At 39.5% G+C, this 109,068-nt stretch overlaps 2 protein-coding genes across 5 annotated transcripts; one reads left to right on the top strand and one right to left on the bottom strand.

The window, feature by feature from the left end:
- Positions 1-7,535: 7,535 nt before the first annotated feature.
- Positions 7,536-64,881, bottom strand: IBTK (inhibitor of Bruton tyrosine kinase). Of its 3 annotated transcripts, none has more exons than XM_069011261.1 (29): positions 64,658-64,881; positions 56,503-57,170; positions 53,113-53,209; positions 52,653-52,777; positions 51,688-51,798; positions 50,280-50,450; positions 49,024-49,141; positions 47,087-47,267; positions 45,738-45,861; positions 41,614-41,791; positions 40,748-40,922; positions 39,332-39,925; positions 36,775-36,861; positions 35,755-35,837; positions 35,615-35,652; positions 33,709-33,802; positions 33,219-33,320; positions 32,357-32,474; positions 30,606-30,666; positions 29,783-29,910; positions 28,211-28,323; positions 27,444-27,592; positions 27,081-27,244; positions 25,842-25,934; positions 24,572-24,730; positions 19,208-19,360; positions 11,511-11,579; positions 11,280-11,412; positions 7,536-8,912 (listed from the first exon to the last, which is right to left on the bottom strand). In XM_069011261.1, exons 2-29 carry the CDS (start codon positions 56,824-56,826, stop codon positions 8,787-8,789), a joined length of 4,068 nt encoding a protein of 1,355 aa, XP_068867362.1. In that variant the 5' UTR covers positions 56,827-57,170; positions 64,658-64,881; the 3' UTR covers positions 7,536-8,786. The 3 variants fall into 3 exon arrangements, with proteins under 3 accessions (XP_068867362.1, XP_068867364.1, XP_068867363.1); XM_069011263.1 differs by having other exon boundaries at positions 24,572-24,727; XM_069011262.1 differs by lacking the exon at positions 64,658-64,881 and adding an exon at positions 57,390-57,404.
- A 26,248-nt stretch (positions 64,882-91,129) lies between these two features.
- On the top strand, positions 91,130-96,235 carry TPBG (trophoblast glycoprotein). Of its 2 annotated transcripts, none has more exons than XM_069011259.1 (2): positions 91,130-91,194; positions 91,909-96,235. In XM_069011259.1, the coding sequence occupies exons 1-2, from the start codon at positions 91,154-91,156 to the stop codon at positions 93,182-93,184; spliced, it is 1,317 nt and encodes a 438-aa protein (XP_068867360.1). In that variant the 5' UTR covers positions 91,130-91,153; the 3' UTR covers positions 93,185-96,235. The 2 variants fall into 2 exon arrangements, with proteins under 2 accessions (XP_068867360.1, XP_068867361.1); XM_069011260.1 differs by lacking the exon at positions 91,130-91,194 and adding an exon at positions 91,403-91,501.
- The last annotated feature ends 12,833 nt before the right edge of the window (positions 96,236-109,068 follow it).

Below are 109,068 nucleotides of genomic sequence, written 5' to 3'. Positions count from 1 at the left end.
ATCCAACTCTTCAATGACAGATGCAAACCCACAACCTTGGTTTAATAGCACCATGCTCAAACACACTGAGCCAATTTTAGAGGTCAGATGGTGTTGTCCCCAAATTTAGGGCCATTCCACTTCAAAGACCCTACTGTTTGAATGGGGCCCTTGAATGCTCAAAAGGGAAAGCTTGCGCCTTAAATATTCCTAGACAGTACAAAGGCACGGACATTCCGTTTTCCCTTGGTGAGATAACTAGTTTGTCAAAAGGGAGCCCCAGGCTACAGCTGAAGCTGTTGTGATTTCCAACACTGTGTGACAGAAATGTACTAGGAAAAGACAGCCTTATGCTGACCTCTGCAAAACAGGTCAAGAGAAAGAGGCTGGAGGCTTCAATTCTTGCTTTGATGCAAACAAAAGCCTTTTTTATTACCCCAGCCTACAATAAAAGTGAAATAGAAAAATCAAGTAATAATTCCCACAAAGGTCACAGCAGCATCCAACATACTTGGAAACAAAAGCCAAATGAGAGGTCTACCTTGAGGCTCCCAGATGATGGGGCAGAATTTCATCAGTGTCAGTATGGCTGCAGATGACACCAAACTGGGGAGAATGACTGATAGACCAGAGGTTGTGCTGCTGTCCAGAGGGACCTTGACAGGCTGAAGTAATGGGCTGACATGTACCTCATGAACAACACAGTACTACACAAAGAGCTACAGAAAAAAGTTCATTATCAAGATTATGCTGTAGAGGGAAAAATATTTTGTCATCACATGTTCAAAAGGAAACAAACAATAAAAGTCCTTCTAACTTGCTCTTCTAAGTCCTTTTTATGCTCATGCAAAGTTGCTACAAGTGCATCTCAGCAGCTTGGGGGTAGATACTGAAATCTGCAGAGGCCTACTGCACAAGCACAGAAACACCCAAGCATTCTGCAAGGTGTTAAAGCGCCAGTAAAGATTTTCTCTGGGATCTTGCAACATCTTGCAAGAAGGGATTTCATGCTCTAACTAAAGTTTGCACCAGGTCAGTAGTTACCTTTATTTTTTAATGGCCTTAAAATCTCTGTTGCCATATGCCACTATGACTGCATATTACCTGAGACGGAAGAAAACAGAAAAAATACTGAGTTTGTAAAGCTCTGGTGAGGATGGATTCTACTACACCCAAGGGAGGAGCTGCCCTTTGATACCCTGGTGTGCTTCTTGGTTGATTTCTTTGCCTTGGCTCCTTGAGGATCAGCAGGCACCTCCTGTATTTAAGACTGAAAGCATCACAGCTTTCAGAAGAAAATTATGGAAGTAATTCACAAGCTGACAGAGTCAGTTTGGAACACCCAGCACTGCAGCCACAGTGCTAAGGCTGTGGGCACTACAGTCACCAGGAGAACAGCACATTTGAGAGCCAGCCCGTACTTATGATGACTCTGATATGGCCGGTTTTCTTCTGCTGTGTTTTCACAAAGCCTTGTCGGAACTTAGTGTAAATCTTACTCTATCTAGCTCCTTTCAGGGGGAATTTTTAAAATCTCAGCCCCTTAATGAGATAAATTTTTTATCATCAAATTAAGAGACTTGTTTGTGCTCTATGTTAGATGAGATTTGAAAGCACAACCAAGAAGGAATTAAATTCAGCCTCAAAATTACATGAACTTGGGCATTACTGAAATTAAGATGATCATTTCAGGTTCTGAACAACACAGCTTAATGACTGCTATGCAGGCAAGACTTTTATATAGGAACATTAGTAATACTAGGAGTATTTATATTAAGTCTACTCCTTTAAAAAACCAAAACATCACACGCACATGGTCATTGCCACTTATGGTGAAAGCCTTATTTCCTGCTGCAATTGGTGCATGTCTAATACATCCAATAGCACTTCACAGAGCAAGCTTGCAATGCACAGTAGTACATAAACCTTTCCATGTCCTTGTCCATCAAGATTTATCAATACTAGACCTTCAGGTATTGCTGCTCATTCTGAAGCTGCAAAGGAACAGGGACAAAAGGACTAAGTAAAACCTGGGTTTATTGCTCCTAGGAAAGAATAGGTTGGAAACTAAAAGACGAGAATGAATAAAAGGTGGCCTAAAAAATTGCAGCTTCCAACTTAACAATGATTTTTCAGCCAAATTCCAGTCAAAACCTTTTTGATGCCATCAGCCAGAAGAGAGAGTGCCCTGGGAGTGGAATTTCCACCTCTGCTTGTGCAGCAAGCCTGTTCTGGCAGCAGATGTATGTTTCATAGAGAGGGTTACAGAAAGAGACGAACAAGTCTTGGTTGAAATGCATTTCTATATAGCTGATCCCAGAAAAGCTACAGGATCCACATGGGACGGGAACAGAACCAGAAACTTCCAGATTTTACTTCAGGACATGGCCATAAACGTACTGCTTAGCCTTAGACTAACCAACTTCCTACTTGTGTGTTGACAGCCACCACCTGGAAGTTGGATAACAGTCCACAGTTAGTGTACCTCACAAATACAGCGAGACGTAATCGTTAACATTTGCAAAGCACATAGATAAAGTTCAGATGAAAAGGTTCAGTACCACTGAGTACACACAGATGGAGGGAAGAGATAACACATTACCTGTATTTGTTGAAGTGGTGCAATATAATTCAATTCTACAACCACAAGCAAACACGGCTCTGCACATGTGCATGCACACACATTCTCCTTCAGCCCACGTGTATCAGCTATTAGTGTAACACAAAGATGTGATCCTGGAAACTGCGCTGCACTCACAGCCCAATTCCATCTTTGCAGTATGCATGAACAGGGGCAGTGTGTCTTGTAAACATCTTAAAATACATACAGTGGGAAAAAGACTTAGATTCTGCAGAGTTTTCCCTTCTATTGCAATAGAGGCAGTATAGAGAAGGCCGAGTGAACAAAAATATCTGTATGTGTGTATAGGGAAAACAGAAAAAAACTTTAATATGTTCTTTATCTCTTTTTCTTTTTTGCTAATGTATCAGCAGCTGTTCCCAGTGTTGTGTCACCAGATGGCATGAGCACAGTTCTCATCACCAAGTGCTGTGTTGCCATCTATGACATCTGCAGAAGTGGTGGGGTCCCCTTCAGAACAAACCTATAACAATAGATAAAGAATTGCCCTGGAAGCCCAGTCACAGTGAAGGCAGTCACAGCTGATGAATCATGAAGACTGGAGAGAGATGAGCAGGAGGCAGGAGCGAGCAGCTTGCACTCCCTGCACAGCTCTCATGACCTCTTCACCTACTGTACAGGGGTTGTAGCTGTGCTCACGCAGCAGGTACAGAGGCTGTGCTTAAAGCAAAGGGCACCTGGCACCCTCCCAGCCACGTAACCTATAGCAAAGGCAGCTATTTCCTTGTAGTCAGGGTTCACTGCCTGACAAACAGACGTGACATATTCCTGCAGAATTACAGGACAGTGAAATGACTGTGTGAAGAAGAAAGACTCCTACTTTAACTGGCATTCAGTCTGAGGAAACAAATCTGGAAATAGTTTACCACTGTGAGAAATTAGTTGAGAATCCAGCCTCAGGTGATGCACTCAATCTTCCTGAAAAAAATCTTTAAAATAATATGGATGGGAGAAAAAAAAAATCATACTGTACTAAGAATGATATAAAAACTTTTTGATCCATTTTCCTTGCTTCTTATTGGAGAATTATTCATGAAAATTATTACTTTTTTTTTTATTATTATAAGGGAGAGAACTGACTCTCAGCTTTCCCCCAGCTGTACATTATTACTTGAGAGTAAATGCAGTAGATCTGTTTAAGTCTGCTCTAAGGTCAGCTTGCCTTTGTTTGTTTGCTTGCTTATCTGTTTTTCCTACATGCCATATCCTTTGTGCAAATGAAATAAGAAAAAATCCCCCAAACATACCTAGGCTTTTAACAATTACATTCCCTCCATTATCTGAAAAGCTCATGCATTATTTGAAGAATTGACCCTGAATATTAAAATGATATGTTTTAAAGCAACTCTGTAGATCTACGAAGAACTCATTTAAATCAAGATCAAGGAGGAGTGTGATGATCTGTGCTAAACCACCACTTAACTCAAAGAACTCAACTTAAGACCTTCTTATCTTCCTGGATGTTTCCTCCAAAAAACTGCAGTTCACTGAGAACACTCTTCTCCCACTCCATGAGATTATTAATCCTGTGGAGGGGCCTGATTTTGACTGGGTATTTCCAGTCAAAAGCATCCCCCAAGACTAGCCACACAAAGCCAATGCTTTTGACAAGCTCATGGTGTTCCCATGAAAACATGAACCAAGGAATTCTCCTTCTGCTTTGCAAGGATTGAGACATGCAAATTCAGGCACCTTCACGTGCTCTGAATGGAGCTGCAAAAGACCCAGCCCAGGCAGACACCAGAGCCTGGAGAGAACTCCTGTGTGTGGTCCTCAGAAGCCACTCCAGGATCGTCACGCTCCCCTCACTTGACTGCCCAACTCGTTACTGTCTGTGACCACAGCTCAGCCACAAAACACCCAGCAAGGTCCAATTTAATGTTTCAGGCCCAAGCTGAAATCTATATATTGTATTGAAACAGAACACTGTGAGCATTTCAGTCTCTCAAATTACAGGAAATAAAACATGCTTTAAGCAACACCTTGATAAACTCAAGTGCATTCTTCAAGGTTGATCTAAAGAGCAGAGTTTCAGCTTCTGTTAGGATATTAGTATTAGTTCTTGTCAATCCTTATCAGAAGCCATTGCAAAAGTCTGCTCTTTTCTCACGTTATTCAAGTGCCGAGAAAAAAGGGGATAAAAGACAGGTCATGCTAAAGGAATAGTATTTCTAGGTAAGAAATAAAAGCAAATGAGAAAAAAGAGAAAAGAGAAAGCAAGAAAGAGAATGAAAGAGAAACAAGAGAACTAGGGAAACAAAAATAGAGAAATAGAGAAATGGAGAAAAACAAAAACAGAATAACAAAGAGAAAAACTGAAGAAAAGAAAAAGAGGAAAAAATAGGAAAACATAAGAGAACAGAAAGCAGAATTGTTGCTAGAACAAAGACAGCTGACCTGAAGAGTATCTTCATCTCCAGCAGATTCTTCAAATCCAACTCTGTTCCTCCAGGCAAAACCTTGAAGGGCTCCTAGGGCTGAAGGACCAGTGTAATAAGAGTCCATGCAGCTATCCGAAAGCTGCTATAAAAATGGTATTTTTTTTGGTGCCATGATACACACCATATTTCAGGAAGAATTTTCTTGGAAAGTCAGAACTTTTTAGGTAGAGTTTGTGTCAGATACCACTCTCTTGTACAAGGAAAATCTCACACAAGCCATTAGAGAGACTCCCTGAACTCAGAAGAACTCTTCTGCTGCATCATTATACAGCATTAAAATCCTTTCATTTCAAACATATATTGTGTGTGTGTGAAGTTGTTGGCCTTCTACAATTAATAAAGTTTTTTCTCAAGGTTAGACACCTGAAACACTACAAAAATAGTCCCTTCCCTTTTGGCATTTCTAAGGTCTGCCACCGCTAGAGCCTTGACAGGATTCACCTTTTGGATGCCTCAGCATTTCACTCGACCAGCATCCAGCACATCAGGCAATAGAGAGAGAAAACTGTTCCCTTCAGTTTAAGTAGCAGGCTCTTCAGAGGAGTTTGTAAAACTTTTCTTGGAGTACAATGGATGGAATCCATTCCGAGATTATTCAATATCTTAATTGACCAGTTCCTGTTACTACAAAGTAAAAGAGTCTCTGATGACATCCTGCACATCAAGGATTAAGGGCTTAAGTTACTTTATTCCAGTGTAAATCTTTTACCTTTATATTTAGAATATGATCTAACAATTCAGTGCTCTGTTCTGATTTGTCTTTACATTAAAGCTAGCAATTCTTTGGCTAAGGAAGAGAGTCCAGGCTGCCAAGGGGCTGCAGAACATTTCAACTGCAGAACAATCAATGCAAACAATCAAGCTGAACACTATCAGAAGAGCTCAGTCTCTTTCTGTATTACTGAAAAAAAAGAAAAAAGAAGGGGGGGGGCAGCCATGGGGACAAAAATGGGCACATTTGAAGTTCAAAAGTGTTCATTTTAGAATATGCAGCTAAAATATTCTATTGCCGCCTATGAATGATGCTAACCACAGGGTAGAGGATGGGGAATTCAGTTAAAAAACATATGGTAGGAAGGTATCATCAAGATTTATAACACAAGTTAAATTACGAAATTTAGAGGTTTTTTTTGTCAATGGTGTTCTGTGAAAGGTTGTACAATCAGTCCTTATATGGAAATTCCATTCAACAATACTGTCAGATTAGTCACTAAAAACAACCTCCAACCTTAGGAACAAAAGTAGCAAAGGTTCTATAATTGACTAATGTCTCCCACTTTACTTGCATTTTCATTTCAATATACAATGCAAAAAATGTTATACATTCCTCAAATGCCTTGACACAATAACAGCAAGTCCTGAAGGTAGTGCAGTATTATTACAATTTTAAATGTTTCTCTATTTGAATCTGAAAACATATGCAAGTTTTACTTATCCCTGTACTTTTTAAGAAGTTACTGAAGTTGGGGATAATGAATGATGAAGGAGAAAAGACAAAATGTAAAAAGATAAAATGTTCAAGGAAACTGTTTTGGAGGATGGTTGTCTTTGAGATATAACAAATACTTCACTAGAACCCCTTTGTTAAAGTTGTATTTCTTACACTAAATAGCTACAATACATCTCCTTGAATTTATATCTATATGCTAAATATTGTTTTTTACTAAAAACTCTGATGTGTTACATTATGTTCACTAGAACCTGGGAATTCAAGCCTGTTTTGGTGCAAGTTAAAGGAGTCAACAAGCCCAGAAATGACAAAATGTTATTAGATCTGAGTGAACAAAGATGGAATTCATGTTTGGCATTACAAAAAAAGGCCACAAAGTTGGGCATCTGAGCTAGAAAATGCCAGCTTTCTGTGACATATTTCAGCCTTAACAAAGCTGTTCTAACACAGTTTAGTGTTCTCAACTCCAGAAGAGTGGTACTCTGCTCATTCCTCACATTTGTTTACGAATATTACATATAACCAGTGACGATGCCTAAACAAATCGACAATAAAACCACAACTTGAAAGCAGTCAAGGTCCTTGGCATGGTGGAAACATCAATCCTCTTAAAATTTCAGAAGAATGAGATTTTCAACAGCATTATTTTGAAAAAAAAGCAAATTAGCAAATTTACAATAATTTTACATTTGATAACAAATTAGGTTCACACCTGGAAAGGCCTACTGCTTCTATAGCTATTTCTCACATTACATAAGCTTTCTTTTAAACCAGAAGGATAGTTTCAGCAGGCCCTAGGGCCCTTTAGTGCATCAAGTAAAGCCCTTAATGCAAGTATTATCATTGGTTTAGTGAATGAATTGTCAGCAGAATTTAAAACAGAATTAAAACCTACCTCTTTCCTTGCCTGTATAGCTTCAAAATGTCTACAGTTCTTGTTTCAGACACAAAAGGAACACTTAACAGGTAACTCTAGTTACTAAATCATTGATTATATATAGACAGCACATAAAAGTATACTAACTTTGTATAAATCAAGATTTTATGGTTTATTGCGGTTTTTTACAGTTTTTGTGGGGGATTTTTTTGGTGTAGCTTGACCTGAAATCATTAAGACATATCTACATCATTTTTTTCAAGATTCTTTTATCACACAGTGATCAATTTTCTATATTCATTTTATGCAGATCTCTCCATTCCAGTTTTCCAGAGTTCATGAGTACTGACACTACTGAAGAAGTACAAGTTCAAACACACCTACACAAACAAGACAAACTAGACAGAATATTGCAAATAAGGCTACCTTTTTTTTTCTTTTTTTATATATAAATTTGTTTCAACCAGGCACAGAGAACTTTGGAACACAATATTGAAAGCCGTCTATGATAATCTTTGCAACTTAGGTGTTTGCAAATTTCCCAGTCAAGCACTCGCCCCTACAGCTTTAACAACGTATGCACAGATCTTTTATTTCCTCAGCACTTCAAGTGAATCATCCCTCAAACACAGCGGTTCTAAAACCGTACCATACTTACCAGAGTAAGACTATACATGGGCTAATTAAGTGACCCCATGTTCTCTTGGGCTGTGTGCTTTACTTCAAGACAGAGCCGGCTGCTCCAAGGCCGGGCTCACTCACAGCAGTGACAAACGTGCACAGCTGAGCCGAGCGCAGGCGACGGCCGGGAATGGAGGCACAGCCTGGGGCACAAGAGTGAAAATGTGCTGGCCACAGCAACCAGAGAACGAGGACTTGCACACATAACTTAAGAACAACTGCATTGTCAAACTGTACTTTTACATGAAGTTCAAGCACAAACTTTTCCCCAATATTCCCAATTTTCAAGAAAGTCCTGAAGGACACACCACCCCCAAACTTTAGAGGTGTTTAATTGTGCACATTCAATTCCACATTAAATCACAAAATAAACACTTGCTTTTCACCTGTAAATTTAACAAAAAACCCTTACAACTTAACATTAGCAAATACATTCCCAATCCACAGCCTCATGTAACATTACTAGTAATATGTGTCATTAAAGAAATTCTCTCAAAACATACATAATAGATACTGTGGGTAAAGGACACAGTGAGCACATTATTTCATTCTCTCTAACATATACCTAGTGATTATGGGCAGTGTTTTAATGCTGATGTTAAAAATTACATGATACTTATTATTCCAGTCCTATTTTACTTGTAAGAAGAATTACAATTTCAAAAGTGCACATACAACTGTGAAAACTGTGGAAGGGAGGACTGTGAAGAGTACGAATTAGTGCTTGTTCCACATAGGTGCTGCTATAGGTCCCTGTGGAGCCCTTTCAACGGTCACAAATTCATCAGGGTTGTCAAAAGCTTCATAGTGGACTAATAAGTCTTGAATAGCACACTCCTCAATCTAGAAGGAAAAAAAGAGCATGTATGTCAGTCAGTGTCAGGTCTACATTTACATCATGGACATGGTTATGAACTGGCTTCACTGGTCCTGAATGCATCAGAACTCCTAATCAGGAAGGAGTAGAATAGATGCGTTCTTCAGACAACTTGAAGAAACCTCATGTTTTCAGGTCTTGCTCCTCATGGGAAACTTGAGCCACCCTGGTATCTGCTGGAAAGGCAAGACAGCAGGACACAAGCACTCTAGGAGGTCTCCCCATTGGTGAAAAATTCTTAACACAGATGATCAAGGAGCTGATCAAAGGAGATATTCTGATGGATCGCAAACTTACAAAAAAAAAGACTGGTCAGGGATGTGAAGACTGAGGGCAGCCTTGGCTGCAATGATAATGAGATGCTGGAATTCAGGATCCTGAAAGCTGGGAACAAGGGAAATAGCAAACAACTTGGGACTTCAGAAGAGAAGACTATGAAGGAATCTGCTTGGAAAAATTCATGACATTTGGTCCCAGAAAGAAGAAAGGTCCAGGACAGCTGGCTGATTTCAAAGATCACCTTGGCCAAGCTCAAGAACAGACCATGCCAATGAGCTCCTTAGCCAAGTAAGAATGGCAGGACTACACAGACAAAAAAAAGAGCTCCTGACAAAACTCAAACAAAAAGGAAGCATAAAAGATGTGGAAGCAGAGAAAAGTGATGAAGGAAAACAGACACTGTGTGACCACACAAGAACAGAATTAAAAAAGTCAAAGCCCATCTGTGGTGGAATCTGGCAAAGAACAGGAAGTGCAACAAACCAGGCTTCTACAACAGCAAAAAAAGACAACATGGATCCACTACTGAATGAAAAAGACATGGAAAAGGCTGGGAACGTTCATCTTGGTCTTAAGTGTTAAGATCAGTCTCCAGCAATGCCAGGCCCTGGAGATCAGAGCTGGTCAAAATGACTGCAAGACCACTCTCAAAAAAACCCTTGAAAAATTGTTGCAATACGGGTTGATTCCTGAGGACTGGAAGGAATCAAATATCATTCCTACCTTCAAGAAGGGCAAGAGGATCTGAGCAACTACTAGGTGATCCCCAGGAAAGTGGTACAGCTTAAGTATTGACTAAAAGTTTAAGTGGACAAGCCTAAGAACAGACCTCATAAATGTAACGTGAGACAGACTGAAAGCTGGCTGAACTGGTGATCTCAAAGGGTTGTGACCAGTGGCACAAAGTCCATCTAGAGGCCAGTCACTAGCACCAATACTGAGACTGAGACTAGGGCTAGTACTGTTTAACATCTTTATCAATTACCCACAGGAAGAGACACAGTTCACCCTCAGCAAGGTTACGAACAGTAGAGAACTTGGAAGGAGTGGCTGATATACCAGATGCTTGTGCTGCCACTCAGAGAGACCCAGACAACACTAGAAAAATGGGCTACAAGGAATGTCATGAAGTTCAAGAAAGAGCAACACAAAGTCCAGCTCCTGAGAAGAATAACCCCAGACACCAGAACATACTGGGAGCTGACAAGCTGAAAAGCAGCCTAGCATAAAAGGAGTTGGGGTCCTGGTGGACAATTTAGCCTTTTAGCCAGCAATGTGCTCATATGGCAAAGAAGGGTGGCAGCCTCCTGTGCTCTGTGAGGGACAGCACTGCCAGCAAAATGAGATAGATGACCCTTCCCTTCTACTCAGCTCTGGTGAGACACACTTGAAGTTCTAAATCCACTTCTTGACCTCTCAGTACAAGAGAAACATGGATATAACGAACAGTCCAGTGACATAGCATAAAAATTATTAAGAGCCAGTGCATCTGACACTGAGGAGATGCTGAGCTCACTGCACTTGTTTAGTGTGGAGAAAAAAAGGCTTATGGAGATCTTATCAAAGTGTATAAATACCTGATAGGACAGAATAAAGAAAACTGACCCATGGTCTTCTCAGTAGTACCCAAAGACAGGAGAAGAGGCAATGATTTAAAAATCTTTTTTGGTGTGAGAGGGGTCCCCAGAACAGGTTTTCTAGAGAGGCCATTAGTCTTCATCCTTGCAGATAATCAAACACTGCCTGGACATGTCTTTGAGAAACCTACTCTAAACTGACCCTGCTCTGAGCAGGGGTTTAGACAATTGCCAGAGGTTCCTTCCAAACTCAATCACTCTCTGATGCTGCAAATACATTTATCATGGACTCAGAGATTTTGACTTTAATAGAGGCCACCTTATAAAACAGCAGTGTGAAGTTATAATTAAATGATATTTAATATCATTATGTAAATGAGAGGTATGAATACATAATTAATACTAATAACTGATCTCTGAAAGAGCCATTGGAAACTCCTTGTGATACTTTAGAGCAGCAGTAACTTAGCACTTTACCTGGATCAACGCCAAAGGTTTTTCTCTGCTCCTAATAAGAGCAGCTTCTTGCTGGAGCTCTTCCTCTACAATAGCTGAAAACATGACAGGTGCTATCACAGGAGAGCTGGTTGGTGATGCTGCTGACCAAGGACTGCAAAAAAAAACCCCAAACGACATTAAGAGGCAACATGACGGTCAGCACAACACACAGTAAAGAAGTTCCAGAATTTAAGCCACTGCCAAACTTACTTATGACTCTCCAGCTGTGGAGAATCCAGAACACGGTCTTCCAGACCTGAGTTACTTCTAGTGGTGCACCTGGAGAGAGGTAGGAAAGTAAAAGTCACTGGCAGAGCGTTCTCCTAAATCATATCATGACATACAAACTTACAGCAGGCAATTACAACAAATATGTAGGGTTTGTCCAGAGGAAAAGCAAAAGGATGTGATGCCAGGAAAAGGCATCAGATGTAATGTTGAATTTGTTTTTTAAATGTGATACTGTGACTGAAAAAGACATTGATTCTCATTTCTAACTACCAGACCCTAACAGAATTCCATTTTGGGAATTAATTCTGGCATTTCCTAACATTTGAGGATTTGAAAAAAAGTTTCACTTTTGGTTATTTTAAAAAAACAGGCTTTTTTGCTTTTTTACATGTAAATTAGCCAACTGAGTTATGTACTAACAGCACTACCTACAAAAGTTTGCAATTAATGTGAAAGAACAAAAAATTCAAGATAACAAATCCAATGGTCCTGTATTCAAATTAAGTGCTTCATGCAAAAGAGCCAGTGCTACAATAGCACTAAGTAAATTCTTTGAGTATAAGCCCAGAAATTATGGACTTTCAGCACATAACCTTTAACCACCTCCCACATTCACAAGAATAGCATAAAACTAGAATTAACAGGATAGAAAAAAAAAATCTTGAAATATTTATAGAGTTCCTGACGGGAAGACATTTCATTCAGTTGCAAAATGTTAACCTCTCAACAAAAAGAAGTCACATTTGTTACACTGTATTCCTTAAGAGACAAGTATATTTGTCAGAAAAATCCTACACCAGTAGGAAGAGAGGGCCCTATTCTCATGATTTAATACCTATCTTTGACAGGATAGTTTTGCAATTTCCAGAACCCTAAAAAAGTGTTACATCATACTGTGACATGCTGGCAAAAATTTTTTGAATTATTCTACGGCACTGCAAACAACTCTAAGAGTGTTGCTGTTTCATAAATCACTCTCAATTTTCTTTAAGGTTTTGGTAATCCTTTTTAAGTGACCATAAGTTCTTGGATAAAAAAGAAAAAAGTCTATAGAAAGTTAAGAGAATTCCAGTAACTACCAAGTTCTCTGTTTGAAATATTTTCCCCAGAACACAATTCCAAGGATAATAAAAAACATGATTCCTACCACAAAGTGGTAAGAGCAAGATCTCAAAAAACCTGAAATCCAACATCCATCATCAAAACCTGATTTAAATTAATCATGTTGAGCTTTTTGTCACAAAACATATTTTTTTCCCACAAAACAAACAATACACATTGCCAGGTCACATATCCTTGTACTCAGTCTGAAAAATATGGATGGAGTAAATGGACTATGAGATGGGTGGAAAATGGTCTGGAAACAGATTAGCTGTACAAAGTCCAACTGGAAACCAAGTCCTAGTGGGGGTCCTCAGGGACTGGATACTGGAATCAATCCTGTTAAGCATCTTTGGTAGAACAGAACAGAACAGAACAGAACAGACCCTCAGCAGGCCACAGCTGGATGTGGAGAGGTTGGGGATGGTGCACATTCTGGATGCCAGGCTGCCTTTTAGAAACCCTCAAGAGGCTGGAGAAATGGGCAGGCTGCCTTTCAGGAGCCCTGAAGAGGCTGGAGAAATGGGCAGCTGAGAACCAATGAATTTCAAAGGCAAGTGCAAATTTCTGTACTTGGAAGAGAACAGCCCCACAAAGCAGTACAGGCCAGGGCTGACTGGCTAGAAAGCTCTGCAGAGAGAAAGCAGAACCTGAAGAGTCCTGGCTGGCAACAAGTGGAAGATGTTACCAGCCAGTGCCTCTGCAGCAGACAGCCAACGGCATGCTGGGCTGTGCTAGCAATACTGTAGCAAGGCAGGCAGAGGAAGTGATTCTTCCCATTTATGCCGTATTTCTTCATCTACACACAGAGTATCATTCTCAATTTTGGGCTCCTCAACACAAGAAGAATGCTGTCAGGTTGGAACAAGTCCAGGACTCGGAAGAATGTGTGCTATTAATCCTAAAGGGAGATCTCATTGCTGTCTTCAACTACCTAACTGCAGGATAGAGAAAAGATGAAGCAAGAATCTTCTTAGAGGTGCATAATGACAGAATAGAGACAACATAGACAAGAGGCAAAATAGTAAATCCCAGATAGATAAAAGGAAAAATAAAAATCCCATATGGAGATGATTATCCACTGAAACATGTTGCCCAAAACATTTGTGGTATCTTCACACTTGGAAGCAGTCACAACTCAACTAAAGCAGGTCCTGAGTAACATAATCTAGTTTGACTTACTTTTAGTGGGAGGATAAACTACAGAATCAAAAGTATTCTGTGATTTCAAAGCAGGGCGCTATTTTTTAGCTGCATCCAGCTCTGGGGTCCTCAGCACAAAAAAAGACATGGACCTTAGAGCAATTCCAGAGTAGGCCACCAAGATCAACAGAAGTATGAAGCACCACTCCATCCAGGGAAAAGCTGAGAGAATTGGGTTTGTTCAACCTTGAAAAGAGAAGGCTGCAGAGTGACTTAATGATTGCCTTCCAATACATGAAGGGAACCTGCAAGAAAGATGGAAGGGGACTTTTTACAAGCACATGTAATGACAGGACAAGGGTTCAAACTGAAAAAGAGCAGGTTTAGATTAGATATTAGGAGGAACTTCTTCACTGTGAAGGTGGTGAGGCACAGGAACAGGTTGCCCAGGGAAGCTATGGATGCCCCATCCCTGCAAGTGTTCAAGGCTAGGCTGGATGGAGCTCTGAGGGAGGGGTCCCTGCCCCAGCAGGAGGATTGGAACGAGATGATCTTTAAGGTCCCTTCCAACCCAAACCATTCTATGATAAATTAGCTTCCAGGTTTTACTGCTCTTATAGATAACAACATTAAAAAGCAGAAAAGAACCAAAGAAAAGGGAGGAGATGAAGGCAGACCTCTGTGCTTTTATACTGATATTATCTCTCAATTTTCTCTCTTTTTCCACCTGCTTTAATAATACTCACCTTGTAGCCGATTTGACAATAACTGATTTGACAGCTACACTCTTCTTTCCACTCCTAATCCAAAGAACTCACAGCACTACTATAAATGAACCAAACTGGATTGTTACACTTAACAAACCCGATGCATTCTATACAAACAAGTCAAAAAGCCCAAACAACAACCAAAAAAATCACCTCAACAGTAATTTCCCAAAACTGGAATTAATAGCTCCAGCATCACACATACTCTAGCGATCAATTAAAAGATAAGTAAATACCTGTATCATCTCCCTCATTTAAAGCCAATGGGGCTTTAAAATGTAGGAAGCAGTCCAGGTATTTTGAAGCTGTTTGTACATATGTACATCTGTGTTTCTTGCTAACAAGGCACTCATTCCAGATATTAAATCAACTGCAGATATTTCAACATGCTAAATTAATTCCTCAGCTGGCATCAAAATGACAAGGAGAAATGGAATACACAGGAAATGTGAAGCTAGCATATACAGAAAAATGGGAAAAAAGCCTCAAAAATATAGAACTTGGAAACTTGGAAGTCTTGGAAATTAAGACTGATGGAGAGACATAAATGGTTCTGCATGGAAATAAACCAGCCAAGTATCATCAGTACTGAACCAACCTGATTAACTCAGTTGGCTGAACTTGCCATGACTCTTGTGCAGCCACCAAAATGTCCCAGCCCTCAGCTCCCTAGTGTTTCTTGAGTATTTGTTCATGAGAAGTCAGGTCAGGTTTGGTGCCTCCCTGATCTAATAACTGCTCTCAGAAAAAGAACACAAAGCCTGGTCTCCTGCAGAACCTCCTGGGTTTTGCTATACCATTTGAGTCATGTGCTAATTATTAGCTCATTATTAGCCATGACAGAACTAGGCCATTCCCACACGAAGCCGCAAATATTTGTTTCCACTAAGACTCTTCACTGCTCCCTGGAGTAACACAGTGAAGACAACTCAGGCTGCCACAACTAAGTTAAGTCATGTCAGGCCTATGTTTTTAGCTTGGACTATGAGCTACACATGCACAGTGTAACTCCCAAGGCTGAGGTGCCCCTGAAAACAACACAGCCACATCCACATACCCCAGCTCTTGGAATGATCTGCCTTTGGATTAAATGCAGTTCAAATCACCACAATTCATGACATAGTTTACCTAAAAAAAAATTCTGTACTGCAAAAGAAGGTGACAGTACATAGAAGAATGCTCACATCACCATCCAAAATACCCTCATCCAGAGACCTAAGAAAATTGTCAGTTTAATTAGTGCACAGTTTATACAAAGGAGAAAGACAAAGCAGGAGCATTAAGCCATGCAACTATCTTCAGTGTCCCATCACCAAGTCTGACATCAACAGGTGAGGATTGCTTACGCTCTAAGCTTGTGTAATTTCCTTCCCTTAAAAGGGAAGGGGTAAGGGTGTGGATAATCAACCTTCAGAGAAATAGCCATTGAATGCCACAGGTAAAAATCAGAGCCCACTGTGACAGAACTGTACAGTCACAAAATTAAATTACATCAAACTAGAAACTCAACTCCTAAGTTTCGGCTGGAGGAACTAGTCACCTAGGCTCTTTACACCTAATAGACAGAAATAAGCATCTTCAGACACAATTCAAAAACAACCTGAAATAGCTTTGGAGGGGCCTTCTTTTCAAAGTCATGGTAGTCAATTTAGCCACCTACTAGGCTTCCACTAACTTAATGTATCATCTTCAGAGAGTTAATGTATTAGACTTGGATTCAGCTCAAATAATCCACTTTGAGAGCGTGCAGACTGGCCAGATTGCGCAGACAAGACAGAGCAATGCAAAAGGAGAAGAAATTACTTTATGAAGATTACAGAGTTGTTGTGACAAAGCTAAGAATAGCATGCAGTGCAAATTCTCTTATCACCAGCCCTGGGCATCTCCCATATGATGAAAAGTTTTATTATTGTGCTAGCAACAAAATGAACAATACCCGTTCCTCTGCAGATTTGTGTTTCATGTCCCCACAACTCCACTCACTACAGTAACTTCAGCTTTATCACTCTGTTCCTGAAGAATGCCTCCCCATCACATACACTCCAAATGCCTCCTACCTCTCTCCTCAGACACTATCCCACACACAGTGCTCCTACATTTCTACCCTCATTTTGTTTTTTATCTAGCAGCAAAACATGTACTACTTCTGTCCTAGGGAAACACCAATTTTTATACAAGCTGAACAACCAAAAGCAAGGCCCAGCAGAACCTCCTTCTCCCCACAGAGGAGTCAGTTATGGGAGGAGAATGGAACAGGAGTTCACAAGAAAAACAGCCAGATAAGGACACAGCTCCCTGTGCACCAACAGCTCTGCAAACTTCTCCCTCAGCGCAGCTGTGTAAACTTGAGTCAGGCTGCTCTAAAGTTGAGTTGTAAGAAGAGTTGTGTGAAGGATTACAGAAGCTCCCCTTCTTTACTCAAGAGCTACATTTACGCTCAGTCCCTCAGGCCTTTCTTGAGCTATGCTGCAGCTATGGCCAAGCCCAGCTTTGCTGTTCCTGAGCCTGACTTGACTTGCAGGTTTGATGTCAGCCTTGCCTGATCCCAATGCACCTGTCTGTGCTCAGACTGTGGCTCATCCTGGTTTCTGTCACAGAGCCTGCACTGCTCACCTCCCACTGGCACACCCAGCCAGTCCTGCTGTCACACTTGGCTTCCCTAAAACTGTGGGTCAGCTGGCCTGCAGTGCTTCCGGATAGTAGGTATGAAACTTGTAAGATTTTCAGGCTCTCTGTTTTGTAAATATATTTGAAATGACTAACGTTCAAAGTTACTGACGATAGGGGGAAGAGATGCAGGTGGGGGGGCAGCTCAGACATGCAGACCTTCAGGAATAAGGCTGAGATTTCTTTCCTCATCTTAGCCAGTTATTTTAACCCAAAACAGCGATTTTATTGGAGGTAGCAAGAGGATGCTAAAACGTTTTGACCAAAGAGCAATATTGTCTAATAACTAGAGATATAACTCACACATGCCTTATTTTTGTCCTTAGAACTGCAGTCCCACAGTAATTATAATACACAGAGATAACCAGCATATTAATGTTTCTATAAGCCCTCTTAATCCATTAAACACTGCACCTAAACAATTAAGTCATCTTACAAGAAAACTCAGACGAGGAAATGCCAGAACTGTGTTTGAATAAACTGATTTTAATCTACTCTGGGGTTACAAACAAATACTCCTTAGCAAAATGTTTCATGAATGCCATATCTGAATGCTCATGAATATCTAATTTCTACAGAGGTTAGAAAATACCATTTTATCATTTTATATATACATACATATGCAAACATACAGACATATTTTGTTTGGAGCCTGAAGTTTATACATATATATATATACACACACACACACACACACATCCATCTATATGGATGCAAACACTTTGAACCCGAAACACAGTCTTTAAGCTTCCTATTCATGTATTGGTTTGGCACAGCCTGGTTTTGGGTAGCAGGGGAGCCACAGAGATGGCTCCTGTGAGGAAGCTGCTGGAAGCTTCCCACCACACCCGACAGGGTCAGTGGCTGATGGCTCTGAAGATGGACATGCTGCTGGCCAAAACTGGGCCAATGAGAGAGGTTGGTAACGCCTCTGTGATGACATATTTAAGAAGAAAATCAAAACAAAGTCACAAAATTTTGGATTCTAGCCAGAGAAGAGGAGGGGGTGAAAACATGTGAGGGAAAACAACATGGAGACACCAAGGTCAGTGGAGAAGGAGGGGCAGGAGGTGCTCCAGGTGCCAGAGCTGAGGTTCCTCTGCAGGCCGTGGTGCAGCCCACGGTGAAGCCGCTGTGCCCCTGCAGCCCATGGGGATCCACGGGGGATGCCGAGATCCACCCGCAGCCCGTGGGGGAGGTGCCCGTGCCGGAGCAGGGGGATGCCTGGAGGAGCTGTGATCCCGTGGGAGAGCCGGTGGAGAGAGAGGGCCCTGCTTCCAGGCTGGAGCAGCCTGTCCTTGGAGGGCTGCACCCCGTGGAAAGAGAGAGCCCCGGCGCAGCAGTTCGGGAGGGCCGTGTGCCCGTGGGAGGGGCTCACGCTGCAGCAGGGGCGGTGGGGCTGCTGCTCCTGAGAGCGGCCCCACGCCGGGGAAGTTCAGGAGAACTGTCTCCGGGGGCAGGGACCCACGGCCTCACAGGGGAAGACTCCTCTCCCGGAGCAGCGGGAGGAAATCTCGGTGATGGACTGCCCAAACCCCCAGGCCGTGTCTCCCTGTGCTGTCGGTGGGAAGGAGGGAGGGGCTGGGGGAGGGAAGGTGTTCTAAGGGCTTATTTTACTTCTCATTATGCTCCTCTGATTCTGTTAGCAATAAATTCACAACTTAAGTTGAACCTGTTTCACCCTTCTTGTCTCCCGGTCCTTGTCTCACTCATGAAGTGTTCATGAATTTTTTTTTCTTTTTCCCTCCTCTGCCCAGCTGTGGCAGGGGAGGATCAGTGAGTGGCTCTGGTGGGTGCCTGGTGCTGGGCCAGCGTCAAACCACAACACTATTCTTAGGAGTATTTCATTCATAAAATCTTATTAAGAGAATCATCAGAAGAATGCTTACAGGAATCTTTTTTAAATGACAATTTTATTCTTTCTTATTTCAGCAGAATTTAGCATGTCATCATGCTTCTTGTATAATGACTGACCAACTAGAAAAAAATGTTTCTTACCTTATGGTGTTTCGGACTGATGACTCCTCAGATCCTTTATATCCACATCTTTTAATACCAGTACCAGGGGAATTATTCACACTCATACACTTTTCTTCTTCCATTACAAGATCACGGAATGACTTTGGCAAGGCAGAATGTAATGAAGATGACCTTTTTAAAAACAAAAATGAAACAAAACCAATGCACTTTATACTCGCACTTTTCAAGACTCCATATTATTCCATGATTCAGATAGCAAAGAGGCCTTTCTACTTACTAAAAATACATCATTGCTTAGGTTTTGTATACCACCATTATCCTGCTAGACCCTATTTGCTAAAATAAGTCATTCTGGGTCATATAGGTAAAGAACAGAAAATAAATATCTATGAGAACAGAGGACGCCAGTAGTTTTGAAATTTCATTAGAACTGAAAAAATAGAAATCAAACCCAAAACCCTACCCTTCCACCTACTCCCCCCACCTCATCCTCTTAAAAAGAATCTTTTTCATAGATGTCTTGTCTTAGACAAGCTGTACCTTTTCTAACAGTATTAGTCCTTGAAAAGTATTTTCATAAATCACACAATGCTCCAGGTACTGTTGATCTAATACTGGCAGTTTACCATCATGAAAGTCAAGTATAGCTGATCTTTTCTTCCCAAGATACTGAATGAGTTACTCATACCTGCTGGAGGCTCTAAAATCCCTTAATCCACACTGAAGTTCAATAAAACTGATATCCTTCATTTTCTTTTACTTGTCCAAGTATAAGTTACTGAATTAGAGCCTGCATATTATCTTTCAAAAATAAACCATTATGAAAACATAGCAATTTAGCATCTTAGGTATTATGAACACTTTCCAAACTCAAAGCTTTTTTATTTTCAGAATTCAAGGCAGTTACCATTAGTTCTTCTTTTACCCATCAAGGCTTTGGATTTAATTCTTCATATATTTGCTTACACTTAACTTTACTAAGCATAGCAGACCCATTTATTGCAAAATGCACAAAATACATTCTGAAAGAACAGCTCTGCTTATTATCTACTCAAGGAAACAAGAGACCATCAATAAACACTACTGAAGTAAAACAAGCTCTTTATACAATGCCAATTGCACAGCTGCCATAAGAAGAGCAGCATCTGAAGTCAAAGACCTTCAAACTACATCTAGGTGGGACACAATTTAAGATAACAAATATGAAGGCATTTTTAAAGTGCAACATTGTATCTGAAATGTTACAACAAAAGCATCTGAAATCTATGTATGATGTCTGATGTTAGACCACCCTGGCTTCAGTTTGGATCTTTTTTTTTTTATTTAAATATTGGATAAGCAGCACAGAAGACATAGAAAGTAGAATGGGAACCTCCAGATACAGGGGTTCAGAATCATTTTGCACATCTTCAACCATCAGCCGGCACACAGAAGTTCAGGCAAGTGTTTGACCAGACCTTCCCCAAACCTATTACACCAAGTAGGCAAACAGTCCATCGGATCTGCTGTCATAGAAACTTCTCCTGCTAATAACATTTTAAGTAGCCTACCCATTTCCATGAAAATTCTGTACTGCAATCAGATCCACTTGCAACAGAGAATCAAAAAAAAAAAACCAAAATCCAACCCAAAAACTCCAAAACAACATCGCAAAAAAATCTACTGTGTCATTCCCAGTTTGTGAACCTATCCAAATCAATTATTTGTGGCTTAAAATGGTTTGTCTGAAAACTGGTACAAAATTTTCCTAACATGTAACAGCTCTAAATTTCAGCTTGTCCTGTCTGATACACTGTCATTTTTATCTAATTTGCAAAATTAGAAAAACTAATTTAAACTTTTTTTTAAAGTGGAATATAACTAAATTTCTCTAAGCTGTAACTGCAAACCATCAAAGCATGAAGTTCCAAAACACCTCCTGATGTTAAGTACAAGCTGGAATACCATCAAACTGACAGCCTAGACATTAAGATACACAATTGTTAATTCTCAACAGACACTTCAAATTTCTTCATGCTTCTGGTCTTGAAAAGCCATAGACTGTCTCCTGAGCGTAAAAAGGGCCCAAAACAGCAACACTCCCACTCCCTTGATCAAAGTAGGTTTGGAGAACTAATAAAGTCAACATGCAGTTAACTTTTGGCATTTTTTCAAAGTATTACCATTGTGGTATTTTATTTTTCCCTTCTAATTTTCATTTTTGTTCAAAGGAGGAAACATAGGTTCAGTTTTCCCAAAAACTATGAAACTGGAGGTTTCTCTTGGTGGAAAAGGTAGGGCATTGTGTATGACAGACTCTGTCTTTCAGCCAACCAAAAAAAAGAGCCAGAAGGTCCCACACCCTTCTGGCAAGTGTGCCTACTGCACATCCAAGTTGAATATCTGATTTCACTGGAACACAAGTTCTATGGCTTTGACTATTTTGCATGTGTGGAAAGCTCAACTGACTGCCAAATGCACTTAATAGTTCACTGAGAATTTACAGACTAACTCTGCAAATATAATATTAAGAGTAGATGAGTAACACAACTATTCTACCTTACACACAAAAATACTTCAAACAGCTAGCAGGGGCAATCAAATAATTGATGGCTTGCCTAAAGCAGCATAAAGTTTATTCAATAAATGGTCTCTTCCAGCAGCTAGGCCTAATTTTAAAAATTCATATAGCTCCCACTGGTTCTTTGCTTGAACTCTTGAGCTACAGGCATTTTCCAGATCGGCAGCCAGAGGAACGCAGGAGAGGAACGTGTGGAATCACGCATGGTGACCACATGAGCATTAGATTGGATTCCATCCTCCTGAAATATACCCTAGCCTTTCCACCTAAGATGGTTTGTGTAACACAGTAGGCCCAGCTCCTTCCAAAACCTGTTTAATCAGAACCTTAAGAGCACAATATATTTTTTGGAGACATTTATCTAGGGATATTCAAAAATCAGTCCTTATTTGCTTTTTAAAAGCAAGGAACAATCCATAGGCAGTCTGTAGTTTAAGTAACACCCAACTGAATTAAAAAGAAAGAATTATCTATCAGAGAGTACATGAATAGTATGAATAAGTCAAACTATTCAGGCAGGACCTGCTTTTCTTAAAGCTACGCTGCCTGGACCTGACCAGATGGTTGTCCTACACATGCCATGTTACAGCACTAAGGATGATCTGCCCCATGAGCCTCCCTGGAGCTGAGGTGAGGCTGACAGGCCTGTAGTTCCCCACATTCTCCTTCCAGTCCTTCTTTAGATGGGCGTCATATTGGCTCAATTCCAGTTACCTGGGCCCTCTCCATTTGACCAGGGCTGCTAGTATGATTTAAAGTGGCTCAGTGATCACCTTCACCAGCTCCCTCAGTACCCTTGGGTCAATCCCATCCAGCCCCATGGACTTGTGTGTGTTTAAGTGGTGTAGCACATCACTGACCATTTCCCCTTGGATTATGGGGCTTCATTCCAGCCCATGGGGCTGTGTTGGGGTCCCTCCCCTGCCATGTAGCCCTGAGGGGAGGCACGGGGTTTCCCTGCCCCTGGTCAGCCTCGTTCCCCATTGGTTGGTTTGTGTTCCCCTGCACGGGAGGGACCGTCGGGTCCTGTGATTGCGGCAGTTCCTCGGCAGAGCCCGGCCATGCAGCTGGAGAAATAAACATCTCTGAAACATCTAGCAAGAATCTGTCCATAGATATTTCTTTTCCACGGGACTCCTGGTTTGATATATGCGTGTTACAGTAATCCCCGCTGTAACAGGGCTGGGTACCTGGAGAATGACTGATCTTACTATTAAAGACTGGAGCAAAGAAGACATTATGTGCCTCAGGATTTCCTTCATACTTTGTCACTACACCTGATAAAAGGATTCTCCTTCACCCTCATTTTATTTCCTGTAACAATTTTGGTTTTATTTTTTAGAATTTTTATATTTTATTGTCTTTATGGACAATTACAACATTAATAATAAGATTACAAACACTGGGTGGAGTATTATTTTTTTTAATATAATAAAGGATAGAATAACTCAGTGTTTGCTGTGCTCATCAACATGTGATTCAACCATCAGTTTCTCCTAGCAATTTTAAGCCTCAGAACTGTAGCAGCCCTGTGACACCTCCATTAGCTAAGGCAAATAACTAATGTGCTGCTTGCCCTGCAGAATCGCCTGTGTAAAGCAGGTACCATGTTCTTCAAAGCACTAGAGAGGACCAGTTTTAAGGATACAGATTCATCCACTCACTAGACTTCAGAAGATGAATCTTGCAAACCTTGTTTCTCCCTGTGTCAAGGTCTCAACTATAGTTCAGAGATCGGGAAGTCTGAATCCTTAAGTGCAAACCAACTCATTGTCTTTCCTCTTTAAAATAAAGTTGTGGGCTTTGCCCAATATTATATTAGAATAAATTTAAGGGATTGGGGGAGTAAATGAGACCCTAAATTTTAGTATTAGGTGTACATGGATGAAAATAAATTGAAAAGACAGATTATCTTAAGAGTGACTGTGACAGGTAAAACCTTTGCCCACTGAGGTACAACCAAGTAAGCTACAGAGAGAGGAGACTGACAGTTCTTCTAGGGTAACAGTACAAAAGTTATCTGCAATAAAAGTCTAGACCTTCTTGAACAGGGAAAACTGGAGAAATGGCCAACATTTACTTCACACTTAGAGCATGCAAATAGGTATTTATCATGTAATAATTAAACCCATTAAATTTACATAGCTGGAAACTTGCATTTTTGGTTTATGCTTTTATCCAATACCAACAGTAAAAGTGAAGAACAAAGCATGACTTGGGCTAGCACCTTATTACATTTGTTATAAATCTAGTTCACTGAACAGATAATAAACTATTTTTATATTCAATACCATGATATTAACTCAAACTCTTAAATTGTGTGTAATCAGCATTCAAACTCATTTTAAACCCCTATGCATCCTTCTATCATAAAAATTTTTAGAAGCATTCAATGCTTCCTCCATCTCTGAGACACCTAGATACCTTTGTTATCTCTAATTTTGGTCAATTCTGCTCCAGTCCAAACTCATTCCAGACCTTCCCCCAGGAAGGGCTAACATTTTTCTTTATGTTTTTGACAGAGGAAAAAACACTATTCATAATGGTTTTCAACAACCTCTTCCTGACTCAAACTTCTTCTTCTACGATTTACGTGGGCACCATCTGCAAATATGACATTGTACACAGGAAAGCACCAGATGGGATGCAGTCTTCTGACTCAGAGCAAAATTTCAAAGAACTGTTAAACCGCAACCACTGCATTTCCCTACCCGCTTTGAATTTCTAGATTACTTCTAAATGTAGATACAAATAGTTCAGTCTGCCTATTCAATGTAATAACCCTCCAAAGAAAAAGAATTTCTATTTGGTTTATAACATACCATGCATTCCCTAGTTTCGCAACTTTCGTAGGTGGAGGTGGTGTTGTTACTAGAGTGGTAGGCTCTGGGCTGCTAGCTACTGATCCATTATCTTTTGCTGCCAGGGCAATCATTTTCCTTTGCTTCTGAGAAAGCTTGATTCCATGAGACACCATTCTGCTGTCAATGGACATTGCAAAAAAAGATGTAAGATCATTGTCCTTTGAGATCACTCATCTTTAATCCTGCAAATTAAACTGAGAAATAATTCTTTCTTAGGTCAAAATACTTTGTTAGAGTGCCAAAAGGCAAGGAGGGGAGGGCTCAGATGGCTGGGAAGCAAAAAGAAGATTCATATCAAGCAGGACAGAAAGAAAAACATCATAGAAGTATTCTTCACATTGATATCTGTAAATGAGAACATGCAGAGTAGGAATCAAGTCTCCAAAAGAGGACTACCATCAGAGGAAGACTATTTTCTAACCTTGTGATTTTTTAGACTGTCAAGCTTAGCTCCCTTAAACCTAAAATATTCATACATAAAAAAATGTACACAACAACATACAGCCATTTCTTCTATCTGTAATAATTTTCTTTTCTACACTATTTGGATTCTTCAGTCCTGGCTGTTTTGTTTGCAGCTTCTGAATTTATCTAGCAAGCAAGCTTTTACCAGGTTCCATGAGTACTTTCCTAACCATCCTTTTTAAGAATGCCAGACCTCAAAGGTCATGAGAGTCACCTTCAGTTCTCTTCTATATATCACTACTTAAAAAATACTAGGTTTAATACACTGCCTCTTAAGAAAGCATATTTATCTTCCTGAGTCTTTTAGGATGCTTCTACAAGAAGGAACCATCCCTGCTTCTGTCTGAAGAATTGTCAACATCAAGACACAGGTGCTGGGAGATGACAGAGAATGTGAGACAAGAAACAAACTTCTCAAATACAGTACTCATTCACAAGTAATTTCCAAAGTCCTAGGGACAAGAATTAATTCTTTCTGGTTGGAAATAGAAAGGCTCAGCAGAGCAGGCCAGTTATTTAAGATACTAGCTCACTTGCTCTTTTGCAGTAGTTGACAAAACAAGGCTAGAGTAAAATAAAGGGATACATTTTGTATGCTGAAAGAAAAACAACATAATGAACTGAAGTAAACAAAGCTGTTCAAAACCAAATAGGACAACTTTTCTTCTGCTTTTTTTAAACTCTGAATGGCCTAAACCACTAAGTAAATTCATAACAACCTAGCCTATCACACTTTTTTTATAGATTTTGGTTTTTTACCAACCCTGAATTTGCCTTTGGCATGGTTCCACATCTTTGCATATTTTCTTCAATTTCCATGATGGTTCTCAGATCCATAGCAGGAGGGCTGGCAGGGCTAAATGAAAAATAAAAAGTTACCTTGCAAGGCACTGATTTTCACTCACATTCCACAGTTCCAGCCTTCACTGAAATCCTCTAAATCATACATAAGGTTGGTAACTGGTTATATAATTTATGTCTGTTTCCTCAATTATGGCAAACCTCAAATAAAACGTTTCTGACAAAACTTTTATAAATATATACATACTTAAGAGCACACTATAAAAATACTTTCAAGACTCATTATACTATGAAACAAAAAGATGTGAACTATGATTACTTTAAAAGAATTAGATACCTAAAACTATGATTACTTCAAAAAAATTAGATAGCTAAATAAGGATACTTATTTAGTAGTCAAATGCTCATGCTAATTTAAAGAGGCACTCCTCGCAGCTCTGTCCTAAAGGCTGAATTAGATCTGTCTTTGAAGAACAGTATTAAAATTATTTCACATGATAAACAGAACAGTTTTTGCAGTCAGAGCACTACATAAACATCAGTAGCATTCTCAAAATGCAGGAATCAGTCTCTTTTCCATAAATGACCTAATTTTAAACTTCCACAGAAATGAGCATGAATTAAATCTAGACATTCCCAAGCTCTACATAAAACTATAAATTAAACTCTGTGTACTTAAAGGTATCTGTAAACTAAGATGTGTTACAACTCGATTCAAGGACAGGCTTTGAAATAAACTATAAGCAGCACTTCCTCCATTTCTCCCTACAGATAAAAAATAATACTCCATTTTTTTATTAATGTACTAGTTAAACCTGTGGTGTTGATTTTTACAGCCCGTTTAAGTCTAAAGGCCTAAAAAAATCTCGAAGTACAATGGAGCTTCTAATGGCTTCAAGCATGGTCTGATTCTACAAAAACCTCTCAAGTATTTTACAAAGTATTAACCAAGCAGATGTTCTAAAAACAGGTATTAGAACTACAGACTAGTAGCAATAAAAAAACAAAAGAATAATATATAGAGCATTGCTTTTCTCAATGAATTACAATATGTACCCCTTTTATTAAATTATCAATATTTTGAGCTCATGTGTCAAGTAATGTACAATCATTTTGAAGAGCAGATGGCTTTTTAGTCTGAATAGAACATTATTAGCTTTCACTACCAAGTGTAGAACAGTGATTTTAAGTATTACTGCACCTGAAACTGGTTGCTACCCAATTAGGAGAGCTTGTAGAGTTGTGTCTGGCACTGGGAATGGACTGTGGAACGGACTGCGTCAATGCTGATCCTCCCTTGTATGACTTCATCTCCTTGTTAGGTTGAGTGGGTTTCATACCCTGACTGCATACTTTGTCCTTCATCTAAAAGTCAGGCAGAAAATTGTTGAATAAATGCTACAAACACTAATTTTTATTTCCTTAATCAAATAAACAATAACTCCCTAAAGTTGTCTACTCCATCGTAAGTACAACAGCTTCACAGAAAGACTCTAAAATACAAACTCTGCTTTTGATGGACTAGATAAACACAAACAAAAAAATTGCTAAGAAGAAATCAAACCTCAGTCCTCTCTGGATGAAATCCTTTTGTGAAGTCAGGGGACTGCAAGTCTCTGGGACTACCCAATCCTGCATAACTACCTTCAGAGTCAGATGTTAAGAGTTCTGGAAGTGATTCTATTGAGTTAGCTTTATCCAGTTTTACTGAGCCTAGAAATAAGAAAAGAGAGTAGAACTATTAAACCATGAGAGCCAGACTAAACAATGCTTAATAAACACAAAAATTATTCACTCCATATGATGAATACAAAACAACCAGAAGTTTACCTAGTCCAGAATATTAGACTGTAATAAGTATAGGCAAATTTTAGACCATCTTAAATCTTTTTTTCAAATAATATTACTCCCAGTTTTCTTCCTGTCTTACAATATACAAATAAAAACACTTTTTCTTTAAAGTCTTCCACCACCTTTTCAATAAAAAGTGGCTAATTTATTCTTTATATTCCAGAAAAAAAAAAACAAACCAACCCACAATGCATTAATAGAAATTTTCCACTCACTAAAACCACTTGAGAAAATGTCCATTATCTTTATTTGATAAAATGCATGCTTTCATGTGAACTTTGGGCACAACTTCATATGACAAACATCCTTTAAAAAAACTCTTAATCTTAAAAATTCACTATTTAAATTCAACTATAGTGTTCACTAGAAAAGAAATAATCTTTGCAATATTCCCTTCTGGAAATACAGAAATTGCATTGCATCGCATATTATACTTTATGTTCTGATTTTATACCTGAAAGGAATCTCTTTCCCACTGACCTGTAGAGGCTGGACTCTGAATAACATCTGATAGATTATATCCTCCAGAGCTGTCAGACCGTTTTCGTGGCTTCTTTTTTGCCTTAGTTTTTGCTTTTTTGAAAAGGGCTTCCCTAACAGGAAAAAAAAAAAACCAACAAAAAAAACCCAAATGCATTAAAGCCAAAGAAACTGAGCTTCAGAACTACCCATGTCAGTGTCACGTTTTTCAGTCAGCAGCAGCAGTTATACTTCAGCAGTAGTATCTGATCTCACCAGCTGGCACTAGCTGCTTGCTCCTGCTCTGCTTATGCACTGGCACAACCATTTCATAAATGATTTTGGGGGAAAAAAAGAGTCCAGGAAGAAAAGAAAAAAACTCTTTCCAATCTAGATCTAGTCTCTGGACTATTATTTTGCACACAGACTTCTGCTGAGACAGTGGAAGATGCAGCTGCTGCACAGGCTGGCACTGCCACCTAGGTCAGATTAAACCTGCTACACATCGCAGCAACTGACATAAAGCAAATTACAGACAAGTCTCCACTTTTTTTCTCTCTTCACTTCTCCTAAATTACCAAAGTTCAATAAATGCCAGAGTTGGTCTCATTTTTCCCCAACATGAACACTGCCGTTGTGATACTACAAATTTTTACAATAAAGCAGATATAGGGTGATGTTACCTAAATGTCATGTGATCCTATATATGCTATTAGGAAGAGTGAAATCAGATAAAAGGCATCTTTCATTTTAACAACACTACTAGAAATTCAGAATTATATGAATTGAAGCTACAGTGTGCTATTTCAAAGCTTTTTAAGCTGCTTTTTGTGAAGTAACTACTATGTAACTACTTAATCATTCCTGCAGCACTATCCTACAGTGCTTGGGGTGGTTATTTTTCAATCCTTGGACTGCCCAATTCCCTAGCAGCTACCACCCAGCCTTGAAAAACACTGAAAGGCTTGAAGTCTAATACAAAATAGCCTCTCAGTTCCCTTGATCTACTAGTTCTTACCTATACCAGTTCACTTAGTGCAACTTTTCCTGACACAAGTGCTCAGAACAATACACAATACTGCAGGTGAAGTTTCTTCTGAATGTTGACATTGTATCCTACTATTTGGAAGCCTTTTACCAAGTCATCCTATCATACTTCAAAGCTCTGTATTTCACTTCACAATTCTGTTAATATCAAGAAATGTAGATTATCACAATTTTTTGGAACAGATCTATAGTACATTCAAATGTGTTTTTCCTCTTTTGATTTCTCATAATTCAGTGAAGTTCAGTGAACTCCACAGTTAGTCCCACACATACAAAGATACTCTCATTACATGCACAACTCCCAAATATTGCTGTGAATGCTTATTTTGCAACCTTTACTCACACGCTACTTATAAATTGAAAGTGCTCTGCTGCAGTTTTTCAACATTTTCAAATACTTAAGGAAACTGAGAACGGTCTTTGAAAGCTCCATTTCTCAATATTTCAATTCTGAACTTAAAGGCAGTCAGGCACCAATGCAAATGAGGATTAATACCACACACAGTTCACCTAGTTAAACATATTGATGCAAAAACAGATACTTACTGAGAATTTTGTTCTGTATTCATTTCTTCCCTTAAAAAGACAAAGTTCTCTCCATCTTCAGGCTCAAAAGAACTTATGTCAGGTCCATCTGGATATGGAGTTATTACTCTCCTGACCATAGCTGGAATCTGTAGTTGTAAAAGCCATTACATTAAGTTTCTCTTAAGTTGCATGCTAGCAAATTTATGTAAGAGGACCAAAATCAATCATAATTTAAAACACTTTCACAGAACAGGTAATTAATTACTTAACAAGCTTATAAACTTAAGTTATATCTTTAAGCAAAACAGGAGAAATATTTTAAGTGAAAGACTCAAAACGCCTATGTTTCATCCATCTATAACTTATGTCAAAAAATGCTCCAAGATTTTGAAAACATTTATCTTAAAGAATATTGGACTATAATGTGTCTTGGCTTTCAGCCTTTACCATTACAGGTCAATTTTTGCATTATTCTTCTTACTGATTTTAACATCTATACAATCACCCTGAACTTTTCAGCTTTCTTCTCCTTTCTTCTAAGTATGGGATACTCTTTTCCACAGGTTTTGCTTATGCTGTTTCATGCAACAATTGTTAATTACAGAATATTAATATGTTTAATGTGTATAATTAATTTAAAAAGACGCAACTGTTGCAGCAGTAGCTCAGGAATAACGAAATACAAGCTTCTTGAGAGTGATAATAGCAGCAGCCAACTTTATCTTTTGAGTCAGATGCTCTACACTTAGCCTGTCACCTACAGACTCTGCAGGTATGTGTTTATCACTCATCTATTCTCATTTTACACTTAATCAGTTTACACTCAAGTTGTACAACTTACCATTTTCCTGTAATAAACAGAAAGATCCTTCACAACTTCATCACTTAAGACATCCAGAGTCCTAAAAAAAAAAAAAATTATTTTTAAAAACCAAATTCATCTTAGCAGCTTATTAAAAAAATCACATTAATGAAAAATTCAAATGAACATTTTGGATGAATCTCACCTACAGGTATTATCACCTATTCATGGTGGTCAGAGTCTAAAGGAAGACACTGAGCACAAAATATGAACTAATCAATGCCTTTGTTGTAAGGCAAGATTAAATACACAAACTTTCCACCTACCTTTACCTAAGGTCACAGCCAATACAGACCTATACAGTTAAGTTACCAAGAACTGGTCATTGCTTTACCTATTTCTGCATACTGTCAAGTCTTCCTGACACGTATCTAAATACTCCAAGTCTATATAAATTCTCCATAAAACTCAAACACAACACACAACATAGACATTTATGACAAAAAATAATACTAGAGCAACAAACTTGACTCAACAGAACTGTCCTGTCGACGTGAGCAGTTCTCCTTACACAAAGCTGTCAGGACTAAGTTCTGTCTCAGGTGTCTCAAATTATAAGTCTTTCTACCCAACACTAACAGAAGATAATTCATATTAGCAATTTCTGCTAGATAGACTGTAGATACAGTCTTAATCACAGTAAGAATGTTGCATGTTCTTTCTAGGCTTAAGATGAAACAAATCTAGATTCCAAGTAATATTTAAGGCAATGTTATTAGATTTTTACTCTTCTCTCCAAAATCAAAGGTTATAATGCTTATATTTTATAAAGATATGAAGAGGGAAAATGCTTGAAATTCACTTGTATCTGTGATGCAAGTGAAGCCACTGAGTGACATGGCAATGAAATTCTGGCATTCTGAACTGTTTCAGATCTCTAAAAACTTCTATAAGTGAAAAGAAGTCTGACAAAAAGGACAGAGAGGACTAACAATAGAGATTTTTTTTCTTTGGCTGGGTTTTTTGGTGGGTTTTTTTTTTTAGGTTTTGCTAGAAAAGAACTTCAATCAGTGCTGATAAGGTCTGCTCTGAGAAGGTGACATGTACTTAGGAAGCAACCTGAAGGCCTGTCCAAAAGCATCAAGAGAAGGAAGGCCAGAGCACACCTTCAGCTTCTCAGAACTTTAGAGGAATCACTGTGGAAAGCAAGGATAATAAATTAATTTGTACAGCTCTCACTGCAGACACTAAAGCAAAAAGACTGCCAGATGGTAAGCCCATCCTCTTTAGAAAAGGCAGCAGCTATATAATAAACCTATTTAAAATGAATCAAATATGTATCATAATAACCATGTTTAAAAAAAACCCCACCCAAACAAGCAATCCCAAAACAAACAAAAAACCCACACAATAATCACCATCCCCCCCCCAAAAACCTCCAAATGGAGGTGGGAACCCTTCCCCACTCCCCAGCAGTTTTATGCATCTTCAAAAAAACTTTTAAAACCCCGAAAAAGGCTAGGCCTAATGTTAAAGCCACTGAATTCAAGAGAGGCTCTTCTTGCCAGACTGCAACATATGGTTTTGTACTATAGAACTGGTACAGTATGTACAGATATTTAACTAGTTTCTCTCTCCCTAACTGGCAAAAATGAGCCTACCTCTAACCTAGCAGCATTCAGTGGCATTTTAACATTAAACTGTCCATATTAGTTCTTCCAATCCTTTTGCCTTTTTGGGATATTTAAGTTTTACAACTAATACATGAACACATTTGCATTCCTGCTTACCTTGCTTCAAGCAAAGCTGCCATATTGAGTCCTATGAACTGCAAGCAGGACAATTTTAGCTGTTCAGCATTATACATTGCTGAGAACTCCAACAGCTCAGCAGCATTCTTTAAGGTAACTGCAGAAACAAAACACAACACACTACATTAGATAATTGGCTGTAGTATCAAGCAGCTGTTTTAAGACATTGTACAGCATGAGCTAGTCATTGAAACATCATATACTACCCCATTCCTAGAAAAAATGCTAACACTCAAATGGCCTAAACTATAGGAAGCTCCATGTAACTTTGTAGCAGCGTGTATGCAATGGCTGCTTCACAGAACTAAAAAGCTCTATCTACAAACAGATCAGTTTCAAAATATTAAAACCCAGAAGTCCAAAATAAAAGGGAAAAAGAAATTTAAAAATAGTGAGTTTCAAGTACAGCATAAACAGTTGTTAAACTTCCAAATGTTCCAGAAAGAACAAAATAAGTGGAGTGAAAGAGGAGAGAGGGAACACTAAATACAAGGACAGAAATAGAAAGAGAATTCACTTAATCATATTTTAAAGAAAAGAAACTTTAATTCAATGAAATAAAGGTTTTATACGGGTTTGGGGGTGGTTAGATTTCTTTTTTTTTTTTTACTTTTTTTTATTAAAGACCATGAGATGAAGATGATGCATAAGGAATGGAAGATTATACTAACCTAGAATATTGCTCAGACTAAAGAAGTAACTATTAGCAGACATGCAATGAACGTCAAAATATAATCAGCTAAAAGGAAGATACACAAATTCTGTGCCACAAAAGGCAAGAACATCTAAAAATACCATTTTTTAATCTCTAACCCTTTAAATTACAAGCGGAAGAACTCACGTTTTTCTGCAATGGCTACTTCACAGATTTCTTTGAGTCTGGATATCAGAAGTTGGTCTGCTACCACAAGAACGTTACATATGAATTCCACATTTTGAGAATCTGGAAAACAAAGCATCATGTAAAACACTGTGGGCAAATCAAAAGCAACTATAACATATACAGCTTCAGTGAGCTTTTACCAAAGCGCAATTATAGCGGCTTCACAAATTGGGATGGGGTTTTAACAGCAGAAGGAATAGCTTAGAAGAGCACCAACCATCAACTTTTTGAAGCAACAGAAGGAAGGAAAAGGAAAACTGCAGTTTGACAAACTAAAGAATAGGTAAAACGAGGCCTGGGGTACTGCTATCACCTCAAACTCTGAAGCAAGAATCAAGAATTTTGATTTTTTTACATATAACTTCAACACAACCATATTAAGTTTTGAACTTCTGTTTTAAAAATACAAAAATTGCAAGAGCTACACTTGAAAATATATTAATGGCACCTTTTATGGCAAGAGCTTCATCTGTATACAGGTAATCCACAATTATCTGTAGTATGTCAGAATGGATGGGCATTTCCAGAGCTGAACAGGTAGCCTAAATAGCCAAAGTATATTAAAAAAAAAGAAAAGAAAAATAAGAAAGAGTAAAAGAAGCTGACCACTTGGAATAAAATACAAAATTAAGACAGTAATTATATTAAGAAAATGACTCAGATCGAGGGTCACATTTTTGAAGTTAAACAATTACTTAAGCATTTGTACAAAATCTGTCCAAGTTTCTCAATTCAGAATTGATTGCAGCAGAGCAATTAAAATCTGTTCTGAATAAACACCCATGAAACAGTTTCATGTTTGATCGCTTTGATCATCTACTCTAACAATCCTCCTTGATTATATTCCTTTACCCACAACTGTCTAAAAGTAGAACTACAGGAACCCTCCATGCCAGTACTGAATTGCTTTCCTTTCAAGGTAGAAAGACCTAAAGAAATCACAAGTTCCCAAATAACAATAATATTGAAGTAGTCACTATTGTTAATGCCTCTGAAAATAAGGTCCTCATCGAGCCCTCCCTTTGAAGAACCACCTTAACCATTAGGGTAAAGCCTTTATAAGAGCAAACATTAGCCATTAAACCACGTAACTGTCACTCACTATTTGTGTTTATGCAAACTGTGTTTGTGCAAATTGTGTTTATGCAATATCACTGCTTAACAACTTCGGTTTACTTCAGGTGGCACTCAAGTAAAGCTTCATACTAAAATATTTATTTTGCTTTAGAACATACTACTGGTATTGACACATTTTCCTTCTAAAGTTTAAAAACCTCTTACAGACATTAAGATTTTTATATAACATCTATGGCCCTTGCTTCATAAAATATTTACTTATTAGTTTAGGTTGATTTAGATTTACTACTTACAAATTAATAGGTAACTTAAGAAGTACATACTACTGATACAGAAATCCATTACAGTAATGGACACTCAACACTTAAAAAAAAACCCCTTAAATAAATAATTTATCTCACAGTGTTTCAAATATGTTTTCTCAGGGATGACTTAGGAAAAGGCAGCACAGTTAACCTAGAGCACAGGTAAAGCTCTGTTCTACAGCAGAACAGAACTGCCAGTACTTCACCAGGTTCTTAATGGATTGCCAGAAAGCAAAGAAATTCGAGGAACTCCTGCACACTGCTTTAATTTTCAGTCTCAGAAAAATCCTTCTCCACTTACACCTTCGTCTCTTTCCATAAACACTATCAATAGTACTCAGGTAGTTAAACAGAGGTATTTAGTGAAATTACAATGTCCAGGAACAACCAGGACATTGAAACACAGCTAGCAAATAGGAACCAAGACACATTAAAGATCTACAACTTTTGAAAGAGCAGTTGGTGACTAAGTAGCATAGTCCCTGATACCCTGTTTCATTTAACAGCAAAAGGGAGCTGGAATTCTATACATTGACTCTGGATCCTGCTGTCTCTTGCACTCAGTACACATGACAAGCTATTCCAAACTGCATACTATTTAAACTGTAAGATCTTTTACAGAAAGAAAATGAAAATTCATCCAAAGTAGTATCCCATAAGAACAGTCCAGTCAGTGTTTTTATAAATCCATTAACTAGTTCAAACTAAACCCCAAAAACAAAAGCAGTAAGCTCCTTCCATATACAGCATTACATTTATTACTCTTATTTAATATACAATCTCAATAGTATGAATAGAGTAACCAAAAAATGTGGCTTGTGGGGTTTTTTTCTTGCAAACAGAATCCAGGAATCTGGCCCTTCCTTTTCCCTAGTATTTAGGATATGTTATTATAGGAAAAACTGAAAAGCTGTCGCTTACTTGATGCAAAAAAAAAGACCATACCATCACACATGGTTTTGGCACACTTACCTCAATCCATGAGCTGCTTAACATGCTGTGAAAATAATCTGTAAAGAAAGGCATTTCAGTTCAAGATGCAATAAAATGACAGTTAAAAAAGATAATATAACTTATGTTATATAAATATATATAAAAATACACACACATACCAAGTCTTGCACAAAGTACACACTTATGACATGGGAATTCCTTTCCATCTAAAGATTTCAGGGTCACATCGCAGAGGTATGAACTAGAAGATATTTAATAGCATCAGAACGGTGACTATTCAGAAGATCTATAAGTTGTAAACTCTACAAATAAATGTTTCCTTTAACAAGTTAGGATTTATCCTTTGAAATAAAATACACCTGAACTTTAATAATACCACAGAACATGAACCTAAAAGTACAGGCACAATACTTTCCAGGGAGAATTTTTTTGTCCGAATTTGAGCTTTAAAAATTCCATCTGAAATACTTCCTTCAAAACACAGTCAATTACTGTTTCAAAACTGCTATGACTAAATAAATTAATTATGGCTAATTTTAGTCAATCTTAAATGGTCCATGTTAAGTTACCTATTTTTTCAATATCAGGAGGTACCATAGGCCTTGATGATGCATTTTAAGAATGAAGCAATCCAAATTCTGTGAAAACGCTACTTTCATGCAATGTTGCTTTTATTATATAAATAGACTGCTTTCATTATATAAATAGACTATTCAAGATTTTGGGTATAAGTAACTCGACCACATCAACGGAATTAAAAAACAAACATCACTTTGCTAAAAGCAGATTAGAAAACACACTATGCATTTCCTTATTTCCAATCCATACAGTCTTATTGTCGCAGCAAGCAGATTTACAGAAGTGAAATTGCTTTTGACTGGACTACCCATAACATTTCTTCTGGCATTAGCATTCTATGACAGTTAATCCATAGAACACATTAGGTGCAGTAAAAAGAAACAAAGACATACCACACATAATCTATCCCCAATTACTAATTTATAGATCAAGTCTATAAACATATATGGAGAACTTCCAAATCTGAGTTACTGTGATAGAGAGAACTGAACACCAGAAGTTAAAATGCAGCTGGATCAACCTTAGTCCACACTTAAGAGGTAAAGAGATGACATAAGAGGAAGATGATGGGGTAGGGGAAACTTGATTAAAAAAATTACCATTTCTTCTGATTTAACTTTGGTTTATTCCCATTCTTCTTGTTGACAACGTTAATTTTTCCATTTTCTAATCTGACTCCATCCAACCTGCAAATTATTAACATTAGTAATAAGCAATACAATTAGTATACAGTTCAAACCATTAAGAGCAGTTTCACAAAGTAATAGTACTTCAGTGGGCTCATACTGTGAATACAAAAATGAATCATCATACAAAAATAGAAAGGGACAGTTGTTATTTGAAAAGTCTTCAAGGCAGATGCAAAATGTAACTGACATTCTTTCCATATCTTAGATATGTGACACTGAACCATGCCATAAATCAAATTCCTCCTGATGGGAGAGGATTTTCTAAAAGTCCTTGCAAGGAGTTTCAAAGATAAACCAAGACTTTTCCTTGAGTTTCAATGCTGCTGGATAGTTGTTTATTAAGTCTTATCAGAAGAACAGAGCCAGTAGCGTGGCCCAGGTACAGCACAGAGCACAGAAAACAGGAGAGAAGTCTCTAATTATCAAGATTTACACAGCCTTTTAAAGATAATTTAACCAATAGTTACTAAAAACGTACATTATTTTCACTTTCCTACCAATTATTCAGTAACACGGGCAGGACCTGTGGAATTCTCTATCCAATCATTCCAAACTACTTTTACTGCAGAATATGGAGTAGTAGAAGGAGAAGAAGATTTAGAGAACAACATCAATCCTCCATTTTGATACTTTTATCTATTTACTACAAAGAAAAGCCCAAAACCTCTAAATTTTTCACCCTGTGACAATCTTACACAGTAATCTATCACCTAATTCACACCACTGTATTTTCTAGTTCTTGTCTGACTGTTGGTAATTTTTTCCAAGGTTGAAAGTTAAAACAGTTTTGTTCAGGGGGGTAAGAACCCTTAAAAACAGGCAGAGAAATATTCTTGGCACTCTGGGTTCCTACAATATGTATTTATTATCTTACATGAAACCTATACTGTATAGTTAAGGGCAAAGTTCAATACTACAGGGTCAAAAATCTAGAAGTAAAAATACATAGCGCTACCAGTCAGTAAAGTGAGCAAAGACAGTGGCTGGGAAGAGATGCAAGTTTAAGCACAGGCTTTTTTAGCATCCTAATTCATCAAGAAGGCTTCTGAATGGGATGGTAAAGACACAGGAGTGCTGCTGGTGGATTACAAAGTAATACACCTTTAAAGGCAAAATACTTTACCATGGAAATGTTACTTAGGAACTCCGTTTTAGCAGCAGCTTTGATCTTGGCTGTGCATGCAAGAAGTACAGTCAAGAAAACTGCCCTGAAAAAGCTCATTCCCCTCTTTTGAAAGGACAAAAGCAGAAAAAACCCCCAAACTGATTAATGCAGTTCTACAGACACATTTGATCTCAATTCCATTTGCTTCACCATGTAATATAAAAATTACATCAGTTGAACAAGAATTTAACTTTGCTGTTTTATACTAAACATGTTTGCTGTCTGTGAAAAGACTGTGAAAAGACCACAGTACAGAAATTAATCAACCCAAAACTCAGTTTGATCAGCTGTCTCCAACTAACAAGTATTGATGTTTTTGACAGCCTTTATGGAAAGTCAGATGATTTGAATCAGATATCTGTCGTGACGGAGGGAAAGCCCGGACGCTCAATATGAGTGGATCAGCAGGATTCCGTTTATTAATCATACTGAAGTTTCTTATATACTAACAATAATAGGCTTATGAATATTTGTAAAGGCACATTCTAAGTGGTTCACGGAGTTTTAGCTGACTTCTTAACCCCTCCTAGCTCCTCTTCTGTGGTCAGCAATTCTCTTTCTTCTTTGTCTTTTCTAACCCACAGTATTTTATTGTTTTACTGCCAAAAACTCAACCTTGCTAACTCTGCAATAAAACACTTCGCTAAGCAATAAGAACTCAATGGAAGCCCTGTTGTTGAGCAGGAGAACTTGTAGCTTTTTGCAACTTCATTTGTTACACAAAATGCATGCCATCAAACTGCAGGGGTTTGATGTGCCCTTTTTCACGTAGCCAATCTTCCACAATATTCCCTTTCCCACAATCTTCCTCAATATTTCCCCCGATAGATATCAAATCCCACAGAGCCTATGCCTTAAAAGATACTGTCATGGTTAACTCAGCTGACTAAAGACCACACACTCACTCACTCACTCACTCTCCCCTCACCACCCACCAGTGGGATGGGGGAGAGAATTCAGGAAAAAAATAGTAAAATTTGTGGGTTGAGATAGACAGTTTTAATAGGGCAGAAAATGAATGAAAAATAATAATAATGCTAACAGAATAAGCATACACAAAACAAGTGATGCACAAACAGTGATGGAACAGCTCACCATCCACCAACCTGAAACTCCTATATGCACTGGAATTAAGCCCAGCCAGTTCCCAAGTAGTATCCCCTTATCATCTCCCTCTAGTTTCTATTCTAACATTAGTGTCTTAATTTCCATTACTGCCATAACAACTAAAGTTAGATCAGCTTACATAAAAACACTCCATGGAGAGCTTGTCAAAATATAAGTGCATTTCCCTTCACCTACCTTCCACTTAAATTGCTGAGTCCAAACTTCTTTGCTGCACTTTGCAACATTTTAATGAGGTTAGCTTCTTCACCAGCTTTGCCTTTTTTAGATTTGCTCTTCTGTTTTTCATTTATAACTTGCACTTGATTATTTCTATAAATCTCAAATGCAGACTTTCCATTAACATTTTCATCAAAACTCATTTTGCTCAGATTAGAAATTAAAGTATCTTGATTTTCATCTGATTTTTCTTTATATGGGATTTTTGGCTTGTAACCATGAGTCAAAAGATCACAAGTATCAGTGTATATGAACTGCAGAAGGTAGCCAAACAGATCTGGATGGACTTTCTCAATTACATAAAGATCACATCCAACAGCATCTTCATCTTTACGGTAGATGTCTGGAGTGTCTAGCTGGTTGTCACTGGAGACAAAGAGCTTCTTGAAGAAGTCGGAGCGTACAGCCAAGATGTATTTATGCACGGGGTACATTCTTGTGCCAATCTGAAAAGTTACATCATGGATGCTGTCCATTTCGTCTGTTTCATCTAAGAGTTTGCCAAAATCCATTCCAAAACTTGATAGTGACACACTTGGAATTTCATACAGACTAGAACAAAATGAAATCCATAATCAAACACCATTTACAAGCTTCATAACATTTTACATAGTATGTTTAATGAAGAGGATGATGCTGTTACAGTTTGGTTTCTTTGTGTTTTTTCTTACATTGCTGCACTGCTCAACATTTCTTGTCCTGTTCTTTACAAAAATAACTAATAATATGGTATTTAGGCAATTAAACTACACAAATAAGACCTGTCTAGCTTCAGAATATCAAATATAGTATTTTGCCTTTATACTGTACCAGCATTATCAGAACTATCTTATCTTTATCTCATTTTTCCAACATGAAAACACAGAAATGTTTGCTGTATTTCGTGTTACAAACTAAAGCAACAAGGAAAAAAAGCTAATGTTTAGCTATTTATCACATCTGTTGGAAACTATTATGAGAGCATAAGAAACATGGTCCAGTATTCTATTTATTTATTTTACTTTACACATTTCTTTCCAAACAAACAAAAATTCACTTGTCACTTTTATTTAAAAGCTGATTATTGGTGATTACTGAAGAGGTGAATTTCTACAGTATTTAGAACTCAAGAGTGTGTTAGGAAATACATGGCAAATGCTTGCCTTAAACACTTCAGAGAAAACATCCATACTGCCTATTATTATGCAAATATATAAGCTGAGGCCTTTGGGTAACTTCAACATAATTACTAAGAAGTGCTATTCTCTAGCAATATGGATAACTATATTTACTATGACTTCTCTATGAGCCAAAAAACAGTTTGGAAAAGAATGATTCAATTGCAATAACACACAGAAAAGGGAAAAATTACAGCTGTTGTTATTTTTAATATACCTGGTTTTAGGATCTGACTGTAATACAGCAAAATTACAGCCACTAGGATCAGTGGCAATACTGACAGCTCGGTGGACAAATGTCAGCTTCTGAAGTCGAATTCTTTCATACACACTGGTTGTGTCATGTTCACAAGACACATCACATGAAGGATGCTGAAGGCTTGATACAAGTTCTGTAAAAAAAAACAAAAGGAAGTGAATACACATCACAGAAAGATCCTGCTAATTAAAATGCAACCAATACACAAAAAAGACAAGACTATGACTTCTGTATGTCCTTTGATGGAGTAATTGAGCAAGACTAAATCATGCTGAAGATTTCAGCTTGCTTATTTACAGAATATATAGGAGGAGAGCTGACAGTTTCACTTAAAATCTTGTGCTGTACAAGACAGGTATGTTCCTTCCAGAAAAACAAACCATCAGGACCTACTTTCAGCAATATGAGCCAAGTTAATAAGGTGGAAGTTGCTTTGGACCCTGTATTGTGCCCAGGTAAGGGGACTGGGAAATAGATTTCACAGACTTAGCAGTGGAAGCAAGTATATGCTCCTTCTTTTACTCAATACCAATTCTCTTAGGACTCATCATCTGTGACAAGACCATTACACTAGACCCTTGTGCTACTACTACTCTTCAGAAGTACTTTTCTTTACAGAAATCTCCACCTAAAGGTTAACTGAAAGCTGCAAAGTAAATCTTAGTATTACTGAGAAAGAGTACAGCAGCAGTCAGAGCTAAGAACTGTCAGTCACAGAGGAAAGAACAAACTCACCACATAATACTGATAGAGACTGTAAAGATTCAATTAAACTTTTTTATTGATTTAAAGTATTTAAAAACCACTAAGAAATCACAGCTAACCTTTCTTTTCTGAGCTTTTTTTCCCTTCTTCCAGCCACTTCCCTGTAAAGGCTTCACCATCCTGTGTCACAAACATTATTTCATTCCCATTTAATGCAACATCAGACATGAAGACTTGCCGGCCATACACCCAACGACACTGCTTCATGGAGTTGTTAGATGACTTCCAACAAAACACCTACAACATCAAATTTTTAAAGAAAGGAAAGATCTTCACATCATATAAAAGCAATTACATATTACACACTACTTTTTTAAACACAAGAACATGCCATCTCAAAGTTGCATATAAAAGGAGAAGACATTCTTCAGAATTTTAGGATAAAGTGTTATGAGCACCTATTAGAGAGAATCCACAAGGAAAAGAAAAAATCTATTGTGATATTAAGATCCATTTCCTCATGAAAGGCATTTGAAAAGCTTCTCCAAATATTCAAATATCTTCACAGCAGTCATCTATAGGACAGGTTTTACTGACATCTCAACAAGGACAGTAAAAGGTGTCAAGTCAAGAAACAAGTTTTATCTAGTTCTTAATTTACAGATTTGTCCAACTGGTTTGCTTATAAATCAGACAAAATTCAAAGCTAGCACACTGGAAATTTAAACCATTTTGTGTTAATTGTTTGACAAAAAAATCTCAGATTTCTCTGTACCAGTCAAGGTTTGGAAAGGAGATCATGACCAAACACAAACTTTAAAAGCTGAAGCACAGCAAGACACCAACAAGGTATACTGTGCATGTCTGAAAGACAGCCCGAAGCAAGGTAAAGCCCAAATGTGGCATTAGCAGTGCTAACTAAAGTCAGGCTTTCATTTTCTCCTACTGAAGGACCTGCACAGAGGGAGGCAACAAAAGGAGTCGAGTAACTTATTTCCTTTCTCCTCCCTACGAATCACAGAATGTTGAAATTGAAAGGGATCTCTGGAGGCTGTCTAGTCTAACTCTCTGCTCAAGCAGGACCACCCAGAGCCAGCTGCCCAGGAGCATGTCCAGACAGCTTTTGAGTATTTCCAAGCACAGTGATTTCACAACCTTAACTGGCAACCTGTGACAGCGCTGGACCACCCTCAGTGCTTCCTGATACTCAGATAGAGCCTCCTTTATTTCAGTTTCTGCCCATTGCCTCTGGTTCTGGCTCTGGGCACCATTGAAAAGAACCTGGCTCTATCTTCTTTACATCTTCTCTTCGAGTATGCATATACAAGATTCCCCTTGTGACTTTTATTTTCTAGGCTAAACAGTACTCCCTTAAAGAAAATGCAATCAAGCCAGACCAGGAATTACAAGTGATAAGATCCCATCCTTCTTCTTACTCAATAACTTATAATGCCTGGAAGCGCTAAAGATTCCAGTACTTGTCAGTATTCAACATGGAAAGATATGAAATGTACATGGACATAGTTCCTCTGATGCAGGAAGATCAAGTAGTTTCTTACTTCAAAGCAGTGTCCCAAAGATGTTGAAGGGGTACTACCAATACTACAGATGCTAGAGGCTACATCCCACGTGATCAAATACTGAATTGAAAGTTTATAATCTCTGAGACAACTAATGACATAATGAAAAGATACGATCATCTCAAAATGTAATTCAGCCAAATTCAAGGAAAGGAAAGGAAATAACCACATTGCCCCTTATTTTGATATACAAGCTCAGTTTTTAACATTCTTTAAGAAGGCATTTTAGTAGAAAAAGCTTCTTTGTAAACACCACTAGATGGCAGTGAAGGTTGAGATCTCCCAGTGAGCACATCAAGAAAAAGAATTTTGTAGAGTCCTGTAAACCAGTACTTAAAAACGAGTAAGGGAAGAAAACAATAAATTCACCACAGCATTCCAATTCTAAGACAATACAGCATCCACATTTAAAGTAAATACTAAATGATTCACCAGGTTTAGGTGCAACATTTGACAATAAAAGGGACATTTCATCTACAAACAGCTGTGTTTCAGCAAAGGCTCTAAAACCTCAAGTCCAGAGACTACTTCTGAAAGTTGTAAAGGTGCCTGGGGTAAGTGGGGTGATAGGTGAGATGGGAATAAAAAAAACATCAACAAAAAGAACCTAAACCACATACACGAATGTGTATGTAAAAACAAAGTTTACACCTTCACTGAAAGGCATTAGAAGTCCATAGATTTAAAAATGAACTATTGCACATTACTTTTGTAATCTTCCCATGGCCCTAAAAAAAACCAAAATCACCAGCAGCTCTACAGAAAAGAATTGACTGGGGAACAATAAAAAGAACTTTTTCAAATACATGAAGGGCAATAGGCAGTGTAAAAATAACATCAGCCCATCACAGGGTGAGGACGGTCACCCCACAAACAGGGACACAGACAAGGCACAGGTGTTTAACACATTCTTTGCCTCTGTCCTCAACAAGGGGGTCTCAGTACCCTGAGCTGGAGGACCACGACTGCGAGAATGATCAACTCCCAGCCAACGCTGAAACTGTGCGGGATCTGCTGCTCCAGCTGGATCCCTGCAAATCTATGCGGCCTGGTGGGATTCATCTGAAAACCCTCAAAGAGCTGGCTGATGTCATCCCAAAGCCTCTGTCAATGATTTTTGAGCAGTCTTGGAAATCTGGAGAGGTCCCAGCTACTGATGACTGCTGTTCCCAGTTTTCAAGAAGGGCAAGAAGTAGGACCCCACACTCTACAGGCCTGTCAGTCTCACTTCAGTGCCTGGTAAAGTTATGGAGAAGATTATTCTGGGAGGTATTGAAAACACCTGAAAGACAAGGCAGTCATTGGTCACAGCCAGCATGGCTTCATAAGGGGAAAGTCCTGCTTATCAAACCTGATTTCCTTTGATGACAAGGTAACCCACCTAGCTGACCAAGGGAAGCCCGTTGATGTCATCTTTTTGGATTTCAGCACAGCTGTTGATACTGTCTCTCACAGGATCCTTCTGGACAAAATGTCCAGCACACAGCTGGATAAACACAGCATGGGATGAGTGAGCAACTGGCCCATGAGTTGGACACAAAGGGTTATAGTGAATGGAGTGACATCACACTGGTGACCTGTCACTACTGGGGTTCCACAGGGCTCCATCCTCAGCCCTGTGCTCTTCAACATCTTCATAAATGACTTGGAGGAAGGACTGGAAGAGATACTAAGCAAGTTCATAGATGATATAAAACTGGGAGGAGCTGCTGACTCCCTCCAGGGCAGGGAGGCCCTGCAGAGAGACCTCCACAAATCAGAGGGCTGGGCAATCACCAACCACATGAAGTTCAACAAGCGAAAGTGCCGGATTCTGCACCTGGGATGCACCAGGGGCAACCCTGGATGTACAGACAGAGCAGGGAATGAGATGCTGGAAAGCAGCACCACGTAAAGGAACCTGGGGGTCCTGTCAATGGAAAATTGAATGTGCATCAGCAGTGCCCTGGCAGCCAGGAGGGCCAAGTGTGTCCTGGGGGGCATCAGGCACGTCATCACCAGCCGGGCAAGGGAGGGGATTGTCCCGCTCTGCTCTGCACTGGGGTGGCCTCACCTCGAGTGATGGGGGCAGTTTTGGGTGCCACAATGTTAGAAAGACATTAAACTGTTAGAGAGTGTCCAAAGGAGGGCAACAAAGATGGTGAAGGGCCTTGAGGGGAAGCCGTGTGAGGAGCGGCTGAGGGCACTTGGTCTGTTCAGCCTGGAGAAGAGGAGACTGAGGGGAGACCTCACTGCAGTTACAACTTCCTCATGAGGGGAAGAGGAGGGGCAGACACTGATCTCTTCTCTCTGGTGACCAGTGACAGGACCCAAGGGAATGGCCTGAAATTGTGCCAGGGAAGGTTTACTGCAAAAAGATTCTTCACCCAGAGGGTGCTTGGGCACTGGAACAGGCCCCTCAGGAAAATGGTCACAGCACCAAGCCTGAAAGAGTTCAAGAAGAACTTGGACAATGCTCTCAAGCACCTGCTGTGACTTTTGGGGATGGTCCTGTTTAGGGCCAGGAGCTGGACTTCATGATCCTTGTGGGTCCTTCCAACTCAGCATATTCTGTGATTCTGTGAGATTGGTTATTTTCTGTGCATGATTTTGTCCTGTCTTATTTTTAAAGTTTGATTAATCACTATGCTGCCTGCTATATAATTATAATTATGACAACTTACTCTTCCAGCTTCATCCAGCGCCAGAATACAAGTCTTCTGACCCCCATTTTCTTTAAGATGCTGGGTATCTACTTTATATTCCAAATATCCCCCACTGACAAGAACTTTTTTAAGGTTCAGCTGTCTGAAAGAACACAAAAGGTTAAATTAGTATTTCCCTATTGTGTACTTATGTTAGTTCTATGACAGTTACCTTCTTTATTTAGACAAGCAGTAAAATAATGTAATTGAGGCAGTGAAATGGAAAAATTACTTATGTTTAGTTTCACCCTACTGGTACTATTAACATAACTGATAATATTATAGCAGACTATACTTTTTGCTTGTTTTTAAGTATATCACATTGTATATCTAAGTTCTTCAAAAAATTCCATGAGTGAAAACCGGTAAATGATATAGCTTTGATTTCATCATTACAAAAATTTAATCAGTTACTTGTATTAAAAGATCTATCCTATCCCAGCAGGTCATTTCTCAGGGATTTGCTAGGTTTGGTTTTTAACTGATCAAAATTAAACTCATTATCTTTTCTCAGTTGCTTAGTAAAAGAGCACAGGACACTGCACTAAGTTTCTACAAGTGTCAACACTTTCACTTACCGCCATGTAGAAATGAAGTATAAAATAATCATTAAGCTATAAAATGTTGATTAATACTGTTAGAATTTGAAGTGAAGCTGAAAAACTAGGGAGGAGTTAGCTGGGCAAAATCAAATCTAAACAAATTTATTCTAATCTGTTATTGCAAACTAAGTAAAAGAGAACAGGATTAAATAATTTCCTAAATTCATGAGTCAAAAATCCAGCTTCTTCAACAGGTTTTATATCCAGGTTTTAGCATATGGACCAGATGACTTTACAAGGTCCTTCTTGCAACCTAAATTACCCTTTATAACCTACTGTATCTACACATTAATTATGAAATTCAGATCCCAAATTACTGATTCAAAATCATAACAACATAAATAAACAAAATAGCAGATCTTCAGTGTCTCTACAAAGATGCACTTACACAAATTAAGGCTAACAGAGGAAGAAAAAATACCAGTTTCAATGTTTTTAAACTTACGGCACAAAATATTTCCTCCTAATGTGTTTTTTAAATATCTTTGGTAAACAGCAAGTGGCACCTTAGCCTCTTGTATATAAAAAAAACCCAAACAAATGAAGAAACAAACAAAAACAATAGCCCTGGTTCATATGAAAGAACTACAAATGAAGAGAACACAGGGCACCACTGCATTTTCTGTAATTTATGCACAAGAATCTTTAAAATAGCTTGCAAGTATACAATTACAGTGAAATCTTCACCTATTGTTCTTCATGACAGATTAGAAAAGTAACACATACTTTGAAGCTATCTTTTTGCACTGATAGTCTGCAAGTAAATAAATATCTCCTCTTTCAGAAACACATACTGTAGCGCCATCACTTGCAGAGACCAGGGACACAGAGAGGTCTTTATGGTGTAGAGCAGAGACTTGGCGAGGTGCAGTTACACATTTTTCTCCATTAGGATCCAGCAGATAACCTAGAAAAAACAACATACCACAAAAACATTGTTTGCCATTCCATACATTGTGCAATTAAAGGATACTTTGCTACACTACTTTGAAGAAACTCTAAATTCCAGAAGATTTTTGGTAGGATAATTCATCTTCAAAATATTTAGACAGATGAGACCCACCACACATACTTGTTAGCTCAGTACAAACACCCAAAAACCAAGATCTGATACATAAAAATGAAGTAAGGCATATTTTACAGGGAAGCTATTTAATGTGGTGGTAGTGCTTTGATTCCAAAAAAAGAATATTTATTTCATCATATGACAATTCAAGATAGTAGAAATACTGTAACACTGGCATAAACTACAGATTATTTCAGACATTGGAAGACAAAAATATAAGCTTGTCAAAAAAATTACTCAAAGTGCAGGTAAGAATGAAGGCAGCAGTTACATGAAACAGAAAAGGTTGGAGCTGTAACGCAAGATCTCTGAAAACATTTAAAAAATAGAATAAAAACAGGCCATTGCTACTCTGTTGGAACAAGAAACCTGACATCAGGACTCTCACACACAGTATAATCCTGTTTTGTGTGCAGGGCACTTATGCCTGCACCACAGAGCGGAGCATGGTACAGATAACCAGGAACAAGCAGCAGAGCTACCACCACCTGGAAGCAACCCTGCCACAGGACAATGTAGGGTTGTGCTCAAATGTCTTATGAGGGCAAGGTTTACCACCACAGGTCTACCATGGTGCCCAGCTGACACAACTAATATCACTTAGGAGTCAATTACTGTCTCTCTATGGTACTGCACCGGGCCATGTGCTAGCCAGAATAATCCCAACAACACAAGCAACTACAAAAAAAGCTTATATGATGGGTGTATATAAAAAAAAGGCAAAAACAAACAACAAGAAGATATTCATTAGTAAGGTATTTCTCTGACAAAGGCAAGTTTTTTCACATACCTTTGACACCTTAAAAAAAATACACAAAAAAAGCTGGAACCTGAGGCCAAAGCTGATGCAGATTAAGTACCAAAGATAGCTAACAGTTTTGTTTGCACATAGACACAAAACTGCAAAAATGCAAATCCAAACCAATATAGCAATACCTGTTTATTAAAAAAGATAAAAGCAACTAAAATGTCCCATTCATACAACAAATCAAGTTCACTAGTTGGTAATATTATTAATAAGTTCTTTCTTGACTTCAGAATAATACAGACTTAATTGAAGAGTCTGGTAATGGTATTGCTGAAAAAAATCTAGATATAGGCAAGTTATTTCACTTAAAAAAGTTAGTATGGAAAAAGTTATCAGTAGCATGTTTACAGTGCTTGATGAAAGAAGGACATAAGCAGGAGAGCTGAAGGCCAGTTTATAATTTATTAAAGGCAGTGCCAGCCAGATTGCTGGAAGGAGACAAGCATGCCTTGGAGTAATTTCCAACACAAACAGCAACATTCTGTTTCCTCAAAGTCTCTAGTAGCAGGACTGTACAAGATACATGGAAGGTAAAAGTTATAAAGAGTTCAAATGAGAGCTACATCTGACTAGCTCCTATCATCTCAAAATGTGAAAGTAACTGGTAGGAATGAAAAATATTCTTTGAAAGAAGTGTGAAGGGATGATGTCATCAGATTGGTTTAAAAAGAAAAAGATAGAGAAAAAAAAGCTTCACCCAGGCTTCTGTTCTAAGAAGCAGATGACAGGTTAAGCATGAACAACATCTTTCAATGGCTGGGTTTTACTTTCAGAGCGCTTCTACCTTACCTAGTTGGCCGCCATTCAGCCCCATGGTATACACTGCTTCCTTAGTCCATAGCACTGTATGGAATCTGCCTGCAGCCACTCCAATCACCATTCTACCTTTCAGGTTTTTTGCCTGAACCTAAGCACAAATCCAAAGTACATCTTAATATTAAGTAGCAACAGGTGAATTTCACATGTACAAACTTCTGACAACATTTAACTCCTAATGTCAGTAAGAACAATGCACTAATATCAATCCAAATACAGTCTAATAAATCAGATTATTTCAGAAGTTTGTCAAGTGGGGCACTATTGCAATAATGACAGAAAGAACTAAACTTTTTTTCTAATCAGAATTGGAATCATGTCTCCTTAGGTTGTCTTCATACAGAAGATGCTGAACAAGACTGAACAGGACATGCATAGCACAGCCACAGAAGACTCAAGTGCTGCAAAATGTCAGCTAGAAGTTTAAACTTTTAAGTCCTAATGGCCTAAACACAGTGCAGAACACAACACTACTAATTCCACACTTCACATTTAACTTGATTTTTCCAGATTAAGATGATAAAATCAAAGCAAATACTGTGGCTATAGAGCTGTCATTACACTGTTGAAAAACACATGGTACCCCAAAACACTATCCTGTTGCATTTTGGCCAATCATTCTTTTTTACTTTCAAACACTGATAATGCAGTGTTCTTCTACTTCGGATGAAGTTTCCTTTAAACAAAAGGTAATGTAAAGCTTCTTTACTTACAAAAAAGATTAAATTTAGACATTAAGCATAGGAATATAGTTAAGTTGCGGATGCCCATACCCCCTCTTCCCTCTCACTACTCTTCCCAAAGCACTGACTCCAGTGCTTCCAGCAAAGGACATAATGATTAAACCCTGAGAGGCATCATCCACTGATTCAAAAGGAGTTAAGAGCATGAATCTCAAGTGATACATACCTATTAATTCTACATCACTTCAGCTACAGAACAATTTGGGGAAGAGAGAAGAAAAGGGTTTTGGCAATTGTACCTTGTATCATATTTCACACTACAAATTTTGGTATTTTTCAGGTTACAAATGAAGACATTCATCAGAACACAGTTAAGATCTGAGTTGTCTGAAAACACAGAATTAAGATTTATCTGAACTCACGTTAAACTTTGCTATTCTGAAAAAGTTTAGAAGTTATTTTTATAATCTTCACATTTTACTTTCTGTTAAAAAAAAACAAAACAACACCACCAAACCATTAAGCTTTGACTGATGTTATTTTTACCTGTCTAGGAACACTGCAATTAGAAGGAGGAGGAAGAATACCCAGTTGATGGAAAGTGTTCAAACCAAATGTGTAAACATATCCATCTTCTGTTAAAACAACAGTATGATCCTTAGCTGCAGCTATCTGGGAGCACTGATGACCAGTTAAGCCTTCCACAAGTCTTGGAACCTGAATAAGAAAAAAAAAAATTGATATAAAAGCATACTGGTTTGTTATTAACCAGTGGCCATTTATGAAACTGAAGTTACACCAACAGAAAGTCATGACCAAATATTGAAATAAAGATAAAATGCCTTTGAACACACAACACATTCATTAACATAACAACCACATCCAATGCAGTAAGATGAATTACTTTCATTTGAAATGCTATCAGGGAAATGTCCTTTGCTATCAGGGGAGACAAATTTTAAACTACCTGTTCTGAAATTAGATTGGAAACTACATCTTCAGGACAGCTGAATAAATATTAACTATCACCTCTTGTTTTTCTTTTTAAGTACCATGAACACCAAAGCTATCTCCCTCCAACACAGGATAATCCTAATAAAATTTCACAGAATAAGGAAGCAGCTCTGTATCGTTGACTCTTCATGTACTCTAGTGTGAGTTCTCCTTTATTCAACTATGTAACATCACAATTTCGAAAAGAAATTTGAAAAAGAAATCCTAATTTAACAGAATTATTTTCTTAAAAAAAAAAAAAGAAAATTTGAGCTCTAGTCTCCACTAATAGCATTCAGCAACAGAGTATCAAGTTCTGTCAGATACTTAATATTAGAAATTTTTAAAAATTACTGTGCTGCAAGCTAAATGCACACTACCAGCTAGGATAAGATGCTTACGTCTAAGAACTGTATTGTCATCAAATCTTAGTCTTCTCAAATTTTAGTTTTGTGCATTGCAACAATGTAGTATTCAAATGAAAATGGTAAGTGAATTTTCACTTAATAGTTGCATAAGTCTAGTAAAAAGCAACCCTACCATCCTTTTTCCTGCCACCACAGCTTCACAGTACTGCTGTTTCTCTGTGCTAGCTTTGGCCCTCATCAGAAGGCATTACAAACCTACTTAAGGAGACAACCCAGTAAAAAACATTTGCTTCCACTTATCTAGCATCAGCTGGCCTTTAAATCAGCTCAGCCGTAACACAAGTTTGACCACTGCATCTAGCTATCTTAAGTTAAACTAGAATTAAATGCACATTCCTCTACTCTCTGCCACCTCACTATTAGCACTGGAGCTCTTCTGTTACTTGGTGAGAAGCAAGGGGTTTGGTTTAAAATCAACAGCAAACTCATTTCGAAAGTACACTGATAGAAACTCTAATTCCCTTTTTAGACTTGTTGTTAGAAAGAAAAGAAACATCATGCTAGACTAAAAGAGATAACATAAAACTGCATACCAGGCATGTTTGTTCATCACCGTGACCCAAGCGCCCTCCTTGTCCATGTCCACATGTATACACTTGACCTTTGTGGGAAAGGAACACAGAGTGGAATTTGCAGAGTACCACCTGAAAAAAGAGCAAAAAATGGATGGGGAAGAGGAAACAGAGGACAAATTAATTTTCCTGGATAATCTGAAAACACCTAAGTACTTTGTGAAGAAGTTCTGCTTTAATAAAGATATGTTCATGAAAATACAAGAAAGATACTGGTATTAAATCATAGGACACACAAAATACTTGCTCTAAATGTATTATGTACTGCCTTAACCTACTTGAAGAGATAAACAGTTTCAGTTTATTAAAACAAGATCAAGCATGGCCCCACTGGCTAACAGAAACTCAAAAGATTGAGTTTTAAGGTCCACAATGCTGCCTCAGAAGTGCCAAAGAAAACATGTTAAGACTGCAGCACAGATTGTCTGCCCTGAATGTTTGCTCCAGTTGTACTTCAAACTTTCAAGTATTCTCAAACTGAAGTCCCAAGAAGTTATCAGAAACAAAGGTACTGCTACAGGAAATGTGCTTAATAGCACATGCTGCTTTGAACACAAGATGAATTTTAATTCAACATGTACCAAGCACATTTATTATTCCACTTCAGTTCAATACCGGAGTTGCACAGGAAGTCAGCAGCTCAAAACAGTTACAGAAGTATCAAGCTTCTGAACGTATCTAATGATATAGAAGCCATATATCCAAAGCAAATAATATAAAAACCCCTGTTCTCCCCACTGAAACAGAGAACCACAATTTCATTAAAGGTGATTGGGATTGCAGGGAGGTAAGGAGGTGGGCAGAGACCAGGCAGCAAAAACTGTTTTCTCCATGCAAATTTTCAACACTTGATAACTTCTTGGATACATTTTCCCCCTCACACACCCCTCACCAAGAAAGGTGCCTGTGTAATACATTAGGAATACCTGTTTGATATACACGCCATTCCGAGGAAAAAGGTCCACCAATTCAGGATGATGTCTACCCTGTTGACCACCATGACCCAAAGTAAAGTTTATATTGTTTCCCCAGGTGTAGACTTCTGTGGGATCTGTAACGAAAAAGATCCTCCCTGAAGCTTGTAAATTTACCAGTATTGTGCACATTGACTTCAAAAAACAACAAGATAGTTGTTTCTATCTAAAAACTGAAAAGCTTTTTTTTACCTAAAACTGAACTTTAAAAACATTTAATATTATAAAATAAGGTGCCATGACAAAATATTCTAATAATATTGTACAGATGATCAACATTAACATCAGGCATCTCACAATTTATGAAGTCCCAAGTAAAAACAGAAAAGATTGCATACACTGGTACATACATTAATACATTGTTGAAAGAGATCTCACTGCAAAATACAAATTAGGCTATTTTATTTCTTACCGGTTTTCTTGAACACCACATGGATAGGCCTATCTTTCATCACAAGATCCAGGGCTGATAAGCCTTCTTTATCCTGAACATACAGACTAACGCCATGCTGAAAGAGGAGAGGGGAGGAACTGAAGTTAATTTTAACTGCATGGCTTGAAGTAAACCAGGTAAACCTTTAAGGAGCAAAACACATCTTTAACTGAAGTTTATAATGATAGAAGAAAATCTTCAGATTTAAGTAAACTGTAAGCAAATCTAAAAAAAAAAAAACCACTGCAAATCTGTTCTGCTATGTATACATCTTGTTGATCTATTAACATGGATTTTATTGTTTCAACACTGACTGTGTAACAAAATGTAACCAGCGAAACACAAAGGAAACAGATGTGAAGATAAAGCACTGACATCTAGGACTGGCAAGCATTCACCAAAAATGAATTTACCAGCTTCAAAGGACTTATTTTCTTAAACTGTCATTTCACAGAATCAGTTTTGACAAGCTAGGCAAGTGAGAAAACAAAACTACTATTACTTTGAAAACAACCAAAGAACAGAGTTTCATACTTGCTGAGAAAAGGCAAGAGGACACAAACAGCAAGGAAGGAGAGCACTAGGAAAGATTCAGAGGCACAAAGAATGAACAGGTCATTCTTTCAGAACTTAGAGAGACACAGACAATCTCTGTAAGTACCCTTTTCTAAATACAAAACAGTGCTGCTACAGCAGCATTGGTTTTAGGGAGGAAGTCAAGCGCCTAAAGGGAAGAACTCCAGATGTCCTCAAATAGAACCTAATGGCTAATACAGCTGTACCTGTGTACCTGAGTTCCTGGCTAATACAAAGCAAAACCTTATAGAACCTCACACTTAAGAAGTAAACACATAAAATGCAACAACTTTCTTTGGAAAAACGCTCGCCAGAAGAACAACAACATACATTCCCCAAATTATAAAGAAAACCCCAGTGCAACAGGTCTGGGATTAACTCACCACATAACAGAAAAGACTGACCTATTTTTACAACTTAAGAGATAGCTGGATATTCTTCACCTTGGAAGTCATTTAAAATATTCACAAGCAGACAGAGGCTGCAGGGATATTCACGTGGTCTGAATTTGTGAAAACAAACTCCAATTGCTGAGTTGCAAATCTTGTAGTTAGATACAGTCTGAGAATAAGCCAAGACTGCCTCCAGCCCACAGAAGAAGTCCGTCATCCATGCTAGTTTAGGACCCCAGGGGCCGATTCTGGGGCTAGTACTGTTTAACATCTTGATTAACAACGTGGATGATAGGCTAGAGTGCTGCTCCCTCAGCAAATGTGATGATACAAGACCAGGAGGAGTGGCTGGTAAGTCAGAGGGTTGTGCTGACATTCAAAGGGACTTTGACAGGCTGGAACAACGGGCTGAGAGGAGCCACATAAAGTTCAACAAAGGGAAATGCAAATCCTGGCCCTGGGGAGGAACAACCTGGTGAACTGGTACAGCTGGAAGCTGAATGACTAGAAAGCACCTTAGTGGAAAAGGACTTAGGGCTTCTTGTAGACCACCAGATGACCACAAGCCAGCAAGCTCAGAGTTAAGAATGGTGAAAGCATCCAGGGCTGCAGGTGGGAGTGTTGCCAGCAGGCATTACTCAGCACTGCAAGCCACAGCTGGAGTGCTGGGTTCAGGTCTGGACTCCCAGACAGATATAGACATATAGGAGCAGTTCAGCAAAAGACCATGAAAATAATGACTGGGGAATCTGACATTCAAAGAGAAGATGAGAGAGCTGGGATGCTTAGCCTAGAGAAGGTTTGGTATGGGGCAGGGGGACAGCATGCCTTATCATGCATAATAAATACCTGACTGGAGGAGGTGAAGCATAGGGATCACATCAATACCCAGGGACAGAAAATGTGGCAATGGGCACAAACCAACATCTAAGAAATCCTGTTTAAATCTAAAACACATTTTTACTGCACTGATAGTAAAACACTGGAACAGAGATGTTTGATGATCTGCTCAAAATCCAGCTGGATACAGTCCTGGGCAACCTGCTCTAGCTGACCTTGCCTGAGCATGGGGGCTGGACTAAACAACCTTCAGAGACCTCTTTCCAGCTCAGCTATTTCATAATTATATTCTATAACCAGTTCCTGTTGTTCTTAATACCTTAAGAACACATCCTTTTTATAACACAGTACAGCAGACAGGCTTCAGTTAAGGAACAGGAGGAGAGAGCACCCTCAATGAGCTGGGTTTTTTCTGCTTCTTAGAAGAGTATCAGCAGAGCTGGCTAGCAAAAACTCTCATTCACTTTACGTAACTGACATCAAGGAAAAGTAAAAGACATCAGGGAAAACCTGTACAGGCCTCCTGTAAGCAAATATCGAAGATACAGATACACACACATGCACTAGAGGACTGAATACTTTTTCATGTATCTTGTACACAGTTTCCAGTTTTCTAGAGAACAGACTCATATGTACAATGCTTATAAAAACATCTACTTTTGTCAAGTTTAATGAAAAAATCCCACTATGTAAGGGCATAGTACATGAAATACATATTTAACAGTTATCAGACCTTCAAGACTTAAAAAATACTGGATCCACCATCTTTTTGCTTGAAGTCTTGCAGAAAGCAGAGAGTTATGTCTACAACTGGCTAGTCACTGTAATTTTAAAAGACTGGATTCAAAATGGAAATTTCTCTGCCTTAAAAGGTCTATTTTTAAACAACCCTTAACCAGAAATATTTCATTTTCTCACATGGTTAAAGAGACCCTGAATATCTCAAACAAACATCTCTTCCCTTTGCTGTACTTGAGAAAGGAGGAACAGCAGGAAGATCAATCAAAATTATATACAACTTGCTAAGTGGATGGGAAGAAATAGCAATTTTAAGAAAGGAATAAAGGGAACTGAGAAAGAGCCGTGGTTTAAAATACTAATGAAATGGAATTTCACTTAACAGAATACTCCATATCTTGAATTGCTTATCTCTTACATGTAAGATTAATTTCTAATTGTAACTCCATTTAATCTTCCCTTATTTTATGTTCTCTAACATCAATTGATACAATCACTGCAGAGTCTATTTTCAGAGTATCTTTAGTCTGATCACTCTCTACTTTTAAGATCCTGAGCCTGATATCATCCACACAAACAAGTCTTCAATGAAGCCCACAATTAATCAGGGATCCTTACTCAGTGCTGATCTCTGCATGGGCAAAGGCAGACATCTGTATGAACAGAGACAACCTTCAAGTAAATCAAGGCACTGCAATCTAAACACAGTATTAAGATAACCCTCAAGAGGCTTTCAGTCAAATTTAAAAACACAATTTTGCATAATCAATACAACTCTAAAAATTGTAGATGCCAAGGAAAACTACAGCTGCAAATCACTCACCTTCAGCAATGACAAAACACAATCAATGTATCCATAAAATATACTTCTGTGCAGAGCTGTCCATCCAGACTCTTTGTCTTTCGCCAAGAGATCCACTCCTTTGGTCTCAGCCAACCAGTCTAGCACACCTTTTTTGCCACAAGACGAAGCAAGATGTATCACGTTTCTACCAAAGGCATCTTTGATAGTTGCAGCATTGTAGCAGTAAGAAGAGAGAAAGGCCTTGATCTGGCCTTCACTTCCCCTGGTGACTACAGAAATAACATCCAAAGCATGCTGTAGAGATCGACACTTTGAAGTGCACTCTGGCATATAAGAATTCATCTTCACTTCTAAAGCTGCTCTTCTCCTTAAGGGGAACAACCCTTAAGTGTATCAAGGCACTCCAATTCAGTACACAGCACAGTGCCTCAGAAAAATTGTAATTCCAAGGATGTAAATCCAAGTTTATTGAGCTGCCATTAGAAATCTTTGTACTGTTATGTTTGGCACTTGATCCAAATAAATATTTATAAATATATATTTTTAGAAGTCTTATTTTACCATCTTATATAACAAATATTCTTGTCCGTAGAAAATTCCAAAAGTGAACTACCTCTAGCGTGCAGAGGGGGATTCCCCCTCCACACCACCTTATTCTTCTAAAACTCCATAATTGCAAGGGAGACCTGAAAGAGAACAAACCAGAACAGATTAGTAAACTAAAACACTTTTCCCCAGAAACTATACCGATTTAACTGCATATCAAACCAGCAAGCACAGGACAAGACAATGTGACAAGGGCTGACTGACCTGCCCCATGCCATCTGAGCTTATACTCAGACATTCAGTCAGCTTAAAAAAGCTTTACTCCCTTCCCCACCCCAGCCTCCAAAGGCACCTCCTACCTTTCTTTGACATAAATTTCTTAGGCTACAAGGTAACCTAGATCCAAAAAAGTTTCCTTTCCCAAGCTCAGGGTCCTCAGGACCCCAACTGTTCAGTGTCTAGCTGTATCATTACTTTGTGATCAGAAAGCAAGAACTGAACTAAAAGACTGAGCGAGGGGGGAAGCAATCCACCAAAAAATGCCCCCAGCTGTTGAGCACACCTTGGCTAACAGAGGCATTGTTAGTAACATCCAGAAGGAAAGAGGGACCACCAGTCTTTACAGCCACTGCAATAAAAGAATTATGTCCTACTTTCTCTTCCCTGGCCCGAATGTCTACCCATGTCCCTACTAATTCTGTTCTGCAGAATCAACAGGAAGGATCCTGTCCACCACTCCCAGAGCTGCTCACAAAGGTGGGAGGGAGGATGGCATCAAAACAAACAAAAGCAGCTTGTACAAGAGGCATGAATTCAGGCTGTTAGCACCCATGCAGGGCTAAGGTCTAAAGCTCCTGAAAAAGGCAAAGAGAAATGAAGGTCTAAGTTGGAAGAGGTAAAGGAAGAAGAAGAAGGAAAAGGAAGCAAAAAATAAAATTCTTCGTGAAAGTGTATTCACAGCCTGGGGCATACAGCATTCTGCTTAGCTTGTATACTTATCTTTAGCATATCCATCTTTCTCTGGCATCCCTTTTCTCAGAAGTAAAGGAGGCCTGAAAGAAGCACTCACCTAGCCTATGGAATGTGTGCAGTTATAGTCAAACGTGTCACAAGAAGTGCAGGTTGCAGTATAAAAATCACACATAAACCCAGAAAACAGAAAAAGTGAACTACATAAGTCACTACATACAACATTAATTTAGTGTGAACTACTAGTAAGTCCCCCCAAAAAATCACACTTCAGTCTCCCAGATATGTTTCAAAGTGAGTGGAACAGTATTCAGTTCATGTTCTTGTTCGCTGTGCAAAACGTAAGTTAAAGTTGTTCTACCCATGAGTAAAATACTCCAAGCTAAACAATGCCATCCTGAAAGATAAAGAAATAAAACTAAAAATGTTACCAAACCCTCAGAGGGGGAAATGGGGGAGAAGGGGGGGGTTAAGACACGGACACACAACAAAAAAAAAACAACAAAACAAAACTCCTCCACCCTCCGTGGCTTAGCAGTCATTATAAATGTTCGCATCCTATTCCTTGACCCCAGCCTCATGGAAAAAGCCTGTTGAGCTTAGCTTCCATAGCTTTTCAGCCACTGAATGTATAACCATATTTTCTTAATATCTCTATTTGCAAAGACACATCAGAAAAATATGCTTTTATTTGAAAAAAGAAATCCCAGTCCTCCTCCTGTTTCAAGAATTATCATCAAGATTTCCATAAAGCTGCAAGCAATCAGTTTAGAGAAAACATTAGTAATGGAATCTAAACTTTCCAGAAAAAAAAATTCCAATCCAAGACTATTCATTTAAACATAACACAGCTTTCAACACTTACTTTTCCACCTCATTCAGAAGGGTTAAAATACTTGGAGTGCAAATCTACAGATCAGAAATTGTTCTGTGTATACCTTCAAAGCAACTTTAAAGAGTGGGAAACTGAAGTAGAAAAAAAAAAACATTTTTATTCACTACAATTTAGTCCCTCATCCCTGACCAGGGCTAACATTCAGAAATCTTTCTGAGACTAGAACTGACCACAACTGTTCAGCTTGCATTTGTCACAGCAAGCTTCAGTTCACTCCATGGGGCATTTTCCAAACAACATACAAACTTCTGGAGTAAAACAAGAAATTTATCATATATGGGTGTGGACAGGTTTGAAAAAAAGCTCTGATTTCAAGAACACAGCCTGACTTGTTGCTCCAATAAATCAAAGTGTGATAGGTAACTATTAGCACACTCAGATTGCCAATGCATCAAACACACTTTTAAAACTAATTAAAAAAAAAAATTAAAAATTTTAAAAATCTAATTTTAAAAAAACCCAAATATTTGGAGATCTACAGGAAAAATTCATCAGATTTCATCAATATGACACTAGGCAATAAAATTATGTTGTGTAAGAAGCAAAAATTGTATGCATGCCTTGTAAAGCACATCTTAAATATAGCATATTGTTTAAACACTACTATTAGTGCTACATGGAAAAAAAAGGTAAAAATAAAAAGAACATTAAGAAAAATCACTCAGGGGAGACATAAAATAAGGTTGACTAATCTGTTAGATAAACTGGTATGAAATGGAACCACCACCCAAGGAAGCAGTCTTGCTGTCCCCTGTGCCATACCTTCCTTTGTGCAGATACACACCTATCTAAGGCACTGAATTGCATCAGAAAATTATCCAGAAGGAAGCAAATCCTGAGACTTGTGTCATTACAGGAAAGGAACAGAGAGGCTAGTGAAAAACTCATTGAAAGCACCTGAGCTCTAGCCCGATCAAACACCAAAACAGCGAGAATAACAAATCAAACATTAAAAGAATAACAAGTCTGCTACTAGACAGAAATACAAGCCTGCCTGCCTTCCTCACACTAACTCCATCACAGTGACATTTACTGCAGCTATGTGAAACCTGACTCTGCTGAATTATTTCTTTATAAGTCATTCCAACCCAGCCTTTCTTTACTCTAAACATTACAAGACTAGATACTATATTAGTATATTGATATATACACCTTGAGCTTAAGGCAGAAGGCTGTAGATCAAGTTTTCAACTCTTCACAATTAAGACTGTCAGGCTGGTAACAAACCCTGTCACATTATAATAACATCTGAAAGAGGGCGATAATCAGATCTGGCTGTTATTCAAAGGAAGTCCTTATGAGACACCTTAAAACTTTCAAATTGTGAACTGAAGCTCGGGTCTGTGTGAAAACCTTTCTGCTATCAAATGCTTACTTCTAGTATATGAAGTCCCAGCTGAAGAGTGAGCACCTAAAACAAGCACAAAACAGGAAGCACCAGCATTTTTTAAACTTTCAGTTAAGATGATCTAGAACACAGTGCCCTTTTGATTATGTGTTTACACTTTCATTTGCAGATATTTCTGTAGGCTTCTCTACAACAAATCACATCATGTTATAACATCAGGGTCTTCCTAATGTTGTAATAATTAAGAGACATAAGCTAAATAAGGCTACAATATTTTTAACACTTTTATGATACCATAGGTATTACCTGGAATCCAAACTATTTTTAAAAACTGATTCCTAATTAACATTATAGAAAAAAAAATCACAAAAAATGAAAGAATTGAAGCAGCGTTCAGAGTATCCCAAAGATATTTTATTTCAGCAGCGAGTGGGTTTCTAACCCTCAGAGACATGAGCTATCTATTATACATGTTCACAGCCCAGGAAAATTTAAAAGATTGCAACCGATTTGGAAGCAAATCTTTAGTAGCAAGAAAGTGTTTGTGGTATCTTGCCTCCTGCAAATGGGTAGGTAGAGCTGTCTCACTCAGCTCTCCCCCTCAGAGAAGGCAAAGCACCACTGCACCAGAGCTGTCAGACACCCTCCAAGGAGTGTGTCAGATGTGTCATCTGACCCTAAGGAGGCAGAACTCCTACAGCTGAAAAACCAGCTCTCTGCCTACTGTGGTTGCCTCAAAAATCTGTTTCTCTTAAGAAGTCACTACAAAAATCAAAGCTGTCACACCTCTCCTGAGTATGAAGTGAACAAAGATTCTACAAATACTTTGGTGACTAAGGATGATGGTGATAGATTTCATTTCCTGCAAACAGCAGAGGGTAGACATGAAATCTCAACGTTTGGGAAAAATGAAGCCTCCCACTGTGAAGTTCCAGAAACCTCTCCGTGTATCATATTCGCTACCAATGCATTTCCAATTTTCTCTTTTTCTAGAAAGTATTACCACAGAGGTTGTGTGTTCTTGGCTCAGAGGTACAAAGAAACAACAACCAACCCTCACCTCATGGTTGGCAGTGTCAGTGTAAGTTTCTGGCATCCAGTCTGATTTGACACTAGAACTCCGATCTGTGGTCCTTCCAATTCTTCCTGGTGAACGCCTATACTCGGGTATTAGATCTACCAAAACCTGGCTAACATGGATGTGGATACTGGTACCAAGACAGTGGCTAGTAGCTACTGTTGTGGCTTTTTTCATTTAATACAGACAGTGGTCTTATATGCAAATGAAAGAGAATACAGTAGAGATTTAGCTATTCAGAATTCAGTGCCACTCAAAGGCAGGTTGCTGGGTTTGCATCTTCAATGTGCACTGCATTAAAGTAACTCAATTGTCAAATTAGTCACATGGCCCTGAAACCCATCCTCAGGCTGCTTTACTAAAAACATATTTCTCAAGACCTTGAAATAGGCATAACTTCATTCCATTCACTGCTTTTCTATCGGGCTTTATTAAATTATTTTTAAGTGTTACTAAATACCTAATTACCAGTTGCATCTAAAATGCACATGGTAAAAAATTACCTAGCTCTCCTAATTTGGCTCTCCTAAAACAGAACTAAGTAATGGTTTCTATTTTCCATATCAAAGAAGCCTAGAGCTTTCCTTATCAATTCGAACAACCTTCCTTTAAAAAAGAATAAGTAAAAAATTTATAGCTTTTCTGAAGGTACTAAATTAATTTCCTTTTCATTTTGATAATAAGTTGCTAAGGGAAGTGAAAGCCATACATTTCAGGAAGTCCATCCTTATAAGGGTATTGCAATATCTTAAATACTTCCAGTGTGGAATGGAAGGGGGTTGTTTTTTAAACAAGCATGCTGATATTTCTCCACATTGGTCCATTCACATTTGTTTCATAACATCACAAAAGACCTGTAACCATAACAGCACAGAAAATCCTGAAAATATTTGTACCCAAAGCAAACTTCACTACACAGACTACTTGATTAGTAAACTAATAAAAAAAGGCTTACAGAACTAAAGCCATGGGAATTTGCTATCATGTTACCACTTTTCCAAGACTTTCTGTTGACTATAGTCTTACCTAAAAGCAACTTTCACTAATACGTATTAAAGTAACAGTTTAGAATCTGACAAAAGTGACTAGAAAATTGAGGGTAGCAAAAAAACAGGCTTAGCACTGGCATTTAGCAAGATATACTCAAGGAGACACAGATTAATTCCTAGATAAACAAAGCAAGTACACCATTCAGGTACAGGTAGCACACTGTCCTAGCCTTTAAAGAACAGTTAGATTACTAATTCCTACTCAGATTACATATCCACAGATAGTTTAACCTGTTCAGAAATTCCTTGTACATTTGTTGAAGAATGGGCAAAAATCTAGGCTTTCCAATCCCTTGAACAGCAAATATATTTTATGGGGAGAAAAGTGATTGAATGTACAAGGAAAAACAGGTAAATCTAAGCTATGCAGTAGGTAAGAGTGGTTTAGCAGTCTGAAATTCCCATATAAAAACCTTTAAAAAAAGCAGCTTCTTGACTATGTAACAGGAGCACTGCAACATGAGACACAAAAAACAAGGGTTCTGCTCTTCTCAATGCACAAAACATCAGGTAGAGTCCTGCTTCTAGTTCAGACGGCAAGCTCTAAGAGAAGCAAGTAAACAGAGAAAAACTTGGAAAGAGACACTGGGATTCAGAATGTTTATGGAACAACCCCTGAGTACAAGCAAATTGGATCTCTTTTCTCCTTCAGCTGTGGCTTCAGCAGACCCCCCAGAGCCTTTGAATAAGGTGTCTGTTAGACAAAGAAGAAAAATCAAAATTCCAGTCCATTTTACTCCTGACAGTGGACAAAGTAGTCATTCGTTCAAATTTCATAAAAGATTCAGATTATAGGTCAGGAAGGATTTTCAAATGACAAATTGAATGCACATGAGGCTCTCAAAACAGGCTAGACAACAAGCAAAATGCTCAAGTTATAAATAAATGTCACCTACCCAGAAGCAAAGCTACGAAGGAAAACCAACTTGCTTTGAAAGACACCACATTCCACCATGCCCACTATGTCCCTTGGGCCATGGCAGATTCAAGCTGCTTCATTTACTGGGCTGGGGCCTCCATGCCACCACTTGGCACAGGTACACCCCAGCACAAGTGACCTTAGAGGCTCTCTCCAGACTTTCTATAACTTCCTCCTTTGCAGTGACAACAGCATAATCCTTATCAGAATGAGACATTCAGCGATCGAACAACTCTAATTCAGCTGCTCCTAGCTGAGCTAAGCAGCACTGCCAATTAAAGGCTGACACATCTGTCAAAAAAAAGACCAAAGTACCATTGGTAGCTAAATTCAGCTACAAACGTCAGAGAGCATCTATTAGTTGGGAATCATAGTACATAAACAGTAAAGTGCAAAATACTGTGCTCGGCTCATCTAGAAATACTGAGCACTACTTCTGTTTAATAACTTAATACTGTTAAAAAAAATTAAAACATAAAGCGGTATAGACAGAAGTACAGTGAGTGCAGCTACAGTCACTTCCACAACCCATTGGGATCTTGCTATATAGGCTTTATTGAAACAGAAAATGCTGAAGGGAAGTCAAACACAACAAACCACAAGTGTGCTCTAGAATTTCACCACGCTTCAAATTTTATCCGATAAATCCATCAAGGACTTTTCCATCTTGGGAAAAACTGACGTTTTTGAATTAACTGTGAACTTCTGGTACAGTTTTATTATAGACTACCCATACCAGATGTTGGTGGCCGATTACTCTTTTTTGTAAACCACAAGCTGTGATCTGTTTCCACGAAGACAAATAACTACACTGACCACATAACCAAAAAAGAGTTGTATTTCGCCTAGGAAGACTGCATGGAAGCATCCTTTTAAGATAACTGCGAGACCTCGGCTCTCCAGTGCTTCCGCTGCTGGTCTAATCCAGCAGCACCGTAAGCTGCTACCAAAACCAAGCAAGTATCACCAAGAAGGCGAGAAACACGACAAGCTTTCCCTGAATCCACATCTAAGGAAACGTGTCAAGAGGCTGCTGCCAGTGTCAAGGCGGGGGAAGGTCTGAAGTGCTTCAGGGAGCCAGACAGAGGCCAGGGGGAGGCAGAGGGGCAAGGGGCTACTCGGACTCCCACTACACCAGTCCACGTAGCCAGGGAGCGACGAGCGACACAAGAGACTTATTGACACAGGCGGCCGAGTCACGAAGTCGCTCCCCTCCCATCCTACGTGGCCGGCTGCCCTTTACCCTCCGTGGCTGCCTTGCCCGGAGCTCTCCCCATTCCTTCAAGCCCCGCCGCCGCCGTCCCGACCCCTCCGACAGGACCCGTCCCCCGAGCGGCTCCCCCGCCGGACGCACCGGCCCGCCCCTCACCAGTCGCTAGATGAATGGGCTCGGGCGGGCAGGGCGGGACGCGCGCTGGGCAGCGCGGGGGCTCATCGTCAGTGACTCAGGGGCAGGGCCAGGCTGCGGCTGCTACGGCTGCGGCTGCTACGGCTGCGGCTGCTACGGCTGCGGCTGCTACCGCGACGGCTGCGCCGGCGACGGCGACAGGCGGCAGGCGGGGCCCGCGGCTCTCAGCGGGGCGCACCGACAGCAGCCGCCGCACCCACGAAGAAGCGAGACACCGATTGGCCGGGGCGCCGCCGCACCTCGCGCGCCGATTGGCTGCGGCTGCCGCCTCGGCCCCGCCCCCCGCGGCTGAGCCCGGATTGACTGACAGGCGGGGTCAGGGGGATGAGGGGGCGGGGCGGCCGCGGTGGGCGGGGCCGGGGCCGGGGCCGGGGTTGGTGGAGTTGCAGGGGTTGAACGAAGATGGCGGGACGGGGGCTGTGGGCTCTGGGCAGTGGTCGTCGAGTCGGGCAAGGGAAGGGGCTGGAGTTAAGGGGAGAGCAGGGAAGCGGGGAGAGCTGAGGGCCTCCTTCTGGCGCTGTGTCTTGCAGCGAAGAATGAGGATGGGTTTCTGGCAAGGTAACGCCTCCTTCCAGGCGGACTCGAAAGCAAGTAGTTAAATAACCGGCCTATAGGTCCCCTCAAAATAATGGAGAGAAAGGATGGAAAAGGCTGTGCCGATTCAGACTCCGTTAAGCCACTGCAGTTTCTCTGACAGAGCAAGTGGTCTAATTTACCAGATACAGCTTGGTTTTTTGTGAGGCTTTTGACACTGCCTCAGGGCAGTCTTGTAAGCAAACCTGCTGTGTGCACAAGGATTTGCACACTTGCTCTTGTAACTACCTGCGGTTCACTTCATGGGGGCTCAGTTCTTCTTGGTGGATGTCTTAGATGATGCAATAGGTGGCACAGATTACAAATTTGGAACAGGATTAGGGTGTACTGTTTTAGGGCAGGAAACTGCAACCAAGACAAGCAGTATCCAACGTAAAATATCGAGTAAAACAAACACACATCACCTTTTTAAAAAAAGGAAAAAAACGATGTATTTTTTCCAAGAAATACATAATTGATATATTAATGTAATGGCTAGAGTTTCTATATGTTTTTTAAAGCCACAGTATTATCCCATGTGGTGGGAGCATTATGACCTCAAAACAGCCTAGCTATTTTTAAAATCACAAAACAGTTGAAAAAAAAGTTATGCATGTTCTTCAGCAGCAGTTCAGTTTGGGAAAGATTCAGTATAAAATATATGTAGGTGAATCTCAAGCATTTTTACCTATGCCATCTGACTGTTAGTGTGAACTATGCAATCTGCTCTCTGATTTTCTCTGTATAAACATTTAGTTTGCCAGCAGTCACTCACCATTGTAACTAAACCTGCAGGCTACTTTCAATTTATTTATGAGTTACTTTCGTAGTGATAGTTTCTTAGTGCTTCAGTCACAAGTAGAGGTTGGAGGTGGCCGTGCTCCAAGTATGCTGCCAGCTGGCCTAAGAACAGAGATGACCATCTGGGGAGATAAGGAGGTCCAAACACAGCTGAAGTCAGTTGTAAGCAATGCTTTGTTGCACAATAACAAATCCAAGTGAGTACCCTGGACAGGCATCCTTTGGAGCAGTAAAGAGCATGGTGGAAAGATGAAGAGACTTGAAGTAGAATAAGGTCTAAGATTCTATATGAGAAGGATCATTTCTGGAAACTGGACTGCCCCTCAGGTCTTTCATAATAAATACTGCTGTAAAGAATAGAAAACTACAGCAAGGGACACAGAAAAGTGGGAAAATAACAGCATCATGAATAGGACCCGGCAGAGTCCAAGTCAGACAAAACCTTGACAGAATAACCTAACACTTTTAGCAATGGTTCTCTATGCAAGAATTTTATCCTCTTTGCAAGACTTTTAATATTATATTCACGGAAAAATAAGTTATTAATTACTTTGGCTATTGTTTAGGTTCCTCTAATTGACCCCCACTTACAGGTCAGTAGTAAAAATTCCTGCTATCTTGTACTGCCTCTGCAAAAGCAGCAGCAAATTAGTGAACACCATTCATAGAACCAGGATGATACAGCTTGATTTGCAGAGCTATGTTGAGGTGATAAAGTAATACTGTAAAACAAAAGTAGCTCAAACAGGTTAACTTGAGCCTCTGTTTAAATTACTTGTTTTGGTTTGAGTTTTTCTGCTGTGGAAAATTACAACACTGTTGCAGAAAAATATACTATTTTAAGCCTTTTGGAAGAAATTACAGGATGTGGAGATGAAAAGCCAGCAACAAGTCCCTGAAGAGTATTTTTACTTGGGTAGCCCAACAGCCAGATTTGTAAGTTCCTGACACACATAGTATGTGTCTGTCAATAAAGAACTGTTCATCTCGCTTTTTTCAGTCTGTGATGAAAAGATCTGAATTATCACAAATAAACATGTAATTATAGGAAAAGAAGTCTCTAACTGCTGTTGTTACTTTTTATAGAAGCTCTAGACTTGAAGCCCAAAATCCATAAAAAAGAAAGAAAGAGCAACACTTAAAAAGGAAAATCAGTATACTTAGCCATCTTCAGATTTTGAGGAGGAGCATCAATTTTGAGCAACTTAAGTAGCCTACAAGAGTGTATTTTTGTTATAGTATGCTTCTCAGTTCATTGACTGTTGAAGAATTATAGATTGATTGTGCTCCAAATGTGTGTACTCATTTAAGGTTAGGGAAGATAAATGTAGGATGTAGGGAGGACATTGCCCCATTAGGCAGCTTTCTGGTGACCTATTAATCTTATCCATCCATCCAGTGTAGTCTGCACCAGACTTAGGCTACTGGAGGAATTAGAGAAGAAGATGTAAGGGACAGTAAGGATAAAAAAGAATTTTGTGCTTTATTCTATCTGAAATTGATACTGAAGGTTGAAAAAAAAAAAGGGTGATTATTTTTATAAGTCAGTAATCAAAAAGTTCAGTCTATATATCAAAAATGAAAATAATTAATTTTTTCCTTTTCAGCCATACTAAATTTCAAGTGACAGATTTCTGCCTTCACATATCTATTTATGTGCCTTAGCTGGCCTAATTATTACCAGTGTCCTCTGGAGCCTTGAGTAATAATGGTTATTGGCAGCAGTAATACTCAGCTGAAGAAAAAATTAATCAGCTCCAGGTTTAACTTCTGCTACTAAAAAGTTCCTCATGATCTCTCTCTTTAATGAACTTGAAAAAAAAAAAGGTTAAAAAATGCTTGAAAACTTGTATTACAGAACTAATAGAGCAAAATTCAACGTAATACCTCTTAGAATGGGAAGCTTGAAAAAAAGTGTCTCCAAATTTATTAAAGCTATGTGCATCTCGCTTTAACAAAGCTTATCCTCTTACTCAGAGTCATTAAATTCCTAATATATAACAACCTAAGAAAAGTGTGGAGAAGTCCAAGGATCAAACAGTGTGGAATTGAGGATGGTGATGGGTACGACCTCCCCAAACTGATCAATCTACTTGAGATTTCTCCAGTGAAGTAGGAAATGGAGATGTGGTGAGCATCCAGGAGCTTTCTCTCAGCAAACCATGGCTCCAGCAAAGCAGGTTCTTCATATTGCATGACTAGGAACACTTCCATGTAGCTGTGCCATGTTAGAAACTCCAACATCTCATCTTTAACTCGCAAGATTTCCAGCCTGTCGGATTAGACCTTGGGAGCCTCTCTGATGCCCAAGATAGACTTTCTGTTATTGTAGTAGTCCAGCTACACAAAAAGGATAGTTTGCTATCAGTGATATGAGGTGTGTATGGTGAGAATCCACATTTGTTCAGAATTCCCATATTTAAAAATAAAGGTTTGTAAAATCCTGTGGTAAAGGGCCTAACATACATGAAACAAAAATTATATTGGCATTCCACAGATACTAAAAGAACTCTTGTGGGACCTGGCACAGTTACTAGAATGTAATCTTCAATAAAATCAGAGACTGCGGTACATGTGAAGTTATTGTAGTATTATCTGTTATGATGTGAAATATTCTGCAGAAGAGCATGATTTTAAGCAAAGTGGTTGTTGGACTTTTTTTATTCTGGGGGAAGTTTATTGTATAAGTGCAGCAAAAAAATTCAAAATTCAATTTGTGGCCTGTCTTTCCTGCACATCTTTCACCCTGATCTTCCTGAATAGAGGGAGCAAGGCTGCAGATTACTTCAGAGCATCAACCTTCTGAGAAGAGGAAAGATGGATGAAAAGACAAGAGAATCAAGGACATTTTCTTGGGCTTCATATGTACTTTCCAACACAAATCTCAGACTCTACAGCCATGGCAAATAACACTGCTGGTCTTGTGACAGTCTCACAGAGAGGGGAGAAGCAAAATCATGGTGGTTAGTGATGCCTGAAGAGGCCACCTAAAACAAAGACTAGACAAGAACAAGGGAATAAAGGTAGGTATTTATTTGAAGGGCCTTCAAAGGTACACCCTGGGGAGCCAGAGGCTGCTGCCAAGATGGACCCCCAAGATGGACTACAGGTCACGAGTTCTTCACACTTTTATAGGTTTGGTTCATTTGCATATCAGGGTTAATTCTCCAATTAAAGCTTCAGTTAATGATGTAGTTTCCCCAAGCTTGCCCCCCCCTTTAGAGGGTTTGGTTTACATTTTGGGCCCAGGACAGTCTGAGTGTCCTTGGAGAGCAGGCCTGGAGAGGCTTTGTTATGTCTACCTAGCACGAGAGACCAGAAGTTAACAGGCTACAGGAAACTTCAGAGTTACACACTAGGCAGTACCGGATTTGAAAAATACGAAAGTTAAAACCTAAGGCATCATTAGGAGAAAAAGAGGATCTGTTTCTAGCTTCTGAACCTGTGGGAACAGAAGGAAACTTCCTTTCTTGCCTTGTTCTGATAACAGGAAAAAAAGAGGTTTTGTTTTTTTAAACACTTTTTGTAAAGACTAGGTAAACATCCTGTTTACGGTGCAGTATTAAAAAAATGCCCTAGGGTATATTACCGTGTCCCACAGCCGTAGGGGAGGAGGAGAGAAGATCCAGCAGGCAGGAATTGTGCAGCAAGATTGATTCATTTAATTATTTTACAAACTCTTTTTATAGACTTTTTTCTTCATAGTCTAATTGGACAAAGGATCAGCCACCCCTTGGGGTGATTGGCTAAAATCCTAAAACATCCATTGTCAAAATATCTTTCTACTGTACCATAAACAAGACTTTTCAAGGTTTCAGGTGTTTCATTGTTTACAGAACTCTGTTACTATCTCTGTGAGAGACAAAAGTCTCTCACGGACTTAGAAAATAGCAAGAAAATCCTTGCTAGCAGCATTTTTGTATCCACAGTGCAGCTCATTTTTTTCTCTCCATTTCATGCCCAGATGCAGCTATGTTGGTGCTATCCCTGATCAAGGCATCTGACACCCTCTCTGGCACTGAGCCCCAGGTATAGTGGCCATGCTGTCAGTATGCTTCTGCTGTGCTCAGTCTGGGGGCAGAGAGAGACTGGAATTGTCTTGCTCCATCTGCATGACCAAGGATGCCATGAGCAGCCGGAAGCACCACTCCTGTCCATCCCTGTAGCAACTCACTGCTGTTGTGGAAGGTGGTTCCCAGTAGCACTGCATTAAATAGTATGTTGGCAAAGATAGCATGGAATTCCTTTTCCATCACCTCCAGACAGGTCTCTTCTGGCTTTTCCTTACTTCTTTTTGGGTCTTTAGCCTTAAAATGCTCTCTTGATATCAGAGTGTTTGATAGATAAAAAAATCTCAAGAGAATAAAATCTCCACAGCTACTAGACACACGTTTGCACTTACTTTGCAGTGCCATCTACAGTCGAAAAAGTCTTGCGACACTCAGATGACACCACAGTGTTTTTCAGTTAGGAGGCAATTCTGCAGCAAAAACTGTGGCACCGCAGTTTTCTTTGCAAGCTGAGTTTGTGGAGTGCAGGCTCGGGACTCAAGGCATTTCTCTTGACCTAGTTTCAGCTGTGCCAGTGGCTCACTAAATATTGCATCAGGCAGTGGGAAGAATATTCGTTCTTCCTCACTCCCACCGTGATCTGTCTCCATGTACAATCTAAATAAGCACCTCTACTGGGACTGCTGAAAACAGGAACTTAAATTTTCTGTTTTAAATTGTCCCTTGTATGAGGCTGTTTGTGATCACTGACTTCTCAGAAAAATAGAATTGGAGGGGCCTGGGTTAGAAGGAACTTAAAGGTCATGTCATTCCAACCTCCTGTCATTGGCAGGAACACCTTCCACTACACCAGATTGCTCAGAGCTCCATCCAGACTGGCCTTGAACACTTCCAGGGGTGGGACATGCACAGCTTTCTGGGCAACCTGTTCCAGGGCCTCATCACATGCCAGTAAATAATTTCTTCCTGTTGTCTAATCTACTTTCAGGTTGAAGCCATTCCCCCTTATTGTGTCACTACATGCCCTTGCAAAAAGTCTCTCTCCTTCTTTCTTGCAGTAAGAAGTTTCTCCCTTTAAGTACTGGAGGGAGATAGAAGGTGGGATGCAAATAGGGCTATCTAAAGTGCATTGGAATTTATGAATGAAAGGCTGTATAAGAAATAGTAACTATTTCAATACCTAAAATTTGAAAGTGCAAATGAAGATACAAGTAAAACTATGAAAGAGGTGAATAGAGCCTCCTTTTTCTACAATTTTTAAAATGTATAGAATTATAGAATAGTTTAGGTTGGAAGAGATCTTAAACATCATCTCATTACAGCCCCCTGCCATATGCAGGGACACTTCCACCAGACCAGGTCAAGGCCTTATCCAGCCTGGCCTTGGCCAAACACTTCTAGGGATGGGGCATTCACAGTGTCTCTGAGTGACCTGTTCCAGTGCCTCACCACCCTCACAGTGAAGCATTTCTTCCTAATGCCTGATCTAAACCTAGTCTTTTTTAGATTGCAACCATTAGCCTTTATTCTATCACTCCCTGGTAAAGAATTACTTTCCATCTTTCTTGTAGGCCTCTTTAGGTTCTGGAAGGTGCTATAAGGTCTCATTGGAGCCTTCCCTTCTCCAGGCTGAACAGCCCCAACTCTCTCAGCTTGTGTTCATAGGAGAGGTGCCCCAGACCTCTGATCGTCTTCATGGCCCTCCTCTGGACTCACTCCAATAGGCCCAACATATGGAAATTGTAAGGGAAAAAGAACACAAATCCTTAAAAATAGAAAGGGTTTGTTTTTCTTCTCACAGATAACTCCCACCTACCCAGCTATCATTTAGGCCCACTGTAAATAGATCATGCATACATACATTGTGTTTCAGACAGACTATATCAGCAAATGTATACAATTTTTTTCCCATTAACACCTTTAAGGAATTTTTTGATTAGAAGTTTTCAACATTAAGTCTAGCAACTTTGATATATCTATTTGAGTTTCTGCTAAGGATTCTGATAGCAAAAGTTAAGCAGCAGCATTTCTGTGAATTGCCATTGTAATGAGCATAAATGGAAATAATAATTTCTATTATTTGTTCTAGTTTCTCAAAGAGGAAGCACAATACTTGATGGATTTCATACACTATGCTGATTTCTAGGTATTAATAAAGTAATCCCAAGTTTGATGTAATTGTTTCTGATTAGTTTTTAATTTTGTTTATTTCCAGGTATGAAATAAGTTTCTGTCTCCTCTTCTAGCATTGATTATGCAGTGTGAACATCCAGTACAACACTGCAGGTACAAAGGGGTGTTCTATGAGCACTGTAAGCCCAAAAGATCATAAATGTCTCTGAGACGACATGGATTGAACCACAATACTACAAAAACCACTTAACTCTCTCCTGCTTTCCTTCCCAAGTGGACAGTAAATTCAACTACTTGGCTCCATGCCCTGGGACTAAAACTTACAAAAATGGGAGTCCAAGTAATACAATTGTCATCTGACTCACTGCACTCAAAATTGTATCTCATTTTTGTAAAAGTTTGCTCTCAAGAATCAAGCCACCTCCTATCCTTACATCCATTCTAAACTTTTCAGTGCTGGGCAGCCATGGATTACATATCAATGACATTCCTGTAGATAACCTTGGTGGTCTGTAGGATATGCTCCTCTCTCCTCTTCTGACTGGGAAGATACATCTCATGCTGCCAGATTGTGAATCAAGGTGGTGATCCACATCCTCATGACAGTAGGCTGGATTTTGGCAGTGTAGTGGACATACTCAAGTACAGCAGCACAACCATAAGCAAAGTGAAGCTATTTAGAAACAGGGGGCAAAAAAAGTTATTTTTTCCTTCTTTTTTTTTTAAGTACCCAGGTGGTTAAATAGTTCCTGTTAGCTCTGATGAGACATTCTTCTGCAGTTCCCCAGCACAAAGTCATAGACCTTGTGCTTGTGTAGTTTGACTTGCTGTGTCAGACTAGCTTAAAAACTTTCTCAGAAGATACCAATCTCCCTTTATGGTTTCATTACACAGGAAATATTTTCAGATGTGCAAAGGGCCAGTCTTCCTTAGCAACTGAACTAAAGGCATGGACCTCTTCCTCCAGAACAACATAATCCCATGGGAAGACTGCTAGATGTACTCTCTCATCTGTTCTGGGTGGAAGAAGCCTTTAAGTCGCCCGCAGGGAGGCCTCTCAAAGTCCAGATCTGTGGACCAAACATTAATCAGTGTGAAGAAGAGGCTGCGGCTCGCTCAAGGGCATCGCACGTATTGCGCCACTAGATGCCACTGTCGAGACACGTTCGTTCTTCGATCCCGCTTATGCAAAAACAAATTAAAAGAATGGCATGATATATTTCTGAGTAGCGTTTTGGATAGCCTTATTCTTAAAACGTGAGGGGGAAATAGAGACTGAGAAACTAAAATTTCTAGCGAATATGGTATAGTTTCCTGAAGCAGAACCAGGGAAATATCTTTTCAGTTTACTGCAAGTAAATGAGTTCATTTTGTATTTAGCTGTTTAAATAGTTATAGGTACTATCTAGAGACAGAATGAAATTCTGTCAGATAATTGCAAGCCTACTCAAACATTACCGAATCAAAACTAGGGAGAGAAGTTGGCATGTGAGATTTCAATTTAATTTGGCCAAGAAAAAATTGTTAGTTCTTCCCTAGTTTTGCCCGTCCTCTTATCTGGGAATATATATACTTTCCTCACGGAGCTGAGAAACTTCTATTCTCTCTTATATGAAAGACAGCAAATAACCAACAGCCAGGAGAGAAAGAAAGGAACTGATAAGATGGACCATTCTTCCATCGTGTTCTTCCAATAATGAAGAAAACAAGAAGCTTTCCATTACTCTGAAGGTGTAGTGTGGAGTAGGAGGACTCCATCCAGCTATTTGATTGGGACTAAAGCAAACCTGCCATCCTATTTCTGGATCTTGGAAACAGAAGTTATCCCTTTATCATGTGCAGTTCTCCTGACCCAGAATGTGTTTGCATGGTCCCACATTTATTTGGTTTGGTAGTTATCTGAAAAGCTGTCCTTGTGCTAAATATTGTTCAGCTCCTGCCCAAGGTACCTGCAGGCAGCAGGACCATTTCCAGGTTTGGATAGGCTAGCAGAACAGGGATCTGAAGCATCAACTGAGAAAGAGTAACACTCTGCAGTAGTTCTGATGCTGTTTTGAGCAAACACGGGACTGTTCTAATTTGACATCATTTGGAAGTGAAATAAAAAGACTTGTGCTCAGAATCTATAAGTGGCAATTCAGTGAATGTTCAGTACTTTGAAAAATGAATTAAAACCTATAGTATTTGAAATTCAAAGTGATGTTAAAAATGCAAAAACATTCATTCATTCATTCTTCATTTTTAGAAGTCATTTTTACCATGCATACATCTTCCCTAGCTGTTGCTGCTTAAGGGTTTGGTCAGCAGTAAATTGCCTGCAGAACATGTGGCTGCTACTTCTTGAAAAACAGCCTTATTGGCTTGCTGCGTGCTGCTTTTAAGTTTATTTTTTTTTAACAGAATAAACTTGTCAGGGCAGATTACATAGAGGATTGGTTTATACTAAGCCAGTAAGTATCTTCTCAGATCAGTGAAGGTATTGTTGACCCACATCACTAGATCTACACTGAAGTGATGTGGATTTCAAAAGTACTCCCTTTTTTAATCCAAATCAGACCAGATCTTGTTTTCAGCAGGGCCTCACAAACCTGCTTGAGCATGACAGAACAACTGCAGCACAGACAGGGGAATGAATGTGAAGGACAGAGGACAGGAGGGAGAGGCAGGAATCTTGCGGGTCAGCTGTGCAAAAAGAAAGAAAACATGGAATATATCATAGTCTGTTACACAGCTCATAGCACTATTCTAACATCTTTCTTATCAGCATTAACACTGGAATAATAGCATAATACTGCCTAGACTGCAAATGGACATTTTAGCAGAGGTATGTAACATTTCCAAGATAAGTGGGAAAATACTTCAAAATTACTGTGACAGCCAGGAAGCTCCAGGTTGACTCACCATACTAGTTCTGTTTTAGCGCTTCACATAATGAGAGTGCAAATAGAATAGGGACCGACGAGCACAGACTCCTTGTCCTGGGAAATAGTACAGGAAAATATTATCTGAAAAAAAAAATCACAGATTAAAATGGTTTTTAAAAGGAAGAAGGACTGGAAGAAACTCTCAGCTATAAGTGCTGGGTATCAGTTTACCCACCAATGACATGGCTAAGAAAACCCCAGGGGCTTGCCCTGCTGGCTGGCTGTGGTGATGGGATCCCTGGCTATGAGACCTTGTGTGGCCCAGGGGGAGAGACCCTGCCACTCAAGCCCCCAGACCCACTGTGCCTTGACATTTGCTTTATCTTGAGGAAACTGGTCATTTCTCTCTGAACATACCCATTTGTTTTTCAGGTATTCTTCCTTGCTCTCTCAGCTCTATTTTTATAGAAAATAATAGAAAGAAAGAAACAAAGATCATTTTTCATGCCAAAGCTCATTAAGCAAACTTGGTTCAGCTCCCAAGCAAAAAGAGAAGGTGGAAAAGCAATGAGAGAGCCTCTTTTTTCCTGTAATTCCATAGCATCCTTAAAGAGCCAACCTGTGAAAAATTATTTTTGTCTATCTTTTAGTTGCCTTAGTAAAGAGTTCACAGCAATGTCTCAGCATTGTCTTATGTCTTGGCTCAGCTATATGGCAGCACAACAAAACCTTTATGATGTTCTTACCAACACAGGCACGTGGCATTACGCTATCCCTTCACCAAAGCACAGAAAAACAAGGCTGGGGAAAAGATACTCAGAGGTGGTATTCTGAGGTAAGAGACCCATTAAGAAATTTTTAAGTGACTGGTGTTGCACGATTGTAAAGGGGATGAGACACAAAACACAATTTCTGTAATAAACAAGTCCAAATAGATGGGATTTAATGATATCATGTAGTCAGTGTGATGATTCACTGGTTACTCTGTAGGACATTGCTGTTAAAAGCCCTCCTCAGGGTCCTTTTCTTTCTGCAGCCTTCTTTCATATGACTTAAGCTTGTATTCAGTCTTTTTCCACCTGACAGATTACAGCCAGATTTTTCTCAACTCTGGCCAACAAAGAGCTCTGTATTACCAGTACAGGCAATACCCTTGCACAGCAGCATTTTTCATGACTCACACATAGTCAAACACCAAAACCAGCACAGCTTTATACAAAGGACAAGCTGAAGGGGAAGAAAATGCAGAAAACTTCTTCTATGAAAGCAGCTTCTGAAAACTAAGAAGCTTAATTTGCCTGCTCCAGTCTTTTAAGGAGTATCTCCCTTTAACAGCTAGTAAATCTCTGATCTGGGACTCAGCTGCTCATCGCATAAAAATGGCATATGTCGCTGAACCTTCAGATGCCTCAGCACCTACAGATATTTTAAACTCATAAGCACTCACAAAAAGTTGTGTCCAGATGGCAAAAGACTTAAACATAGTTTCTCTGTCTCCTTGGGACTTGATTATCTCCTGCCTTGCTCTTTGAATTGCTTTCACTGTTTATATTTTCTAATTTATGTCTCCGTAAAGCATTGTCATTTTGGTAAGGTGAGCTATACAGGCACCTGTAAGTGGCTGCATAGGATATAAAGTAGCTGAAGATTAGATCTGTGGTTCCAATCTGTCCTGCAGAAGGGAAAAACAATCTAGAGATGAAAGGACAATAGGAATTACCAGCTTCTAGGACAAAAGATAAACAAAACCATTATTCTCCCATCACTAAAGAAAGCAGAAAAAAAATTCCGCAGTGACCTCATACACTTCATCTAGGATTGCTTCTCTCAGATCCTAAAATGTAGCTAGCTACATAATGAAAGAAAGTCCATTAGAATGTTTTAAGGAGTTTTTCCTGAAAGCATATGAACAAATGCCATCCTGTTACCTTCAACAGAGTGCTCAGTCACTCTAGCAAACAGAAGTAATTCATTCTATAGCACACTTACCTGGCACAGCAAGCACAGCAATGCCTATAACAATAGAGCTGAAGTGCTAGGCATTTGCCTCATGCACCTGAAAAGGTACCTGAAAAGGTAGGGAGGTAATTTCTTCTCTTAGTGCAAGAGAGAATGCTACCAGTGCATCTCTCATGCTGCGAGAGGAGTACTGAAAATGTTAATGGCTCTCAATGAGGAAACCAGGCTATCAACAGCTGCCCGTTGAGCCCCTTGCACAAGGAGAGAGGAAAGCATTCCTTTGCCTCCTGGGGGACATGGCAGCCTCCCCATAAAACTGCAGCTGCTGGAAAAAGTTCAGGTTTGTGACTCTGTAATGTATCTAATTGGTCTTTTTTACTGCATCTGTACTGCTATACCTGCAGCAGTAAGCATTTATAGTGTTTGTGCAGAGTTCAGACTTACATATATGCAGCTTATAAAATAATCATGTATACCAGTGCTAGTCAGACTTTCTACATGCTGCTAAGTGGGGCTGACTCAAAGCACTACAGCTATGACCACTTTCACAAGCCATTTTACCTCAGAATACTTTTTTTCCCCATTAGATCTATCACCCCTGCAAAATTATATCAACATTTTAATTCTCTAAAGCAAAATAAACACATAAATCCCAATACTCCTTATGAAGGATTTAGCTAAAAATGAAAGAAGGGGGGAAAAAAAGCCTGCACAAGTTTATAACAGTCAACTTGTTCAAAATGTAAGTTTTGAAGCTATCCTGTGAGAAATTATGATACTAAAAAAAACCTGATTCAGCTGAGTTCATAAATCTGATGATTAGTGTGAAACGTTAACACTAAATACATCTGCTACACTGTCTAGAGGCTGCTCTTTATGGTGAGTTAAAGAAAAGCATTGGATGTATCCGAGGTGCTCTACACATTTTCACAGAAGCTTTTTAACAGCTGTAGGGCTACTTTGTCCAGAAGGGGAGTATCAGAGAGCCATGGAAGTTGTAGATCCATTTCAGATACCAAAGTACCGAAAAGGAACATCATCATTAATAAAATGGTATGACCTAAGTGATGCAATCTCGTGAGTAACTTTAACCAGGATCCCAGAAAAGTCCAGAAATGGAAGTGAGAAACTAGTAAGGAAGACGAATGGGTTAAAAGAGCTCAGCACTAAGTCTGCTTGAATGCAATCAGTGCCTTCCAGAGGAAAAACACAGGATAGTTTCTTTAAAAAAACAGTACCTGTAATCCTTTTTTATTCATTACCTGTTTTCATAAATTAAAATTATCTCAAAGTGTTGAGAAATAAGCACTGCATTATCCCAAGGACCTAGATTTTTGTTACTCTTACACTTAATAACAGGCAAGTTGAAATATTTCAGTTGATACAAATGCTAGTACAGGGCTGATTTTCTTTCTGTCTCTGTATAGACAGTGCCCAGTTTGGAATGCAGCTCCCTTCCTGGGACTCAGCTAGGAACAGGAATGTAGCATATGGAGCTGTTTGTAGAATCAGCATTGAAATTTAGTCAAGCAACTTCTGTAATTTTAAATCCATTCTGACACAGCAGAGTTATTCCCTTTCTATAATTAAGTTTATCGTTGCTGTAATAGGAATCGTATCTGAGGTTGGAGAAATGTTACTTTAGCAAAAATGGACGTGAAAAAAACTGCCTCATCAAAAATGGAAAATGGTCAAAGATGTTAATTTTTCAAAAAGAAACTGTAAACAAGTCATCTAAGCTGTTGAAAAATAATGCTTTCACCTGTTTTCACATTATTGTGATTTTACAAAACTAACCCGTAAGCAAAATAGTATATTCTATAATTTACACTTAGCTTTGCACCCAAAATAATTTCTGCCCATTGCAACAAAGGCAGACTTTTTACTGCAGCTCCACGTAATGCATCTCTGGGATTCTTAGGCTGCCAGGTGTTTTATATAACATTCTTATGGAAAAAAAAAAAAAGAAAAAAAATATACTCCATTCCTATAAAAATAGCAGGTCTCGTCATATTAACACAGTCAAAGCAATCTCGTATGCAAAAGAAATGAAAATAGCTACAGCAGCTCGATAAGGAACAACCAGTATAGGAAACAAAAGAAGCCAACATAAGGGATGAATTTTGAATTCTGAATAAAATGAGAAGTTCTGATTAACTTAAAATTTACAGAGTGTGAATGCCTCACTGATTGCCAGTGCTATCTGACAGCATGTGCAACAGTCCAACATAACTTATGGACAGGAAAAAACATTTCCATATTACACATCACGACCAGTTTCAGGTAGGCAACTGTCACTGCCAGAGAGGGAATGGTTAGTACAAAAAAAGGAATCTGTGTAATGGCTGAGGTTGCAGCCTAAGAAAGCTACATGCAAAGGCTTTCTCGAATGAATCTCCTCTCTTCCCCACAGCATGGAGTTATATACGTGGACCCATGCTCATTTATAGAGAGGCAGCATAGATCCATGAGAAAGTGGGTTTGTACTAATCCAAAAATATAAGTGAGCCTGAGTGTATAAATATCAGACAGGTTAGATTTCCAGAACCAGAAATGTTTTATTATAGCAGGTAAACAAGACAACCACTAAGATACAGAGAGTCAGTTGTAGGCTTAACAAACTAAAAATACTCCTATCAAATTCACTTGACATCTCAGCTTTAAAAAGTCCCAGCCTTTAGCAAATATAATTTAAATGAAAAAAATATGATTTGTTCAAATCTACTCCAAGATTTGACATAAGGTTATTTTTTAAATTAATTGAATTAAAAACTAGTTCTATTCCCCATCCAACTAACGACCTCTTTTATATACAATTAACACATGCCTTGACAAATTTAGCTCTCTTTTGTTTTGAAGCTCAACATTTGACCTTTTTACATGCTCAGTATTGCTTTCTACAAATTAACTTTATTTTTAGATTAAATAATTACCGCACTTCTTTTTCTTTTCTTCCAAAAAGCAGCTGCCATCAAAAAGTAATTATGGGATATTCTCCCCATTCATGTTTCACTATTAAAAGTATTGCTCGAACAATTAATAAACCTTGTTTAAGATTACATTTGGCAAGGTAAGGCTTGAGATTTAATAAGCATAACTGAACTTATATGTTATTTTTACCATATAGACTGAGTAGAAAAATTTAGTCAACAACAAGAAATGCTAATTGTATTTTTTCCCTATTTCCAAGGGAGATATTTTGATATTATATCTAGAACATTCATTTTGAGTAGTGGCATTCTACTTATCAAGAGTCTGCAAACAGTATATATTTACCTTGTAGAGACACCAACTGTGAATATTGAGGACAGGAATATCTCTGTAACAAGGAAATAGTTACAAGCCCTACAAAGTGCCCTGACCTGAGAATTTAGTTACTTGCAATGGATGAAATGCCTGGAACCACAACAAGGTTAGCATTTGCTGAAGTGCTGGGTTTTTTCTGAATGAAACAATTCATCTTCGCACAGAATCTGAATTCACATGCTGATGGATTATCCATTAGCCTATTATCAATTTACCTGGAGAAATCAAAGGACTTAAACTGAGGAAGAAATGAGTTAAAATTCTTTTGAAGAACCTGGAAAAGCTTTGAGATAACAAAATGATTGTTCTAGTTTTCACACTTAGTAGTGCCAGTGTAAATGACGACAGTAAAACCTAAGAATTACTTCATCCTATCTGAACTGGGAAATAATTTAATTCTGAGCCTGCAACATAACTAGTTCTGTAATCAGATGAAAACATTTCTACAGAGCTTCCCATTAAAAACATGTGCAAAATGTCACATTACCTGTGTCTTTCAAGACTTTACAGCATCATCTGTCTCATGCACATCTTGGTTAAAATGCTGGTCCTAGTCTTTTGTGACAGCTTTTCAAATATATTTTCCCTCTCTACTTACACAGGCTCATTTTCTACACTGGCCAATAGATTTTAAAAATAATCGCACCCCATCCAGGGCAAATATATAAATAAGCAATGTCCCATCAGCAGGCACCATATGGCTGGAGTTTATTTGGGTTTTTCACAGAGGTATAGGAGATCCATAATGAAGTGCTGAGAATTAAGGCACAGCACAAGCTTCAGTGATCCATGGGATTTTGGGGAACTGTTGTTGCCTACCAAGTCAGTAAATTCTTTAGCTCATGAAACTGTGGCCAATAGCCCTGGCACTCATCCTGTGCTCCTGGAAGGCAGTAACATTCTGTCACTGAAAAGAAGCACGATTTTAAGAGCATTCTTGAAAATAACAAACCCTTTATTCTGCCTGAAATGTATTAAAGATACCTGTATGTGAACATAAAATACAGGTCAAGATGTGATCTGAGAAATGTTCATGGGGCAGATGGCACATACACAAGGCAAGGAGTCAGTTGTGGCCATGCAGGTCTCTGTATGTGAAGGAGCAGAAGAAAAAAGTTGAACACCCTTGTACAGAGCTGAGAGGCACTCAGAGCTTTCAGAAGATGCAAGTGATGGTGCCACATCATGGCTGTCAAATTGCCCAAGGAGCTGCATACTTCTCAGGCAATCTGTGAAACCTCGGAGTTACTAAACAGGACTGACAAAGCATTGCAAGCTCTATTTGATCACTGTCACAAATTCGCTAAAGCAGACAAGACTTGTCCAGAAAGGTGGCATGGTCAACATTTTTTTCTCTTTGCTGTGAAGAAGAAAGGTAATTTAGTTCTGTTGATCATGAGTGATGTTAGTAACATTTTAAGTTCTTCATTGATTCCAGAAGATCCAAGTTTGATTGCCTCTGAAGTCTGCCTCTGAAGCCCTTTGTTAACTTCAGGCAGAAGAATGAATTTTTTTTAATGATACTAAGTATCTGCAAAATCATAGAGATACATGCATGAAGAAGAGTCTTAGAACAACATATCCCATGGGAGTGATGGATGTCACATCAACTTTCAAAAATGTTTGCCCTCAAGAAGTAAGGGGCAGAGAGAGGGGACAGATCATTCAAGAATGTTTGTTAATGCAATGTGCACATAATAGTCCCAAGTCCCAATACCCTCTGTACAGATCATGCATGAACTAAAGGGAATGCTTTTTGGTAGGTTTGCTAGATAGTAGGTGCAGCTTTCAAAAACATCAAAAAGGTTTAGAATCCTTGGGAAATTTGGGCTGCTTAATAGCAGTAATTTCTGAAGATATAAGTTAGAAGAGCTTTTATCTTTACTGCAGATTTCAGTGTGAGGCTAGACATAGCTGAATTATCTCAGAGCAGGTTACTACAAGAGATACTTGTAGCTCTAGCCACAGCTACAAAGAACAGTATCTGGCAGTGTATGCATTATATAGTTAGTTTTCCATTGGGTGGCTCCACTGGATTCAAGGTATGCTAAAATGCTATTCTCTGAAGGAAGAGTAAGAATACAGGATTCTGAAACAGATCTAGCCAGCAGTAGATCTCCTAGCAGCATTAAATGAAATCTTGTCCAAGGCCAGTCTTTTTTCTCTTGTATTTTTCCAGCAGCTGAGTTTGCCTTTGTTCTTATGCAGCTCTGAACTGTGTCTTGGCAACACGAGATTGGCAAAGTGAAGGCATTTTTCAAACTGATACTAAATGATGGACAAAATGCCAACTGACTAGATTTAGCTGTCATGGCATATAGAAAATCTACCTCCACTATATGTAAGCAATAAATTATGATCCTTTTAGTACTTTTTGAGTTTCAGTTGAAAACACAGTGAAGAACAAATGAATTTATCCTGCCCTTTTTTAGCTCCCCTATTATCTTGCCTGGATTGCAGCAGTTCTGTAGAGGTACATGAGTTAGCAGTTTGTCTTAGCATGTCGGAAAGAATGTGTTGACTGAAAGGAATAAATAAAATACTGAAAGTACAAGAAAGAGAGAAAACTTCTTTTCTGTCACTGTAGAATGGTAAATTTAAAAAAATAAAGTTTTACTTGCAGCCTCAAAAATGCCAAGGTATTATGCAGCTCCCATTCATTTGAATAGGAATATATAAATATAACAAGTCATACCCCTGTATTTGTGCAACTACTAAAAACTTTCTTTTTCACATTAAAATTGCTATTAAATACTGAAACTGATTTCCATTCAAGAAAGCAGTCATGGCTTAGTATCATTTAGTCCAGTTTAAATGCAGCCAAGACCTTCATGCCCAGTGTGATCAGTTGTCAGTTATGTTAAACAACTACTATCAGCAACATCTATATGAGAAACAATAAAGCATATACAGCACTGAAAACGTCAGTACAATTTTTTTTTTTTTTTCAGTGTGACCTAAAGATGATTTAACTGTCTTAACAACTGCTTCCCTGCCATTTTCCCCAGCAGCACATTAATTTTCAAGTTTATTTATTTGGTATTCTCATCCCAAACTTCTGGATATTTTAACCTAGTCATAAAAGAAACAACTCTTGCCAGCCTGGATCTAATTTCATGTCATAAATCTCTTCAAGCAGGAAATCCTCTGATATCCTTTGATATCCTTTGATATGTTATCTTGCATCACCTCCACTGTAGGCTATGATGCTGCCATCTTTTCCCCACTCTTCTGTGTTTCCAGCGATATATTTCTTCCACTTAGGGGAACCTCTGTATCTCTGTGTCCATAAGGCCTTGAGGTTATACACAACTGGAAGCTGTTTTTTCCAATTATTTCTTTTACCTTGCTCTACCTTTTGCCCTTCTGTGGGTATGAATTGTAGGAAAAAGGGTATGGGGACTGAGAGTCTTAGTCTGTGCTGTAGGCTGTGACTGTTCTGCCCCAAATGTGAGTCAGAGCAGTCTCAGTTAGTTTCTGCTGCCCTCAATATCCATGAAATAAATTGCAGGTATATATGGTTCATTCTCAAACTAGTATTCCCTTCAAAATGTTCCATGTTCATGTCCCATTTTCTGTAGAGGCCATCTGCACCCAGAGAAGGGAAAGAGCTTCATAAAGCCATTTTACACCCTATAGGGCCTTTTTGCTCTGAATATGGCACAGGGAGTCCCTAATGAAACAAAGAAACCATCGAAGGAATTTTTCTGTAGGATTTTGCAGGATGTATATTGTGCAACTGCATTTCTAACAGTTTATTCAATAACATCAAGCCTACACAATGGGTCTGAAGTGTATTACAAATATATGGGAATCTAAAATTAATGTGTTTAGCATTAGATCACCTACTGAACATTAAAGGCAGGAAATTTTGGATTTCTTAATAAATATTTTAATAATTATACTCAGATGGCCAGAGAAAGTCATAACTACAATTGGTTAAAAATAGAATTTCTCCTCAAAAAATGTTCAAGTACTTTTTCTTGTCACTTGTTAGTATATTGTAGGGAAAATAGACCAAAAATAGATCTAAAAAAAAAATCAAATGTTTTGTGTTTCTCCTTATGTTAAATACCTACAAATTTAGGCATTTTAGAAATTTGTCCCATTTATTCATATCTGTCCCTCTGTTTGGCCACAGAATATAAATGGACCAATTAAGACCACTAATTCACTTCCATTTTTTCCCATTCTTTTGACATCCTATGATTGAAATCTTTCAGAGCTAGAAAATGAAAAGTGGTGGTGTGAACTTGTAACTGTTTTACTTTGTTTTTAAAACCTTCAAAATACTAAGGATGCATGATTTTGTTTTCAAACTTCAGGTTGATACAGAAGCGTATTTCAACAGAGAATCTTTTCACTGTAAAATCTTTCAAGTGAAAAAAATTTGCTAACAGTACTCATGTTCATAGTACTGAAGGTTTTTAAGCTCTGATTCAGAAGTACCTCAGCCAAAAATCAATGGAGTTTGGGAAAAAATATTAAAGAGCTCGTGTTTGAACAGAATGTAATGTCTTTCTTCATCAAGCTGTGTTGGATACAATAAGGAACAATATGCTGGACTAGGCGGACTTTTGCTCCGATGCCATAGCAAGAGTTTGGCTCTTTTTCTGGCACTGAAGTTCTTTCCAGTTTACATTCAGAAATAATGAACTTAATGGGGCAGACCTCAAGCCTTATACAACACTGAGCTGATAATTATATCAGACTTTACCATGTAAAATACATTGTACTACCCATAAAAGATACTAAGATAGTTTAGCCCAGTGACATTAACTTTCCGTGGCTAGCTGGTGATGACACATATCATGCTTCACTATTGCACTAAATCATTAAAGCTAGCATACTTTTAAGCATGCAAATTTGGACAAAGAAATCTGAGGCCTTTTGATCCTGACTTTAACTAGTGTAGGCAAGTTTATTGTTTATCCTAAGTATGCACTTTTGTTTTCTGAATGCCATCCAATCATCACTACCCACCTTGAAGTACTACAGATAGCTCCCCTCTTCACTCAATTTTACCCTTTTTTGAAACAGAGGTGTTTTCTGTAGCCTTTTTGCTTGGGCAAGTCTTTGCCTAAACTTAATAAAGTTATTTTAGTCTTTTCATATAAGTCAGCATACAGCTAGCCTCCAAATCACTTTTATTGCTCCTTCCTTTCTTTCTTCTCTCCTTCTTGTAATTTTTTCCAGTCATAGGATGCCAGAATGGAATGCAGTATTTCAGGTGTAGTCATCGATGCTAAAGGGGAAGGAAGGTATCATCTTCCTCCTTTGCTGACAGAATATGCCACCTCCACAAAAAAATCACTGTATCCCTTGTTCCTCCCACTCTCTTCAAATCTCTACAAATGCATTCCTTTCAAAATGCTTCAGATGTAGTAACCCAGAAAGATGCAAAGAGTTGAGCTAAAACTGGAGAACGATAGGAAGGCAAAGCAAAACAGGAGGAGTTCAGTAGAAGAGGACTGTATAAACCTACATGTGTCATGGTGGTCAAATGCAGGTAACAAAAGATCAACAATCATGGAGGAAAAGAAGCAGGGGAGTGATTCACCAAGCTTTTTAATGTTGTGTATTCAATTATACTTGTGGAGGAGAATCCTACCCAGGCAGTGAGGTTGCATTTTACGTCTGCTTTGTCACATCGTAAACAACGACACAATGTGTAAGACAGGGGAGAATCAAACCCCATATGTTCTCAAATCTGCTGAGCCTTTTATATGCCTTTTTTTTTTTTAATGGGGAATTCATAAAATACAACTCTTTCCTACAAAGACTTCCAGTTTCAACAGATGAAAATGTTTTCATGAGAAAGGCTTTCCATGGAAATACTCCCAACTTTCAGTCCTCTGTGGTTAGAGCTCCCGCAGCCCTGAGTGCTGGAGTCAGCCACCCTCACTTGCCAGGGAAGCAAGGGCAAACAGGGAAACAACCTTGGCACAACAAGCAGCTACAAAACCTTGGCACAGCACTGCCTGCGGAGTGAGGAACGAGTGGGACTGTCGAGAGAAGTGTGAGGAACACATTGGCCCAAATTCCCTGCAGATCTGGGTTTCTACTTTTCAGACAAAGAAGAAAGCAGCATATTTCAGCTCTCCCTTCCTTTCCCCACTACAGCTCAGTGACTGCCCCAACCTATGCCATCTTTTAAGAGTCCCCTAGAAAGCATGAGCAGATGTGAACTGGACACCAGCACCTCAATCCAATGTGGTGCCTTCCTTACACATTGTAACAAAGACAACATTGCCAGTTGGCCAAAAAACCAGGATTTTGAGTTCAGCATCAGCTGAGAGTGACTGTATGCAGCAAGACAGGTCACCACAGCACAGAGCAATGCTAATCCAACAAATAATCTGCTCAGCCAATTTCCCAGGTTTGCCTTCAGGCATCGAGATTGACATCCCAAGTGGACAGGAACAATATACAATCTTTCCAGCTGAAGCATACTTATATTATCCACCCTGCACTGCGAATCAGAGTAATAAGGAGTTACCAGAAAGCAGGTCATTTTGGCCCTTCAAGAAGGACTAAAATCAGAAGGCTTATTTTGTAAAAGGAGGAGTTTTACTGACTCTTAGTAGTGATTTACTCTAAGTTGAATTTACACGGAAATTAGAACTAAACTCGCATACTTAAAATTAGAATAATGAAAAACAAATTACCATTTTGAAATCTGTATAGTAGTCTATTAAAGATAGCTTAAGACATGCATTGTTCCTGAGAAAAGAAAGAATAAAAGCATGATTGAAAGTTTAGCCTGACCTGTTTAAGCATGTTAAATTCTCAGTTATATTGTGGTGAACTTATAAGCAGTTATTCAGCTTGGCTCCAGTTACAGATACTCTACATGTCAGAACATGCAGACCTGGAATATGGGCAGAGGGCTAAGCACACAGTGGCAGCATCTGGAATACAGTAATTCCTCTTCCCAAATCTTTTTCCCTAGTATATTTCTGACTCCAGCTCTGGTAGCTGGTTTTGCTGGAGGAAATCACCATTGCTTCTTTCTCATTTGAGTAAAGGGTTTTAACAACAAAACACTACTGGGAAACCTGGGGAGAAGGTAAAGAGTCTGTCTTCACAGTTGCACCAGTTTTCAGCATTGCTTACATTCAGATGGGGGCACTTTGTCTCCTCTGGTCCCTTCCCATCCCAGCTAAGCATGCAGAAGTCTCCAGAAGTCAAAACAGTGCACTATGACAGAAACCCAATTAACATATTTTAAAGACCCCCCCAAAAAAGTTACTTTTGGCTAAAATCTTTTTTTCTGTTAGTTCTGGCAAAGTTTACTGTGTTTTCACAGTATTAAAAATCAACATTCTCTGTATTAAATTAACTTTCATTATTTCAATATGAAATTGGAAAGCATACAAGAAAATGCAAACATAGATTCCTTGAAGCTTGTCTTCTGCAAAGCTTCAGTTGAAAATTACCACATAAATTAAAGTGCACCTAAAAAGAAAACTGGAACCAGAATGTTTATGGATGTTTATGGAATGTTTGTGAATGTTTATGTGACATGTGAATGTGGATAAAATTCAAACAAGAATTCGAGGCAACATTTGGTTGCCGAAGTAGTTTTATGACACCATCTTAAGGATTCTGATGGTGTTTGTTCAAAAGAAGCCAAGCCTCAAGGGAAACAGGTGTCCCTGGGAGGACCTGCTGGATCTCTCTTTGTGAGGAAGCAGACGGAACTTGCAGTTTCTTCTTCCACTTTTGTACGAAGATATTTTTGGTAGAAGAAAAGAATTCTGGTCTCTGTGCAACTGCTCACTTGGTTTATTATCTTTAGCACATCATAAATACCCTTCCAAGGTCACTTCCTATGAAGTGCTGAGTATCTTTATGCAGTGTTGAGGCAATGTAGAAATGCTGCACAGAAGAAACAAAAATCTCCTTGTTGATAAAGAAAATTAAAATAAAAAATTACCACTATTGCATGGAGTCCTACCCCAAGTTATTCCAACTCCTTGGAAATCACCTGCAGGCAGGCCACTCCAAAGGGGTATCCAGCACTGTTTACTATCTGTCCAGGGGGCATTGAGAAGATTATTTAGGCTGGGATTCATCTCAACTAACTTAATTAACAGCCTTAAATTTCAGTATCTAAAATATCTTTCAGATTTTCCTAAAGACAGTGGAGTGATCATGACAAATGATACTTTATTCCTTTCTAGGCTGAGAGCCTTAAAAGGGGAATAGCAACACCAAAATGGTAAAGCAATACAGTTATGACAGGCTGTCCCCATGACTCTCTGCAGCCCCTTAGGCAGGCGTCACATTTTCACTTTGTGGGAGCTGAATTACCAGAGTACTGATTTTCAAAAGCAAACAGATCTTATCACTGTCACATGAAGCAAGATTTAACCTTCTGGAGAAGGATGGTCAGAGGTTTCCTTCATGATTCCAGATGGCCAGCATGTCATCCATGCTGCTCAGCCTGGAGCAGCAGAGAGACTGGAGCATTGTCTCAACCCCTGCACCCTTTAACATGAGCTTCTCAGTCAAGCCCTGGGAATATCAGCCACAGGAACAGTTCCCTAATGGTAAATTAACTTCCAGTTTGAGTCCTTTAGCCAAGACAATATATTTTTAAATCCTATACTTTAACTCAGGCAGAAGTTTTGCATAACCTTTATGCAAAAACCTATGAGATTCTATGAGCTGTGCAATGCAAATTCATAAATCAGTCAACCGTAATAGACAAAACTGACCTGGAAACACATCAAGGTTCATTTTTTTCTCATTTTCCTAGTATAGATTACAAACATCCAGGAAATCCACTCAGTATAGGTGAATTCAACAGAAAATACCTTTTTTTTTTTTTTCAGAGTATGCCTCTAAGTTGTTTTATTTAAACAAGAAGAAAAGAAATCAAATTACAATTTTCTTCCTCTTGCAAGCTTAAGCACGCTTAGCAGGTACAAATTACTACTGGAATAACAGGAAAGAATAGGAAAATACTTGTTATCTATTATGTGCATTACTGCAGCACAATCAAGTACCTGTCAGGGAGCACTCCACAGAGATGGAATAAAACCATGTACCCTGCTCAAAGAGCTAACCTGCTCTGGAGGACAAGAGGCACAGTCCCATCTAGACAGTCATGAAAAGCTGGGAACTACTAGGAAAACTATGGTCAGCACAATGAGCAGATCAGTGTAATTGCTCTTAATTGGACTATTTAATTCAAAATTACATTGTATCCAAACATTTTATAAAAGGTGGTTATGGTTATGCTGATTTAGTATTTTTTTCTTTTATTTTTTTTATGTATTTAGTTACCTGTTTTTAAAAGCCATCTCCTTTTGGAAACTATTTATTGGTCACTGAATTTTACTGTTGTCTTGTAGGACAATTTGGGTGGGAGTGTTTCTTTGACTTTTTCAAAGAATTTTCATAGATTAGGAAAACAACTCTTTCTCTTACAAAATGCAGGACATCTTTACCTATCTACTTTTTTAAGCATTATACTAAGAGGCATGTCAACAACCTTTCAACTAACTAAAATGTCCTGCAGTGTAGTGGCACTGTTTTTCTAACTCAACATCAAAGCAATAACTTCCCAAACTTCTGGAACTGCTTGTGAGTCCAAGATCTTAATTGTATCACTATTGCTTCAGTCACTCCATGTTTTCTTTTCTCTGTAATCTTCGTGTAAAGAGCATGCTGCTTTATCAGCTGGACAGCCCTTGCCTCTCATCTCAACCCCAGACTTTTCTGCACCGTAGCACCATCAGGCTAGAGAGAGAACAATCCTTCAGAAACTGGCGTTTTAGTTCACTATTCTCCAGATTCTGGGGCTGATTTTATCAAGACTTCATACTGGATTCATCTGTTCATTTCCCCTATGACTTTTGGCAGCTCCGAAATTCCTGCTGACTTTACCAAAAAAAGGAACATAGTTTATCGAGAAAGCAGGAGTGTAATACTGACATACGGGGAGAAGGAAAGCTTGTGTAGGCAGTCAACAGAAGGATAAGGAAAGCCCAAAGGAGTCATCGCCTCAAAACGTTCTGTTTCACATTGCTGAAACTGCTTATTTGTATACGCTCGTAGATATTTTGTGTTAATTAGGTGTTATTTAATGATCTCAATCACTTTCTAGGGACCTGTGGCCAAATACAGCCCACACGACAGCTTACACTATCCACGACTTCCTCAAATACCCCGCTGTGGGGTAACGTAAGGGAGTTACTCAGTTGCAAATCCGTATTTGTTACACCCGGATTGTTCAGCCCTGCCAGCACGGTTCTGGGACAGCCATCGCGGCTGAAGCGGGTAAATATTTTATATACAGACTGGTACTTACACGCTTTTCCGCATCATGATAAAGTTTAAATCTCAGTCTTGAGCTGTCAATTTTCAGGTCCTTTTCTTTTCTTAAAGCTCATTATTATTATTTATTTTAGGATCTCTAAAGTTCCTGGCGGGTTTAAGTGTAGTTTTGGTGTTATTTTGGTTTGGGGTTTTTTTTGCTTCAGCTATGGAGCTCACTCGGGTGTATTTCGTGGCTGCTGTTGTTCCCTCCTCTCCCGAACCGCGATCCCTGGGTAGACGGGCGGGGGCAGTGGCCGCCAGCAGCCGGCACGGCCCCCCCCGCGCTCGAAACCTCCCGGAATTCCTCATCCTGCCCCCGGCCTGAGCGCGCCCATCGTGGAAACCGCGGCGAACGGCGCCCAGCAGCCGCGGCGGGGCAGGCACAAGTACGGCGCTGCGAGGCGGGAGCGGAGCGCGGGGCTCTCCCTGCGAGAGGCGGGCGGGAGCGGCTCCGCGCCGAGCGAGCCGCACTGAAGCCCCGCATGGCGCGGCTCCACATGGCGCGGCCCCGCTCGGCGGCAAGGTGAGTCTCCGGCAGCACCACCTGGGCCTGGGGAAGAGGGGAACGGGACGCCGAGCGGAGCCTCCCGCGGGCTCCCGGGCGAGGCAGCCCGGCAGCAGCGGCTGAGCGGGAGCGCGGGGGCGCGGGGGCGGCGGGCGGGAGCCGGGCGGGGCGCGGGCGGCGGCTCCCCCTGGCCGGGCGGCGCTTGGTTTCTCCTGCCAGGGGAGGCAGGGCCAGGCGCGGCGAGGGTGGGCGCGGAGTTGGCGGCAGGGCTGGGGGCAGTCGGCGGCGAGCTCCGGAGGAGTTTGTTCTGCACGCGGGGCGGGAGGTGAGGGACGGGCTCCGGGACCGGGCTCGCCTCCGCTGCGCTCCGCGGTGGGTTTTGGGGCCGGGAGTTTGTAGCGGCCGTGGCGGAGGGGAAGAGCCCCGGGGCAGGGACAGCGGGTGGGGAGCCGCGGGACACGGTGGGCGGTGGCGGGTTAGATCCTCCTCTTCCCCTCCGTGCTACGCCGGTGAAGTCGACGGCCGGGTGGGAAGGTGGCGGCGTGAGCTGGAAGTGGGCGAAAACTTGTTCCTCCGCGTGTTCTCCCGCTCTCCCGCGGGGCCGGGGCCACCCGGGCGAGCCGCTTATCGGGGGCGGAGGACGAGACGCGGGCCGGGGGAGGGAGGGTGGGCGCGGGCAAGAGGAGCCGCGCCGCCCCGCCGCTGCCGTGTCCCTTTCCTCCCCTGCCGCAGGTCTCGCCGCGGGAAGCGGAGCGGAGCCAGCCCCCGAGGGCAAACTCCTGCCCCCGAAGAAAGGGCTGCCCGGAGCCGGCCCCCGCCTCGCCGCGCCGCCCGGAGCCGGAGGTGCCCGGAGGGAAAAGTTGCGTGCGGGGCCGGGCCGGGCGAGATGCCGGGGCGCGGCGCGCTCTGCCTGGGGCTGCTGCTGCCCGTCCTGCTGGGCTGCGGCTCGGCGCAGCCCGGCGGCTGCCCGGCCCTCTGCGAGTGCTCGGAGCCGGCCAAGACGGTGAAGTGCGTGAACAGGAACCTGACGGCGGTGCCCCCCGACCTGCCACCCTACGTGCGCAGCCTCTTCATCACCGGCAACCCCCTGACCCACCTGCCGGCCGGCGCCTTCCCCGCCCAGCGCCTGCCCGACCTCGCTTCCCTCAACCTCAGTGGCAACCACCTGCGGACCGTGGAGGCCGGCGCCCTCGCCCTGCCCGCCCTGCGGCAGCTGGACCTCAGCGGCAACGCGCTGGCCTCCTTCAGCCCGCAGGCCTTCGGGGAGGGCGGCAGCCCGCTGGAGGAGCTGGCCCTCCGCGGGGCCCTGCGCGACCACGGCGTCCTGCTCAGCCTGGCCGCTCTGCTGCAGTCCGGGACCCTGCGCAACCTCAGCCGCCTGGAGCTGGCCGACAACGGGCTGCTGCTGCTGCCCGCTGGCATGTTCACTGCCCTGCCGGCCCTGCAGCAGCTGGACCTCAGCAACAACTCCCTGGTGGGCCTGCGAAATGTCTCTTTCCAGGGGCTGGGCCAGTTGCAGAGCCTCAACCTCAGCGACAACTCCCTGAGTGTGCTGTGGAACAGCACCCTGGCCCAGTTCCGCAGCCTGCCCGCGCTCCAGCGCATCGTTTTGGGCCACAACACCTGGGTCTGTGACTGCGCCATCGAGGACCTGGTGGCCTGGCTCAAAGAGAGCGACCAGGTGGAGGGCAAAGAAGCCCTGACATGTGCCTCCCCTGACAAGATGTTGGGCAAAGCACTGCTGAAGATCAACAGCTCAGACCTGAACTGCTCTGTGCCCATAGATCTGCCTTCCCAGCTACAGACTTCATATGTCTTCCTGGGGATAGTCTTGGCTCTCATTGGGGCCATATTCCTCCTAGTTTTGTACTTGAACCGAAAAGGAATCAAAAAGTGGATGCACAACATCAGAGATGCCTGTAGGGATCACATGGAGGGCTACCACTACAGATATGAGATCAACGCAGACCCCAGGCTAACAAACCTCAGCTCCAACTCGGATGTCTGACAAAATGCCCCAGGTGCAGGGCAGTGCAAAGTACCTATGCATGAAAAGTAGACTTATGCTTTACCCTCGTGCTTGCTTCCATCTCCCCTGAAAAGTCTCAGACATGCTTGTAATTTGAGGGGGATATGCCTCCCTGTGACGTCAAGTTAATTTTTGTTTTGAGACACCGGACAGCTGAGCATGGCGTTCAGCTGTATGTAGGAAACAAGCTGCTACTTATTTTCCTCCTTACCTGTCTGCACTTGTGGGAAAGTTTTTTTCAAGACGTCAAAAGAAAAAAAGGATTCTGATGATCCAAAGCCACCAGAGTTTATAAAATGTTTACTAATGCAGACGCCATTCAACAAAAGCTGCCTCAACTTTTTGGGAAAATAATGTTATGTTCCCCTGTGCCAGTTTTGATCTTGTATATCTGAATTGAGATGCAATGATTACATTTCATAGACTACCTTGAGATTTTAAAAACCAAACAAAATCCTTTTAACAGCTCTTCAGAAGGAAATAAAATAGCAAGCATGCACAAATACTGTATAGTTTTACACGTTAGGAAATTTATGATCTCAGTAAGTCTCTTACTGTTTTGTAGTTATTTTTGATTGTAGTTTACGTGACTTGAGAGAATTTTTTATACAAACTGCATCTAAACTCCATCTAAACTCAGTCTGAACTGTTAAATTCAATAAACAGTCTTACAAGAACTGTTGTGTTTGCTGTTCAATGAGAAAAGTATGGACATCTAAGAATGTGAATAGCGCTACAGTCTCTGAAGTAATAGCCCTGCAGTAGTAATATGAATAAAATTTTATACAAATGTGTAGCTTAGAGGCATAAATGTTTGACAATTTTCTGATATATGCTAAGAGAATTACACTGAGCTTAATTACACTGAGAATTAAATGACGAGAGCAGTTTCACTTGGCACAAACCCCTCAGACTGCTCTCTGCGAGCACCTGCATAATGTCAAGACAGATGCTAGGGTCCACTTTCCTGGGAAGGTACAAGCTAATAGAATTTTCATAAGGTCTTCTCTACCAAATAAAAAAAAAATCAAATTAAATTGTGGAGTTGGTAAGCTAAAGAAAATTTTACCTGAATAGAATTGCTTATTATAAAAAACCATGCTTGTGTGTCCTGAACTAAATTAAATGCAGCTCAGTTGTGTGGCTGGCAAGCTCTAGGCTTGTCCATCACTACAGCATTTGTTAGATCGCTGTTTCCTTTTTAAGGTCTCAGTACTTGTGAAGTTCTGTAGCGATCTACATCCAGTAACTTGATGGAACTTTACATTTATCTCAATGCATTTAACAGGTGCACTTCAGTATGGTATGTTGCTTACTACTTGCTTGGGAATGCATTTTCTTGTAAATAGGTAAAGCATGCAAGAAACCCTGTCAGAATGCCTACTTTAAGATGCAACTCTGACCACATATAGAAAGGTTAGCAAGAACCTTCCAGTTGTTGCCAATAATTATTGCACTTTTTCTAATCTATTTATGGTTTCTTAACGAAAAAAAAATACACCAGCTGTAAAAGTGTGATGTGACTTGATATATATCAGTTTATTTGTGGAGCTTTTTCCATGGTCACTATAACTTGAAGCTCTTGAGCATCTCTCAAATTTTATGAATTGCTGGCTAATTCCTTTTGATTTCAAAAGTGGCAGTTCTCTCATAGATGTATACATTTGGTAAAGAGCTCATAAATATAAAATAGTCTTTAAAGTATCAGAAGAAATATAATCTATTTTGGGCATCAGTATTATTCAAAAGCATTTTTCATCTCCTTGCGACTTCAGACAAAGCAAGTAGCACAACTTGCTTTAGGCTAATTTTCTATTGCTTTAAATTGGATTTGTTTAATAGCAGTGATTTTTTTATGTACTTATGTGCATTTACCCTTAAAAGTAAAAAAAGAATGGCTATTAATTACAATTAATGTTTTGTAAATCAGTATATTTTGCAATTAATGTGAATTAAGTGATAGCATATTTCTCCTGCTGTAATTTAAATGTTTGAGCAATATCTGGTTAACGGCATATGAATTAAGTTTGCGGATTCTTATAAAGCAGACTGCCCGTCTGAGTATTAGCTGCCCATATTTTAAGGATAGTGTGAAAACCCCCGTGTGAAGAACTATTACTGTTGCCACTATGCAAACTGTTCATACTTGGTATACATCAGATAGTTTATGTAAGAAGCTAGAACTTGCAGTAGCTACGCAGTGTGCTTTGTTGTATTGGTTATTCTGGAGATTATCGACTTACACTTACCTGTACAGTGCCAAGAGGAGTAGAGCATCATCCTTGCTTAAGATGCTTCTGTAATATAACAGATAAAATGTGTGCAAACCAAGCCATTTCTTGGGCAATTTCCTGAGTTTTGTTAACAGATACTTTAAAGTAACTACAGTAAAAGCAATTATCCTTGATGTGTTAATGTAACTGCTGTGCATTTGTAGAGCTGTGTAAGGACAGGCAACGACTTTTAATTGCAGTCTCTTACCAATGGAGCGAGTATTTGTATAGTGGGCAAGTGTAACTGTTGTTGCTGTTACTACACGTATTATTCTAAAGATTATTATTACTATTATTTTCGTATCTTAGTCAATGTAATAGAAATTTATTAGAGACCTGGTGACAGCTACTTTAAAATAATTTTTGTCATTTCCTTATGTGTGTATTTATTAGGATGTAAATTTAGCATGTGTCAGTGTTGTGTTGGATGATGTTCCCCTGCAGTGTTTGACCAAACAGTGAATGCTTTGGTGTTTTGTACAATGCATTATTTGATCTTAAATTCCCTTCCATAAACAGTGCTTGAAATTTGTTCTGCTTTTCTTTCTCAAAATAATTAACAGTGGTACTCAGAAGACACATAAAAGTAGCTCCCACACTACTTCGGAACATGGTTAAAAACTAAACATTTAAAATATCGTTAGTTTCAAGGTTCTTCTGAAGCACATTTTATAATCCTACTCTGCTTTGACACCTGAGATTCCAATTGACTACTATTTCCAGAGAAGCTTATTCATTCATTCTTCAATAAAACACGTGCAGTACTAAATGCCTCTAAAATGTGTTTTGTATACATAAATCCCCAAAGTTCTGTATGACATAGTTGTTACTGAAAAACATCCAGACTAAAGTAGTGGGCAAATCTTCATGAAAGGCTGCACAGCTCAGAAGCAGAAAGGATCATTTCTCCAAGGTTTAGTTGCTTTCTTGAAGCTAGTTTTCATTGTAACAATCTTAAAATTTTCTTGGAAAAATAGCACAAGGAATTGACATAGTTTTAATATATTTTCTTAAAACACTTTGGTTAAGTGCTCTTGCCATGTAAAAAAATTCCCCAAATCCTCCTTTAACCAAGGTAGCTTTATATTAGATCATTTTATTTCATTAGATAATTTTTATTTCACCAAGCCATAATATTACCAATAATTTTGACATCCAAAAAGTGGTTTGCAAGTTTTGCAACAACTGCTTTAGATCTTTTCATTTGGGATAATTTACCTTTTAAGCACTGGTGACAGTCCCCAGTGACATGGTAGCAAGTGGAGCAGTCTGTTCAGACCCGTATTCTGTTGTTGACTGAGATGTCACTGAAAACAGGCATGGCAAATTATTCAAAATACGACTGCGCTAGAATCCCAACTCTCATTATTCTTCTAGCATTTTCCCTGTGGTATACTCCAGTCTCTCTGCATCTGCATAATTTCTTTTTTGCCTCATTTTCTCAAGAAATCCATTAAAAAGAGTATCATGAATCTGCACAGGTAGAGAAATCAGTCTGACTGCACCAATATTTTGAGGTTTAGCATCTCTGTCTCACTTTAAGCCTTAATGTGGAAAAGAGCCTTTGTCAAAGTGGACGGAATGAAAATTTGATGTGCACTTTTTCTTTCTCTTTAGCAGCTGAATGTTCAAGAAGAACCATTCATTCTCAGCATATGATGAAGGAAAATAGCATTTGGTAAGAAAAATGTTTTTGTTTCAAGCTTCCAAATGACATTTATATTCTATGAGAGAAAGTGGAAGGCAGAAGCTTGTAAAGGAAACAGAGGTATCTCTTTGTGATGGGTCAGCACTGGAAGTCACAGTGTTATGGGTAGGAACAATTCCTGATTGAATCTGTCGATTACGTTCTGTTCATTTTTATAGGTACAGCTCTAATTTCTTCCTGTTGATAGAAATAGAAACATTTTGTTAACATTTTGTTAAGTGGCATCCCATCTTACAATATTTGCAATGCAGGTGTTTCCACTGTGAGTTTCTTGTGGAATATAATAGAAGATTGAATTTAATTCAGTGCCTGCTGATTTAATAATGACCAGATCAGGCCCATAACTTAATAATCCTTTTTTTTTTGCAAATATGTGGCTTACAAAGGGCAAAGACCTTGGCTTGAAATCAAAGAATAAAAGCCCAATACAAAACCAGGGAAGATAGAAAGCAGAACATTTGGAGAGTGCAGCATTTATCAGATACTCCACTCAGAAAAGAGACAAACCATGTGGGAGCCGAGGGTCCTTTGGTGATACAGAAGTAAGTGTACTCTGTTAGCTTCCTAAGTCAATACAGCAGTAGCAGAAAAGTGATGCTTTGTACCAACACAGTAAACCTAGCAGCACTTCTCTCCCACACTGAAAAAACCCCCACCAAGCCTTTAGAAGGAAGAATATGGGTTTGCAGTATAAGTATGTCCTTAAAAAGGACTTTAACTTTCTCAACTGTGTTACAATTTATGTGTTGTCACATCCATGGAAAACCTTGCTATGCCAGAAGTCATCTGTTGCGTAGGCAAAGCTTGAAATCAGGCTTTGCATTCCCAATGTTAGCCTAAATAGAAAAAGCAAACTATTAAGGAAATTAAACCGGTACTTTAGACAGCGTATTTTTGGTACAGTTAATAATTTAATATTTGCAATTACTTATATTTTTCAAAGTATTCACTAGATAGCTTTTCCTATCTGATGATAGACTAGCAGAATAACAGATTTGTGTTTCCAGTAATTATGCATGAAAGCATCTGAATAAATTAGCAATATTTCAGTGCATACAGTGATGAAAATGGTAGAAATCTTGTGTTCTAGAATGTTTCACTGTTACAGAAGTGTTAGATGTGCAAGAAACAGCTGTAACTTTTTCTGATTGAAGTTTGGTTTCCTAATTTAAAATATTTTTGAGGAAAACCCCAAAAAATTTTTACCAGATTGCTTATAAATGTTATATGTTCACTATGTTGATTTTATTACTATAAATCCTTACAGATATAGAGTTCTTTACTAAAGTATAATTGTATTCTTTTTAGTCCAAATTGATGGTTGGGCTATGAATTTGCAGGACAGAATAGTAAAAAATCAAAGTCCATATAGTTAGCCTGATTGATTTATTTAGAAAGAAATTTGGCCAGTGAATATAAGGGATTGTGTTTTAATTGTTATTTTGGACAAAATTTGGTAGCTTTTTTGGTAGCTTTTTATATGTGGTGTTAATTTTCAAGTTAGGTGCCAATTCTAAATTTAACAGTAATGTATTTTCAGCTTTTTAATTACCAGTTCAGACTGTGTTTTAAAGTCTTGAAATACATATTTACATAGTGAAATATAGAGGCACTGTTATTACTGATGGAACTATTCAAGAAATATGCTGCTGAAACAGAGAATGAAGGGTGAAAACCAGAGGGGTGCAAAAAAGCATTCAGTTGACAAACTTTTATTCCTGCCACTTCTCTTAATGAAATTATTTGCATGTAACCTCATGGAAATCAAAGGGAAGTATGACAGTTTATCTTCTCATAGATAGCTAATACAGATGTCCAAAATTTTATTAGGTAGGAACAATTTTTTGGAGTTGTCCCAGGAGCATAGCTGATAATTTAGTTTTGTATCTAAATTGTTTGCTATTATTTTTTTTTTCCTCATTCTTAGGAGAGCTAACACAGAAGGATATTTGGCTTTACACATGGTAGATTGATCTGTCCTAAGTTTTATCACAGAACTGAACTGTCTTAGTCTCTGTCCACAGTCCACTTCAGGTATTCCATTTGTTCTAGTAGAAATTCTCTTCTGTGCCATAGCCCAGGGTAGCCTTGTGTAATGTCATGGGCATGTATACAATAAAAAACTCATTTGTCAAATTGACATTATCAAAAGTCAAACAGACATTTCAACAGAATTCGGTATATATTTCATCAAGTAATGGTAGTGAAATAGCAAAATAAGAAAAAATAACATTTATTGCAAGAATGTTGTAAGCAGTCATGAACTGACACCACTTTGGGGCATTTGAGTAATTTAAGCTTCTTCTGAAGATGGAAAATAAAAAGAAGAAGCTATTTCAGTGACAGTTTTCTTCTTCAGGTGGGTGTCTTCATTCATTCTCCTTAATAGCTCATGAACAAGCAGTAACCGAATCCTACAGATAGTTGCATGTTTAAATCTGTTTAAATCAGGGGTTTTACCCCACTGATTTTCTAGTTCCATCATTTCAGAGGTGGGTGCTTTAGCCTGGAGGGGATTAAGAATGCTTAAACATCAGCAAACAAGAATTTTTATTTTATATGTACATATAAGGATTTTGCAAACACACACATACATGAATAAATATATTTCTATGATGTAAAACAGTAGGAGACAGAAGAGGAGTAGAACCCAAGGCACACCGTCTCTCCTGTGTGTTCTGTGGGCTAGCTTAGGGGCCTATTATTTCCACACATTGGAAAGGGTACCTAAGTGCCTAATGGGAGTGGGTATTCCTCTGAGAAGCATAGAAGACAGGGTTCATGTTGCTGCACACCTAGTGTGACCATTAGCAGCAAGTTAACAAAAACTGGTGCTGAGTGGTCAAGATTTTCCGAAGCGGCCACGGTCTGGGGTTCTGCTCTCAAAGTAGCTTAAAGTAGCTTCTTTTTCAAAAGTTCTTAAACACCTTTTAGAAAATTACACTTGTTTTCTTTTTAAGGTAAATTTAACAAAATTTGGAAAAAACAATTTTCAATGTGAAAAGATGTATGCTGGTATACACTTGAGAGAAAATATAAATACTTGTAAGAACTTCTGAAATTCCCCAGTCCTTGCTCTCTCTGTAATTTCTCAAAATGGGATCTCTGTAACACCATCTATCCAGAATATCCTTCCTTTTCTCCAGCTTATTTAATCATCCCTAATCCAGATCACTTTTATCCATCACCTTTGTATTGTGACCAAGCTTGATTGCTTCACAGTGGTGAAAAGGTAGAATTCCTTGGAAACAAGTCTTGAATAAAATCAAATATTCAATATTTATCACCAAGCAGATTAATTATTATGTTTATTGGCAGTCTTTCATTCAGGTTTTCCCTTTTGCTGTTTGTCTCTTTATGTTTAGCTTTTCAACACACTAAAATGGTTCCGTGGTAGCCCAGAGGAACTCTCTGATTCCAATTCCCGGTAATGAACAAGGAGATCTTATTTTGAGACGATAGTCTTGAAAAAAACTTGCAGAAACAGTGCTTGAACTTTTCTGACAGGATAGTAAAATGTCACTGAAAATAGCTCTGCTAACATACTCTTCATTTGTCAGCAACGCTGCATGTGCAGAAAGAGCCAGAATGCTGAATTTGTGATGCTGCTATAGATGCTGTTTAACGAGCCCAGGAGGTTTCTATTACAATAGCTTGCGGTACCTCTGCTCCGATTTCTCCTCCCTACAGCTCCACACACACTCCAGTGTGCTGAACAGGACTTGGATGAGTTTAGGGCATGCATTCAGCAGATTGTGGTCATTTGTTTATATTATTAATCGTATGTGAAGTCCCTTATTTTCAAGCATAGAAAGAAATATATTCTAGTACTTGTAATATTTAACACAGAAAAACCTAACTGGCATACGCCTGGTTTCGTAACTTATCTGTAAATACAAAAAAAAAAAAAAAGCTCTGAATTTGAGTTTGCAAGGAACAGATGTCTTTCAGCAAGCTCGAGTGTAAATTCAGCAGGATTTCCAATTTAATCCAGGAAATGATGACAGGGAAATTTATTGCAAGCAGAGAAATAACTCGTTCTTCATCACAGTTATGTGGACTATGCCTTTTCCATGAAGCAGTGCAAGGTGTTTTTTATCTCCTAGGTTTCCAGGGAGACAATCACAATCCAGTAGGGGTTACTGTTGTTCTTAATAAAGCTCTCTAGATTTTGTAGTTCTGGCAATTTTTCTGATCAAAATCACAGAGATAGCAGATAGGATTTGATAAATGACACTGAGTAACGTGAATTGAAGTGACCTATTTCAAACACACGGATGATGCAGTGGTGCACCAGTTTAGAGTAGATGGTACTAGTGCTTTCACCAGCTAGAATCATTTTAGCTGGCAGGAAAAGACTCAAAACTGAGTATAAGTCACTGCAGAGAGCTATAAAAATTATGCTTAGCATTTAGCCATTGATACAGAATGTAGTCTATCCAAAAGGTTTCGGATATAGGTGTGAAGCACCAATTCTAGGGGTTTTTGTATACAAGTTATGTGCTAATTCACGGAAACCTGTATGTCTGCCCTGTGGTTTACAAGGAAAATTGAAGTAAACAAGAGCTGGTTAATGTAAGTCAAATTAATTGACAAAAATCTCATCTCTGAGAATAATAATAGTGATGTTATTATTGACGAGAATTCAAGAAATTTTGGTCACAGAAATATATTTTCCTCACGTATTTATTTATTGTTTTACATTCAACTGCGAAAACACATAAATTTGCAGAGGGGATATTCAGTACAAGGAGATCAATGGATAGTACATCAGTGCTACTGAGGATCCTCCCTATTTTATTTTCAATTATTCTGCCATGTGAAAGGGAGAAGTAGAAAAGGGAAAACCTTTGACAGAGTAAACTGTTTAAGAAAGGAAGGTGATAGAGCCAAAAATCTCCTGTAATGACCATTCTTTTTGCACTTACTGAAGAAGGATGTGGCAGCAATAGTGATGCAGAAGTAGAAGATAGTATGGTTTCTTTCAGAAGTTTAAGGTTATTTAGGTTTATTCAGGGTTTTGTGTTGTTGGAGCCAGAGCTAATTCATGCATTAACATTTAATCTAGGTCACCAGAAAGTACCAATGCCAGAATGTGCTATACATTTTCTTCCCGTAGTTTTTACACAGCACTCTGTGCCTTCCAGTAATGCATGAAGCGCTTGTTGTTCTCTCCTTCCCTCCCAAGGGAAGTGTGTACACTGGCTGAGGGGTACTGTATGCACTGTCTTGCCATTTGTTTCGAGAGAAGGCATAAGCAAAGTAAAGCATCTTGCACTTAAAGGTGGATTTGCTTTATGATATCCCCTAATTCTCAGACAAGTAAGTTCCTTTGGAAAGCCTGCTGCTTGGAGAAAGTTTTGTCTCCCATGCAATAAGCCGTTTGTCTGCTTTAGAAGAAAATGTTAGGTACCTTCTTCCCCTCTTTAATTTAGTCCTAGATGTTCATCTTTCCAAAGGAATAAGATAAATATTCTTAAAATTCTCTTTTGCATCAGGAAATAGAAGGTCAGCTGTGCATAAATTTGATACCATGATGGAACCCACAGGAAAATTATTGCCTAGAAACAGTGAAAAAATGAGTAAAGATCCTACCAATTAAATAAGTTTTAAAGTACACCACAGTAAATAAACTCCCTCCCTAAGGATCCTGTAAAGCTCTCAAATGTGGGTATCATAATATCTTGTGATCCTCCCTTCCTCACTCCTCTCTTCTTTCTTTTTTTTCCTCCTCTCTTTTCTCCTCTCCTGTAGCCTGTGTTGTTCTGGCTGAGCAGTGTTCCACCATCCAGCTAAAAAGACATGAATGTCATCCTCTTACCTTCCTGATAAATAATATTTGCACCTCAGGGTTGGTTTTAATGTCTTGTCTACATCAGCCAAAATTTAGCATGATCTGAGCTTTGCAGTGAAGTGCATGAAGACTACAAGGTAATCTGGAGATGCACATGCAACTTGGTCACGTTGTGAATTGCTCTCCCTAGCTTTAAAAGATGAGGGGAAACATGTCCATACCCTTTGGCTCTTCATATCTTCACCTCATAATGGCACAAATAATGAAATACCTTTTATGCATTTTCAGTGTTTATATGTACATATATATATACATGCACATTTATATAGTACATTTTAAAATTCTTGCATATTTGATATGTATGAAAACACAGGTTTCCTATATGCAGGTCATGCTGTTCTCACTGGAAACTAATATTTCAGTTTTATCTGATGTGCAGGCTTTTACAAATAATGCTAATGGAAAGCTATTTATATTTTGTTCTCTTTCTCAGATAAAAAGAAATAGAGTCTACTAGTTTAGAACTAATTATTGCAGTAAGCTTTGCAATAAACACTTTTGATAACAGGAATGATAGTTCAGGTTAGCATGGCAATTTTTAGCATCTATTAAGTCTTCTGAGTAGCCTTAGAATTCTGTAACTTGTTAAACAGTCAGACAGAAGCCTATCCTGGGTGAATAGTTTAGCACAAAATACTCCCTTCACTTTGTTTTTATTGCTCCTTCAGCATGAGGATGCTGCCAATATTTTGACACTTTTTTCCTCCTTAAAATCTTCATATCTCTGTCTCTGACGGTATGCCTTCAGAGAAAAAAGAGCAAGGGACTGGGATATTCTTGAATTTTCTTGTCAAAATACCGACAGGATAATTACCAAGAGATGATACAATTTGTCAACGGGAGAGTGGGTGTTCATGCACTGTGAGAGAGTGTCAGTATGGAAAGTACATTGTGCAGGTGTCACATCCTGCTTCTCTAATGTGAAAGGGTCTCCATCTTCAAATGTAATAGGGGAGTGAGGGCACTTCTGTGAAAGGCGGTGGGAGATCCAGTGTTGCTTTTGTCCTGGATTGCCCATTTGCTGGGCTCTGAGGGAGAGAGGCCACCACATTACACCAACACCTCACAGGTCTGAAGAGCCATTGCAGTGAAGGAGGTCATGTGGAATATCATGCAATGGCTCTGTGACCTTCCTGCATCTGGTCTGTTTACACTGCCAGTAATCCTTTTGTAGCCAGTTATCCTGGCTTGGTGGCTGTTTTGTACTGGCCAAGAGACATAAACCAGGCTGATTACAGGGGAGGACTAGACCTCCATTCTTATTCCAAAATCACAAAAATGTGTGATCTGCAGTGTGACCTGGGACACTCCAACGAGGAGAAAAGGAGCTTCAGAGGTATTTCCTCAAGCTCTGGGGATAAATTGTTCTTGGCAGAAATAATTTAGATTTGTCTGGGGAGGCAGAGCTCTAGCAATGACAGGAAAAGTGTTCTAGGGTGTAATTTGTGCTAGGTAGTCAGGGAGATCTTTCGCCCATCAGCTGCCAGTTCCCTGTTAGCACAAAGTAGTAACAGAGAGGGTTGCCTTTGAAAAAGGGAGGGAAAAGGCAGGGTACTTTACCCTATTTTCATTTGAAACTTTATTTTTACTGGTGGATAATACAAAGCAGAATTTGTGAATAGTGCAAAAATGAGGAGTTTGTGGAGGTCAAGTCATGGCTTTATGAATCAACAATAAAGTATTGTAAAAGAGGAATAGATAAGTGTTCTGCCTACATTAGGAACAATGTTTTTAGAAACATACCGTCAGAAAATCATAGAATCATTAAGGTTGGAAAAGACCTCGAAGGCCATCGAGTCCAGCTTTTGACCAAACACCACCATGCCAACTAAACCATAGCAGTGAGTGCCATGTCCAGTTATATCTTGAATACTTCAGGGAGGGTGACTACCACTTCCCTGGGCAGTCCATTCCAATGCTTGACAACCCTTGCAGTGAAGAAATTCTTCCTCATGTCCAATCTGATGCTGGATTAGTGCACCTTGAGGCCATTTCCTCTTATCCTGTCGCTGGTTGCCTGGGAGAAGAAGTCGACCCCCACCTGAACACACCCTCCTTTCAGATGGTTACCCAGAATGGTAAGATCACCCATGAGCCTTCTTTTCCCCAGGCTAAACACACCTGACTCCCTCAGCCACACCTCACAGGATATGCACTCCAAACCCTTCACCAGCTCTGTTGCCCTTCTCTGGAGTCACTCCAGCACTTCAATAGCATTTTGGTAACAAAGGGGCCCAGAACTGGACACAGCACTCGACGTGTCGCATCACCAGAGCCACGTACAGAGGGACAATCACTGCCCCGGTCCTGCTGGCCACACTATTGCTGATACAGGCCAGAATGCCACTGGCCTTCGGCCACCTGGACACATCTTTTTTTGTGAACTTTTTGGAGTAGGGAGTAGTTCTGTTCTGTATTTCCACATTGCCTGGCACACTGGGTCACTGTTCTCTGTCAGGAGCATCCAAATGATATTACAATTAAATAATGGTAATGCTGTGCAGACTAATACACTGCACTTTCTTTCTTAGCTCTCCAATAACACTTACTGCTTTAACACCACCAGTTCTTTTGGAATAGTGTAAGATATCCCCCAGATGACTGAGCCTCCTCCTTCAGTACTTACCATGGACTAAATATTACCTTCTAGGTAAGAAGTACTTAGCATTACGAGAAGGCTTTGCCAGAAAAGAGATTTTTATATGAGGAAAGTTGAGATAGGCCTAAGAATTCTTCTTAAAACAGCTAAACTGCATGCTAAACTGGGGGAAAGCCTCCAATTTAGTGCAGAGATTCCTGAGTTGGCTTTAAATGCACCGTTTTGTGTATGAGAATTCTAGCTGTGGCAACACAGAACTCTTTGCAAGAGAAATTATTCTGCCAGAGAGACTGCCTCTTTCAAGGCTACCGCAACAACAGCAGAAAGATACCTTATTCTTTGCCATAATAATTCTTTGAAAAAATATTTAAAAACTTACACAGGAAGGATCTCTTATACAAAAATAATTCAAAAAGGACATCCTATTTAGTGAACAAGAATTAGGTTGTGATAGGCCTGCAGTGAAAGAGGATGAAATCGTCACAGATGATTTAGATTTTACCAGAAGCAGGTTTTCTGCTGTAATCCATGCTGCTGTAAATATCATCAGTACCTGCCCAGGGCTCCTTGTCAAAGCTCAGCCTGGCCATGCCATCTTTTCTGGGGACAGCCAGGTGTGCCCCATCCCTCAGCACAGCACCTGTGCTCATAGCAAATTCCCTGTGGAGGAGGACTGCAGTGAACCCTATCATGAGCTTTCTTTTAATAAATAAATTGATAGAAAGGTCTGTGCAAGAGACTTCGCAGAAACCTCTGAGGGATGCTCTGGCCCAGTTGGTCATAAGGACTGTGGCTAGTTTGCTTTGAAGTGTTTGTATCAAAGTAACGTAAACACTGCACTGCTTCTCTTTCATTTATTTTCTTTCACATGCTTCCAAATGTGCTAATTTTATGCAAAGATGTCTGTTAGCTGTAACAAATATTTATCCTCTGCTGGAACTGAGCTCTTTTGAGTACACAGCAGCACTTGTAAGCAGGCATTTGAGGAAGGCAGGTGCGCAGCTGCTCCGTTCCTCCCTTTTTTTTCCAGCTGGCCACCTTACATTACCCTTCTCAAAAGAGCTGAACTTCCCAAGGTTTGAGTCCATGTATGGAGTTCTAATTAATCAGCTTCAGTGGGAGCTGCATATGTAGTGTCTGAAAGTAGCTGAGAGTTCAGAAGTGTGTATCCAATACTTCAAGCAGGTGATTTCTCTGAGCTAACTATTTATAGTCCTGGCTAGCAAAATAAGCATGTCCTGAACTTCTGAGCAACTCATTCACAAAGTAATGCATTGTTTTCACAAGTAAAAGAGCCTTAACACACTGCAGCAGGAGGTAGAGAATAGTTTTCCCAAGCATTTGTGTCTTGTAAATTTTGACTCCCCTCCGAAGAAAAACAAGCAGATGTGCTTTCTTTGGAAACTGTGCCTCTGGTTCCTTGAAATAACTCAGCTACATTCTGCTTCTGATCATGTTGCATCAATGCTACTTTTTAATTCATGAGTGGGGAGAAAGGCTTGGAGAGACAGGTGATTGACTTACATCTGTTCTGTGAGAGCAGCTCGTGATTTGTCTCATAATTTTTCTAACTCATCAATAGAAAAGATATTTAATACAATGAGCTGCTAAACTCAACTGTTAGTACTTTACTAGTAAAATGAGACTAGTACACTCCTCTTATGGTGTGATTTGTGTCAGGTTTTTAGATTTTTATATCATCCAAAGGCCCCAGTAAGTCCTAAGGCTCATCTTGCACTGCAGGTAAATATCCTTAAAAATTCCATCACCAGAGTGAATATGATTTGCTCATCAAATTATGACACAAATTTGCTTTCCATATATATTTCAAATTTATATGCCAGATATATGTAATTATACATACACACACACCCCCTTTAGGAAAGACTGAAATAATTCTAGGACATTGTGACTTAGGGAATGTCTAATGTGGTTTGCAGTTATTTTACCTGTTGGCTCAGGAAATAGACAAGTTATTTCAAGCAACTACAAGCCTCTGCTTGCCAAGCTGTTCTCTTGGACAATTCCTTCCTGTGACTTGAGTCTTCCCCCAGATTTGCTCCTACAGACACATCTTTTTGCTTTCTTTTGAAGGAAGTGGCTGAACACTTAAGCAGGAGGTCTGTGGCACAGGATCTTGTAGAGCAGGGGCAAAAAGAGGAAAGTTGGAGAATGCTCACAGGTTTTTAAGGTCATGAAGGCATCAGCTTCCTAAATGTCTGAAGCCAAGTGACTTTGCCTGGTCCATGTACAGATCAGCTGGTTAAAACCATGAAGTGAGATAGTGATTGTATTGTGATGGTTTATAATCACAGAGTGGCTTCATGTACCCTCTGTGGCTTGGAAAGACAAGACTTGTCCCTTCTGGAAAGTATCTTCAGGTAAGAACTGCTCTTCTTCTTCCTCATGCAGAGAGGGATGCATTTGGCTCAGTCCAATAGCTCCAGTGAGCTGCTAGATCATACACTTAACAGTATGTGGATTTTGGTAACAGGAAGTCTCACTGAGGACTGTCCCAATATACTCCTGTAGCCCATACTTGTATTTAATTGCTCTGCACTGTCAGAGCATCCTCTTATGGCATTTCCAGAGCGGAAGTCTAGAGCAAATAGTAATTTCAGTTCCCAAATACCATACAAAAGCCTTTCTTAAGTGGTGAAACAGATGATGGAGAGAAGTCATCAGTTCACTTTCTTCTGGTTATACTACCCTGTGGAAAAATTTGACCTTATGAGTAGTGGTACAGATGCTGCTGAACCAGTGACCACCTAGGTATCACGAACCACAGAATATGCTGAGTTGGAAGGGACCCAGCAGGATCATCAAGTCCAAATCCTGGCCCTGCACAGGACCATCTCCAAGAGTCACATCATGTACCTGAAAGCATTGTCCAAATGCTTCTTGAGCTCTGTCAGGCTGCTGCTGTGACCCCTTCCCTGGGAAGCCTGTTCAATACCCAACCAACCTCTGGGAGAAGAACCTTTTCCTGATATCCAACCTAAACCTCCCCTGACACAATTTCAGCCCATTCCCTTGGGTCCTGTCACTGATCACCACAGAGAAGAGATCAGTGCCTGTCCCTCCTCTTCCCCTCATGAGGAAGGTGTAACTGCAATGAGGTCTCTCCTCAGTCTCCTCTTCTCCAGGCTGAACAGACCAAGTGCCCTCAGCTGCTCCTCACACGGCTTCCCCTCAAGGCCCTTCACCATCTTTGTTGCCCTCCTTTGGACACTCTCTAACAGTTTAATGTCTTTCTAACATTGTGGTACCCAGAACTGCCCCCAGCACTCGAGGTGAGGCCGCCCCAGTGCAGAGCAGAGCAGGACAATCCCCTCCCTTGCCCGGCTGGTGATGCTGTGCCTGATGCACCCCAGGACACACTTGGCCCTCCTGGCTGCCAGGGCACTGCAGATTCGTATCCAACTTGCC

Source organism: Aphelocoma coerulescens, chromosome 3 (genome assembly GCF_041296385.1).
Source record: "Aphelocoma coerulescens isolate FSJ_1873_10779 chromosome 3, UR_Acoe_1.0, whole genome shotgun sequence".
In the NCBI taxonomy this organism is placed as follows: Eukaryota; Metazoa; Chordata; class Aves; order Passeriformes; family Corvidae; genus Aphelocoma; species Aphelocoma coerulescens.
This window is presented reverse-complemented; position numbering and strand designations above follow the sequence as displayed.

Excerpts from the sequence above, each read along its gene's own strand:
- TPBG (XM_069011259.1), top strand. The coding sequence starts at position 91,154 with ATGGCGCGGCTCCACATGGCGCGGCCCCGCTCGGCGGCAAG. Across the intron at positions 91,195-91,908 it reads CGGCCCCGCTCGGCGGCAAG|GTCTCGCCGCGGGAAGCGGA; the intron begins GTGAGTCTCCGG and ends CCCCTGCCGCAG.
- IBTK (XM_069011261.1), bottom strand. The coding sequence starts at position 56,826 with ATGAATTCTTATATGCCAGAGTGCACTTCAAAGTGTCGATCTCTACAG. Across the intron at positions 35,653-35,754 it reads TGTACTTTGTGCAAGACTTG|ATTATTTTCACAGCATGTTA; the intron begins GTATGTGTGTGT and ends CTTTCTTTACAG. Across the intron at positions 11,413-11,510 it reads CCACAGCTGGAGAGTCATAA|TCCTTGGTCAGCAGCATCAC; the intron begins GTAAGTTTGGCA and ends TTTTTTTTGCAG.